Source organism: Miscanthus floridulus, chromosome 3 (assembly GCF_019320115.1).
Source record: "Miscanthus floridulus cultivar M001 chromosome 3, ASM1932011v1, whole genome shotgun sequence".
Taxonomy (NCBI): domain Eukaryota; kingdom Viridiplantae; phylum Streptophyta; class Magnoliopsida; order Poales; family Poaceae; genus Miscanthus; species Miscanthus floridulus.
In genome coordinates this window covers 147,440,719-147,583,669 of record NC_089582.1, presented here as the reverse complement: position 1 = coordinate 147,583,669, position 142,951 = coordinate 147,440,719, and the positions used below count along the sequence as shown (strand labels likewise).

General features: G+C 46.7%; 8 protein-coding genes and 1 pseudogene across 12 annotated transcripts in view; 4 read left to right on the top strand and 5 right to left on the bottom strand.

Annotated features, from left to right (window-relative positions):
- LOC136542789 (uncharacterized) overlaps positions 1-8,059 on the bottom strand; it is a 13,401-nt gene extending 5,342 nt beyond the window's left edge. The window contains exons 1-15 of one of the 4 annotated variants that reach the window (XM_066535389.1): positions 7,471-8,059; positions 7,231-7,375; positions 7,004-7,125; positions 5,785-5,901; positions 5,562-5,693; positions 5,247-5,424; positions 4,248-4,419; positions 2,616-2,737; positions 2,435-2,526; positions 1,645-1,681; positions 1,374-1,434; positions 734-882; positions 536-606; positions 279-449; positions 114-182 (exon numbers count right to left, since the gene is read on the bottom strand). In XM_066535389.1, coding sequence (XP_066391486.1) covers positions 114-182; positions 279-449; positions 536-606; positions 734-882; positions 1,374-1,434; positions 1,645-1,681; positions 2,435-2,526; positions 2,616-2,737; positions 4,248-4,419; positions 5,247-5,424; positions 5,562-5,693; positions 5,785-5,901; positions 7,004-7,125; positions 7,231-7,375; positions 7,471-7,653 — 1,821 coding nt within the window. In that variant the 5' untranslated portion in view covers positions 7,654-8,059. Of the gene's footprint in view, positions 1-113; positions 183-278; positions 450-535; positions 607-733; positions 883-1,373; positions 1,437-1,644; positions 1,688-2,434; positions 2,527-2,615; positions 2,738-4,247; positions 4,420-5,246; positions 5,425-5,561; positions 5,713-5,784; positions 5,902-7,003; positions 7,126-7,230; positions 7,376-7,470 lie in introns of those variants that run through there. The other 3 variants (XM_066535388.1, XM_066535390.1, XM_066535391.1) reach the window with 3 other exon arrangements.
- A 15,086-nt stretch (positions 8,060-23,145) lies between these two features.
- On the bottom strand, positions 23,146-25,191 carry LOC136547453 (stress-related protein-like). Its single transcript, XM_066539402.1, has 3 exons — positions 25,009-25,191; positions 24,656-24,907; positions 23,146-23,990 (listed from the first exon to the last, which is right to left on the bottom strand). The coding sequence occupies exons 1-3, from the start codon at positions 25,051-25,053 to the stop codon at positions 23,508-23,510; spliced, it is 780 nt and encodes a 259-aa protein (XP_066395499.1). The 5' UTR covers positions 25,054-25,191; the 3' UTR covers positions 23,146-23,507.
- Positions 25,192-26,118: 927 nt separating this feature from the next.
- LOC136547452 (probable histone-arginine methyltransferase CARM1) lies at positions 26,119-34,494 on the bottom strand. 2 transcript variants are annotated; one of them, XM_066539400.1, is made up of 15 exons: positions 34,141-34,494; positions 33,912-33,983; positions 33,213-33,321; positions 31,505-31,648; positions 31,290-31,393; positions 31,082-31,180; positions 30,931-31,000; positions 30,186-30,282; positions 29,347-29,401; positions 28,500-28,583; positions 28,088-28,165; positions 27,892-27,995; positions 27,618-27,790; positions 27,376-27,533; positions 26,119-26,552 (listed from the first exon to the last, which is right to left on the bottom strand). In XM_066539400.1, the coding sequence occupies exons 1-15, from the start codon at positions 34,333-34,335 to the stop codon at positions 26,472-26,474; spliced, it is 1,623 nt and encodes a 540-aa protein (XP_066395497.1). In that variant the 5' UTR covers positions 34,336-34,494; the 3' UTR covers positions 26,119-26,471. The 2 variants fall into 2 exon arrangements, with proteins under 2 accessions (XP_066395497.1, XP_066395498.1); XM_066539401.1 differs by having other exon boundaries at positions 33,213-33,318.
- An 863-nt stretch (positions 34,495-35,357) lies between these two features.
- Positions 35,358-36,672, top strand: LOC136544667 (protein ANTAGONIST OF LIKE HETEROCHROMATIN PROTEIN 1-like). Its single transcript, XM_066536746.1, has 3 exons — positions 35,358-35,455; positions 35,538-36,559; positions 36,653-36,672. Exons 2-3 carry the CDS (start codon positions 35,545-35,547, stop codon positions 36,670-36,672), a joined length of 1,035 nt encoding a protein of 344 aa, XP_066392843.1. The 5' UTR covers positions 35,358-35,455; positions 35,538-35,544.
- Positions 36,673-50,685: 14,013 nt separating this feature from the next.
- LOC136547451 (protein RALF-like 22) lies at positions 50,686-51,093 on the bottom strand. The gene has a single exon (XM_066539399.1). It carries the CDS (start codon positions 51,091-51,093, stop codon positions 50,686-50,688), a length of 408 nt encoding a protein of 135 aa, XP_066395496.1.
- A 983-nt stretch (positions 51,094-52,076) lies between these two features.
- On the top strand, positions 52,077-55,233 carry LOC136547449 (small ribosomal subunit protein eS21-like). Its single transcript, XM_066539398.1, has 4 exons — positions 52,077-52,138; positions 52,848-52,922; positions 53,015-53,147; positions 55,118-55,233. The coding sequence occupies exons 2-4, from the start codon at positions 52,873-52,875 to the stop codon at positions 55,184-55,186; spliced, it is 252 nt and encodes an 83-aa protein (XP_066395495.1). The 5' UTR covers positions 52,077-52,138; positions 52,848-52,872; the 3' UTR covers positions 55,187-55,233.
- Positions 55,234-76,070: 20,837 nt separating this feature from the next.
- LOC136547448 (probable indole-3-acetic acid-amido synthetase GH3.11) lies at positions 76,071-108,939 on the top strand (annotated as a pseudogene).
- Positions 108,940-112,841: 3,902 nt separating this feature from the next.
- Positions 112,842-114,498, bottom strand: LOC136547447 (heavy metal-associated isoprenylated plant protein 35-like). Its single transcript, XM_066539397.1, has 3 exons — positions 114,336-114,498; positions 114,183-114,258; positions 112,842-114,064 (listed from the first exon to the last, which is right to left on the bottom strand). Exons 1-3 carry the CDS (start codon positions 114,369-114,371, stop codon positions 113,160-113,162), a joined length of 1,017 nt encoding a protein of 338 aa, XP_066395494.1. The 5' UTR covers positions 114,372-114,498; the 3' UTR covers positions 112,842-113,159.
- Positions 114,499-118,365: 3,867 nt separating this feature from the next.
- LOC136544666 (uncharacterized) lies at positions 118,366-131,555 on the top strand. Its single transcript, XM_066536745.1, has 9 exons — positions 118,366-119,292; positions 119,352-119,867; positions 120,873-121,010; positions 121,119-121,173; positions 121,258-121,448; positions 121,593-121,683; positions 122,182-122,475; positions 122,575-123,684; positions 130,969-131,555. Exons 1-9 carry the CDS (start codon positions 118,366-118,368, stop codon positions 131,553-131,555), a joined length of 3,909 nt encoding a protein of 1,302 aa, XP_066392842.1.
- The last annotated feature ends 11,396 nt before the right edge of the window (positions 131,556-142,951 follow it).

The window sequence follows — 142,951 nt, the reverse complement described above, 5'->3', positions numbered from 1 at the left end:
AGCTCACAAAAGTCTCGAGAACTTTAATACAAATGAATCACGGAATAACATAGTAGTATTTAAGGTAAGCAAATTCAATTTGAAAGGTAAGTAGAATCAACTATTAACTGCACCTGGAATGCAAGGTCAAGTATTGCTGCTTGGCTGTATGGGAACTTGAGCCAAGGAGACCCATTGTTCGACTGCAGATAATACAATTAAATAGACTTTAGTTATACAAGAAGAGGTGAACGATTAGAGATTTAGAGCTGAGCGTAAATTCTCCTCAGATGCAGTACCTTATCTTTCCGAGCATCTGTCTGAATCTGGGACCCAACAATAAAAACTCCAGCTGGGAAACTTTCAAGCTTATTCTTTAGACCATGGTAGGTGTAATTATTTCCACATATTTTCTCAACATCCTTCAGAAATAGGATTACAGGCTCATGTTGACTTTCTTCAGAGGCAAACTGCGAAGATAACCCAATGAGTAAATTAATATAAAAGAAAACAAGATATCGATACAACCAAGTGCAGACTGCAGAAATCCTATCACCTCAAACACAACATCAAATGAATGTTTGGCTCTATCTTCCCATCCTGGACCATCGAGGCATAGAGAATCAACTGGCAGATAACAATGAATATACAAAGTGAGTTACAAAGTCACAAAATGACAACATGCAGCATAAATTTCTGATCTAGTCATAATGGTTTAAAGATATAGAAATACAAGAGAGCATGCGAAACATACCAGAACAGAATAGGCCATGATCAAGCTCACAATTGCCTCCAAGATCAATGCCCCCAGGGATCTGTTTATCAAATCTGACTCCAACTTTTGAGGATCCATTTTCCGCAAAAGGAAGCCTCACTTCACCCTGTGAACCGTAATCAGGAGCTCTGCAGATTGAAAAAGGGATAATAAGCCTAGACATAAGTAAATTATTTACACATGTAACTGAGCGAGGCTCAGTTATAAGTTGGCACTTGTCAGACTAACAAGCATGAACTCAACATAGACGAGCACATGGTCTTTGTTCAATCGGGAAAACTATACAACCACAGATGAAGTACACAACTCAAGTGCCAAATATCAATTCAGCACCAAACCAGATACCATTTGCACAAAATAGAGTTGAAGATGATTACAGTGAATATAAGTTAGCCTGTACAAATGGTGATACCTAGTTGACCTTGAATGATACTATCTATGAATCCCCCGAGCCACAAATGATTGATGTTTTGGATCAAACTCATGAAACTTTGACCATCACTAACTTTTTTAAATATTTAGTTTGGAAACATGGCGCCTTAAAAATAACTTTCATAATCTAACGAAGCAAGCGAGTACATCAGAGAACCAATCATAACAATGCAACTCACAAACATACCTCGGTCCCTCGAGCATAAACCCTGATGATCGAGGAGGACCAATGTACCTCACCCTATCACCTGAACAAACCATGAGCAGGATTAGTACAGCCTGGAGTGAACAATGGTCTATATCTGATCGCAGGTGGTTTCATTATCACCATGAACATAGTGGAAAAATACTGCAATTTCCTGACAACTTTCTACAATGTAGATGAAGGCTAGCGTACTCAGTTTCACAACAAAACAGCATTAAAAATTAGGCAAGGCAAACTATGTAGATGATCTTACCTTTTTTGTATGGTTCTGATTCCTTTGACTTTGAAGGCTGTCCCTGAAACAAAGATATAATCAAGCCCAAAATTAAACTGGAGCGATACCAGAAACAAACATAGAAAAGGATATTTCTATCCCTTTTTCTTTTATAATCATTTTTTTCTCTTTCCTTCTTAGTAAACAATGTTATCAGATTTTGTCAATGTAATTCCTAGATTATTTGATTTGTGAAAAAAAGGCATTACACATTATTGCTTCTTCCAAGCTTTTTGCACTAGAACTTTTCCACCACATACAAGTATACAACAAAATCAATTTACATCGTAACATATATATATTAGGCAGGCATCAAGATACGAAATTACTTAGTGAAAAGCTAATGCTACAGATTTTTTATGTGCTTGCTAATAGAAGAAATGCTGCAGAACCTTACTGCAATTTTGAGATGCAGATTACTTGAAGAGCCAAGATTCTAATAGGAAGTGAAACATATCATGATTGCAATAAATAATAGCAGCATTACAAAATATAATGTCAAAAGATCACAGTATCAGGAGAACTTGGGGCACGTTTTGGTTCTTCTTCTATGGCAATGTTAATGGGTAAGAAATTAAATAAGTAACCTTGCCCAACATTTGTTTCATGCATTTGTTCAGAGCAAAATGGCTCTCCTTCCCTAGCAAGGATTTCCTTTACCACTACAAGGTTAGGCGAAAAAACAAGCATGCCCTTGGCTGTGATGCAACATTAACTATCGCACAATAGTATCAGTACTAAGCAAAAATAACAACGTTAAGAAGCTTACACCAGACAGCAGTGAATAATCTATGACAAGCAGCTTAGCACCAAAGTATTTGGTAAGTGCCTTAACCAGTAATTCTTGGTAGATCTCGGACCCTATAAAAAGGCAAGTTATTTTTACATGCATGCAGCAACAAAAGTTTTTAATTGGCAATGTGGTGATCATATAGAGCAAGAGCAAATACCTGCTGGACCAGATAATAGTACCCTTTTACAAAGAGAAGATATATCCTTTGTCCACTTGGTGGATTCCTTGCAGCATAGGTTTACATATGCTGATGACAGGAGAACATTTTTGGTATTTTCACTGCAAGGATGAGAAGCTACTAAGAGATAGTTCATAACTACAGGATACCAATCAATCAACAGGCCATTAGCTTCATGGGTGACATACTTGGGTAATCGGTATTTACCAGCCCTATTCAGTTCTACCGATTCATTACTAGTTAAACAGCATTATTTAGAGATAAGAATTACAGATGAACTTGGATGCAGGATTTGAAATGCGAAGATAAATTTTAGTTAGTATAAATAATCAAAAGAAATACAGCTCAACAACAACAACAACAACAACAACAACAAAGCCTTTAAGTCCCAAACAAGTTGGGGTAGGCTAGTGTTGAAACCCAGCAGAAGCAACCAAGGTTCAGGCACGTGAATAGCTGTTTTTCAAGCACTCCTATCTAAGGCTAAGTCTTTGGGTATATTCCATCCTTTCAAGTCTCCTTTTATTGCCTCTACCCAAGTCAACTTCGGTCTTCCTCTGCCTCTCTTCACGTTACTATCCTGGTTTAGGATTCCACTACGCACCGGTGCCTCTGGAGGTCTCCGTTGGACATGTCCAAACCATCTCAACCGGTGTTGGACAAGCTTTTCTTCAATTGGTGCTACCCCTAATCTATCACGTATATCGTCGTTCCGAACTCGATCCCTTCTTGTGTGACCGCAAATCCAACGCAACATACGCATTTCCGCGACACTTATCTGTTGAACATGTCGTCTTTTCGTAGGCCAACATTCTGCACCATACAATATAGCAGGTCTAATCGCCGTCCTATAAAACTTGCCTTTTAGCTTCTGTGGTACCCTTTTGTCACATAGGACACCAGATGCTTGGCGCCACTTCATCCACCCTGCTTTGATTCTATGGCTAACATCTTCATCAATATCCCCGTCTCTCTGTAGCATTGATCCTAAATATCGAAAGGTATCCTTCCTAGGCACTACTTGACCTTCCAAACTAATATCTTCCTCCTCCCGAGTAGTAGTGCCGAAGTCACATCTCATATACTCAGTTTTAGTTCTACTGAGTCTAAAACCTTTGGACTCTAAAGTCTCCCGCCATAACTCCAGTTTCTGATTCACTCATGTCCGGCTTTCATCAACTAGCACTACATCGTCCGCGAAAAGCATACACCAAGGGATGTCCCCTTGTATGTCCCTTGTGACCTCATCATCCATCACTAAGGCAAACAGATAAGGGCTCAAAGCTAACCCTTGATGTAGTCATATCCTAATCGGGAAGTCATCCGTGTCTCCATCACTTGTTCGAACACTAGTCACAACATTGTTGTACATGTCCTTAATGAGCCCGACGTACTTTGTTGGGACTTTAAAGAAATACAGCTCGACAGCAATATTACTCTTCAGTAACCAGTAGTACTGCATCATTGTAATTATGCCATGTTATTACATTAACAAAAAAAAAATGTGGTGTTGCAAATTCATACATTATGATGTTACTTAATGAACTGCAACATAAAAAATGCATAATGTACTGATATAACAGAAAGAGCTGCTGAAATGTGAGTGCATACCTAAGATAATATGGAAAATTATCAAACGACTCGGATATATCACTTGCACTTATAGCTGCTTTCTTCAAATCATCCTTCAAAAGTTGGTGTCGACCAACTGTCATATTTTCTTCAGAAGGGCAGTAGCTCTGTTCCCCCATAGTCTTACATAAACTGCTGACTATCTCCTTATCTGTTCAAGACCAAACAGTAGATTTCACCTTAAAATTATGATTCCAGTTTAGTGCAGTGCATCATTGCCCAACAAATAAGGCTAAGAGCATCTCGAAGAGGCTCTCTACATGGCTCTTTACCGCACAAATTAGAAAACAAACCAAAAAAAGATGCTCCAATAGACTCTCTAAATCACTCTCCAAGTCTCCATCTTTTCCACTCTCCAAAACCACCCTTCTCGCTCTCCACTTTTGGGAAAGGTATGCAATATATGGTAGTTTTCTTATGAATTTTTTCACACAAAAATATGATAAGCTATTGGAGTATACTAGAGAATAAAAAATATTTCTCGAACACGCAGGAGAGCTGCGTATCATTGTATTAGTAGAAGAAAAAGGAGTCATACATACAAAAATTGGAGAATCTGTTGGAGGCACGAGAGAATATTCATTGAATGGTTCTCCAAATATAGATATAGAGATTGAATTTATAGAGGCTCTTGGAGTTGCTCTATGGATGCATAGAAATTCCATTCCCTAGACCCCATCTTGTGTGAGAGCTTTCAACACTAGGTTTTTAGTGCAGTGAAATTAAAATGTATCACAGATTTTCAATTGCTGGCTAACTCCTAATTTGTTCAAGATCAAACGGCAGAGTTCGACTTGAAACTATCTCTCATTTAGAGCAGTGCAATTAAAAATATCACAAAATCTTGAAAAGCGTGGGACTAGGAAACATAAATAGATACTTAAAATTATCTTGAATGGCACATGCTAACCACATCATAAGTTAGCATGGGATCGATGGCAAAATAAAGCTGATATATTATAAGGCTCAGTGGCTCACCATGAGGAACCAGTGGAGGTCGGCCATTTCCAAAGTTAAATGGTGTTGATATTTTGGTTCCTTTAGACGACAAATGATCCAGTGTGCCTTTGACAGCTGGATATTGTTCTTGTTGGATGACACATTTTGAACACAAAGATGATGTGCTTGCTTTTTCCTCCGGAAGTTGCTCAAATATCTGCCAGCACATTAAGGAATTTCGTATCCAAATGGATGTTTGTATACACCATCAAGAATATTAATGGCAAGCTTCCAACAAGGGAAATAGATCTCAGAGAAGCACAGAAGAAAGTAGCTGGTGGTGGGAAAGGATACATAAGCATGCCTCCCAAGAGAAACAAAAATGACTTCATCACCACCGGTGATGGTGACTTTAGCAGCTTTGTCCAAGGCCTTCCCATTGACATGGACAACTTTGTTCATGTAGATCTCAAGGGCAGCACCCCTCTGGTACAAAAGGTCATCACTGAGAGTCAAAAACTCAGAATACAGACAAGAGTAGTAGGATATGTGCAAAGAAACACAAGGAAAAGTGTACCTTAACATGCTTCAGTTTGCAAATAAGTGACCCAGGAGATGTCTCGGTGAGTTTCAAGTCACACTTACCGCCATGGCCAATAGTGAAATGAGCAGGATAAATTGGAATTGAGGGATACTGAAATGGCAGAGAATTAAAACAACGAATTATAACTCCACAGCACACACTAACACGGTAGATAAATGGGATTCTGCCGATGTGAAAAAAAGAAACGATTCCGTCTCTTAAGAGGCAAGGTTGGATAGCCTCTTCCCACCACCATCATTCATCAACCAGACAACCACTATGACATGTGTATAGTGAACAAGCACTAACTAGCCTGAGAGCTAGGCATCTTTTCTACCCCACCCATCCCACTTGACAACTTTCGTCTATGAAAAGTACTAGGGGAATATGACGTAAATTCAGGTTGCAGGGCTGCCGCCGTTAAAAATGAATGTGTACTATTTAGACCTTTTACAAATTGTGAGGTGAAAATCTTCTGCAACATAAACAGTGGGCCAGCAGGGTAAATGGACTAATGGAGAATGCAGGACACAAGGAGCTTGCCATAGCTAAAGTTGACTATGACCCAAACAAACAATAATAGAATGATGATGATTGATAAAATACCAGCCAATTACAAGAATATATAACGTGCATTCAGGTATAGGTAGCATAATGCCAGGAGATACAGATAGCGTACACTTGAAAGGAGCATAAGAGCATTATACTTCAAACTACACCATGTTATCAAAGTTTGACAAGATACAATAACAATGCAGCACATAATGGTTTCATGTTGCCACCTGACCTCATGCATGATGTAATACAGCACACCAATCTACATTAGCTCTAGTAGCCAGTTGAGATATTTTGCTCATTCAGAAACAAAGCTTTAGGAATGGAATTGCAAAGCAACTCAACAACTTACAAAAAAATTGTGATTTCAGTCCAATATTTGTTTCAGGATGAAATGGTTTAAGAGTAACCTAAATGTGTTCACTAGATAGTTGTTGGCATTGCAGTGCAGTACAGCACAGTACATGATGATTTGGCTACAGATGTTCAGTTCTCCACTCAATAAATTACAGTATTGCCTAATGCTTGACTATCGCCTAATAATGGGCTAATGATTAAGTCCTTTTTACTTAATCTCAAAAGATGATCAAAGCATGTGAGGCATATCATTTCCACTGTTCCAAGAGTTGAATAAGCAACCAAACCAAACGAAACCAACCTCAGAAGACTGGGAAATCAATCTACCCCAGGCCTCAGCGCGGCCACTGGCGGGCCGCGCCTTCCAGAGCGTCCCCTCGTCCGTCGGGAACGCCCTCACCGGCCGATTCTTCTTCCTCCTTCCTGGAAACCAAGAAACCAACCGGATCAAGAAGGGCCACACACCAAACCCAACCGTAAAGATACATCGAGTCGAGGCGGCGCGGCCAGGCGGAAACCCCCACGCACCTTCGGAATTGGAGACGGTGGAGGACGCGGCGACGTTGACGGCCGGCGGCCTCGCCACGCCCTGCAGGTTCTCGACGGAGCTGTCGAGCACGTCGACCGCGGCCGGGTCTACCGCCTTGTCGCCGGGTTCCGCCACCCGCGCAACCTGGCACGCAAAAGCAGCGGCGGCGGCGTCAGATCAATCAATCCGTCCGTGGCCCCCACAGAAACCCCGCACGAATGGACGAACAAGCGCCGTACCGCGACCTTGGCGCGCTTGCCCGATCGGCTCCGGGACGACGGCGGGGGCGGGATCGACGCGGGCTCCGCCGGCGCGCCCGCCGTCGTGGGGGACGCCGCGGCCTCCGCCTGCGTCGGCGGTGGCGAGGACTCCTCGGCCGGGCCCCGGCGCTTGGCCGCGGAGCTCCGCCTGGTGTCGACCATCGCGCGGCGGCACGAGGGAAAGGGGGCGGGCGGGCGCGGGTCTGCCCCTCGGCCCCGGATCGGAGACGCAAACGAAGTCGGAGCGGCCGGCGCGGGGAGGGGGCTGGAATGTAACTTCTCTTCTCGGCGACGGGGCCGGGCGAGATGCCGGGCGCGGGCTCCTCCCTCACCCTCCTCCTGACTCTTCCGTTTACGGAACGCGCAGCAACAAAGGTAGGTGCGATGCCGATGCGCAGCGCGGGGTGGGGTGGGGGCGCCCTGCTTATATACTCCCGCCCGGACGGAATCGATCCGCGGCGCGGCGGTTCACGCCGAGTTATCCCCCCCCCGGCTCGGAATCGGAGGAGAAGGGAGGGACGTGCGGGGCCCCACCTGCCTTTCTGCTTCTGGGTTGTTTAAGCGGCGCAGCCTTTTGGGCCGCTGCCGACTTGCCTGCCACTCCAGAGGGCAAAGGTGAGGAGCCGGCTCCGCGTTTAGATTACGAAAGTTTTTTTGTTTTGACTAGCGTAGCATGTTCGTTTGTATTTAGTAATTAGTGTCTAATTATGGATTAATTATGTTTGAAAGTTTCGTCTCGTGATTTCTCACTCAACTGTGCAATTAGTTTTTTTTTCGTCTACATTTATTACTCCATGCATGTGCCGTAAGATTCGACGTGACACTTTAGGGTGAAAAATTTTGGAAACTACCGTCGCACTTTCATTTTTATTTGGTAATTAGTGTTTAATCATAGACTAATTAGGCTCAAAACGTTCGTCTCGTAATTTTCAACCAAACTGTGCAATTAGTTTTTTTTCGTCTACATTTAATGTTCCATACACGTATCGTGAGATTCGATGTGATGGCTACTGTGGCACTTTTTAAGAAATTTTTTGGGAACTAAACAAGCACCTGTAGAGGCCTGGACTGGACCGGTGGACCCGGAGGGCGAGGTGGATTGGCACTGCTGCCGTGCGTGCGCGCTGGCCGCTGGGCAGTCGCCGTGGCCCGTGGGCTGTGCCTGTGGCTGGGTGCGTGAACGACAACGAACCAACCGACGAAACGAACGGTGGTGGCTGGTGCGCGGTGTAGAAACGGAGGCGCCGAGCGCGCTAGTTGGGGTTGGGATCGGCAGAAACGACGGTGGTCCGCTGCCGCTTTCACTCATCTGCACGGGCAGCCGGGGAGATGGGACGGTTTCTTTGGGTGCATCTCCCCGTCTCCACCTTTCTTCGTCACAATACATTGATACAGGGATTTGATTACGCGCGTGTGTCTTGTTAGGCGAATGTTTATCCGTCCAACAGTAACAGAGTAGTAGGTAGTACAATTTTCCCAGCGTGGGAGGACTTTTTCCACACGAAAACCACAATTCCACTTTGGCGGCCGTTCACTCAAAACGATCCCAACGAACGATTCGGTGGCCATATTCGCTTCTCTTATAATCTATATTTTTCGGCTTGGTTTTTTACTCGAAACAATATTTTTCTCTCAAAACAAATCAGTCGGAATAGTGTTCTGGCTTATTTTTTCAGCAAAGTGAACAGGACCAGTATTCGGCTTCGACACGTTGTAGATGTGTCTGCTGATGTCAGCGCTGATGTCATTAAAAAAGTAAAATATTTATTTCAAATTGCCTTAACTTCTAAACGGAGTATTTATTTTAAATTCCCGTCTGCACCGGTGTATTCTATGCGACGAAGCGAACAAAACTAGACCCCATTTGGATATGTTTCGAACAATTTTGTTCTAGTACAATTTATGTGTACTAAGTACTTATAACATATAACTTAAGTAAGATGTATAGAATAATTTATCATAATAACTTACGTAGATAAGTTGTATAAAACAACTTTATGTATAGAAAGTTGTGTTGGTAATTTTTGTACATAAGTTGTGTTTTATAACTTTTGTGTTTTTAAGTTTTGCATCTAAAATACAAATTCGATTATGAGTACGTAGTCGCGAAGTAAAATTTTGCATTGGATTAAGTATTCCAATAGGTATTCCGATTGAATAAATATGAGTAAAGAATCTATGGATGAAGATATAAAAAAAGTTTATTTCCAATCTGTTGATGCAAAAGTGGATCTGCAAACACAAAGGGCTAATACCCGAATCGATATCCAAAGCGTGCCAGTCGATTTGACCTGCTAATCGACAAGGATGAAGATACGAACACTTTGGTCCTGACAACAGCGATACGCCCGGAAGTCACGGCCAAGAGGTGTTCACGCGGAACTCGAGAATCGCCGAAGGTCGTACTGAAACGATGCAGCTCGCCGAATCAATGAGAACTCGTAAAAAGAAAGAAAATATGCAAATTGACGAAGTCGCCGAAAAGTAAGTAGATGCAAACAGGAGTAAAAATTGATTTTGATATTGATTGATATATCTTTTTACATTGCCCCTTACTCCATATTTATACCCTGATCTAAAGAGACACAACCGAACACAACTAGGACACCAATCCCATATCTAAGGAAACACGTGACTCTTACACGAATCATACTCTAACTAATATAGAAAAGAAAATCAACTCCTATCTATTTCCCTGTCCGCCTCAATTACGATGGAAATCTCACCGTCCTCCTTCCCATCGGCATACTCCCTATTTCATCGGCAGTAGTCTTCAAGCCTCCCTTCATCGGCATCGACAAAAACACCTCCAACCTTATCGGCAACGCCCGAGTCCAAGTCAACCTTTCCATCGACCACCACCAGCTATCGGCAACCATCTATACAAGCTGGCTTTCATCGGCTATCAAAGTATTCAATAACTTTCCCCTTACCGATTAGTCCACTCCGATTATTTTGACACGTGCAAAAAACGGTGTCAACACATGCCCCCCAATTTCGGAGTATAAAACCATTAATGCTCCGAAATTTACTCCAGATAACGCTTGCCTTCGCCCGATTGCCGTAACTCACTCTCCAAGCCAAAACTTGATCTGTTATCAAATCCAATCAAACCTAATCTTGATTCACACACTTCAGTAAATATCGCACAATCGCCAACCACTCCTGCCTTGATTATGGTTAAGATACCGAAACAACAACCCATCGGCAAGATTATAACGCTGCCATTTTCAGAATTAAAATATCCTGTATCGATATCCCTTCCAAGTCATGATTACTTGCTATCAACTCATCTATACAATCCCCTGATTATCGTGCGAACAGTTACCATATCCTTCTGAACCGTCTCGACCTATATGCGCGCGACATAGAGATAAGTCCAAAATACCCTTACTCCGGGCGGCTTATAAATAGATTTCTCCGGAACCCTCATTTTCTACCTTCAGCCTTCAATCCTCGGCATTTTCTCTCTCCGGCGGCGACTCCGACGAACAACCGCGCGACCTCAACCAAGAAGAACCCTTCTCCGGCGCTAACTTCAAGTTTCCTCAAGACCATGGCCATCAACTTCGACGTTCCCGCGGTTCGCTCCACTTCCATTACCCTTTACTTTGATCTTTTCGCAAATTCATTCAGTTGGTGATTTTTCCTTTCTTCTATTCTCTGGATTCTATAACCTTAGGAACTGCGCAACAAATTAATTATCCCAACCGATCAGCCGCACGTCCAATGCCTCGGACCAATGGGCAACCCAGATCCAACCGATCTGATCAACGCAGAGGTTAACAGAATCCCCTTTAGAGCCCAAAATTTCTCTCTGAATTTGTGGAAAGACACATTCCGATCTTGGCCCAAAACCACCAAGGGGTGGAAAGATTGGTACTTGAGAGTTAATAGATCGATGCAAGTATACTGGGCAGAACGAAGATTAGACCAATGCATTAGGCTATCTATTGCCGATATGCAGAAAAATGAATCAATGATAATTGCAGCTGCTTATTTCTGGTCAGATACGACCAACACTTTTATGTTTGGACATGGCCCAGCCACTCCTACCCTTGCCGATATCCATATGCTTACTGGCTTGGACATCTCAACTGCCGATGAAGGCTCCATCTATGGTAGAAAGTCTGAATACAGGGTAAATACCCGCAACATCGGCGGTTGGACAGGATACATTCAAGAATACCAGAAGACCGGGACAGTTAACCAGAGGGAACATGCCACATTCCTGAATATGTGGTTGGAAAAATTCATCTTCTGTGGTCGATCAGTAGGACCAACCAACGCCTTCCTCCCTGCAGCTGAACTTTTGGCTAATGGCGTAAGGTTTCCTCTTGGCCGATACCTTCTGAGCTCCACTTATCATCTTCTTCATCAAGTGTCTCAGAAACTTTTGCTCGGCGAACCCATCGGCAACCTGGGAGGCCCGTGGTGGTTTATCAACATGTGGCTGAATGCCCATATGCACAAACGTTTGCAATGGGACTTTTTTGCTCAACAATTCCCACGAGAAATTACTGAAGACTATGTGCTTGGGGATGATGAATCGGCAACACGCTCACCCCTCAATTTTGGTGAAGCCATAATTGTCCTTCCTGGAACAGAAGCCAACGAAGACCAAATCGGCAGATTCTTTCAAAGTTTCTACAATGGTCTTTCTCGTGATCATAGGGCCTGGGTGCCTTATATTGACGAAGAAAACAGATTCCCCCTTCTTTTCAACTTTGCCGATGACACTCTGAATCAAGATAATGAACTCATGATGGCTATCATCACTCCCAGGGCAATTCCAGTAAACACATTCGGCAGCGGGAAAAACACCAACATTACGTATGAATTTTACAACCCATCGGCAGTATCCCGCCAATTGGCTTTTGGGCAATTGCCGATCAAACTCTGCTTTGCCGATGTGATCAAACCCAGGGAAACAATCACCTGCGGAACAGATTGGAACAAGGTGGTACAACTCTCCCCCGATGCCGATACTACAAATGTTGATATATCCACCTGGACACCAATATCTTTCATCACCGAGTCATATAAGCAATGGTGGCGAGAGTGGAAAGAACAACTGTTCGCAACTTCTGCGCACACATATCGGCACATGATCGACCCTGAATACGCCATCCCTGACGACGCGGTAAGTCTCCTTTAACTCCCTTCTGCTTTTCCCTTCATATATCAGTAACCGATTCTCTCGTAACAGGTTAACAACCCAGCACCATCGGTGAGCAAAAGTGGGAAACCCTTCAATCTCCGGCCTGTTTCCCCAACATCGCTGATCGGCTACAACGCTCCCACCTTAGCCGCTTTGACCCACCAGAAGATTCGTACCAAGACCATCACTTCCAAGTCCAAATTGGCTACATCCAGGGCTACTCCATCGGCTGCCGCTACAACCTTGGTCAAAGCATTTAAGGTAACAACCTCGTTTATCTTTACTCATGCCGATCACAAACTGTATTAACCTTAATCATCAGGGGGTAAGAGCTGCTACTGGATCATCGTCGGCAATTCCACCGATATCAAGCACCACTTCTTTCGACGAACCTTCAGAGGTAGCTTCTTGACTTTACATTTCATTTGTTAAATATCATCTCTTACACTTGTTTTGCAGCAACAATTGGGTACATCGGCAAACGTACCAGATGTCCAAGCTTCACAACCAACAAGTGTCGATGCCCCCCAGCCCATCGTTGCCGATGCCCAAGCAAAACGCAAAGCTTCAACAGATACTGAAGCACAGCCAAAACGACAAAGGTCTATGCCGATCCCTGCATCTGCCCCAATGTCATTGGCCGTCATACCTCAAGAGCCCACCACCGATGAAGTCACAGAGGATATCCCATCGGCAAGCTCAGCCGATCCCCCACACGACATACTCCAGGTTGCTTCCTCCAGTCAAGCACAGGAAATTGCCTTGAAACAGGTAAACCGATCAACCTAGCTGATTTACAATACTCATACTTACCCCTAACTGATCTCCTTCTCTCTCTCTCAGGAACAAGACTCCCCGAACAGCCTATTTTCCTTCGCCATTGACATTTCTGACGACGATGGAGAGGAGACAAGTTCCTCCTTTGCACTGGGAACAATATCGGCAGAGACTAAATCCAAGTTGGAAACCCTCCTGAACTTGCTACAACAAGGTACCGCCCAGCTGGTAGATGACTCGGACCCCGCAAAGGCAATTTTCAAAACAATTCGTGGCCAGGTCCCTGCCGATGTTGAAGAAGCACTCTTCCCAGCAGCTCACCTAGAAAGCCGCCAACTACAATATCAACGGGCCGCTCAGCGCATTGCCGATAGAGCAACTCAGGCTCAACTCAAAGAAGAGATGCTACAACTGAAACAGATTGCCGATGAGAAGCACAAGGGCATCGGCAACTTGCAGACTTCGGGCGCTGAACTTAAGCAGAAAATCTTAGATTTATCAGCAAGGAAGATGGCTCTATTGGCTGAACTGAAGGAAGTTGAGGCAGCCTTAACTCATGCCCAACAAGAAGAAAACCAGCTACCCGATGCCATCAAGACCCTTCAGCAAGAAAGAGATATCCAAGCTCGCAAAGCTTTAGCCATGAAGAAAAAACTCAAGCCTGTGGAGGGTGCCGCCGATGACGATATCAAGGAAATGGAGGAAGCCGACCAGATTCGCCTGCGTGCGATATTAGCTATCCAATCCTTGTTGAACGTGTAATCTTATTTATTGTATCGGCACTTTATGAGACATTGACATCCTTGCATAATTCTAACCGATAGTACTGTTATCGGCACTTATACTTTTATGCATCTATCCAGATACTAGGGTAATATTTCTTTAAATATTTTCCATTTATCGCTCTGGGAAACACAACCCCTTCGAGGGTTTCTAAAATATATGCATTACCAGTAACAGACTGATTTATCCGATATGGACCTTCCCAATTAGGAGACCACTTTCCAAACTTTGAACTTTTAGTCCCAATCGGTAAAATCAATTTCCAGACCAGATCTCCATCGGCAAACTCTTTTACTTTCACCTTCTTGTTATACCATCTAGCTACTCTTTTCTTATTTTCTTCGATACTAACTAAAGCCCTTAACCGATGACCCGCCACATCTTCCAACTCATCCTTCATAAGAGTATTATAATCATCGGCTGTCAGCTGATCTTGAGAACGTATTCGTCTAGAGCCAACCTTAATTTCCCAAGGCAATACTGCATCGTGTCCATATACTAACTGATAAGGCGTTACTTTGGTTGCACCATGACATGACATCCGATATGACCACAAGGCTTCATTTAATACTGTATGCCACCTCCTAGGATTTTCTTCAATTTTGCGCTTAATGAGTTTGATGATCCCTTTGTTAGAAGCCTCAGCTTGACCATTAGCTTGAGCATAATATGGAGAAGAATTTAAAATTTTAATTCCCATACCTACAGCAAACTCATCAAATTCTCCTGATGTAAACATAGTGCCCTGATCGGTAGTGATAGTCTGAGGAATACCAAATCGGTAAACAATATGCTCTTTCACAAAAACAATCATATTGACCGATGTCACCTTTTTCAAAGGAATTGCCTCAACCCACTTTGTAAAATAATCGGTAGCAACCAGGATAAATTTATGTCCTTTACTCGATGGCGGATAAATCTGACCAATGAGATCAATAGCCCATCCCCGGAACGGCCACGGTTTGATTATAGGATTCATAGCCGATGCAGGCGCTCTTTGAATATTACCAAACTTTTGACACCCCTGGCATCCTTTAAAATACTTAAAACAATCTTCAAGAATAGTCGGCCAATAGTATCCGTTCCTTCTGATCATCCATTTCATCTTGAAAGCCGATTGATGTGCCCCACATACTCCTTCATGAATTTCACCCATCAAGCTTTTCGATTCATCATTGCTGACACATCTAAGTAAAACTCCATCTATAGTTCGATAATATAATTCATCATCGAGGAGCACATATTTGGTAGCTTGGAACCTTATACGTCTCTCAACCTTTCTATGTGGATCCTTTAAATACTCGACAATCTCTTTCCTCCAGTCATCGGTATCAACTGCCGATGCTAGCACTTCCTGAATAGGCTGATATCCTGAAGCATGCTGAGCTAGTCGATTAGCTTCCTCATTATGCAATCGAGAGATATGTTCAAGACGAAAACCTCTAAATCCTTTCAACAATTGTAAACATCTTTCATAATACGAAATCAAAGCTCCACTTCGGCACCCATAAATTCCAGCCAATTGATTTATAACTAGCATAGAATCACCAAAGATTTCAACAACATCGGCATGTATCTCCTTCAGCAATTCTAACCCTCTTATCAAGGCTTGGTATTCAGCTTGATTGTTTGTTGCTGTAGCAACAATCGGTAATGAAAACTCATACTTCCTTCCTCATTATCAGATAGTGCCAAAAACTCCATCGGCAACATGAATACCATATTAACATCTGCCGATGGACCCTTATTTTTGTGTTTTACCTGCCACTGCTGACGACCAGGCTTTTCATTGGAGGAATTTTCCTCTTGGTATAAATCCTCCTGACGCTCACGTTGCATCCTCCTCCTCTGCGTCTTTGTCAGACCCTCTGGGCACCATCGAGGAAACTTGGTTTTCCAAACCGGCTGATAACAAGTCCTAGTTGGTTCTACACGACGTATATTAGGGTCCCTGTAGAATATTTCCTCATCGGGAACTCTTGCGTTTGCCATCTCCTCAAGCTCCTCTTGATTCCTTGGAAAATATCCAGCGCGTTTACCAAGCCTCTCATGTACACTAAGTCTGCCCCCCAGCCGATCATGCACTGACGCTCTGCCTCTGATCGGCTCATTGATAGACGAACCCTGATTACCAAGTTGAAATCTCCTTTCTGAGCGATTGACTCCGTAATAACCATTACACTCAGGGCAATTTTCAACAGTTGGCAATTTAATACCTTCTTCCCAACAATGGATGAAAAACGGACATCTCCAATGATCTTTATGTCGATTCCATTCTTCCCGACGTCTCACTTCTTGCTGTTGTCGATATCGGTCATTACGTTGACGCCAACCCTCCTGCTGCCTCCGATGAGTAATCACAATGCCAGGTCGAGGAGGATTTTTGGAACTACTGCTTTCTCCTAGCAAACCCTTACTTTTTGCATCATCGGTAGTTATCCGATGTTGGGGGTCCACTGACGCGTTTTTCTCAGCAGCCTCTGACGTCAAAACCTTTGTCTTTCCTTTGGCATCCAACATATTTGCTGGAAAAGGGTGTTGATCAATTTTCATCGGCTTCTGGGCCTTGGAAGTACCAAACTTAATCCTCCCAGATTCAATAGCCGATTGTAACTGTTGCCTGAATACCTTGCACTCATTTGTACTGTGTGAAGTTGCATTGTGCCATTTGCAGTACAAGATCTTCTTCAACTCTTCTGCCGATGGGATCACATGATTAGGTGACAGCTTAATTTGGCCCTCTTGAAGCAGAAGATCAAATATTTTATCGGCCTTGGTGATATCAAAGGTAAACTTTTCTGGCTCTTTTTGACCAAAGGGACAAGATATCGGCTTTTTATTCTTAACCCACTCAGCTAAGCCGATAACTGGTTCTTCATCAGAATCAGAATCTCCTACTTCTTCAACAAATGATACCTTTTTACTCCAATTCTTTTTAGGTTCAAAAACCCTAGTATCTTGATCAGAGATCCTTTGCACAAGATGACTGAGGCTTTCAAACTCCTGAGAAGCATATCTGTCTTTAAGATGTGGCAATAACCCTTGGAAAGCCAGATCGGCAAGCTGCCGATCATCCAGCACCAGGCTGTAGCACTTATTTTTTACATCTCGTAGCCTTTGTACAAAGCTTTCTACCGATTCATCATTACGCTGTCTCAATTTTACTAAATCGGTAAGCTTCTTTTCATGGATTCCAGCAAAGAAATACTTATGGAATTGTTTTTCTAGATCAACCCAAGTAATAATAGAATTTGGTGGTAATGAAATGAACCATGTAAATGCTGATCCAGACAAAGATGATGAAAATAATCGAACTCTTAATTCATCTCTGTTAGCTGCCTCTCCACATTGAATAATGAAGCGATTGACATGTTCCATTATTGATGTATCATCTTGCCCAGAGAATTTAGTGAAATCCGGTACCTTGTACCGATTTGGGAGAGGAATTAAATCGTATGCAGGAGGGTACGGAGTCCGATAAGAATACGTATTGACCTTGGGCTTTATCCCAAACTGATCCTTCATAATTTCTGCTATCTTATCGGCCCAAAAAGCATCAGCCTCCTGCTGACGAACTGGTTGAACTTCTACCGGAGGTGCCTGCTGACATCCCTCCACATATCTTTGTGGCCCACGATCTCCAACAATCGGCATATTTGCCGTTACTTGTGGTCTATTAACCTGTTGGAAAGGATTCATCGGCTGAGCTGCCGATGCTTGATTCTGGAAACCAGCTTGCATATGACCTTGTTGAATCCCTGCGACCTACTGATTTCGCTGAACTGTATGTTGAACAGGTAATTGTCCTGACCAATCATTATTATAACTCATCGGTACAAAACCTACCGATGGCTGGTAATTTGCTGATATTGTTGGATAATTATAACCGGTTTGAGGCATGAACGGAACCCCAGTTTGACTCGTAGCAGGGGCTTTCTGCTGCATCGGCAGTAAGCTCGCCGATGGACTTGAATTGAATGTTTGAACCATAGGCATCTGGAAACCTCCTGGAGTTGGTTGCACAGAAGTAGCTGCGGCATATTGAGGCACTTGAGCCATCGGTGAAACGGCCGATGGTATAGGCATTCTTCCTACTGCATCAAACCCTTGAGGTAATCTAGGATTGAAAGCAGATGACTCCGGAGGCATGCCATATCCCCACCAATTAGTAGGAATCTGGCTATTCTGAGACACAGGGCCTGACATAGCTGATGCCGATAGATCTGTATTAAGCTGAATTCGCCCTCCTGGTAGTACCTGATCTGATTGTATCGGTGTAGATTGAATATTAGGTGAGCCTGCCAATACTGGAGGGGAAGCAACTTCTGTACCCACAACGGCCGAAGGAGCCGATGGAGTTTTGACAGATGCCGGCTCTGGTTGATGATAGGCAGGCCCAACGTAATGTGGTGCCGCTTGTCCTTCTTTGAGAGTTCGAACCACAGCATTATGAACAGTATTGGACAGCACATTGGAATGATTAATCAAAGCATGATTTACTGCAGAATTAACCATCTCTTGAAGTTTACCAGGATTGGAGTCAAAGGTAACCTGCCGAGGCAACGGCAAATCTTGCTTCTGGATGACTTGTCCACTCTTGTTCAAGCTAAACGATCTCAGACAAAGCTGCTTGTATTCTTCTACAGCCTTTTCCATAGCCTGCCTCTGTTCTTCCTTGAGATCTTCTTCTGATACTGCGATAATGTTCCCTGAATCGATCTCGGAATTGAACATATTGATTGATTGGTCCCACCGGGCGTGCCAAAAGATGTGTTGATGCAAAAGTGGATCTGCAAACACAAAGGGCTAATACCCGAATCGATATCCAAAGCGTGCCAGTCGATTTGACCTGCTAATCGACAAGGATGAAGATACGAACACTTTGGTCCTGACAACAGCGATACGCCCGGAAGTCACGGCCAAGAGGTGTTCACGCGGAACTCGAGAATCGCCGAAGGTCGTACTGAAACGATGCAGCTCGCCGAATCAATGAGAACTCGTAAAAAGAAAGAAAATATGCAAATTGACGAAGTCGCCGAAAAGTAAGTAGATGCAAACAGGAGTAAAAATTGATTTTGATATTGATTGATATATCTTTTTACATTGCCCCTTACTCCATATTTATACCCTGATCTAAAGAGACACAACCGAACACAACTAGGACACCAATCCCATATCTAAGGAAACACGTGACTCTTACACGAATCATACTCTAACTAATATAGAAAAGGAAATCAACTCCTATCTATTTCCCTGTCCGCCTCAATTACGATGGAAATCTCACCGTCCTCCTTCCCATCGGCATACTCCCTATTTCATCGGCAGTAGTCTTCAAGCCTCCCTTCATCGGCATCGACAAAAACACCTCCAACCTTATCGGCAACGCCCGAGTCCAAGTCAACCTTTCCATCGACCACCACCAGCTATCGGCAACCATCTATACAAGCTGGCTTTCATCGGCTATCAAAGTATTCAATAACTTTCCCCTTACCGATTAGTCCACTCCGATTATTTTGACACGTGCAAAAAACGGTGTCAACACAATCGTAACTAACTTTTCGAGAAATCCTTCATCGATGGGACTTGCCATGGTAAGGGGAAGAAGCACACTTGAAGAGCCCAGTACAACAGTATAAGTTATAAGTTAATTCGTTCCTTTGTGCGTTAATAACTTTTGTGTTCGCAAGTTTCGACATAAGTTATAAGTTTAATTTGTTCCTTCGTGTTTAATAACTTGTTTACATAAGTTTTTCTATATAACTTGTTTACATAAGTTATTCTATACAATTGTGTACTTAAGTTATTATGATAAATTATATGTTATAAGTTAGTACATATAAATTGCTATTAGAATATTTTTTAAAAAATATAAGCAATAGGGGTCTAATTTTGTTCGTCTCGTCGCGTACAAAACAATGATGCAAGCGGAATTGAAAATGGATACACCGTTTAGAAGTTATAGAAATTTCAAATAAATATTTTAGTTTTTTTTGTGTCAAGGTTGACATCAGCATGCAGAGGAGGAGCGCATGCGCAACCGAGCAACCAAAAGAGAATGAGCATGCAGGGTTGAGCGCGTGCCGTCCATAATAGGAAAGAGATGTAATTTTTTTCCCCAAAAAAAAGAAAGCTATGCTGTGTCGGAATTTTGTTCGCGGGATTCGAAACTAATGATCGTTCGCGAATTATCCTCGTCGCACAAAAACATAGTTGTCAATTGACACGTCATCTATCACTAGAAAATAATACCGTTAAATTCTAGAAAAATACAAACACTTTGAGTCAAGTTGAAAACTTAAAATTTGATAGATAGATTCAACCACAAGAAACTAGCCAACTTTAAAGAACTTTGGTGATGATTGTTTCACAATCGAGTGCGGCTCAAGCTTTTCCGCGCAACTCCCAACAAACTATGTTACATATTTTATTCACGGGGAATTGTATTTGTTTTCTGCATCAGCTATAGTCATTAAGAGAAACCTCACAAGATTTAAACATCCCCTTTCCCTAAAATGTCAATATAGAAGATTTACAAAACAAAAATAAAGAGAAAAAGGGAATGCTTGTTGGAGTACGCTGATAAAAGCTCCCCCCATTCTCTATTTATTGACATATGCAACCTATATATCAACAAATGAAGAATAGGGGGGAAAGAGAAAAAAATTTACCTCTGCACAAAAGTTATAAGGAAAAAAAGAGGTAGTTGTTTCGTGAAGTAACTGCCACAAAGAGCAAAAATTCATAACAATGGGACAACTATTTCACCACTGCACATTTAACATTATATTGCTATACAAACTCACAAAACATTCCTTCGTTGATTGCACAAATTAAGAAAAACCAAATTACTATAAAGACAACTTAAAAGACAATCCATTTTATGAGCTAGTCGTTCAATCATCTCATGGTTATACGACACTATATGAAACCATCTGCGAGATAACACAGAAGTGGTGAGCACTTGGCAAATATATATATGGCAATCATACATGAAAATCCACAACACAGGGTGCGTAGGCTCCCTCCACTTGGCTCCACCCTTGGTTATATGAAAACCTAGTGGCCAAGTAGATGTCTCGTTATGAACGTTGAACACTGATCAACTCTACTCCCTATCATTAAAGGCATGTTCGGGATGGAGCCCTCCCCAAACATTCCTACAGCATGTTTATTTCGTTTGGATTGGTTTATAAGTCATGACTGAAAGTACTGCTGGATGATTTGGTGTGAGAGAAAAATATTATTCGTTGGCTGATAAGTCTAGGCTTATAAGCCGAATACAGGCTGCCGAACAGGCTGCTAGTAGATATACTTGCCTATGATCTTCCTGGGATATGTTGGGTATATCTATTTTGCTATGCATCTTGATATAATAATATGGCAACGTATCAAGTGCAAACCAACCTCTCCGTGCAAACCGTGCAAACCAACTGCGGGGGAGAGGTGGGAGGGGGATTTTACAAAAGTGTGATTAGGAGCGGGCGTAATTACACTTTTGCAAATCCCTCCTCCCACCTCTCCCCTACAGTTGGTTTGCACGGTTTGCACGGAGAGGTTGGTTTGCACTAGATATGTTCCCTAATAATATATCTAAATATATTACAAAATTGATGTACCAAAAAAAATCAAAACAACTTGTAATTTAAAACGGATCGCGTATACAACAAAGAAAATCAAGCCGAGCTCCGACGATAACGAATAGCTCGTCTGCCAAAAAGAACCTGTGAGATTTTGACATCGGCGCAAAACGCCCTGGCAGCATGGCACTGAGAGCTACACACCACGCCGCAAATGCAACAGGCTAAAGCAAACAGATTTCCACCAGAAATGACACCCACGGATAGGATACTACGCAAACCCACCCAATGGTACCAGCCTACCGGTTTCGCCCGTAACCTGATCAAACAAGATTAGCCACAAACAGAACAGCCAAACTGCAGCAGATTAACAAGGGATTGCGACATCGAACGACTTTTATACAAAAGCAAGAAGCACAGCACTTTAAGCACCACAAAAAGCAAGAGCTGGGCCTTAATTAGAGGGTGTTTGTAAACTTTAGTCGCTGTCCCATCGGATATTTGACACATATATAAAGTATTAAATATAGACTAATTAAGAAACTAATTGCATAACTTACGACTAATTTGCGAGACGAATCTTTTAAGCCTAATTAGTTCATGATTTGACAATGTAGTGCTGCAGTAAACATGTGCTAATGACAGATTAATTAGGCTTACTAAATTCATCTCATGGAGTACTGACAGATTATGTAATTTGTTTTTTTATTTATTAGTATCCGAACTCCCAATGCGACACCCTCAGGGCAGTCTCAACGAAAGAAACTAGTAGTTTCTATAACATAGGATACCGCACCAAAAAAGTACTGCTTTCCAACCCATGATTTCTATAAGTAATAACTATTTTCTCTTTTCTCTCTCCCAACTCTATCTTTTCCTCCAATGGGAGTGCAACACGAGCTCCCTAAAAACTGGTGGTTTCTCCCCAATGGCGATTTTATGGTTTCTTGGTGCATTGGGTCAAGAGTAGACCTGGTTTCTTCATGAAGAAACCATTTCTATGATTTTTGCTCTCTTTCTTCATTAATTACGTTGCCATGTCAGCATTTTGCCTACATAGCAAGTCATTTAATGATGATAGAAACCATCATCAATGCACCATTGGGACTGCCCTCACGTGACACCTCCTAAATTTTAATCACCCGATCCAAACATCCTATTAGTTCCTCTCCTAAAGTTTACTTGATATCACATCAAACATTGGACACATGCATAAAGTATTAAATATAAACTAAAAAATAACTAATTGCACAGTTTACGACTAATTTATAAAACGATTCTTTTAAACCTAATTAGTCGACAATGTAGTGCTACATTAACCCATGTGCTAATGACATATTAATTAGATTTAATAAATTTATCTCGTAAATTACTAATAAATTCTATAATTTATTTTTTTATTAGTAAACAAAAAACCTATACCACACCCCATAACACTCGATGCGACACCAGTAGCTTTACGGATTTAAACAAGTACCTTGTGGAACACAACATCATCGTCGCCATCATCGTGGTCCGTGACAAATCGTCCCATCACGCATCTATTACAACACCACTACCATACCGCCATCTTTAGTCACCGGATTCTCCCTTTCTTTATTCAGTTCTGCAGTTCGAGGGCAGTACATCCAGAGGTCACCACCACGCACCCCCATCATCATCATCATCAGGGTAAACGACGTACTACCCTTCCTGCCGACACGACGAGCACACACAGATTACTGGGACTCGGCCAGCGGCTCGGCCTCGGGCGACGAGAACACCTTGGCGATGCGCTCGGTGGGGATGGCCGGAAGGTACTTGGCCCCCGTGTAGCCCCGCTCCGCTGCGGCGGCGACGGCCCTGTTGTACTTGTCGGCCCAGTGCGCGGCGGTGGGCACGACGATCTGCGCGACGTGCGGGAACACCGGCAGGCCGTTGAGCGAGCGCCAGGCGGAGACGGCCAGGTGCTCCGCCGCGGGCTCGTACCGCACGTACAGGTCTCTCGCCACGGGCTCCACGCGGCCGTACACGTCCCGGGCCACGGGCTCCGCCCTGGCGAGCGCCGTGCGGGCCGCGCCCTTCACGCCCGACTGCTGCGCCTCCGCCGCAAGCTCGCGCGCCACCTCCGGCACGCCCCGCGCCACCGCGTACGCACGCGCCGACGCAGCCTTCAGCGCGCCAGGGAGGTGCTTGTCCACCTCGTGCACCGTGTCGTCGACCTGTGGCCATTGTTGTTGCGCATCGGTCAGTCAGCAAGAAGCGGAGGCAGAACAGACAACACAACACGGTGATTGCACAAACAGACAGGTGAACATCGATTATTGTAATAATTATTTATCGCTAATAAGGAAGCCCAAGATTTAATTAACACTTGATAATTCTAATTTGATTCCTCGAAAGAACCTTGCTAATTCTGTTGTCGACAATGGCATCGGGGTCTCCGCCGGGCGCAGCTAACCTGCGCCGGAATCTAAGGAATCTGGCACAGAACAGGCACTAGGCATGGGCGGATTCCCTGCACAAGGATAACGACGACGAGATAACGACGACGAGGAAGTCACCACCGCACACGGCCTCTCGAGTGTTGGGGCCCCAGCTCAGCTGAGCCGCACACAGCTCGGGTGGGGCCCGCCATAGCAATCATACACCGCATAATCGGCGACCATCCAAATCCAAATGGGCGCAGCTGTGCTGTGCCTAGTGCCGTGCACCGCACGGCGGGAGTGGGTCCGGACGCCGGCGAGGTTCGTGAAACCAAAACCCAAGCGTGCGCGGAACCACGCGCAACGTGATCGTGCTTGCCGGCGACCCGGGCCAGCGAAGGAGCAGGGGGGCGGGGGGCGGGGGGCTGGGGATTGGTGACAGGGCACGCGACGCGACTCACCTTGCGGTCGACAAAGGCGAGGACGTCGAGGGGCAGGCCGCCGAAGCGGGCGTAGACGGGGCCGACGACGCCCTTGACGGTGGACTCGACGGCGTCGACGCCGGGGCGGAGCGGGCCGGCGTGGTCCTTGGCGAGGCCGTAGAGCCCCGCGAGGTACACCGCGGCCTGCGCCGCAGCCACCTGGACGAAGTCCAGGTACCTCAGCTTCGGGGCCTTCCTCGGCTGCTGCTCCACAACAACCTCCCTCTCCTCCTGTGGACGGCGCACCAACAGATCAGACCAAAACCAAATCAATCAACCTCCGAATTCAGGTCCGGATCGAGGCGAGGAGCGTAGGGAGGGATCACGCTTACCGCTTGCTGCGGCTGGGGGCTGGGGTTGGGCTGCTCGTCCGCCATCGCGCGAACTGGACGGGGGGTTGGTTGGCTTCTCTGGAACCTGGTCGGGTAACCGGGCTGCGGGGAGGGGAGAAGAGAACTGAACAGGCGAGACGAGACGATTCGGCTGCTTTTGCTTCGCTGGAACTGGAAGAACGACGAGACAGAAGGGCCGAAAGGGCGGGCTATATAGGAGACGGGCGTCGTCGTCGAGCCGTCCGATGCGTCGCACGCTCGATTGGGGCCGTCGAGGCTGCGCCAGAACACTCTGGAGCGGGGCCGCCACGTCGGGGCTCCCCTGATGGGCACGTCTGCAACGCCGTAACCGCCCTGTATCTTTTACTCGCGGAGTCGCTCAGATCGATCTATGTGCTACTAGTGGTTCAAGTGATGGGGATGCAACATAATTTGACGAAGGTACAGTACATACGACACGCTTATCTTGAGAGATTTCTCTATTTTGAACCTTCTTTGGCCCTGCAATTTTGCTTTGGGTTTAAGGAACAGAAGCTTTGACCCTGCAATTTGGCTTTGGGGTTAAGGAACAGAAGATTTGGCGACATGTTCGACCGACAGATTTTTTAAATAGGACCATTGACAGATTGTACTCTTTTTTTTTGACAACATTGACAGCACCCCCAAAGTTGGTGGAAGCACGCAGGTTGGGACGGGGCTATTCCATTGGCGTCGTTTGATGCACTCCGCGACCGCGATCTACAGACCGTCCTGCGCGGACTCACGTGTGTCGGATTCCTGCTGCTTTCCAACTTCCAAAGCCGGCGGATTCAGATCGGATCCAGGCTTCAGCGAACTCGGGCTCGGCAACACAAGAGTGGTCTCGAATTAGATTAGAGCCCCCATCAGAAATAGCTTCATCACAACTTGCAAGCACTAAGCACTACCACTACTGGATCTCAAATTATGCCAGAAGCTATGGACCAGGCCACAATGACTCCATATGCCTAGCATACCAACGGACGTTGGCACAGTAGGGACCAGACCAAACTGCGAATGAAGCCAACTGAATCAAACACTCAAGATTTGGTGCATGCAGATACGCCACGACAAGACGCACGAGCGGTATGGAGCCAAATTGAATTAAACATGCTTAACATGAAAATAAATTAATTTCTAACAAGAATATATCAAACAACATACACCCGTCCTTGTTAGATGCCTTCGCTCTTCACTTTACCTGAAACCAAATACACTTTATAATTGCCTTTTTCAACTCCCTCCTAAGTAACGGTGCAGGCGCGACCGCAGTTAGCTGCAGCTACACAACTCAGGAATGATCTCGTACACCTCGGACGTGATGTTAGCATTTGGCAGCTAACGCCTGACAACATAGGCTAAGGAGCACTCTGAACTGTTGGTACTTGTACAGACCTGAGCTCGTTGCTGGAATCAGAGCATACAACTCAGGTTCTTCAGGCTGTCTAGTTGAGGCCGCAATCTTGGTCTACTTGGTCTATCGTGATGCCTGGGCTAAGCCCTTCCTGCATCTGCTGCTCTGATCCCTGTTTGCAAATATAAATGTTACAATAACATACGTGAATGCAGCAAAATGATGCTGGTCTAAAGCTGAAATTTCGATTATAACTAGGTATGCAAGTTTATTTTTCTCTGCCCAAAGAACCAGACGTAATTCTCAAGCAAAATATCCACCCAAATTCCAATAACATACCATACCCCTCGCCCAACAAAACACAAACAAAAATTGGGACGTGGAACCCTAATCATGACCTTATGTCAATGGCTAACCACCAGAAAAAACTTTTGTCTATTGTGATGATCCTGGAGCGGGCAGGAGCCAGTGTTGCTATACTGTAGTACTGCAACATGTCCAGTATGATAAGAACATCACAAGCATTTTGCAAGATTTTCCCTCAACTGACTTGTAGTAATAAGAATATCACTACTATCAAAACTTTTTAGCACAGTACTGTTGGCCTGCTGTGCATGCACATGGGATGTACTGCACAGCAGGACAACAGCCGAACTGCTTCAGAGTTAGGGCGTGTTTAGTTCCGAAAATTTTTGGCTTTTGGCTACTGTAGCACTTTCGTTTGTATTTGGCAAAAATTGTCCAATTATGGACTATTTAGGCTTAAAAGATTCGTCTCACGATTTCTCGACTAACTGTGTAATTAGTTTTTTTTTCGTCTACATTTAGTACTCCATGCATGTGCCGCAAGATTCGATGTGACGGTTACTATGCAAAAAATTTTGGCTTTTGGGTGGAACTAAACGGGGCCTTAGGTATGATGAACCATGTTCTGGAAGGTCAGAGACAGAATTCAGAAATAATAACTGCTGCTACAATGCGAAGGTACATCATACCTGGGGCTGCAAAGATGGCAATTGCTGCTGCTGCTGATCTTGTGGCACCATGTAGGATTGCGGCTGAGACAACCTGTAGTATGGCTCCTTGAGTTCAAGTTTTCCAGTTGACGTCTGTAGGATACCGCCTTGCTCCGCACCCACACCCCACATTTTAGCTTCAAGTAAGAATCAAATAAGCATAACTATAACCTTCAAATATACAAGACTGGAGAAATGGAAAAATAGGGAGAGAGCCTAACCTGACATTGTCAAGTATATTGTGTAGCTTTGAGAACTATGGGCTACGAGATGAAGACGGCCAGTTATTTCTTGACCAGCCATGACATACAATGGCTGTGAAAGCACACATCGCAGTTGGTACCAGTGAGTGGTAGGGGATCCTGGAGCAGTGGTAAGCCACCTTTGCACAGTGCTGCAGTACAGCATAGCAGATTTAGAATAGCGGAAGACAAATCCAAAGGAGTGCTGCGACTCTGTAAATATTACTAGTCAACAGAATTTCCAGTTACTTACCTCCCATTAAACAATACATCAAACCAACAAGCTAATCCATGTACTCTAGTGCCAACAGATGCTACAAAACTCAGAGGAATATCAATCTCGTAAAGCTCCTCTTCCTGGAAAAGAAAGATAAGCATGTCATATTTCCATCAAACCAAGAAATCTTTCAGAAAATTCACATGGAATTTAGATCTCATGCCATGCTTACCTTCATGCTAGTAAAATCAAGTGTATGATATGTTGGCTGAGAAATTAATAATCTTGGGTCAAATGCATCCACAACAGGCTGCATGAGAATAGAATAGGCATTTAGATTTGTCAAGGAAAAAGAAAGAGCCACTCAAATTAATAAGACTCTTTACCACAGAACCAGGCAACAGTAATAATAACAGAAGAAAAATCTTAAGAATTGTTCACTACAGCCATAAAAGTTCTGGGACAAATCATGTCACGTCCGTAATTGAATACAATTAGTGATTTAGTAGTCAATATACATATCTACCACAATCCAAGCCCACTGTTCCAATTTGCAAGCACAGAGAAAGGAAGAAGAAATTACTAGTTTCTCATCACAGCAAAAGCAAGAACACATAACCTACAGAATGGAACTGCAGTGTAACCTGTGAAAAGTATCCCTGGAATGCTGAACCATGTAAAGGTGTAAGATCAACACCAAAAAAATTGTGCTGCTGCCAAAAGAGAGCCTGCAAGAGCACATAACCTAGATATTAGCAACACTACATGAGAAAGACCTGATACTAAAATATAGACACACATGAAGAGATCATGAGTTCATAAAAATAATGTATAATCAAATAAGACAGATCTTTTCACAACAAGATGGCAACATAAATAACAAAATCAATTATGAATAAGCAAAAGTGCTGCCAAAGTGAAGTTGCCACATTAAAATTTAAATATCCAACAAAGGTATCAAACATAGCAGTTGGTGGCGTGGTATCTTCCTATCCTACTTTGAAACCTAGGGGAATTACTATAGGCATATTTTAATATTTGATGGATGGCTCATGGGATACTAAATATTGAAGAAGATTTTTTTTTCATAATTTAATTACCAAAACAAAAGATGAACAAAAAAGCTACCACAATTAGATAGGATCAGAATCCCATGATTAGCCATTAGTCTACTAGCCCACAGGTGTACCATAATATTTGCTTTAGATAAGTTACGATGTCCAGTGATGCAGCACTGGACTTCAATCCTCAGTTTATGCAATACTGCTACTTGAAAAGCATTGTTCCTATTAAGTTGAGCCTTCAGCCCTACGCAGTTCTCATGGATACAAAAGATTGAGCAGTCATCATTAAGAATGGGTGCTATTCCCTCATATATTGAGGATGAAAAAAAGGCATTTTCATATTGGAATTTACAGTAACATTAATAAAGCATTACAAAAAGGCATTAGACAGCAATAATGTAAGGAAAACCTAGCAATGATTTAGTACCTTGTTTGCCATTTCAACATAAAGGTATTCATCAGAAAATGGAGCCATGTGAATCCTAAAAAGACATGAAGTATTGATGAGTAATTTGAAATACCAAAGTCTGCACAGAAGAACTGATGACTATGCATGCCTCTGAGCTCATTATTTTAAACAAATATTGTTGGACTGCTTGTAAGAACATTAAACTCATATGCTGTAAAAAGAAAAACACCTCCACGTACTAAAAGAGACCTATATGATCTTCTAATTATATTCAAATCCACCCTAAAGACTCTCAGTATCAATAGCAAAAACAACATGGCCACCACAGGCTTGACTACAAGGTCCAAACAGTATCTCAAACCTTAGGAAGTAAGGCAACCGCAAGGGTGTTACAGTAAATACATGTAACTGAAGCATAGAAGTGCAGAGGCCGATATACTAAAATGTACTTTTGTGACTTAATAATACTTCTTATCGTATGACACAGATAATGACTTGATGGCTTATAAAGGTTTCAACATTTGCAATCCATGATCAAGAGAGCCACCAAACCGATATGCTGCGAAATTGCTCAGCAATAGAAGAAAACTGAACCCCACGTAAGGCTGAAAATCTAGGAAACAGGTAATACAGGTAGGGATGTAGGATGTAAACCAAGTACAGGCAGGACATAAACTAAGTGCATACAGAAAGTCAAAAAAAAAACTTCTATGAAATGAATAGAATTACTAATTAAGCACACAAGGAATAATCGTGCAAAAAGTTGATATGGCCTTTTTGTTTACCAGATGAATCAAATACTATCAAGATTCAAGAGCAATTAAAATTTAGCATGTAATTCTAAGTGGCAAATATACCTTCCTGTTGTTGGAAACATTTTACCATCTGGAGCAAGGAATCTGTCTCTAGCTATGACATAGGACTCTAGCATCCTCTCATTAATCAGAAGGGTTCCTAAAAGCATGGGAGTACAAATCAATCAATAATGGATAAAACAGGAAGGAAAAAAAATGAACTCATGATCTTATTACTCTTCAACAAGGTCTGAATTGTCAAAATTGCCATTTGGCCCAGTGAACAAAATCGAAGAACAACTGGATATTTGTTTGTCGTGAACATTGGAGTAGACTAAAACCAAATACATGATTCATTCAAAATATTTAATCTTTCTAAACACGAGGAAATGTTAAGTATCATAACATTGTTTTGAGGAAGCAAGTTCTAGGCCATATCTCCAAACTCAAACAACAATAGTGAAACATTACAAATAACAGCTGGTGTAGCTCGGGCATGCAACTCTCCAATAGAGTCAATGAATCGTTCAGAACGCAAGTGATGTCGTTTTCATCTATTCTACAAGGCTATACCAACAGACCACAGCCAATACAAAGGGCTCGTAAGATGAAGACAATTCTAACATAAAAACGGGTTTGTTTATAGATATGTTTTTATTTATATCAGGTTAAACGTATGATAACAACCTAACATTGTATTTTTCAATACCTGTGAATAATATTAATAGATAACAAGTGATTAATGTGAGGCATACAGGCAGAAGAAAAACAATAAGAACACTGCAGAAAATGTCAAAGAGTGCCATACCCATAGGCTCAGAAATCAGTATGTCAGCTTTCTCTGGAAGCTCTACTTCCTCAACCTTGCCCTTGATGACCTATTCAGGAGGGGGTAAAATATCAGTTGAGGGTCAAAGCTAACAAAAAAAGGGTACTGTTTCAAGGGATACAAAACAAACCGTGATCCGTTGTCCAAGAGACGGGTTCCCGGAGATTAGACGTTGAGCATGTTCAGCCATTTCAGACGCCTCAACTGCATATACATGTCTGGCACCAGCCTAACATTAACATACCAAACCACTATCTGTCAACTCAAGTTACATCACAGTATCAATCAAGCACAGAAGTAACTAGTAAGCGAGGCAATGTTGGAAGTTTAAAGTGCACCTGGGCAGCAAATAATGAAAGGATACCACTTCCAGCCCCAACATCAACCACAACTCGACCCTCAAAGTCAGATCGGTTTTCCATTACAGCAGCATAGTATGTTCCTGAAGGGAAAGAATGTGCATGGCCTTGTCAGTATTAGTGCAGAATGTGAACTACCATGACACCCTGTGGATCAGAATAGAAAGAACTGAGGGCTTTAGGTGGTAAGACACCTGTCCGCACAAAATCTTGTAACATGTTTTGCTGATGTAATAGCTGGCCATAGTAGTGGAAATACATCTTTGCTGATGATGCCTCAATTTTTGTATCGAATTTGCTTTTCGAAGCAATTATTGATCCATTCTCCAGCCGCTCACCTGTCACATAAGAAAGAATAAGTATTTTTGCAAAAAAGAAAAAGAAAAAAAAACGTTACACCATACATCCATCAGTTTAAACGTATTTATTTTTTGAAAAGTCAAATTTTACAAATTTTGACGAAATAGTTTTTCAAATAACGAGTTGAGCATACAAAGTTCACATCAACAGGTTCAGATTTAAAAAGAAATCTTAAGATGACGTTAAGCTTGTAGCATTGACAGTATGTATTGGAAGAGAAATCGACAGTCAAATCAACTTTAAACTACTTTCACCTAACCAAAATACACCCGATGTTAATGGACAGAGGGAGTCAAAGTAATTTTTCTGTCCCTTTTGGCATTAAGTCATGCAATAAGCAGATCTGATGTATGTTTATCTTTTGTTTAAAAGCTCTGCAGCTGCAGAGTGTTCATTCAACCTCTCCAATAGGGATGAAAACGGACGGAAACGGGCGGAAAAACTCCTCTCCCATTTCCGTTTCTATATTTTTAGCGGAAACGGGATCGGGTTCGGGAAAAAAAAGGAATTAAAAACGGATGGGGATATACGGAAATACGGAAACAGACAAATACGGACGGAGAGACGGAAAAATAAGTTAGAATAACATGATCAAATATTCTTGAGTATACATGAACAAAGTCACAAAATAATATACACGTACGAAATTATCGGTCCAATATTCACTAGTATACCATGTGTTAACATGTTAACATGCATAATTTGTGATTAGTAGGTTTATGAACATATCAATTTCTAGACATATCTCACATAGATTGAAAACGGGATGAAAAACGGAATAAATACGGGTCAATTCTGGATAAAAACGGGATCTCGCGGAAACGGATGGAAAACCCCCTTTCCCGTTTCCGTAAATACGGAAACGGGATCCCACAAATACGAAAACGGACGGAAGAAAGTAGAAAACGGAACGGGTCGGAACGGGATTTTTTCCGTCCGTTTTCAACCTTACTCTCCAATGCATCAAACTGCACACAGTTTAATCTGACTGACAGTTACTATCTGGTAGGTCTGTCTGTGGAGCTGCACAACAAAATTATGCTAGTTCTGAAAATGACCAAGAACATAAAATTTCATCATAAAGGTAGAATTAGAGTATGTATGGACATAAAATTCTGATATTTCATAAGATTGTAGGATTACATGAGCATGCAAAAACACAGTGCAAGTCAGTATGACAGTATGTAGTCTGAAATTCACTAGTGCTCAAAGCAAATGCTTCACTCTTTTATGATGCAAATACAGGGCGGGCGTACCCAGTGCAAAGAGCTCCCGCTCTGTGCGGGGTCTGGGGAAGGGTGTCAGTGGCAAGCCTTACCCTCGCCCGTGCAATGCGAGGAGACCGCGACTCGAACCCAGGACCTTCCGGTCACAGGCGGTAAGACTCTACCGCTTGGACCAAGCCCGCCCTTCATGCAAATACAGGGGAAATACAAAAATGTTATGTCTGTAGCCATTAAAAAAACATAAGGTAATGACTCATAAACAGTGCAACAAAGCGTACTGCTGAAATTATCTGAAACAAGTCATGAAAGGACAAACCAGCTTTTCCACTAATAACTTGGTGTTTCCATCGTTGAAAAGCTAAAGAGAAGGCTTTGCTCTCAGCTTCTGTCCTAAGAACAACCTTAACTGCTCTTGAAAATGACTTCTGCCTCAAAGAACTGAGAGTTAACATGTAGCCATTTAATATGTACTACAATAAAGTTTTAATGTACAAGGACAAAGAATGATCTTCAGGTTCACATACAACTTGTTAATAGGTCAGCAAGCATGGCAATGGAGTTTAAACACATGGAGCTTTATGTCATGTCAGAAAGTAGTAAGTTTTTAGTGCTATTTACGCTCTTTTTCAGGAAAGTTAGCGTAGAAATAAAGAAATCAGGCTTCTGTGAGAATTCAAAGCATCGGACAAATCCTTTGCAGGCAGTGGGTAAAAAGTACCAATTCATTATTGCCATCCAGATATGAAGCTACATCCAACTAGATTTAGAAACATCGATCATTATACATAATGGGGGGGTGGGGGTGCTTCACCACCATCGAGCATTAAATGTTAATTATACGAATGTAAGGCGAGCTTGGAAATTGGAATGAAATATGCCAACGAAACATATTCTTCTTCGTAAACAAAATGCAATGCAATGTAACATGCTACTCTTGCCATGCTACACAGGCTGTAGTTCCACAAAGTCAGCGCAAGCAATTCAACCAGGCAGAAACAGAAAATTAACAAATTACCTCTTCCACGCCAGCCTTAGCCTCGGACTCGTCGCACACGCACAGCCACTCCCTCGGTCCCAACTTGAATACCTGAAAGCAAAACCCAAACGTGTCACTCCCCACAAAACGTCAGAGAGCAGCGTACACCTCGCCGGAACCACACCAAATCAAGCCAAAACACAGGCAGAGGCAGCACACACACTGCGCCCCGAACCCAAATCACATTCACCGAGATCACGGCGGCTACCTGCGCGTCGGCGAGGTCGATCTCGACCGTGGGCTCCGCCTCGGCCTTCCCGGCCTTCACGAGGCTGAGGCGCGGGGCCCCGGTGGTGGCGCCGAGGCCGAACGCGGCGGTGGCCCCCTCGGCCGCGGGCACGGCGGCGGCGGCGGAGACGTCGGAGAAGGCGACGTTGGGGAACAAGTCCGGCGACGACGCCATTGGGTCGGGACCGCCGGGATCAGAGACCGTAGCCGCCTAGGGTTTGGGGCGGGCGGGCTAGGGTTTTGCGTTGCGGGGGCGGGCGCTTGCCTCGCGAGCTGCCGCTGTTTGTACTCGTGGGTGGACTGGGCTGCGCGCGGTGGCGACCACCAGCCTTCGTAAGACTCTCTCCGACAAGGACACCCAAAATCCGTTTAACCTTTGGTTCCAACAACACTGAGACAAAAGAAAATTCTTTCTACACATAGATTTCTAGAAAAGAGGCGGCTCATATTTAGACCGTGTCTTTTAGTCACTCTAAAATAAATCTTTCGTATAAATAGTCTGTTAAACGCTAATTTTAGATCTATGTTTATTTTGGGTTTAGGAGTCCACGTAGCGTAGGTCTCTCGTTGGAGAAGTCTTAGGCTGTCCGCACCGCCTAAGTGCTAAATGGACCCGTAAAAGCACTATGGCCCACAAGTCAGGTTGCCTTTAAAGATCAGTAGTGGACCAGCGCTGCTCTCACTCGCCCGGTATAGCAGTCTCCAAATAAACTACCAACGGAAGTTCCCGCCGCCGCCATGGAGGTCGAGTGCGCCGCCGTCTCCGTCCTGTCCGGTGAGCAGCTCTTCGATTCCTTGTAGCAACGACTGGCCATGGCCTAGAAGCATCCGTCTGAGCTCTCATCTGCCCCATCTAGCAGCCCAAGTAGCCAGATTTGATCTCGGCATGGCCGCCTGCTAGGGTTCGTCGCCTGTTCCGTCCACTCCATGGATACTCTGTAGTGTCCACCCCCGGCGGTCCTCTCCCTGTTCTCCTACGCTGACAGACCCTGTGCCACCTGGCGGCTTCCTGTTTTCATGGCCATGGCAGGCTATTTTGGTTCTTCCATGTGTAGGACATGGGTGATGCACGAAGAGGAGGACGAAGATGATTTTCATTTGATTGATGATGATGAGTACTTGGAGGCAGTGCAATTATTGGAGCTCGAGAATGTTGGATCCTCTCGTCGTATCCGTCGCTCGGATGCTCCACCAAAGCAGATACGACAAAGGGATCATGCTTACGGGGATGCGAGGATCCGTGCTGACTACTTTGGTCCCAATCCTGTTTACTCAGCGTTCCAGTTCCATCGACGGTGTGTTTGTAGAATTTGCTAGTCACGGATTACATTATTCATATATTTGCACCACATTGAGAGACCTTATCTTTATGTGCAGGTTTCGAATGCGCGCCCATGTGTTTGAGCGGCTTGTCGAAGCCATTGAAACTGCAGACCCGTACTTCAAGCAAAAGGAGGATGCCATTGGCCGTCTTGGGCTCACTGATTTGCAAAAGGCAGTTGCTGCTATTCACATTCTGGCATATGGTCTACCTGCTGATGCTGTTGATGAGTATGTCCGCATTGGTGAGTCAACTGCTCGTAAGGCTCTGCACCATTTTTGTCGGGCTATCATTTCTGTATTCGGGGAGTACTACCTACGTGCTCCGAACGCAGAAGATGTAACAAGGCTGCTGAAAATTAGAGAGGAATGTGGATTTCCGGGAATGTTGGGAAGCATTGATTGTATGCACTGGGAGTGGCGCAATTGCCCCTCGGCATATAAAGGCATGTTCACAGGGCGTGGGAAGCATCCATCCATGATACTTGAAGCGGTAGCTTCGCATGACCTTTGGATATGGCATGCATATTTTGGCATGCCAGGTAGCTGCAATGATATTAATGTGCTTCAAAAGTCGCTCGTCTTCTCTGCATATTTGAAAGGCAAAGCAGCTCCGGTATCATTCACCATTAATGGTCACACGTATGACATGGGTTACTATCTTGCTGATGGTATATACCCCAATTGGCCGGCTTTTGTGAAGACCATTTCCCATCCTCTGGATATGAAGGCATCACACTTTGCTAAGGAGCAGGAAAAAGCTCGTAAAGATATTGAGCGTTGTTTTGGTGTCCTTCAGTCTAGGTGGGCTATTGTTCGAGGCCCTGCGTATGGTTGGAATCGTGAACAGATTAGGGACATTTTGACAGCATGCATAATTATACATAATATGATTATTGAGGATGAAGGGAAACTTGCGGAGAACACAGACTATGACAATGTTGGGGTTGGTGCTACTCCATACCAGACCATAACCCAAGAGAGATCAGAGTATATCAATAAGCATCATAAGTTGAAGAATCTTACCATCCATAGCCAGTTACAGATGGACCTCATCGAACACCAATGGATGAGGCACGGTTCATCCTAATGGAGGTACTGCAACATGCGTTCAGATTCTTGTTATAAATGTCACTGAAGTCTTTACATATCTGAATTCATTCTTGTTTCAGGAACTGCTAAAGGGGACTAGATCATCTCAATAGGGATTGTCACTCATGTTTGTCGGGTTGGTCTTCATGTCGTCGGTGGAAGCTTGATCAACGACATCTCAATAGGATGTGCTAATACATGAGCAGTTGTGTTTAACTTTCTATGAATCTTGAAATTTTTGCCATTGATCCTTGTCGAATGGCAACTCAACGCCAGTATTGCCTCTTGGATTTTTCTTCTTGCCAAGATTAATTATGCTTAGTGAAATGTAAAATGGTTTGATGGAAGTGCTTATGCTAATTCAAGCTGGTAAAATGCTCAGTAGCTGTTGCAGTGCTGTGGTTGTGCCACCTTGCTAGGCGCATTATCCATTATCTAAAAAAGACAATCACCAGCAAAGCTACAATAATGCATCCATGAGCCACGATCACTCTTTACTAACCAAATATAGTAATATGAGACAAGTCAAACAACTTTTCCTTAAAAAATCTATGGTTAATGTTAGAGCAATATTGTGTACCTGCCAGACATGAATATATATGTAGCCTAGGTGATTTTTCTTTAGAATTGAAGTACAGAAACATCAGCACAGAACCGCAAAATAAACAATTATGTGGCATAGGTCCAAACATAGTAAACATTTAAATTATAACATGGGTTCACAATTATTAGTAGTACAACACAACCACTGCAAGGTAGCCTCAGCTACTGAGTCTATTACAATCCTCAAGGCAACACACTACAACAGAAGTTTAATGGTCTACTAGTACAAGAAATGAGTTCGGATTATTACAACACTGGTTTAAGGGTCTACATTGTCATCTACATTAGCACCAATGTTCTGCAGTATCTCTTGTTGTTTCTTTGCATAGTACTTGCGGAGGCGTGGAACACACTTGTCCAAATCAATCCCGAGGATGCGCTCTTCCTCGTGTGTTTGTAGTATGTCAGCTTTCTTACGCATGAGCCGCAGTTTCTCTTCCTCAATTGCTGCCATGTGCTGATTGTGTTGGCGCAGCTCATCGTATCTCTGTGAGTCGATGGCTGTCATTTGCTCATAGCGAGAGCCTTTCTTCGCATTTTCTTCTTGCCATATTGAAAGCTTTTGTATCGACAGGTCCTGCAACTTAGAAACATACTAAGATGAATCTGACGTAGAGGACGAGGCAGATTTCTTAGCTGCTCTTTTAGCTGCATCCCTCCCCATAGGCCTCTTGCTCCCTGAGTACTGAGAGGACGGTGTCCCCGGGTCATCATCGTTGATGTTGAAGGCTGTGGGAATATGATCAGCTATTGCATCGTCGTCTCCATGTTGTGCCCCTCTGAGGTTGAGCTCCATCCACTTAGGCTCGTCCTTCAGCAAATCCCAGCAATGCACGTAAATAAACGGGTACTCTTCGATGTATGCAAAGTTCGCTAGAGCTAAAGAGGTCTGCAAAAGGGGTACATAATTTTAGAATTATGAAGCAAACTCTAGATCAAACCAAATGACAATACCAGATCATATTTTGTTAATAAAACGATGGTTTCATAATTCACCTTATCGGCATCACTCATCCCGCTCGGATTGTCTCGAAGAACATCTACCATGTACCCTGCAAATTTATTCGCTTCAGCCTTGATAGTGTCCCAGCGACTCTGCAGCGATCTGAAACTTCTCTCAGGGTAGGAACCCCTCCTGTTATTGTACTGGCTTGTAATCCTAGCTCAGAACCCGTCCTTCTTCTGCCCTGTGTTTATAATTGGGTCGCAGCTAATTTCCAACCATGACTTCACAAGGAACACATCTTCTTTTGGGGAGAAGTTGGATAACTTGGTGCGACTAGGTACGACCTTGCGCCGTCGACCAGCCGGCAACAATGCTCCTTCACCATCACCCTGACTCTCTTTCAATACTACTGGTTCAACACTCTCGACTGTTGCAGCGACAGGCTGATTTTGAGCAGGTGTCGTAGGAGATGATGGTGGATTTGGGAGCGGCATGAACCCTTGGTTCAGAGCTACGGTCCATCCTCCCTGGTAATATGGGTACTGCAGAGCATATGGTTGCAGCTCTGGGTTCCACCCTCTATAGAAGCCTTGCATTGGAAGACCCCCGTCGAAACCGGTAATGTCATCACCAACTTGATCAGAATTATTAGGATTCATCCTGTAAAAAAATGAAGTAAATGCTACAATGCCCCTGTAAACCATATGGTTAAGTACATCTATGGACTGGACAACATGTTTTCATTTTTGTTCTGTATTTCTGTCAGAGTTCAACAAGCTGAAATTATCTTTAGATCATGCTACCATCAGGTTTCAAGTAACATACTACGTGAAGATGCCACAACTAAGAATTAATATACTAGCTACTGCTGATACAGAAAGAAAATTAGGGAACTAGCTGCTGTAGGTAACTGTTCTTCAAAATTCCGTTGTCAAAGCCACGCACAATGTAGTGAATTAGTGAAAAACGAATTTGGTTAGTGAAATGTATATTCAAGTAGAAGCATATTCTAAGAAATGTCTATCTATCCATATGACAGGTGTGTTGCAGGATGATTCTAAAAATTGTCTATCTATCCATATGTTCAGAAAGCCGTAGACCAACTGAAGTTACTGAATTGTATAACAACAGGAAGATCCAAATTTATTCAACTAGCTATTTCAAGAAACTAGCTACCGCTGAAACAGCCGAGAGCAACTGAGCTGGGGGCAGAGCGACAGCGGTGCCGGGAGCCGAGCGTGGTGACGGAGCCGGGCGGCCAGCGCGGCAGCGGTGCTGGGGCCGAGCGTGGCGGCGAAGGTGGCCGGCAGCGGGGCTGCGTGGCGAGTGCAGCGGCAGGCAGCAGGGCGAGCGCGGCGGCGGAGCTAGGCGGCCAGCGCGGCTAAGCGAGCGCCCGGAGGTTGGCCGCCGGCGGCGCCGCGTTGCGAGTGCGGCGGCAGGCCGGGGGGCCATTGTAGCGGCTGCGCAACGGAGGCAGGTCCGACAGGGTGCGCGCGGCTGCTTGCAGCGAGGAGCGCGATAGCTCACAACGGGACGGCGGGGCGACCGCAGCGAGGCCGGGGAAGCCACCGTGGCAGGTCGCAACAGCGACAGCCGCCGAGCGCCTCCAGATCTACAGGGTGCTGACTGATGTACAGGACTACCTTCTCCGTCGATGGCGAATCGCCGAACGCGCCGTAGAGCTCTCCTCCGAATCCGTCCGCGCCCGCCTCGACTCTCTCTGCCGCCGTTTCACAGCTCCAAACTTGGATTGACGACGGGGTGGATGAGGCTTGTTGCCCACCTTTGCTGACCCGCCCCTGCACTCCCCTCTCTCCCCAATGCCCTCGGATTTGAGGGAGACCGCCGGCTTCTCCAGGATGCCGTCGGGGAGCTCGCCGGACACTTCACAGCAATGGCGCGAGAGGAGCGTTGCTGGTGTGGTGGACGGGATAGCGTTCGTCTCCCACTGCGCTAGGTTTGGAGATACCCTGTAGCAAACGGAGGAATTGAGGATGAAATAGAGAGCAGCGGTGGGGACCTTTCCTCTGTATATTTCCAGTACAGGCTCGGTTCCAGGCGCGCGGTGCGGACAGCCTTACGCGGGCGACGACATGGACACGCCGCCGGAGCCCGGAGGCAGAGTTCGCAGGCGGTTGGGCCCACGAGTCATTGCAAGGTTTCTCGTGCGTGTCCGTCGCTTTTGAGACCGTGGGAGTTTGTTAAGCCCCCCGTGTTAAATCGGGTAATTTGCGGATTGGGCTTTCGTGACGTTCTGGGCGATTGGATTTGTTTCGTTGGAAGCCCAGAACACGTGTGGGCCATCGCCTACCTCTGGCGGCCATAGCGACGACGTGGCAAGATCCCTCGGAGGAATCAGGAAAGGACTGTGACATTTGTCAAGTTTCAAATGGCAAAGCTGGGCGGCTGGCCACGCGGCAGACTACTATTGGATGTAACTGAACGAGGAAACCCATCAGCGTAGAGTTGTTGGCCAGTTTCCTTCCGGCATTGACTGAGCTAGATAAAGCCATTCTTATTTTAAAGCAAGTATAATTAAGTCTTACTTCAAGCTGCAAGATCATCTGTGTCATCAAAATCCTATGTAGAGGAGAGATAATTGAAACGATAGAAGGAAGCGGGCCATTAGACTCTCTCCAACGACAAGGAGGTTATACGGGCATCCAAATTCAAAATGGATAGCAAGAGACTCAAAATCAGTCTCCAACCGAGTATCTATACGGGAGACCTATTTTGGGTTGCCTGAGAGGCACAACCAAAATATGGGCATCCTCTCTCCTGGAAACCTATTTGCAGAAATTATTCTTTTTAGGTCTTGTTGTTGGAGAAGATGCCGAACAGGTATTGAACTATTTGCCTGTAGCGCTATTCAAATGATGAATGGGTCTTGTATTTTGGGTGTTTTGTTGGAGTACTTAACAGCCCGGCTGCAGCACACGCAACGGAAAAAAAAAAACTCCCTCCCATTCAATCTCATACGTTCTTTTGCTACTACTATTTATTCTCTTTGCAGTCAACCTATTAGCTTGCCTATTATACAAGCATATGTGCCTAGCAGCACGATATGGGCGGGCTTATTATCCTTTCTCTTAAACACGTTCAGACTTATATTGTTTGTTAGTAAAACTTTTCTAAAAAACGCTATCATAAGAGACTACATAAATGGGACATGCTATCGATAAGTGCCCGAAAGTTAAGCTCATCTAAGCTGGAACAATAAAAAATCAACTACCTAACTGATAGGGAAAGTGACATTTTTTTCAAAAAAAAAAGATAAATCACAAGACATAGTTACAAAATTTTTCTATAGTCAAACAATGACAAAAATACCTACCTCCAGAATGACAATTAAAAGAACAAAACACAAAACATATTTTTTTTCTATAGCTAAACAATAACAAAATAATCTATGGTTTGAACATCAATAGATAAGTGTCTATGTCTAGTTAATCTCGCAAGTGTTTTTTTTATGGTCGCAAGAAATGCCAGGTATAAAAGTGCCCTCGTCCTCCACCAACCCCATTCTCAAATCAGGAAATTAAACTATCGCCTAAACCTCAGCCATTTTCAGGCACCTGAAGCACAAGAAGAGTATACATAAATAGATGAAGAAAAATTACGATCAACATAAGTTGGTCAGTCTCGGCTTTTATGTTTTAGTACAGATAAACTGCGGAAAAAGAAACACTCATTTTGGCAATAAGCAACTTATAAGATGGTATAGTGTATGGTATAAACTTAGCGTGTGTTTTTTCAAGATGAAAGAAGACTAAGTTACAAGATTTTGATATTAGTGAAATCATTATATATGTCTTGTCGTCGATGTATATGTTGTTTTCCATTGCATAACAAATAACTAGAAACATGAGCAGAGTGCATGAGTCAGACAGACTGTCAGAGACTCGAACACGGATGGACATGTTAGCAGAAGGCAATTATGGGTCTAAGGTCTGAACCACTGTTATAGCCAAGCTTGTATTAGGAAAATGCAATAAAATGTTACATGAACTGAACTAGTACCGTCAAGTGTTCTTTCAAAGAAAGATCTAGCAGTAATGAGTCTTTCAAACATCATGCTTTGGTCGATCACCTTTTTCTGTTTAGGTATAATCGTATCCAACTCAATTCACGTGTACATGAACCAAAGAACTATTGTCAAATGATGTTCTTTTCAAAGAAAAGAATACAGCGGTAACGAGTGTTTCAGACATCATGCTTTGGTTGGTTTGCCTTCCATCACAAGCAATGAAATATGGCGTGTATACATTGATAGAAAAAAGATCAAACCAAATAACTTGTATAACGGATGCATATACTTTTTTTTTGAAAAAATACATAATTTTATTTTAACATATTGTCTCCTCCTCCGTTTCAAATTACAGTTCATTTTGAATTAATCCTAATTAAATATTGAGTCTGTCTACCCAACAACCATGTGTTTTATGCAGTTTCAACACATAATTTTTTTTGCACCATAGAATTAAGATCCAACAACCTCTATCCTCCTTCTACCTTCAGTCTTCTTCTACCTCCAACCTTCTTCTACCTCCAGACAATCACAAATCACAAGATCACAGATGCACAGATCACAAAAAAAACAATTTTTTTCTATGAAGGACAAATCACAAATCGCAGAGGAGGAGGAGGTACCTGGAGCCGGATCCCTAGGTGGCCAACCAAGACATCTGACCTCTGGACCGCACCACCATGACCATGCAGTGCAGGACGACATGCATGCGTTCCAGCCATTGATGGCCTTTGGAGTTTGGTGGCAAGCCCGATGCTTCTCCTCTGCGGTCTCTGGACTGCCCTGGCCTGAGTGCATGCGTGACCGTGCTGGAACAGCGAAGGCGAACGACGCTGCGGAGGAGGCCCACCGGGTGCGATCCGAGTGCGGGCGGGCCCGACGCCGGTCGCCGAGCACTGGGAGCACCGGTGAAAAAGGAGAGAAAAAATCAATGTGTTTTTTTCTTCTAAAACACATGTGTTGTATAGCATTTCTGTTAAATATTTCTAACTTTTGACTAATATATTAGCATCTATAAAAAACACACTTAGAAATGATATGGTACGTAAGTTTTATTGAAATACTGTAATTTTGATGTTGTAAGAGCGGGCGAGCACTACCAGACCCTCACGGCCTCACTCCTTGGTACACGTATGGGAGTTTCTAGATTAAAAAAAAAAGTAGCTGAAGATCCCTATGAATAATTTGCCTCCATTGGTTGGATCAAGATCAATAAACATCTCCAGCTGCCGAGTATCTGTTCCAGCATCCCTGAACTGCCATAAGTAATACTACTGCTATAAAGAAAAGAAAGAAAAACATTAGTGAATGTCATGTACTCCTCTGTCTGAGCCGGGTCAGCCGCTGCGCTAATCATCCAAGTAGTGGAACAGCAGTCCCTGTACAGCTTGTATGTAATGCTGTCTGCCTGTTTGCAGCTCTTGGCAACAACATAACGCTGATAATCTGATATCGCTAGCTGCCGCTGCACAATCGTCAACAAAGGCTGCCGACAGATTCACAACCGAACTACTATTTCTCATGCGCAGCACGAGGATCAAAGCTGGTCGCAGTGAATAAACGAACGTGAAGACAATGCCACACCGTTTTAGGCCTCGTTCGGCTTACCCATATTCGGTTTGTTTGGCTTTTTTTTCAGTCGGAATCGTGTTTTTCTCTCACAATACTTCAGCTAGAACGGTGTTTTTCAGCCAATTTCAGCCAAAATTCTACCAGCCGAACGGGGCCTTAGTTTTGTTAACTTCTTTAGATCGTCTAGGTGTGGATCCAGTGGATGAGTTCTTTTCTATTTAGGATAATCAGTGACTTTGAGATTCAGAGGGAGTAGATAACAGAGAGAGAGATGTAGGAGCATCTGACCGTTGGAGGAGCTCCCTGCCTTCAATGGTTCGTTGGTGAAGCTCTGCACTAGGCAGCGACGGTCGGAGTAGCGGTGGAGACCGGCGGTGGTGGTGGAGGCAGTGGCGCTTCCCGCCGCTGGCAGTGCCACCCTCTGGATCGGATTAGGGTTAGGACAGTGGGGCTGTGGCGGCGGTGAACCTCGTGAACAGAGCCGTTTGCCCCACCTCCTCTTTATAGGCACTGTGCGACGGGGGCCCACTAGCCACTAGATGGCTAGACGTCCCCGATCAGGACGCCGATCAAGGGGTCCGTCTCGACCGTTGGGTCAAGACGGATGAGATCAATTCTAACATTCTCCCCCTTGATCTCAACTCATACTTTAACTTTAAACTTTGACTTTAATCACTTTTACTTTTATTTGTTCCATCACAGATTAGTGCATAGAGCATGCTTCATCGTCACGGTCAATCGCCGATAGACTTAACAGCTACAATACACATCTCTCTTCTGAAACAGATTCTTTAACTTTGGGCCCTTTATTGTCCGGAAATCATAGGCTATACCATAAACCCATGTCGACTGTGTGTTCTCTAAACACACTGGGTGGTAAGCCTTTTGTACGCGGATCCGCAAGCACTTGCTTGTTACTTTTATGTTCAATATTTTTAGTATGATTCCGGACTTTCTCCTTCACAACGTATAACTTTATCGTCAATGTGTTTGGCAGCACACTTGACCCGTTGTTATAGGAGCGAACTACTTAAATGGTTATTGATGTTGTATACCATTATCAATTCCAGGTGTAAGTTCTTTTAACCACTTCGCCTGTCCTTTAAGCCTCATATCAAGCTATACTGTGGGTATGCATCCTTGATGACACCACAACTGTTTCTTTGGAGCTTTTCCACAATAAAACTCTAACTGCGAGTGTTAGCTACTATGTGGGTTTCACTAAACATCTCGCCAAAATTTAACATTTGTACCCACAACTATTTGAGAGTACTTATTCTTTCTTACTCACCATGAGGCCTATAAATCTTTGCACAATTGCAAAACATTCTCATCTCCATTCCAGTGATCTATATCTGGACTGGACTTCTGTCAAAATATCCCGGATACATGAACTATGTCAGGGTAAGTTCTTGCTTATAAGCATTCATTAAGCTTCCAACAGCTGAAGCATATAGGACGTCCTTTTGATTGATCTCACATTCGTTCTTGGAACACTGAAAGTTCCGAAAACTATTACCCTTTACTATAGAAACAGGCGCAAGTTTACTCACATATATACTTTATTTCTTTAGAATCTTCTCTAAGTATACACTTGAGATAGTTCTAATACCCCTTTTCCTTTTATCTCGGTAAGTTCCAATTCCTGGAACGAATGATGCTTTACCAAGACCATTCTCATTGAAACTTGAGGACAAGAACTGCTTTTTCTCCAACAGTAGATTAACACCACTACTAGCGAGTAAGGTGCTACCCACATGCAGGATTAGGAAAATAAATTTCCCATGTTTAAACTTTGCATAAATACAATTGTCCTCTACATTCTCTTTAAAACCTAAACTTTCTTATTGTACTGTCAAACTTCAAGAACCACTGTCTTGAAGCTTGCTTTAATCCATAAATGGATTTCTTTAGGCAACATCCCTTTACGTTCTTTTCCTTCCACGACAAAACCTTTTGAGTTATGCTATGTAAACGTTTCCATACAAATTCTCGTTGAGGAATGTGTCTTTACATCCTTCTGATGTAACTGTAAATCGTAATGTGCCACTAATACCATTATGATTCTAAAAGAATCATTGCATGCTCATTATAATCTATTCCTTCTCTTTATGTAAATCATTTCACCACAAGTGGCGCTTTATAGCTTTTCATATTCTCTTTGGATATCTTTCTATATTTCCTTTAGAGTCACTTTGTCTTGTAGACCCATTATAGCCTACTGTTTTGGCTCCATTAGGAATTTCTTCCTAGTCCCAAACATCGTTGGTATTTATCGATTTCATTTCATGTTCCTTTGCTTCTTGCCATTTAGACGAGTGAACGTCTCTCATGGCTTCTTCAAATGAGGTGGAATCACTCTCTATTTGAATTTCTTTCTTAACTTTTACTTCTTAGTCACCAGAAATATCTAATTTTCTTATTCTTTGAGATCTTCTAGATCCTCGTGGCACTTCTTTCATATGGGGCTATTGTTACTCTTCATTGCCAAAAGGCAATTGTTCTATAGCCACCTGTATCACAAGATCCTTGTTTACTTATTCATCCTCTTTAAGAGCTAACATCTGGTGTTGTATATGTCATACAACATCAACATATATTAAGCTATTTGTTGCTCTAAACACTGTAGTGGATATGTAATCCCACTTCTATTCAAGCTTTAGGTATCTGCATACCATGCTCCCCCAGATTACTCCATCTTCTATAAAGATGGTGTATCTTCAAATTTCTTATATTGGGTTTAATCTGCTAAAAACTCATATGGCGTCGTCTAGTATGAATACTAGCTGGCTATGCTATCTTCCTATCGGAACTGTAAAAGGTCCAGGAATTTAGCTATTTCTTTACTTTAGGGGTATCGTTATTATGACCGTCTTACTCCCTCAACGATCACATTCATCTTTTATAGATCACTTTTACCTTCAATGCATAGTATGCATTGCATTATCTAAAGTATGGGGAAGTTTCTTTCTTAATCTTACATTTCTCCCCCTCGAAATGTGGTATGAACTTTTCTACCACAATTTCGAAACATTCAAAACTCTTGTGAATGAGGAAACTTTGATTACTTACTTCATCCACATGATTACATCATGCAAACAAAATTCGTATGGAAGTACATTTTCCTCATTACACTTCAAAACTCAACATAGTCTATTATTATCAATACTTCTGCAAGTCACACTTGCATATCATTCTTATCTCTTGGTTCACATGCAACTTTCTTTTGTTCTCAAACTCATTGAGTACTTATGACCATGACACAATCAGAGTGTACGGTAAATACTAGAATAGCATAAGAGCTATCCCAAACTTCTCTCCATGTGCGGGATATTTCTTTAGAGCATGAATCATCACATCCTCCTCCCGCCATGCGGGATAAGTACTATGCCAAACTCTCCCGCCATGCGGGATTGGTTAACATATGTACTATGCCAACTTTACCCCGTCATGCGGGTATTTTCTCAAACTTTTCCCGCCATGTGGGTACTATCACAAACTTTTTCCCGCCATGCGAGATAGTTCTCTTGAACAGACATAATTGCCAGGATTGGCTCGTGTTCAATCATCAAATTTAGAAATAAATCCGAATATTCTTTAACACACATGTGTAATCCAATGTTAGTCAAATTAAACATGTATATGACTTTTACAACTCTCATAAGTGAAACTGAAAATAAATTCTTCTTCACAGAGAGTACATAAAAGACATTTCTCAATAAAGACTCTCATTGATCTATCTCTTTTCTTGGATCAATATCCTAGAATTCTTTTCTTTTGAAGCCATTCTTTAAAGAGAACACAGTCCCTTAACCAATGGCATTCTTTTATACATAACTTGCCCTTAGGCATTTTATCATCTGAGTCACAAGTACCCAACTTATTTCTCTTTCTGCCTTCAAGAATGAAAGCATGGAGGTCTTTTGTCTGAAAAATATTCAACAATAATGCTCATTAAACTTTGAAAACTTTATATTCTATTCTATATCACCGTTGGGCAGAAATAGAATAAAACATCATTCTTCTACATTAATTCCACATCACCATTGGGCAGAAATGAAATTAACGTATAGAAATTCAATTAATCTTAAAAACATAAAACTGCTCCTCAAAATTAAATTCTCCCGTTGGTTCGAATTTAATTAGAAGACAATCAACTTTATCGCAGCGGAAACATGAAAATACATTTCTCTAGTTTAAGAGCATTCCTTGATCTTTATCTTTTTTCTGAAAAATTGGTCACTTTGATGCAAAATTCATCAGAGATTTAAACTTTAAACATAAAACTCATAGAATTATAATATTGTTATCATCAACGTTGGTCAGAAAATAACAATACCATAATTTAACTTTAAGCTTAAACTCATAAATGAACTTATAATATTGTTATCATCAACGTTGGTCAGAAAATAACAATATTATAATTCATCTTATCTATAAACCGACTATTCCTCCAATTAAAAAAAAATTCTTCTCTTTGATTCTAATTTTAACTGGAGGATAAACTTTTTATCATTTATTGAATAACTATAACTGCTCTTCAAATTAGAAGACAATAAACTTTTAACTTTGCAGCGAAAATTGACAAAATTTCTTTTCCTACTTTTCAGAAGCATTTTTACTTTACTCATCTGTTCTCTAAACAAATTATCACGTTGGATCAAATTTGAGTAGAGATAAAACATTTAAACTTAACTTTCTTCATTCAAAATAGCTTCTGAAAAATAAAATAAAATAATAAACTGAAAACTCTCCTTGTTCATTTGGCCCGGAGGCCTGCTTGGCCCGAAGGCCTGATCGCTTGTTCGGCCCAGCAGCCGCTCGCGCAGCGCGCACCCGCGCCCAGGCCGCAACCTGGGCCTGGGCCGGGAAAGTGGCATCCTGCCTGGGCCACGGAGTGGCCCTCCACGCCGTCGGATCAAATCCGACGGCCGTCCGGCCGTTTCGCCTGATCAAAACCGCGCCGCGGCTGGCCTCCCTCTGAACCCTAGGCTCATTTCTTTCTCCCCGTCTCTCTCGCGCGTCTATCTCTCTCAGCAGCGCGCCGCACACGAGTGACAGCGAGCCGCGCCGGAGGAGAAAGCGAAGACGGCGCCACCGCGGGCCCTCTTGCCGGCGAGCGCGCTCCCCGTCGGGAGAGCGCGCCGCCGTCAAGCGGCTCCGTGTCGGTGCCCTGTACCCATACCCGCGCGGATGCACCTCGGCGACGAACACCGGCGCGGTCCGGTCTTTACCGCACGACGGCGGAGATGGCAGCGGTGAGGTAAGCCACCGGCCTTGCTTTTCTTTTTCTCTGTTTTTACCGATTTGGGGATGGGGATTGGATCTAGGGTTAGGGATTCACTTTGTTCTTCTTCTTCCCCGAGTCTGCAGCGAGTTAGGGTTCGGATCTATCTCGTTTCTTGAATCCGAGCCCTCTGTTTCCATCTTCACCCAGTTAGGGTTAGGGTTAGTGAAAAACCCTCTTTCTTTGTCTAGATCCGAACGGATTAAAACCGTTCTTATCTTTTCTGTTCTTTTGATTCTCTTCCCGCGCGTCAGCAAACCTGCGACAGGTGCTCCATCCCGCGTGAGGCGGTAATGACGGCGGTGGGGAAAACTTCCTCGGACCGTCCAATATCTTTAGGGTTTCATTTTCTCCGAACCGAAGTTCGTTTCTTTTTTCTTTTCTTTCTTCTTTTCTTTGCCCCGATCTAGATCCACATACTAGAGAACCTGGCTCTGATACCATTGTTAACTTCTTTAGATCGTCTAGGTGTGGATCCAGTGGGTGAGTTCTTTTCTATTTAGGATAATCAGTGACTTTGAGATTCAGAGGGAGTAGATAACAGAGAGAGAGAGAGATGTAGGAGCATCTGACCGTCGGAGGAGCTCCCTGCCTTCAATGGTTCGTTGGTGAAGCTCTGCACTAGGCAGCGACGGTCGGAGTAGCGGTGGAGACCGGCGGTGGTGGTGGAGGCAGTGGCGCTTCCCGCCGCTGGCAGTGCCACCCTCTGGATCGGATTAGGGTTAGGACAGTGGGGCTGTGGCGGCGGTGAACCTCGTGAACAGAGCCGTTTGCCCCACCTCCTCTTTATAGGCACTGTGCGACGGGGGCCCACTAGCCACTAGATGGCTAGACGTCCCCGATCAGGACGCCGGTCAAGGGGTCCGTCTCGACCGTTGGGTCAAGACGGATGAGATCAATTCTAACAAGTTTCATTGCAGTTGCCCAACGTAGCCAACTAAACGGGGCCTTAAGTTGTGTAAAAAAGTAAAATGAAGGAACTAGACGTTCATTGGTTAACTAAGCAGTCAGGGGCAGAGATCGTCTATTTTTCACCATATGGTGGAGTGTGGGCTAAGCACCATGGATCTGCTGTACTAAACGACTATAGTCATTCGAATGTTATATTCCTTTTTTTTCAAAAAAAAAAGAAAAAGAAAAAGAAAACTGAGATCATCTGAGCTCAGAGTACTGCATTTTCCTAGAATGAATGTTCAGTTCTGATATGCATGGGCATGGCTGAACGAAAAGCTGAAGTGTTGGTCTGAATGAAACCTGGCGTTGCATGGACGAGATCAATCACCAATATAATGCACAACATCAAATTGTCCACAGAGCAAAGACAAACCTACACCATCACATAAAAGCAGGCACACACTGAATTGCATCGATGGAATAATTAATCTTTAATGCTGTAAGAATCAATCAACTTATATTGGATATGGTCATCCACATAACACATCAGACAAAATACAAACGTCAATCTTAATCTTATCACAAGAGAATATCAACGATTTACAGCAAAATGCTAAAACCTCTGCTCTGTTCAGTTCATTCGGAATCAGGAAGATCGAGAACGCAAGCACCAACGAAAGCAAGGGGGGCGCGTACGTGCAAGCAGCTAGCGGCGAGGTCAATGGCAGAAGCGGAACACACAGCTAGCAGCCTAGCAGTCTCGCTCGCAGTCGCAGCTGCTGGCTCAGCCGCGGCACTGCGTGATGGTGGAGCAACCGCGGCTGTAGGGGGTGGCCTCCGCGCCGGGGCGGCAGTTGTAGTAGGATGCGCCGCGCAGCGAGCACGGCACGCTGTCCCTGGACAGCGCGGCGTAGCTGATGAACCCCGCCCACGTGACGGCGGCGTCGATGCTCGTGGCGTTGCCGTCGTCGATGCTTGTGGCGTTGCCGTCGTCGAGGCCCGTGGCGTTGGCGTCGTCGAGCCGCCGCCTGCCGCCGAACATGCCGCCCAGCCCGAGCACGTCGTCGTCGTCGCCGATGAGGAGCTCCGTGCCGGCGTCGGCGGCGCGCGCGTAGGCCGACGCCGACGCCGCCACCACCGCGAGCGTGGCGACGAGGGCGAGGAGGAGCGGGGCGCGCGCGTGCCGTGCCATGGTTCGTGGCGTGGCAGACGTGTTGGGCGTCTCTCTCGCGTTCGCCGCGTTGAGCTGTGAACTTGTGATATGGGTCGGCAAGGGCGCGCTGCGCAGATGAGAGGTTTTTAAAAACGGAGGACGGACACCCGAGGGGAGGAATCATTTGGACAGGGGTGCCTCCAGTTGCCATTTGACTTTGGGGCTCCCCTTGCTTAGGTAGGAGGAGGACTGGGCTTCCACTAACAGGATATATGATTTTCCCAAAAATAATTATTCCGATCATATCATTTTAACAGGGTCATGATTGTCAGTTTAGCATTGACTTCCACCAACAGGATATATGTTTCTCCCATCTAACATTTCTTGCATTCACTTTTAATAATGTAGAGTTCCTTTCTAACACAAGATTTTCATATGAATCGTGCAGAATTTTCACATGAAAAATACAGGATTCAAAAAAAAAAATGCGTGTTCCATTGCTATTATAGAATGATTTTTAAAGGCACCGACGATTTATATCAGAAGCGGCTCAGTCAATAGTCATGATTTCCGGAGAGACAGAGAGAGGCAGGTGGTGTAGCTACCTCTATAAACCCATTCGAGTCGTCTCTAAAAAGAGGTTCGGCCCAACATAGTGTTGTATAATCTTTTGGCTTAAGCATTGAGCACATGATCTTCCGTACCTCATATGAAAATATAAATTATCATTAGGTGAGTATACTTTGACCAAACATGCCTCCTTAAGCATTCAAGCATCATACAAAGGGGCATAAAATCTTATAAAAAGGATATAATAAAAAAAATCCTAAAAGAAAAATTGTGGCCTAATAAAAATCTTTAAAACAGAAAAATAGAACCCAATATCCGATAGGGAGGCCCAGTGGACCCAATATTTCAAACTGACATTACGGCCCGGGACAGGATCTAGGGTTCATATATTTCGTTCACTCCTCCACGTATAAAACCAACCAATCCCAAATTCCCGACCACTTACTCTCATCTCTGCTCGTCACGCCGCCGTCGCCGCCGCAGCAGCACCCGTCGTCTCCATCCTTTCCCCGAGGTGCGCCGTGATTCCACGTCCCCCGAATCCTTTTAATCCCTCGATGATTCCTGTCTCAATCTGATTGCTCGCCAGTTTGCGGTGAACGTACTTAAATTCGTACGCTTCGTCTATTTTGTTCTTGTCGCAAAGTTTGTGCAATAGTAGTTCTGTACTGCTTCCGATCTGTGAAAATTGTTGATGCATGATTTGCATTGCATCAGAAGCTGCGGGTGTAGTACTTATAATCGCGCCCGCACTGTCTGATGATTAGAACGTGTGATTGGAGAGAGAGAGAGGGAGTGAGTGAGGTTGTTTTTGTTCCTGTAAAACCTGGTTAGTGAGGCAACTCTTGCAGTCTTGTTTGTGCAATGGGGTGAGAGCAGTCTCCGCGTAACTGTCCAACTGAAGTGATTTGTATGTTGGGATGAAATGCCTTCAATATGTATGATGGATTGATTACATTTGAATTTGATCATAACTGTTTCTCCATACCATACATGATAGCTTGCTTATCTTGTTGATTTTTTGCGTGAGGTCGCCTTGGCTGCAATGGACTTTGGCTGTTGGTATTGTGATATTGGAATAGACAATGCTACAAAGCTTTTACAAAAATCCATAATTCGATTTTAGCACTAGTTCGGCACTGAACAGAGTTATCTTTAATAAAAACACCCATTTTGATTGGTTCTGTTCCTAACTAGCTGTTTCTTTTTACTATGGATATCAGTAGTGTTGCCGGATTATTCGTCATCATGCAGAACGAGGAGGGTAAGATGGTGGACCTCTATGTCCCTAGGAAGTGGTATTTGCAGTCATGTTCTCTGTCTGACACCTTGTTGAAACAGCAATGCCATGGCAATCCTTCTCATTCTTACTCTGTGTCGTTCCTTGCAGCTCTGCCACAAACAGGATCATCACTGCCAAGGACCATGCCTCAGTCCAGATCAATACTGGGCACTTGGATCAGAATGGGTTATATGATGACAACTTCACCACATTTGCTCTCTCTGGATTCGTCCGCGCTCAGGTGTAGATTACTAGATTGTCATCTTGTTTTTCTCTGCTACCATTGTCATGAAATGGGTGACCCTTTGTTGACTAGATCTGGTCTCAGTATGAATTTGCCGTTAAAATGATATTATAAAAAGAGTTAAATGCGTAAGCGGCCCTCTAACTTGTAAGCGTATGCCACATAGGTCCATGAACATTGAAAATACATTTTTGAATCCCTAAACTTGTTAAGTGGTGCACCACAGGTCCATACTAGCTATGTGGACAATTTTAGCAGACGTGACATGCTAGTATAGCATGAATTTTTTATTTAAGCCCTCATATTTATTTTTCTCATAAAAAATTACCCTTCCTTCTCTCTCATCCTTTGCACGTCGTCGGATACGGCTCGGCGTCCAGCGGCCAGTACAGCGTCATCTCCGGCGCGTACGGCTCGCTCTGGCGCGCGCTCCGGCGGAGCGTTCCACCCGTCGCGCCTACGCCGGTACGCCAGCACGCCGGGGCGGGGCTCATCTCCGCCATCGCGGCGCAGATGGACCACGACGGGGTCAGCCGTCATCAAGGGGCTCCTGAAGACCTGAACCGAGCCATGTTTCGCATGTTCGTCGCCATGTGCTTCGCTAGGCGCTCGCCGCCGACAACACCGTCATCCCGTCCGTTGAGACGTTACAAAGGGAGTTCGTCACGTCGGCCATCGGCTTCCGGGTGTTAGGATGTGCCCCGCGGTCATGAATGTCCTATTCTGGCGACGGTGGAAGAGGATGCTGTCCCTCCGGTGCCGGCAGGAGGAGCTATTCGTACCTTGGCGCCGTCGTGCTGGAGGGGCTCTAGGCAGCCTCGTGCTCGACGCGATCGCCGTCGCCGCGATGCCGGGATTGGGCTCGATCAGGATGGGCGTCCTCGCGCTATTGGATGGCCGCGACAATTCCTTCCTTTCTCACTGTGCCCGCGGCGATCGCGGTGTCTCGCGCTTCTTTTCTCGGCCGGTGGATCGCCGTGAGCCCAACTCGAATCCCTACCGCGGACCGCGTCCTAGCGCGGAGCGAGCCCGTGAAAGGAACGTCGTCCACGAGCCCGAGGCGCGCGCAGCAGGCGACGACGACGTTCCACTTGACAGGCGGCGCGTCCTCCGTCTCGAGCACCCGCTTGGCCGCGCCCACGTCCGCGCTCTCGGCGTACATGCCGGCGAGGAAGCCCGGCACGAGAGTGTGCGCGGCGACGTGGGCCACCTTGGCAGCCCTGCGGCCCAGGCGCACGAGGAGGTCGGCGAGCGCGCACGCGACGCGCGGACGGAGCCCGTGATATCGCGCAGACCCCTCCACTTCCACTCTTCAGTTTCCTGTCCGAGTCCGACGACGCGAGACAGCGAGAGTACAAGTCAAGAACTTTCGATGCGCGCGTGGCTGCCGGCCTCCGTGCGAGTCCGTTGACGACCACCGTGACCAACGACGCGCAGACGCTGTACCCGAGCCGTATCCGACGACGTGCAGTCGTGCAGAGTATGAGAGAAGGAAGGGTAATTTTTTATGAGAAAAATAAATGTGAGGGCTTAAATGAAAAATTTATGCCAAGCTAGCATGCCACGTCAGCTAAAATTGTCCATATGGCTGGTATGGACTTATGGTGCACCACTTAACAAGTTTAGGGACTCAGAAATACATTTTCAAAGTTCATGGACCTACGTGGCTAGTGTATTTAACTCTTATAAAAATGCCTGTGTTTATCCTCTGAACAGTTTCATCTAGGATGGTCTGAAATCTCATGGTGAATGTTCGTGAGTTAGCTGTAGCGCTAGCGTTCTTTCAGTTACACACCATGGTTTCAACTTTCTGATGAGAAAAGAAAGATCTAACGGATACTTGTCTTGCATGAATACTGTAGACCCCATTCGCTTTGCTGAAAAAACAAGTCGAAACACTGTTTCGATTGATTTGTTGTGAGAGAAAAACAAGCTTGTCTGAGATTCTTACACCATTGGTTTTGCAGGGTGATGCGGACAGTTCTTTGGATAGGCTGTGGCAGAAAAAAAAAGGGCTGACATCAAGCAGTAGATGAATTTACATCGAAGGTTTTACTAGCCAGAATCATTGTAAAGCCCTCAAGTATTTGTGGTCCTTGATTGAAGAACTGTTATGGTTCTTTATGTCTTTTATTAAACTATGAATGGTCTGTGTGTTGGATATGTTGTAGTCCTAGTGGGAACCATTGTGGATAGCGTCTCACTAACCACATGTCCATTCAACCGATTCAAACACTTAGCCACCGATTCAAGCACAACCTATGGTACATTGTGCAAATCTTTTTTTTTTGAAACGACCTTGTGCAAATCTTAATGTAACGATTGAGCCGCATTTGTGATTGACATTGATGATGTTGCAAAACAATTTTTTTTTGAAACTTACAAAAAAAAAACGTTTCCATAGCACTAGTGGAGTAGATAGACGACTACTGGATGAAGTAGAGGTCTCGAGTATATCCCTTATCGAATACACCTTTGGTAGTTGACTTGACCGCGTTTGGCTAGCTCAAGCTCCTTGCCGTCCGGCAATCGTCGCCTCAGCTCCAGCACCAAAAAGGAGTACATATTGGATTTGAGCCCACTGCGAGCGCCTAGAGGCATAACCTGCCGTCGCCCAGATACGCCAGGCCGGCCGTGTCCCAGAGGGAGCGTAGCCGCGGTCAAAGCACTCCCAGGGGACAGCCTCCCTCCACGTGTTGTGCCACGTCAGCGTCCGGGACCCATCCTTTCCGTGCTCGAACTTGTACGAGCACAAGAGCCTGTCCCCGCCGGTGAGGCCGACGACGGCGCCGAGCTCCGGCGCAAAGAACGCACGGCCCTCCAGCCGACGCAGCTCCTCGGGGAACTCCATCCGCCAGGCGCCCAACCGGGCGTCCAGCGAGAAGGTGCCCTCGCCGGTGACGGAGATCCACACGCGCGTGCCCATGACGAAGTAGCTCGAGATGGACACGCTCTGGGACGGGAGCGCTAGCGTCCTGAGCGGCGGCCTCGGGAGCGGCACGGTGAACCAGCCGCCGTCGGCAGCGTCGGGGAAGAGCCGCCGGAGCATCTCGAAGCGGGAGGAGGAGGAGTCGCCGTATATGACCGCATCCATCCTGATGATCGTGTCGTCTCTCCCACGGGAAGCATGATGGGCGGCGGGCCCGTGTTGCGGGTGCCGGCCATGCCATCGGCTTCGGCTGGTGGGTTGACGACGCCCATGATGCAAGTACCGCCGGGGGAGACGGCGAGGGGCCGGTAGTCGACCCACGTTAATGCCGGGGAGAGTGACAAGGGGCCGACCTGCAGCCTTTGCTCATTGTTGATGCCGATGTCGCAGACGCGATAGCCTTCTTCCTGATGCTTCACCAGCAGAGGTCGGTGGCCGGCGTTCATGGCGTCCGTCCTCTGCCAAAGAGGAAGCACCTGTAATGTAATGTTACGTAATCCGCCGGAGACGAAGCACTTGTGCGGGCTGCGCGAGGTGCCGGGATGATGATATCGCGGATCCCGGCCAACACTTCCGTCCACCGCGCCGACTTCTTATCGTTCCAGTCTCCGAACCGAACACGGCTAGGAGGACTAGGTACTCACGGTCAATGCTCAGCAATATAGCAAGGCAAAGGTTCCGTCAATCCGATCCCGACTTGCTGCGGCCCCGATAACAACGGTGTTTAATTTTTTTTAGATACTAGCAAATTTAGCCATGCGTTACAACGGGACCTACACATAGGAAGTTATTTTTAACTCGTATATATGAGCATGAATCATATGAGTTCGATTGATGGAATATTTGGGTATTATTAAGTAAGTAAGTTACGGAATATAAGATATAGATCTTTATATTTAAAAGTAGTGAAATTGTCCATGTTCCAACGGACATTGGTGATAAGAAAAAATTATATGTAAATGATAGTGCTATGTGCGTATGACAGCACCAACTTCCTGGGCTCAGCCGGGAGACACCGTGATGGTATACCGCAAGGGTACCAGCAACAGTACGACGACGACTTAAGATATACGTAGATACGTAGATATAATAACGGTGTTTAATTTTTTTAGATATATATAGTTTTTGTTATATATTTAGATATACATTACGTCGAGATACATACAAAATTTATTATATCTAAAATGCTTACAATTGACTTATATAATTTCACAAACGGAGGAAATACTTTTGGTACCGCCGTATAAGTTCTGTGGCCTTAGGTCATGGTCACCGATTTCACTAACCCTACCATGGAGAATTTTTTTTAAAATTTTAACACTTTTTGTAAACTAATTTTAAATCTAACGCTGTTTTTCTTCTTCAAAACTAACATTTTTGGCCGCGCCTATTGCCATGGCGCGGCGAAATGTCTGTGACGCGCCATGCATGGTGGTGCGGTGGGTGGCTGACGTGGCGACGACCGGAAATGACGTACTTTTTTTCGTTTGAATGGTGGATATGAATATTATGAATGGGAGTTAAGGTTAGGAGGACAATTATGTTTGGGAACTATGGGCTACGGTTTGGAGGAAGATATTAGTTTGATTTTGTCAATGTTAAAGTTAATTATTTAGTTAGAAGTATATTTACCATGTATATTTTTTTGCTATAAGTGTTGGTTATATTATTTTAGTTGTAATGCAAATGATTATATTTTACAATAATTTGCGTTATTTTGATTGATGTTTAATTTGAATTGTTTTATTAGATGGAAGACATGTTTCGGGAGCAGTTGTGACGAAAATGGGGTCATCCTAGAGAATTGTACCCCGACGAGTCTAGCAAAGATGCCCTCGTCCCTCCTGGCCTCCCTGTCCCTAACTGTGACTGTGGTCGTCCCTCCTGGCCACTGTGGGGGTATTAACCCCTATACCCTTACGGCTAGGCTTGGGCCGGCCCGGATCAGGGGGTCTGGCCCACTAGAAGATGACGCGCGGCCCGGCCAATCTGTTCGGAATCCCGCGCAAGGAATCAAGGCGGATTTGGAGGTCAAGCAAGATCCTGGTCGGTTAGAATAGGAATCATTATCCGGGCACCTATGCAATTGTAACTGGCTAGGATTAGTTTCCAGATCTGTAACCTGGTCCCCCGGACTATATAAGGCGGGTAGGGAACCCCTCTAAAAATCATCTCTCATTGACATACAACAATACAATCAGACACAGGACGTAGGTATTATGCCTTTACGGCGGCCAAACCTGGATAAAACCTCGTGTCTGTCTTGCGTCACCATCTTGTTTGTAGCTTGCGCATCTGTCTGCCAACAATCTACTACCTTGGGCATACCCCTAGGTAGACTGTCGACCATATTTCGTCGACAGTGGCGCGCCAGGTAGGGGGTGTGCGTACTGCTCTCCAGGCGAATAAGATGGTCATCATCCCCAGTTCCATGGCTACGCCGAACGACCTCACGTTCACCATCGGCCAGATCACCTGGACCACCGGCTCCGACGACTTCACCGCCATGACCCCGGAGGAGGCGTGGGTTCAATCTGCGTCGACCACTGCTTCACCTGCATCGGCTACGGCTCCGACCACGGTGGATCTAGCTCCGGCCACGCCAGCATCGTCTTCAGCCACGCCAACAACCCGTCGTCCACTTCCTCGCTACAAAGGGAGGCAGATCGACAACACCGACCTGCTCGACTCCATCGATCGGGTCAGCACCAAACTTGCTAAAACCTTAGCTCTGGTAAGTTCGATTCAAAGTCAACCTAATGAGCAGGTAACCACTATCCACAACAGATCTATCCGACCAGCTCAGGCCGATCGTCCTGCACGACTCGATACGGATCTCGTGGTCACATCTACTCCTGAAGGGCGCTCCGTTCATCGCCGGCCAGCCCCCGCAATGGGTCTCTGGCTCTTCGGGTACGAAGTGTCGATGGAAAACCACCTGGCCTAGCCCTACGGCCTGCGCAACTTCGTCAACATAGTCCGGATTGAGGACTATCAAGAAGGATCCGTCCACACAGTTCATGAGGGTGGCTCAAGCTCCTCGTCCGGCATCGCGTCTAATGCCTCGGTCCACACCGAGCTCCAGCATCATGACGATGAAGGCGTTGAATACGATCTGAATATCCTAGACCACGCCCTGGGGTTCCCACGATTCCCATCTTTCCCACCAAGGCGAGGGGACTTGATCAATGTTGTCAGTAATGACGAACCACCGACAGTTAGCGAAATAGAACAAGAAAGGCTAGCACGCGAAGCACGCAATATTGACCGGTTTAATCGCTGACAAATTGAAGCCGAGGCAGAAGAGGAGGCACAACGCATAGGGGTCCAGCCACGCGACCTTAACAATGCCTTCGATAGGGTGGGGGACAAGCAGGTCTTCAGGACTCCAAGCGCCAACGTAGCTGTTGCTATGGCGACAATGCAACGACTACCCAATACCCCAGAAACCCAGGCAGTTCGTGATGATATACAAGCTTACCTGACGGCTGCTATAGCCCAGACTGCAGAGATTGTAAATCAAGCCCGGGCTCCATCCGTCTTAGTCGAATCAAGCCACAACCGCTAGTACTCAAGTCACTCACAGCCACCCAACCAACGTGGCTCGCGCAACAACGACCCATCAGACAACCGTCAAGGCAGAAACGGTGGCCATGATGGTAGTCAGGACGACAACCGCCGCAACTACCGGGACGACAACCGCCGAGACAACCACGATAATCGACGTGATAACCGCGGTCGCAGGGTTAACTAGGGTGGCAACCGGGATCGCCGTGATGGCAATAACGATCTCCGCCATTACCTCGGAGAACGCGATCTGCGCGATCGCATTAACCAAAGAGCCAACGATCGTGCATCCCACGAAAGCTATCGCCGTATGAAATATGATACTGCCCACAGCCCTTCGGGTTTAAAGAAGTTTACTCCACACCTTCGCCAAGTCATATGGCCCAAGAATTTCAAGCTCGAAAAACTTCAGAAGTACGACGGCAAGGAGAACCCCGAATTATGGGTCATGCTCTACGAAACCGCGTGCAGATCAGCCATGGCTGACGAGCACGTCATGTCCAATTACTTCCTAGTCGACGTCGGCCACATAGGCCACCAATGGCTGGTCAGCTTGTCGGCGAACTACTTCGATTCTTGGTAGGAGCTCAAGCAAGCATTGATCGACAACTTCATTGCTACTTGTGAGCAACCCGACAACAAATATGATCTGCAGCGGATCCGAGATCGCAAAGATGAGCCACTGCGTGAGTACGTCCGACGCTTTTCGGAGATGTGCATCAAGGTCTCGTGAATCTTCGATAACGAGGCAATTGAGGCTTTTATCACTAGTCTCCGCTTCCACGATGCCCTACGAGACAAGCTCCTCCGCAAGAGACCCGAATCCGTCACAGCGCTCCTGGCCACTGCCAAGAAATATACGAATGCCGATGATGCTAAAAAGATAATTATCGAAGAAGCAGCAAGGGTTCCACGCTCTGACCACCCCCACACCGCGATGACTACCACGGCAACCATGGTCGAAACGACAATTTTGACCGCCATAACTAGCGCAACGACTCTCGCGACCACCGTGACCAGCGTAATTAGCAGTGTAATCGCCGTGACGATTACAGGGGCAAGCGTGCTCGGGAAGACGACGGCGAGGTCAACACCGTTAAAAAAGGTGGCAGACATCGCAACTACGAAGAAGACTACGCCAAAGTATTGAAAGGACCCTGCCAGCTCCACCCTAAGTCAAACCATACCATGGAGAATTGTCGCGTTCTCAAGTCCATCTACACGCATCAACAGGCTCTAGAAACATCCGACAAGCCTAACGACGCAGGGGAACAGCGCAACAAGGACAACGATGATGAAGACGCAGATCCCCATCACAAGTATGTCAAGCCAACAGACCGCGTCCACACCATCATTGGGGGCAAAGTGTCCATTGAGACCAAACGAGAACGCAAGCTACTCGACCGCGCCTGCTTGAACGTGGCCAACACCGACAACCTCATCACCGATCCGCGGCTCCCTCCTTGGTCTCATCGCAAGATCTCCTTCAGCAGAAAGGACAAATGGGCTACAATACCTGAGCTAGGACATTTTCCCCTGGTCCTCGATCCTTGTATCAACAAGGTTCAGTTCGACAGAGTGCTGATTGACGACGACAGTTCCATCGATATACTGTTCAAGAACAGTCTACCAGCCCTAAAGATAACCCAGGCGGATCTCAAGCCATACGAGGCACAGTTCTGGGGTGTCCTCCCCAGACAGAGCTCTACACCTCTTGGGCAGATCACACTACCTATGCAATTTGGTACCCTAGATCACTTCCGCACTGACTACATCAACTTCGTGGTCACTGACTTTGACGGCACCTACCATGCTATCCTTGGTCGACCATCGCTCACCAAATTCATGGCCATACCTCACTACAGGTATTTGGTGCTCAAGATGCCTACCGAGAAAGGGGTTCTAACTCTTAGGGGCAATGTATACGCAGGTTATACCTACGAGGACGACAGCTTCAAAATAGCAGAGGCTCACGACCTCTCTATTCGCATGGCTGAGACCATGCTCGACGCCAAGAAGACCTCAGCCGACCACCTGGAGATCCCAGAGCTCGAGGCTCCACGCAAGAACATCAAGTCCAAAGAACACAAGGCGATCCAGCTGGTCGACGGTGATCCCAGCAAAATGGCCCTTATCGGGGCCAACCTGGATCCTAAATAGGAAGACGCGCTCGTCAGGTTCTTGAGGAGCAACATGAGTGTGTTCGCATGGAAACCCGCTGACATGCCCGGTGTACCTTGGAACTTGATCGAGCACTCCTTAAATGTCGACGGCAAGGCCAAACCTATCAAGCAGAAGCTACGACGGTTCGCTCGCGACAAAAAGAAGGCTATTAGGGTAGAAGTTACACGGCTTTTGGCAGCTAGATTTATCAAAGAAGTGTATCATCTGGAGTGGTTAGCCAACCTGGTTCTTATACGCAAAAAGAATAATAAATGGAGAATGTGCGTTGATTACACTGATCTCAACAAACACTGCCCTAAAGACCCCTTCGACTTACCTCGCATAGACGAGGTCGTAGATTCAACTGCCGGTTGTGAGCTGCTTTCCTTTCTCGATTGCTACTCTGGTTATCACCAGATCGCTCTCAAAAAGGACGACCAGACCAAGACATCCTTTATCACGCCTTTCGGTGCCTACTACTACATGACCATGTTGTTCAGGCTCAAGAACGCCGAGGCTATCTACCAACACGCCATACAGGCCTGCCTCAAAGACGAGATAAAAGACGACCTCATCGAGGCTTACGTTGATGATGTAGTTGTCAAAACCAAGGAAGCATATACCCTTGTTGACGACCTAGAACGTACCTTTGTAGCCCTTAACACTTTCTAATGGAAATTAAACCCAAAGAAGTGCATCTTTGGTGTTCCTTCTGGTATACTGCTTGGCAACGTCGTCAGTCACGACGGCATACGCCCTAACCCGGAGAAAGTCAAAGCTGTCTTGGACATGAAGCCACCCAAAAAGGTGAAGGATGTTTAGAAGCTTACTGGATGCATGGCTGCCCTCAGTCGTTTCATATCAAGATTAGGCGAAAAAGGACTACCGTTTTTTAAGCTGCTCAAAGCATCCAAGAAATTTGAGTGGTCAGAGGAAGCAGACGCTACCTTCACACAGCTGAAACAATTCCTTACATCACTTCTAGTCCTCACTGCTCCCAGAGAAGATGAAACCCTCCTGCTTTACATTGCGGCAACTAATCGAGTGGTCTCCACTGCCATGGTGGTCGAGCGCGACGAGCCTGGCCACGTCTACAAGGTACAGCGACCAATCTATTTCATTAGTGAGGTACTCAATGAATCCAAGACCAGGTACCCACAGATTCAGAAATTGATCTACGCCATACTGATAACATCCCAAAAGTTGAAACATTACTTCGACGGATATCGTGTGGTGGTCATGACCGAGTACCCTCTAGGAGACATTATTCGCAACAAGGATGCGAACGGGCGCATCATCAAATGGGCAATGGAGCTATGCCCTTTCTCCTTGGAATTTGCAAGCTGTACTACAATCAAGTCTTAGGCACTTGTCGATTTCATCATCGAGTGGACAGACTTAAGCACACCTACCTCTCAGGGGCCCGATGAGTATTGGAAGATGTACTTCGATGTCTCTCTCAACATCAACGGCATAGGAGCAGGAGTCCTTTTCGTGTCTCCATCCAAGGAGCAGCTCCAATACGTCCTCAGGATTTATTTCCCGGCGTCTAATAACGCCGCCGAGTACGAAGCATGCCTGCATGGTCTGCGCATTGCAGTCGAGCTTGGTGTCAAACGTCTCTATGTCTATGGAGACTCGGCTCTGGTCATCAACCAACTCAACAAGGACTGGGATACAAATAGCAAAAAGATGGATGCATACTGCAAATCGATCAGAAAGCTGAAAGGCAAGTTCTATGGCATCGAGTACACACATGTGGTCCGGGACAAAAATTAAGCAGCAGATGCACTATCAAAGTTAGGATCATCCCGAGCTAAAGTCCCACATGGCGTATTTGTTCAAGACCTGCTCACGCCTTCCATCGAAGAGGAAGATCCCACGGTCGACAAGCCTCCAGACTAACTTTTGGTGGCTACGGTTACGGTGTCAAACACCATCGAACCACCTCCGACCACTAAGGAGCCTAACTGGAGAGTACCTTTCATAAAGTACCTGACAGATAGTAGCAGCTACACCGATCGGATAGAAAACGAACGCCTGATGCGTCGCAGTAAGCAGTATCTGTTCGTCGATGGTAAATTGTGGCGCAAGAACGCAAAGGAGGAAATCTTGATGAAGTGTATAACCCAGGAGGATGGCGAACATCTCCTGGACCAAATCCACTCTGGCTCCTACAGCAACCACGCGGCCTCGAGAACGCTGGTTGGCAAGGCTTTCCGAGTAGGGTTCTATTGGCCGTCAGCCGTAGCCAATGCAGAGAAGCTAGTCCGCCATTGTGAGGGTTGTCAGTTCTTCGCCAAGAGAATCCACATACCAGCACATGAGATTCAGACAATACCAGCCTCTTGGCCCTTCGCATGCTGGGGACTGGATATGATCGAGTCCCTCAAACTGGCTCCTGGGAAATTTACATGTGTCTTTGTGCTGATCGACAAATTTTCTAAGTGGATAGAGTACATGCCTCTGGTACAGGCATCTTCAGAAAAGGCTATCACGTTCATCGACCAGGTCATCCACCGCTTCGGCATACCCAACAGCATCATCACTGATCTGGGTACTCAGTTCACCAGGAACGCTTTTTGGGACTTCTACGATGAAAAGAGCATAGTAGTAAAATACGTCTCGGTGGTGCACCCTAGAGCTAATGGACAGGTCAAACGAGCAAATGGTATGATCTTAGACGCACTTAAGAAGAGGATGTACAGAGAAAATGACAAAGCTCCTGAAAGATGGCTCAAAGAGTTACCAGCCATGGTCTGGGGCCTCAGAACCCAGCCCAGTCGCAATACCGGCGTATCACCACACTTTATGGTTTACGGCGCTGAGGCAGTGCTCCCAACAGATATAGCCTTCAGATCAGCACGGGTAGAGAACTTCGACGAAGACAAGGCCAATGAAGTGTGGGAGCTAGAAGTGAATAGTATAGAAGAGAAGCGACTCGATTCTTGCGTACGTACAGCCAAATACCTTGATGTTTTGCGCAGGTACTACAACAAGAACGTTAAGGAGCAATTTTTTGTGGTTGGGGACCTAGTCCTGAAGTGGAAGACGAATCAGGCTGGTGTCCACAAACTCGCAACTCCATGGGAAGGACCCTTCATGATCAAGGAGGTTACACGACCAATGTCTTATAGGTTAGCTCACCTAGATGGTACAGACGTACCCAATTCATGGCACATCGACAAGCTTAGGCATTTCTATGCTTAACTACTAAGATATGTACTCCTCTTGTACTTTTGATTTAATTCAATAAAGCTATTATGATTTCTTTGACCACTCTAATGTATCACTTCGAAGTCTATTGTTATTCTAACTCAACCAGTCAAAACCGACCACCATTCCTTTCCGGGTTTTTGGAGCAGGCCCTGTCTCCGGTTCCTCCCAACGCGTGCATGGGATCTACTCTCTATGCTACGGGTGATCGGCAGGTCCCCTCTGGTTTGACTTGTGTGCGTCTACGTGTGCACAGGCTACGCACCTCACACTCCGACCACAGGACAAACCAGGTCCATACAAACCTTTTAGGATGACGTATCGACTAAACTGGTACAACTAAACAGAACGCTAATATGTTCTCACTTAGTTACACCAACACGAGATCCAAGCTTAAATATGTTTTCTAAAAAACAAACAAGCTTATACAGATATACAGTTACATTATTACAAGCTTGCCTGAAAAGGTCCAAGTTTACAATAACACAACTACATCTTCTTCTACAGCTATAGCCTATACTATTGGCTGGTCGGGGCACGCGGCACCTGCTGCTCGCTGGGCCTGACATCGTGCTCGAGTCTCGGGGACTCTTGTACTGGTCGAGCTGAAGAAGATGGCCCCATCGATGCCTAGCTGGTCGAGACCGCAGGCTTTACCGGTTGGCTTAAAAATGACAGTGCTTCCAGCTGACTTGTTGATGGCGTACCCTGTACAGGTGTTGTCCCGCCTCCACATAGGTTAATGTCGCCAATTATTTTTGCTAACAAGTCCAACTGGGTCATCCGAAGCTCCTTAGCCTTGTCTGGATCTACCTCCTTTGGGTATCCAGCCTCCAGGCGCTTGAGATCGATCAAGGGGTAGTGAGCACGTACCATGCTTAGCATATGTGCGCCTGTGTACTCACCTGCCTCCTTCACAAACTCCTGAAACCATCCCCATGCCTTTCGGCATCTATCGACCAGTCCCAGCTGTGGCATCCTTGGCACGTCCTCTGTAAGCGCTGGATCGATGAGGTTAAGGACCGGCAAAATGCCCATTGCCACCTCCTGGCACCAGTTTTTCCATGTGTCCCGATCCTTGGTGATCTCTTGGCACTACGCCTTTCAGCCGTCACGGTCTTTTATCACGGCCTCCAGATGCTTCTTGGTATTTACTTTTAAAACTGCAAACCACACAAGCTATTAAAACGTCATACCACGACAAGATAAGGCGGGCAACAAAAGTGAGCAAAGGGGTTTGGAAAACTTACTTTTCAGTTCCTCTTTCATCTTGGTCGTGTGGTCTCAGAGCTGCGACTGGTCGTGCGCCAGTTTTCTGTTGTCCTCCTTCAGGCGATCACACTCCACGACCGCACAACTATTCTCCTCTCGGAGACGGACCACTTCGGCTTCTAAGCCTGCACTACAGCTGTTACTACCAACAACGCAACAACACTTGTCATGCACTCGTTGTGATAAAGTGACTACTTACTTGTTCTTTCCTGCTCTTTGTTAATGAGCTGGACGACCAGGTTCTGGTTCTAGGACTCTTGCTCCGTCCTCTCATGGTTGGCGGCTTCAAGTTGGTGGCGCAAGCGTTCCACTTCTGCCGTCAGCTCTTTATTGCTTGCAGTGATCCCCTCGATCTGGTCAAAGCATTTCTTACGGTACCTTGTGGTCTTCATTAAGTCCTGTGTGCAAAAAGCGAAGTAAGAAAGTTTGACTAGACAGCAAGATCAGGTGGTGAAGCAAAGCATACCTGGACCTCCGTCACCAGTCGTTTCGCCGCTCGTTCAACTTTCTTGGTCTCTTAGACCTCTGGGATTTCCTCATGAACAACCCATTGGTCGTTTCGCCAGCGCGACACATATACATGTTGTCGCTTGTCCTGTGGATGGCCTAGGACCTCCTCTACTTTGTCCTCTTCGGGCCCTTCTTCGGGTATCGGTGCTGGTCCGGAGTTAGCAGCTTCTGCGATCACTATGGCCTTCCCACGGGCTACAGCATCGACAAACATGCTCTATGCTCTCACCTCCGGCCGCTGCTCCTCGGTATGTTCCATTACCCTTGGTGCTGAGGTGTTGCCCTCAGCAGGGTTAGTGCTCGGAGCACTTGTGCTTGGCTCGGCTCTTCCCTCGACCCCCTGCTCGGGGACTGTTGTCTGACTGCTTGTTTGCTGAGGCCCCAACGGACCTTCTGCTATGGGTTCCTCGATGGCCGGCTGCTGGGCAGTCTTCTTTGAAATTGCTCGCAGAGCCACGCTCCCGGCTAGTTGGTCCGGATTTTCGGTGGACGCCGAACTAGTACATCCGAGATAAGTTCAGAAGGCAACCATAATCAATACAAATTGTTAGCTTACATCAAGGTTACAAATACTTACATGTTGGAAGCACGGAATGATGTGGCGAAGGCGCGTCTCTACGACCGTGCTTGCTCCACGTGCTGTGCGGGTGACACCTAGTTAAGGATGGCAACAGATCGGGTTTGGGGCGGATATCCGTGGGTTTCGGGTTCTGCGGGTTCGGGTTTAGGGATGGTTTTTCACCCACGGTTTTCGGGTTCGGGGCCCCGAAACCAGTCGGGTTCGGTTTCAGGTTTGGTTTTCCACCCGTGGATATCCAATGGATATCCGAAATAAATCATTTGAAATTAAAACTCATGTTTTATAATATACTAATAATAATTTGTTTACTTAGATTATTAAATTTATTTAAAGTTGACTCATGAAAATATTTATTATTTGTTGCCTCTTGTTTATACATGTGAATATGTGTATATATATCTGCGGGTTTCGGGTATCCGTTTGGGTTTCGGGTATCCGCGGGTTTGGTTTTGGTGATGGATTTCCACCCGAATCGGTTTTCAGGGCGGATTCGGGTTTCGATTTCGGGTTTTGGTTTTGGGTGCACGGAGACTCCACTCGATCCGAACCCGACCCGTTGCCATCCTTACACCTAGTCTCCCTCTACATCCAGCACCACCGCTGGGCCTTGGTGCTCGACCCCTCCACCACTTGTCCTTCATGCTACAGTGGTCGGCGATGTAGGTCCCACCGGCACGGAGGAGCCACCTTGTTCCATTGACTCTAGTTGCCTCCTCCTCTTTCAAGAGACGAGTCGAAAGTTGTATGCATCCTCTCCCTCCTCTGTGTCATCGTCCAACAAAGTAAAGATCGCCTGACGACGCTTGCTGGCCACCGGCCGCTTACCAGCAGCTTTGGCCGCTGCCTCCTCTCCAACTCTGAGCACAGCCCAGTCGACGTCTTCGACCCCGGCGCTAGTCTGGGTAGTTGGGTCAGCAACTTGCGGCCAATCTACACCAGGGGGTGGCGACACAAACACTATCGCTCTATCCCGACCATTAATCTAGGAAACAAATAGGAGATAACACAGTAAGTTTCTACTACAATATAAGACTACGGGTACAAGGCAAGATGAGTTACCTTTGGGGGAGGTCGGGCGAGCTTGAAAGCGTGCTCGATGTCGCTCAATCTGACATAATTTGGATCAGCTAAGTTAAATAGCTCTCCAATTCTGGCCCTGACTTCGTTCTTGTCAAGCGCCTCCAGCCTCGTCCTTGTCGGGTCTGCGCTACCTTGGTACTCATAGCCAGGATGTACCCTCCTCTGGCAGGGCTGGATCCGTCGGCTGATGAAGCTCCCGACCATGCTCGGACCGTCTAGTTTCTTCCACGGGATCATCCCAAATATTTCTGGAATCTGTTCCAGGTGCTCGGGCTTCTCTGACCAGCTTGTCCTCTTCTCTGGAATGAACCCCATGTCGCACAGTGTGATCGTGTTCGGCTCTTCACGGATGTAGAACCATTTCTTGTACCAGTCGTCAAGCGACGTGTTCCATGGGCAGTGCAGGTACTGGGCCTTCATCCCGTCATGGAGGTTGAGGTACACACCTCCGGCTATCTTCAAGCCGCCGCTTCCTTTCTTCCGCAGACAGAAAAGATGGCGAAAAAAGTCGAAATGGGGTTGGAAGCCACCATATGCTTCACAAAGATGAATGAAGGTGGCGACAAGGAGGATTGAGTTGGGATGTAGATTGCAAATCCCAATCTCGTAGTACAGACAGAGCCCCTGAAGGAAAGGATGTACCGGAACCCCAAATCCCCGCTTAAAGAAGTCTTCGAATACCACGATCTCACCTGGTTGTGGATCGGGGTACCCTTCGCCCTTCGGCGCACGCCATCCTGCGAGCTCCTTGTTGTGGAGTACTCCCATGGTGACGAGGTCTTCAATGGTTTGCTCGTTGCTTCTCGATTTCCACCACTCCTTCGCCATGACTCCTGCTTTCTTCTGTGCGTCACTTTTCGCCATGGATCTAGCCTTGCCGATGAACGAGGAAACGGTGGAGGATTGATTGGTGGTGATTTCGGAGGTACTAGGGTTGGCAAGAGGAAGAAGAAGGCTGCGGCTGTGAATGGTAATGGGGTTCAGTAAAAAGTAACTTACCAATTCTATACTGTATTTAACCAAGAGTTCTGCCGTTTCGTCTGCCCGAGATTCTTGGGAGACGTGCACACGCGCCGTAGACGGTTGTTTTCACAGCATCGAGATCTATGCCAATATATGCGCCTATTCGTTATCAGTGTATGCGCCTCTTCGTTACCAGTGTGAGAGGGCCCACGCTGACGTACCTACTTACAGGTGCCACGCAACAGTTTGCTTGAAAAGACAAGAAGGTAGTATGACGTGCTATACCCGTCTACTTTTTTGACCAGACGTGTCAGATTGGATTTGACAGAGCAAAAAAAATATATGGTACAAGTGGTATATGGTTTTTCGCCGCACTTTTTGTGCTCGGGGACTGTCCAGACCACCATCGTGCTTGGGGACTGTCCAGACCACCATCGTGATCGTCGAAGTCCAGACCACCATCGTGCTCGGGGACTGTTCCGATCACTCTCATGCTCGGGGACTGCCCCGACCACCATCGTGATCGTCGAAGTCCAGACCACCATCGTGCTCGGGGACTGTCCAGACCACTATCATGCTCTGGGACTGTTCCGATCACTCTCATGCTCGGGGACTGCCCCGACCACTCTTCGAACATTGCTCGGAGACCGCTCTTCTTGGCTACATGTGATTTGTACTCGCATACAGTCGAGAGGCATTTATTTAGACCTTGCTACAAGGCTGATACTGCGCCTTCCAGCAAGCTCGGGGACTACATCGGTACGATGCACCTGCCGGTGCATCTCGTATTGCTTGTACGACGATTGGATTCTCAACTTCAGTGGGATTTCTTTTTGGACCCTGGCACCACGTGCCTACGTCACCTACTACCAGACTCGGGGACTAAGTGGGCACACTTCACCTTGCGGTGAATGTGCATATTTTATCGACCCCTACGCTCTGACTGTTTGCTAGAACTACTATTGTCCAAGGGTCACTTACATTTCTTTTCAGAAATACAAGTGGGCACACTTGATAAGGAAAGAAATCTTTTTCTTTTTTCTTTAGAGTACCATGCATTCTTCAGACAACCGGAATCTTCGGCTATAATCGTGGTCTACTGCTCTCTGTTCTGACCAGAATGCTGGCACATTCGATTGGTCAATGTTTCAACCAGTTGAAGATGACATGAAGACGGATCGCATTAGTCGAAGGAGATCGAACGGCGTGTCGCAGCATAATACATGGTGCTCGGGGACTAGCTGTGGGGGTATTAACCCCTATACCCTTACGGCTAGTCTTGGGCCAGCCCGGATCAGGGGGTCTGGCCCACTAGAAGACGACGCGTGGCCCAGCCAATCTGTTCGGAATCCCGCGCAAGGAATCAAGGCGGATTTAGAGGTCAAGCAAGATCCTAGTCAGTTAGAATAGGAATCCTTATCCGGCCACCTATGGCAATTGTAACTGGCTAGGATTAGTTTCCAGATCTGTAACCCTGCCCTCGGACTATATAAGGCAGGTAGGGGACCCATCTAAAAATCATCTCTCATTGACATACAGCAATACAATCAGACGCAGGACGTAGGTATTACGCCTTTACGGCGGCCGAACCTGGATAAAACCTCGTGTCTGTCTTGCGTCACCATCTTATTTATAGCTTGTGCATCTGTCTGCCGACAATCTACTACCTTGGGCATACCCCTAGGTAGACTGCCGACCATATTTCGTGGACAGCCACCGATCATGGCGCGGCAGAGCCGCGCCAAGATCGGTGACGCGGCAAGCCCTGCCACGTCACCGGTCAGCATTTCCGGTCGTCGCCACGTCAGCCACCCGCCGTGCCATCATGCATGGCGCGGCACAGACATTTCGCCGCGTCATGACAATAGGTGTGGCCAAAAGTGTTAGATTTGAAAAAAAACAGTGTTAGATTTAAAATTAGTTTAAAAAAGTGTTAAAATTATAAAAAAAACACCATGGATTCCGATTGTTCGTATGTACGAGAAATTTTTGGGTGTATCGTGCATATAGACGGCACGGCTTCATCGAACAGTGAAGACCATCAAAAAAGATGGCGCAAACACAAAGATTGGGACACAAGACTTCAATTGGCCCTGGTAAAAAAAGAAATCATCCTTCGCCTTGGCACCGTCCAGGAAGACAGATCAGTTACACTGGAGGAAATAAATCTGCTCAAAAATCTGAAAGCCCAAACCTTAAAACTTGCGCTCGTTGAAAAATCAAGATTCCCGCAAAGATCCTGCCTTACAGACAGTGACATGATGAACACGGCCCATCATCCTATATTTCCAAAACATTCGAGGCTAAATCAATGGGCGACTTTCGGCCCATCGATCTCCTACACAGCGTAGCGAAAGTCTTCTCCAAGCTACTGAAAAATAGATGGCGTCCCTCCTCAACAATTTAATCTCTAAGAATTAAAATGCATTCATCAAACGAAGGTGCATTCAAGATAATGTCATGTATGTCCAAAACACAGTGCGGAAACTACACGAGATGAAGACGCCGACCCTCTTCTTAAAGCTCGACATTCAAAAGGCATTTGACACTGTCAATTGGAGCCACTTAGGGTTTGTTTGCATAGGTGCTAAATTTGCAGGGTAGACCGGCTTTTATCCAACAGAGGCTTTCTATTTGCGTGTTCCTGGGGGTGTAGTTGGCTGAGAGTGCAGATTGTGAGGATGATTCCCTGTGGTCAGCAGTTTAAGCCACATCCTTGTACATAGACTCTCTTTTCTGCTCAATTGAAAGGCAGAACTCTCATTTAAAAAAGATGAGGTAAGGAGAAGCTAAGTAACCAAACTGTGCCTAAGACAACATGGTCCAAGATGACAAGAATTATAGAACTGCAAGGGCAAAGTATTTACCGTCTACACTCTACACCATAGATAGGTGGTGCCAACAACATTGCTAAAGGAGATAGTTTTTTTAAAGGACGGCAAAAGCTCTGTCATAGATTTTATTAGATGGTGAAAAAAAAGGAATTACAACAAGCTAATTACAACCTCACCGACGCCAGGAAAACGGCGACCGACCACTGGCAAAGGAAAAACAACCATGAAGGAAAGGAAAAACAAAAGAGGCCAGGCAAGGCGGCCTCTGAAAACAACTTGTTGAGCAACAACTAGAAGAAAACCAGGAAACTGTCTACTGTATAGAGTAACTCTCCTGCCTATGTTTTTAATTATAAGTCATTTTGATTTTTTAATATATAGTTTTTGTTATACATCTAGATATAAAATGACTTATAATTTATAAGCTGAGAAATTTTACGGTGTTTGAGAATAATAAGAGCCTTTCGTTCATCTAGATCTAATGGTTAAAAATGTAAAGGAATCTAATGAGAGGAACTTAAGTTGTGGGCCTGAAATTGATTTCTATATTTATCCAAAGGGTATAATGGTATTTTGATCGGTAGAACCCCTACCCGCATATTATCCATCCCTGTTGGATAATGTTGAATGGGTACAAGTTCTCCCGCCGCTGGTCCATGTGCCATGCAGCGGCAGGGCCATCCTCACCAGCGAATACGTCTAACGGCACTTTAGTGATCGGCAAGATGAAGAACCCCAACTGGTCCATCTTCGAGATGGACGACGACGTCGGCTGCGACAGCTTCAGTCTGCCGCACCGCCTGTGTGCTGCTCCTCGAGGCGCACCATGCACCATGACGCCGGCCGCCTGGGTAGCTGCCCTCCATCGCCATCACGCGTCAGAGACACAGTGCCACGCCTCGTCGATGCCGGCCAGTGCGATGCCGATGTCGTCGATCCCTTGCAGCCGGCAAAAGCCGCAGGCGGGCTCCAACTAGACCCTGCAGGGGCGAGCGATGGTGAGCCTGGACACGACAGACGCCGGCACCAGTGCGCCTCGTGCAGGCTAGCGGCGGCGGCGACGAGCCGGCGAACTGTCTCCGGCGCGAATGCATGTGTGCGTTCCGTATATTAGTATATTAGTAAAATGACTAAACTATCCTTAATTATATTTAATTAATTACTTTTACATCAGACGGCTGGAAAAAAAATTCATAAGAGGAACTACCGGTTCCTCCCAAGCACAGTAAAACATCTCTTCTCTTGATATTGTTCCTTCTAAGTATCGGGTTCAAATGCAGGCTGGTCCTATGCTGCACTAGCTGGCAGTGGCTTCTTGTTAGTTCCTTCTTTGATGTCTCCCACCTTGATCATCCTCCAAAGTGAAGCGAATAGTCTGGTCATGGAGGAGGGGCACACGCACACAAAGCAAGCACAAGAGAATACCAGAGCAGGTTTGGATAGGCCCTAGACCCCTACTACCCTCGATGTAAAGCATGCATTCCCCGGAAGCACCAACGTTGGCAGTGTCCGGTTTCAGTGCTGCTGCTTCGTCCAACAATGCTCACGCTCCCATCATGAAAGTGCTCTCCTGTCTCCTCCTCCCCTCCCCTCCACCCCGTACTTCTTTTCTCCTTTCATCGCCTTTTGGTTGCTGAAAGATTAAACCGGCTGTGGTGCACGGTCTGATCTCCAAAGTTACCGATTTTACCGGCATCTTTACTGCAGATTGGTAAGATTAACTCTTGATTATCTTAAGTACCAAGGCTTTTGGTTCTGCAATTTGGTTTGGCTTCGACATGCTTCTACGCAGACAGCAGCAGAGGATCGAATCCCAACTTACGTTGGATTGCTATGCGTGAGATATTATTGAGGCAGTCTTTTGGGCGACAGTGACTTGGATGAAGTGCAGAGAACAAATATACAGGGAGATCTGTCTTCGTTACCTCTCAAGCAGCATGTCACTCTCACGGCGTTATTCCGTGCCCACCACCTGTTCGGCAAAATGACTCAACTCTGAAACCGTGTGTCATATGTGTAATACACTTGACAACTCGTGAGTTTCTTTCTTGCACATGGACCTATTCTTATCATAGTGGATGCAGGCTGGGATTTCAATAGGACACTGACACTAGCTTCTGCCCTCAGAAGGCGAGGGGATCTCACAATACGTCTGTGGAGCTGTGCATTACTTGCACATGGCCTTATTCTGATCATGGTGGATTCAGGCTATCCATTTTGAAGAGGACATTCACTTCGTTTCTGCTGCTCAAGTAAGAAGGCGAGGAGATCTTGCAAGGATGGGAGACTTGAAAGGAGGGGGAGATATGATAAGAACAAGGCTGAAAAGCATCGAATAGCTTGTCTTGTTGATTAAACACTGTAATTTTATATTATCAGCCAGCAACACGAGAAGCCTGAAGAAGCACAAGACACTGTAGCTGGTCCGGCACGCAGGAAGGCGGGCGCAACGCCAAGGAAGAAGAGCGACCGCACCAAGCGACCGAACCAGCTCATCACAGGGCCTGAGTGGGCGTGAGTCGAAGGATTAGACACAACCTCGCCTGTGTGACTCGCGCACGGCATGAGCCGATGTATTAAAGGGGTAGGAAAGGCTTGGAAGAGGGATAACAAACATATTAGCCAAACTGAACCTGAACTAATCTTTCCTCCTCCTACCTTGCGTATTGCTCCTTCTCTCTGAGTTCTTCCCCAATTCTCCAAATTCCTCCCCAATTCCTTCTGCTACCGATCTCTGCTTACACTTTAGCAAAGAATTTGTGCACTGTTTTCCTTTTTCTGTAGGCAGTGGATGGCATATAATGTCTTATGAAGGCTTCAGGTGCTGATGCAACATTTCAAGAATAACGTTTGAAGTGGATAAATGCGTTGTTATCTTTCAGTGCTACCCACTTTGTTGGTTGCGTCTGCCTCTGTATTCTGGCAGATAGTGTGCATTCCTTATGTGTATTATTGATAACTTTAGGGGTGGTTAGACAATTACTAGTGTCTCTAAACCTGCACCTTTTGTCTCATGAGTGGTGTAGTTTCTTCTGGATGTTTTAATTGGTTGAAGAAAGTATTCTTCAGATATTTTTTAGTAGTCTAAGAACAAAATGTCCATTCTCATTGGTTCGTATTTTGATCTCTCCTTTTCAGTAGCTCTGTGGTAGGGTCCATGGGATTGCCTGACAGAGGAACCATCATTGTTTTAGGTGTTCTCCATCTCTGGAGAGTCTGGTAGGTATTACTACTCACTAGAATCAGTACAGATATGATGAAAATTCTTGGGATGAAAGAAAATAAGGGTATGCCAAAAGAACCAGTTTTTTCAACCTTTTAGTAGTTCCTTTACCAGGTTATCCTATCCTTTGAACTACTTTAGCCATGCCCTTAAAAATTAGAGGTTCTGACACTGTACAGTTCACCTGTACAAGAGAAAATTTCCCCACATTGCACATTGTTTCTCCAAGGCTGCAGAATTTTAATTTAAAGGCACATCATGAGAACACAAGTGGAGTTATGTGTGACAAGATAAAACAATGTAACAGATAAGTACAGAGTCGAGACACAGACAATTTAAAGTAGAACAGAACTTCTAGATATACTGAAACATATTGTTACGTCCAGAACAGTTGTATATGGATCATCTTACATGGGTGCACCATCCAATTGGTCCAGAATCTCTCGGATAAGGTAGAGACATTAAGAGGACATGCTTCTCGGATCATGCACTGTCTATAAAAGGGGTGCACTTGCTCCAGAAATCGTTACTTTGAGCCATTGTCTTCCTCTTCTAAATAAGACCCGTCTCTAATTCTTCTAACATGGATGAGCATAAGTTAGGTTACAAAGGAAACGATGTTCTTCAAGAGCTTGAAATACTGACTATAAATGCCAAAGCAGAACAAGAGGTTATATTGAGTAAAATTATTGAGAAGAATTGGGCTGCTGAATACCTGAATAAATTCATGAATGGATCCATAGACATTTCTGCCTTCAAGAGACAGGTTCCAGTAGTGACGTATGATGTGGTCCAACCCTACATTTCAAGGATTGCTGCTGGTGAAAGATCTGTTAAATAATCTGTTGCTCCCCTGTATGAACGCACGACAGTGAAGTCCTAATATGGCTAGAGGGGGATAACCTATTTAAAAATCTACAAACCAAATAGAGCAATTTGATTAGTATAACAGATAGCGAAATACAAACTTGCTCTAGCTCTACAAGGGTTGTGTGGGGGTATTAACCCCTATACCCTTACGGCTAGGCTTGGGCCGGCCCGGATCAGGGGGTCCGGTCCACTAGAAGACGACGCGCGGCCCAGTCAACCTGTTCGGAATCCCGCGCAAGGAATCAAGACAGATTTGGAGATCAAGCAAGATCCTGGTCGGTTAGAATAGGAAGTCCTTATCCGGCCACCTATGGCAATTGTAACTGGCTAGGATTAGTTTCCAGATCTGTAACCCTGCCCCCTGGACTATATAAGGCGGGCAGGGGACCCCTCTAAAAAACATCTCTCATTGACATACAGCAATACAATCAGACGCAGGACGTAGGTATTACGCCTTACGGCGGCTGAACCTGGATAAAACCTCGTGTCTGTCTTGCGTCACCGTCTTGTTTGTGGCTTGCGCATCTGTCTGCCGACAATCTACTACCTTGGGCATACCCCTAGGTAGACTGTCGACCATATTTCGTCGACAGTGGCGCGCTAGGTAGGGGGTGTGCGTACTGCTCTCCAAGCAAACAAGATGGTCATCATCTCCGGCTCTGTGGCTACGCCGAACGGCCTCACGTTCACCGTCGGCCAGATCACCTAGGACCACTGGCTCCAACGAACTTCATCGCCATGATCACGGAGGAGGCACGGACTCAATCCGCGTCGACCACTGCTTCACCTGCATCGACTACGGCTCCGACCACGGGGGATCTGGCTCCGACCACGGTGGACCTGGCTCCGACCATGGTGGAATCTGGCTCCGACCACGGTGGATCTGGCTCCGACCACGTCCGCATCGCCTTCAGCCATGCCGACAACCCGTCGTCCGCTTCCCCGCTACAAAGGGAAGCAGATCGACAACACCGACCTGCTCGACTCCATCGATCGGGTCGCACCAAACTCGCTGAAACCCTAGCTCTGGTAAGTTCAATTCAAAGTCAACCTAATGAGCAGGTAACCGCTCCCACAATAGATCTACCCGACCAGCTCGGGCCAGTCGTCCTGCACTGACTTGGTACTAGATCTCGTGGTCATATCTACTCCTGAAGGGTGCTCCGCTCGTCGCCGGCCAGCCTCCGCGATGGGTCTCCGGCTCTCTGAGTACGAAGCCTCGACGGAGAACTACCAGGCCCAACCCTACGGCCTGCGAAACGCTGCCTCCAACTACGCGTACAATATACAACGCTGCTCGGATCTGTGTTTTATACTTCGACCTCGGCCAAAGCCACGCAACTTCGTCAATATGGTCCGGACTGAGGATTATCAGGAAGGATCGGTCCACACAGTTCAAGAGGGTGGCTCAAGCTCTTCGTCCGGCACCGCATCTAATGCCTCTGTTCGCACCGAGCTCCAGAATCACGACGATGAAGGCGTCGAATACGATCTGGATATCCCAGACCATGCCCCGGGATACCCGCGATTCCCGTCCTTCCCACCAAGGCGAGGAGACTTGATCAACGTTGTCAGTAATGACGAACCACCGACAGTTGGCGAGATGGAACAAGAAAGGCTGGCACGCGAAGCACGCAATATTGATCGGTTTAATCACCGACAAATCGAAGCCAGGGCGGAAGAGGAGGCCCGACGCATAAGGGTCCAGCCACGCGATCTTAACAACGCCTTTGACAGGGTGGGGGACAAGCAGGTCTTCAGGACTTCAAGCACCAACGTAGCCGTTGCTATGGCGACAATGCAACGACTACCCAATACCCCAGAAACTCAGGCAGTTCGTGATGATATACAAGCTTACCTGACGGCTGCTATGGCCGAGACCGTAGAAATTGTAAATCAAGCCTAGGCTCCATCCGTGTCAGTCGAATCAAGCCACAACCGCCAGTACTCAAGTCGCTCACAGCCACCCAACCAACGTGGCTCGCGCAACAACGACCCATCAGACAACCGTCAAGGTGGAAATGGTGGCCATGATGGTGGTCGGGATGACAACCGCCGCCGGGATGACAACCGTCGTGACTTCCGGGACGACAACCGCCGAGACAACCGCGATAATCGCCGTAATAACCACGGCCGCAGGGTTAATCAGGGGGGCAACCGAGATCGCCGTGATGGCAATAACGATCTCCGCCATTACCTCGGAGAACGCGATCTGCAAGATCGCATCAACCAAAGAGCCAACGATCGTGCATCCCATGAAAGCTATCGCCATATAGAATATGATACTGCCCACGGCCCTCCGGGTTTGAAGCAGTTTACTCTGCATCTTCGCCAAGTCATATGGCCCAAGAACTTCAAGCTCGAAAAACTTCAGAAGTACGACAGCAAGGAGAACCCCGAATTATGGGTCATGCTCTATGAAACCGCGTGTAGATCAGCCATGGGTGACGAGCACGTCATGTCTAACTACTTCCCAGTCATTGTCGATCATGCAGGTTACCAATGGCTGGTCAGCTTGCCGGCGAACGACTTCGATTCTTGGCAAGAGCTCAAGCAAGCTTTCATCGACAACTTCATTGCCACTTGCGAGCAACCCGGCAACAAATATGATCTACAGTGGATTCGAGACCGGAAAGACGAGCCACTACGCGAGTACGTCCGACGTTTCTCGGAGATGCGCATCAAGGTCCCATCAATCTCCGACAACGAGGCAATCGAGGCTTTCATCACTGGTCTCCGCTTCCACGACGCCCTACGGGACAAGCTCCTCCGCAAGAGACCCAAATCAGTCATAGCGCTCCTAGCCACTGCCAAGAAATATGCGGACGCCGACGATGCTAAAAAGATAATCATCGAAGAAGCAGCAAGGGTTCCACTGCTCCGACCACCCCCCACACCGCGACGACTACCGCGGCAACCGTGGTCGGAAACGACAATTTTGATCGCCGCAACCAGCGCAACGACCCCCGCGACTACCGCTGACCAGCGTAATCAGCGGCGTAATCGCCAGTGACGATTATAGGGGCAAGCGTGCTCAGGGAAGACGACGGCGAGGTCAACACCGTTAAGAAAGGTGGCGGACGTCGCAACTACGAAGAAGACTACGCCAAAGCATTGAAAGGACCCTGCCAGCTCCACCCCAAGTCAAACCATACCATGGAAGAATTGCCTGCGTTCTCAAGTCTATCTACACGCGTCAACAGGCTCCGGATACGTCCGACAAGCCTAACTGACGCAGGGGAACAACGCAACGAGGACAATGATGATGAAGACGCAGATCCCCGTCACAAGTACGTCTAGCCAACCGATCGCGTCCACACCATCATTGGAGGCAAAGTGTCCATCGAGACCAAACGGGAACGCAAGCTACTCACCCACACCTGCTTGAACAGTGGCCAACACTGACAACCTCATCGCCGATCCGTGGCTCCCTCCTTGGTCTCACCGCAAGATCTCCTTCAGCAGAAAGGACCAATGGGCTGCAATACCAGAGCCAGGACGTTTCCCCCTAGTCCTTGATCCTTGTATCAACAGGGTCCAGTTCGACAGAGTGCTGATTGACGGTGGTAGCTCTATTGATATACTGTTCAAGAACAGTTTGCTGGCTCTGAAGATAACCCCGGTTGATCTCAAGCCGTACGAGGCATAGTTCTAGGGTGTTCTACCCGGACAGAGCTCTACTCCTCTCGGGCAAATCACGCTACCTGTGCAATTTGGTACCCCAGACCACTTCCGCACCGACTACGTCAACTTCGTGGTCGCCGACTTCGAAGGCACCTACCATGCTATCCTTGGTCGACCAGCGCTCACCAAGTTCATGGCCATACCTCACTACAGGTATTTGGTGCTCAAGATGCCTACTGAGAAGGGGGTTCTAACTCTCAAGGGCAACGTGTACGCAGCTTACACCTGTGAGGATGACAGCTTCAAAATAGCAGAGGCTCACGACCTCTCTATTCGCATGGCCGAGACCACGCTCGACGCCAAGAAGACCCCTAGCCGACCACCTAGAGATCCCAGACCTCGAGGCCCCCGCAAGAACGTCAAGTCCAAAGAGCACAAAACGATCCAGCTGGTCGACGGTGATCCCAGCAAAACGGCCCTTATCGGGGCCAACCTGGATCCTAAATAGGAAGACGCGCTCGTCAGGTTCTTGAGGAGCAACGTGAGCGTGTTCGCATGGAAACCTGCTGATATGCCCGGTGTACCTCGGAACTTGATCGAGCACTCCTTAAATGTCGACGGCAAGGCCAAACCTATCAAGCAGAAGCTACGACGGTTCGCTCGCGACAAAAAGGAGGCTGATTAGGGTAGAAGTTACATGGCTTTTGGCAGCCGGATTTATTAAAGAAGTGTATCATCCGGAGTGGTTAGCCAACCCGGTCCTTGTATGCAAAAAGAATAATGAATGGAGAATGTGCGTTGATTACACTGATCTCAACAAACACTGCCCTAAAGACCCCTTTGGCTTACCTCGCATAGACGAGGTCGTAGATTCAATGGCCGGTTGCGAGCTGCTTTCCTTTCTCGATTGCTACTCTGGTTATCACCAGATCGCTCTCAAAAAGGACGACCAGATCAAGACATCTTTTATCACGCCTTTCGGCGCCTACTGCTACACGACCATGTCGTTCGGGCTCAAGAACACCGGGGCTACCTACCAACGCGCTATACAGGCCTGCCTCAAAGACGAGATAAAAGACGACCTCGTCGAGGCTTATGTTGATGATGTAGTTGTCAAAACCAAGGAAGCACATACCCTTGTTGACAACCTGGAACGCACCTTTGCAGCCCTTAACACATTCCAATGGAAATTAAACCCAAAGAAGTGCATCTTTGGTGTTCCTTCTAGCATACTACTTGGCAACGTCAGTCAGTCACGACGGCATATGCCCTAACCCGGAGAAAGTCAAAGCTGTCTTGGACATGAAGCCGCCCAAAAAGGTGAAGGATGTTCAGAAGCTTACCAGGATGCATGGCCGCTCTCAGCCGTTTCATATCAAGATTAGGCGAAAAAGGATTACCGTTCTTTAAACTGCTCAAAGCATCCGAGAAGTTTGAGTGGTCGGAGGAAGCAGACGCTGCCTTCACACAGCTGAAACAATACCTTACGTCACCTCCGGTCCTCACTGCTCCCAGAGAAGACGAAACACTCCTGCTTTACATTGCGGCGACTAATCGAGTGGTCTCCACTGCCATGGTGGTCGAGCGCGATGAGCCCGACCATGTCTACAAGGTACAGCGACCAATCTATTTCATCAGTGAGGTACTCAATGAATCCAAGACCTAGGTACCCACAGATTCAGAAATTGATCTACGCCATACTGATAACATCCCGAAAGTTGAAACATTACTTCGACTGGATATCGTGTGGTGGTCATGACTGAGTACCCTCTGTGAGACATCATTAGCAACAAGGATGCGAATGGGCGCATCGTCAAATGGGCAATGGAGCTATGCCCTTTCTCGTTGGAATTTGCAAGCCGAAATACAATCAAATCTCAGGCACTTGTCGATTTCATCATCGAGTGGACAGACTTAAGCACACCTGCCTCTCAGGGGCCCGATGAGTATTGGAAGATGTACTTCGACGGCTCTCTCAACATCGACGGCGCAGGAGCAGGAGTCCTTTTCAGTGTCACCATCCAAGGAGCAGCTCCGGTACGTCCTCAGGATTCATTTCCCAGCATCTAATAACGCCGCCGAGTACGAAGCATGCCTACATGGTTTGCGAATTGTGGTCGAGCTCGGTGTTAAATGTCTCTATGTCTATGGAGACTCAGCTCTAGTCATCAACCAGCTCAACAAGGACTGGGACACGACCAACGAAAAGATGGATGCATACTACAAATCGATCAGAAAGCTGGAAGGCAAGTTCTACGACATCGAGTACACACATGTGGTCCGGGACAAAAATCAAGCAGCAGATGCGCTGTCAAAGTTAGGATCATCCCGAGCTAAAGTCCCACATGGCGTATTTGTTCAAGACTTGCTCGCGCCTTCCATCGAAGAGGAAGATCCCACAGTCGACAAGCCTCTAGACCAGCTTTTGGTGGCTACGGTTCCGGCGTCAAACACCATCGAACCACCTCCGACCACTAAGAAGCCTGATTGGAGAGTACCTTTCATCAAGTACCTAACAGATGGTAGCGGTTACACCGATCGGACAGAAAACGAACGCCTGATGTGGCGCAGTAAGCAGTATCTGCTCGTCGATGGCAAATTGTGGCGCAAGAACGCAAAGGAGGAAATCTTGATGAAGTGTATAACCCAGGAGGATGGCGAACATCTCCTGGACCAAATCCACTCTGGCTCCTGCGGCAACCACGCAGCCTCCAGAACACTGGTTGGCAAGGCCTTCCGAGCAGGGTTTTATTGGCCGTCAGCTATAGCCGATGCAGAGAAGCTAGTCCACCATTGTGAGGGTTGTCAGTTCTTCGCCAAAAGAGTCCACAGTACCAGCACATGAGATTCAGACAATACCAGCCTCTTGGCCTTTCGCATGCTGGGGACTGGATATGATCGGGCCCTTCAAGCCGGCTCCTGGGAAATTTACATGTGTCTTTGTGCTGATCGACAAGTTTTCTAAGTGGATAGAGTACATGCCTCTGGTACAGGCATCTTCAGAAAAAGCCATCATGTTCATCGACCAGGTCATCCACCGCTTCGGCATACCCAACAGCATCATCACTGATCTGGGTACTCAGTTCACCGGGAACGCTTTTTGGGACTTCTGCGATGAAAGGAGCATAGTGGTAAAATACATCTCGGTGGCACACCCTAGAGCTAATGGACAGGTCGAGCGGGCAAACGGTATGATCTTGGACGCACTTAAGAAGAGGATGTACAGAGAAAACGACAAAGCTCCTGAAGATGGCTCAAAGAGTTACCAGCCATGGTCTGGGGCCTCAGAACCCAGCCCAGTCACAATACCGGCGTATCACCATACTTCATGGTTTATGGTGCTGAGGCAGTGCTCCCAGCAGATATAGCCTTCAGATCAGCACGGGTAGAGAACTTCGATGAGGACAAGGCTAATGAAGCGAGGGAGCTAGAAGTGAATAGTGTAGAAGAGAAGCGGCTCGATTCTTGCATACGTACAGCCAAATACCTTGCTGTTTTGCGTAGGTACTACAACAAGAATGTTAAGGAGCGGTCCTTCGTGGTCGGGGACCTGGTCCTGAAGTGGAAGATGAATCAGGCTGGTGTCCACAAACTCGCAACTCCATGGGAAGGGCCCTTCATGATCAAGGAAGTTACATGACCTACGTCTTACAGGTTAGCTCACCTGGATGGTACGGACATACCCAATTCATGGCACATCGACTAAGCTTAGGCGTTTCTATGCTTAACTGCTAAGATATGTACTCCTCTTGTACTTTCGATTTAATTCAATAAAGCTACTATGATTTCTCCGACCACTCTAATGTGTCACCTCGAAGTCCATTATTATTCTAACTTAACTAGTCAAAATCGACCTCCATTCCTTCCTGGGTTTTCTAGAGCAGGCCCTGTCTCCAGTTTCCTCCCAATGCGTGCATGAGATCTGCTCTCTACGCTGCGGGTGATCGGTAGGTCCCCTCTGGTTTGACTTGTCTGCGTCTATCGTGTGCACAGGCTATGCTCCTCACACTCGACCACAAGACAAACTAGGGCCATACAAACCTGTCAGGATGACGTGTCGACTAAACTGGTACAACTAAACTAGAACGCTAACATGTTCTCACTTAGTTACACCAACGCGAGATTCAAGCTTAAATACGTTTTTCACAAAACAAACAAGCTTATGATGATATACAGTTACGTTATTACAAGCTTGCCTGAAAAGGTCCAAGTTTACAATAACACAACTACATCTTCTTCTACAGCTATAGCCTATACTATTGGCTGGTCGGGTCATGCGGCACCTGCTGCTCGCTGGGTCTGACATTGTGCTCGAGTCCCGGGGACTCTTGTACTGGTCGAGCTGAAGAAGATGGCCCCGCCGATGCCTGGCTGGTCGAGACCGCAGGCTTCGTCGGTTGGCTTAAAACTGATTGCGCTTTCCAGCTGACTCGTTGATGGCAGTACCCTGTACAGGTGCTGTCCGCCTCCACATAGGTTAATGTCGCCAATTATTCTTGCCGACAAGTCCAGCTGGGTCATCCGAAGCTCCTCAGCCTTGTCTGGATCTACCTCCTTCGGGTATCCAGCTTCCAGGCGCTTGAGATCGATCAGGGGGTAGTGGGCACGCACCATGCTTAGCACATGTGCGCCTATGTACTCACCCTGCCTCCTTCACGAACTCTTGGAACCATCCCCATGCCTTTCGGCATCTATCGACCAGTCCGAGCTGCGGTGTCCTTGGCACTTCCTCTGTAAGCGCTGGGTCGATAAGGTTGAGGACCGGCAAAATGCCGGTTGCCACTTCCTGGCACCGGTTTTTCCATGTGTCCTGATCCTCGGTGATCTCTAGGCATCGCGCCTTCTAGCCAGTCACTGATCTTTCATCACGGCTTCTAGATGCTTCTTGGCATTGACTTTTAAAACTGCAAATCGCACAAGACATTAAAATGTCATGCCAGCGACAAGATAAGGCGGGCAACAAAGTGAGCAAGGTGGTCTAGAACACTTACTCTTCTAGTTCCTCCTTCATCTTGGTTGTGTGGTCCCAGAGTTGCGACTGGTCGTGCGCCAGTTTCTTGTTGTCCTCCTTCAGGCGACCACACTCTACGACCACACGGCTATTCTCCTCTTGGAGACGGACTACTTCGGCTTCTAAGCCTGCACTACAGCTGTGACTACCAACAATGCAACAACACGTGTCATGCACTCGTTGTGATAAAGTGACAACTTACTTGTTTTTTCCTGCTCTTTGTTACTAAGCTGGACGACCAGGTTCTATTTCTGCACCTCTTGCTCCGTCCTCTCATGGTTGGTGGCTTCAAGTTGGTGGCGCAAGCGTTCCACCTCGGCCGCCAGTTCTTTATTGCTTGCTGTGATCCCCTCAATCTGGTCGAAGCACTTCTTTCGGTACCTTGCGGTCTTCATTAAGTCCTGCATGTAAAAAGCTAAGTCAGACAGTTTGACTGGATAGCAGGATTAGGTGGTCAAGCAAAACATACCTGGACTTCCATCACCAGACATTTCGCCGCTCGTTCAACTTTCATGGTCTCTTCGACCTCTAGGATTTCCTCATGAACAACCCATTGGTCGTTCTGCCAGCGTGACACATATACATGTTGTCGTTTGTCCTAGGGACGGCCCAGGACCTCCTCTACTTCGTCCTCTTCGGCCTCTTCTTCGGGTAGAGGTGCTGGTCTGGAGTTTGCAGCTTCTGCGATCACTATGGCCTTCCCATGGGCCGTAGCATCGGCAAACGTGCTCTATGCCACCTCCGGCTGCTGCTCCTCGGTTTGGTCTGTTACCCTTGGCGCTGAAGTGTCCCCCTCAGTAGGGTTAGTGCTCGGAGCACCTGTACTTGGCTCGGCTCTCCCCTCGACCACCTGCTCGGGGACTGTTGTCTGGCCGCTCAGTCTGCTGAGGCTTCTGGCAGACTTTCTGCCTATAGGTTCCTCCATAGCCGGCTGCTGGGCAGTTTTCTCTGACATTGCTGGTGGAGCCACGCCGCTCTCAGGCTAGTTGGTCAGGATTTTCGGTGGACGCCGACCTAATATATCCGAGATAAGTTCAGAAGACAACAGTATTCAATATAAATTGTAAGCTTACATCAAGGTTACAAATACTTACATGCTTGGAAGCATGGAATGATGTGGCGAAGGCGCGTCTCTTCGGCCGTGCTTGCTCCGCGTGCTCTGTGGGTGCCACCTGGTCTCCCTCTACGACCAGCACCGGCGCCGGGGCTTGATGCTCGACCCCTTTGCCGCTTGTCCTCTGCACTGCAGTGTCGGCGATGCGAGTCCCACTGGCACGGAGGAGCCACCCTGCTCCATCGCTCTAGTTGCCTCCTCCTCTTTCAAGGGACGAGTCCGAAAGATGTCTGCATCCTCTGTTCATCGTCTAACAATGTAAAGATGGCCTGACGACGCTTGCTGGCCGCCGGCCGCTTACCAGCAGCTCTGGCCGTTGCCTCCTCCCCAACTCCGAGCATGGCCCAGTCGACGTCTTCGATCCCAGCGCTGGTCTGGGTGGTTGGGCCAGCAACTTGTGGCCAATCTATGCCAGGGGGTGGAGATACGAACACTGTTGCTCTATCACGACCATTAATCTGAGAAAACATAAAGGAGATAACACAGTAAGTTTTTTGTTACAACATAAAACTATGGGTACAAGGCAACCATAATTTACCTTTGGGGGAGGTCGGGCGAGCTTGAAAGTGTGCTCAATGTCGCTCAATCTGACATAATTTGGATCAGCTAAGTTAAATAGCTCTCCAATTCTGGCTTTGACTTCGATCTTGTCAAGTGCCTCTTGCCTGGTCCTCGTTGGGTCTACGCTACCTTGGTACTCGTAGCCAGGATGTACCCTCCTCTGGCAGGGCTGGATCCTTCGGCTGATGAAGTTTTCGACCACACTCAGACCGTCCAGTTTCCTCTATGGGATCATCCCAAGTAGTTCTTGGATCTGTTCTAGGTGCTCAGGCTTTTCTGACCAGATGTTCTTCTTCTCTAGAATGAACCCCACGTCGCACAGTGTGATCGTGTTCAGCTCTTCGCGGATGTAGAACCACTTCTTGTACCAGTCATCCAGCGATGTGTTCCAAGGGCAGTGCAAGTATTGGGCCTTCATCTCGTCACGCAGATTGGGGTACACACCTCCAGCTATCTTCGAGCTGCCGCTTCCTTTCTTCCGCAGACAGAAGAGATGGCGAAAGAAGTCGAAATGGGGCTGGAAGCCACCATATGCTTCGCAAAGATGAATGAAGGTGGAGACAAGAAGAATCGAGTTGGGATGCAGATTGCAAATCCCAATCTCGTAATACAAACAGAGCCCCTAAAGGAAAGGGTGCACTGGAATCCCAAAACCCCGCTTGAAGAAATCTTTAAAAACCACAATCTCACCTGGTTGTGGATCGGGGTACCCCTTGCCTTCCAGCGCGCGCCATCCTGCGAGTTCCTTGTTGTGGAGTACTCCCATAATGACGAGGTTTTCGATGGTCTGCTCGTTGCTTCTTGACTTCCACCACTCCTTCGCCATGACTCTGGTTTTCTTCTGGGCGTCACTCTTCGCCATGAATCCGCCCTTGCTGATGAAGGTGGATATGGTGGAGGGGTGATTGGTGATGATTTCAGAGGTATTAGGGTTGGCAAGTGGAAGAAGAAGGCTACGGCGGTGAATGGTAATGGGGTTCGGTAAAAAGTAACTTACCAATTCTATATTATAAATAACCAAGAGTTCCACCGTTTTGCCTACCCAAGATTCTTGGGAGACGTGCGCACGCGCCGCAGATGATTGTTTTCACACCCTCGAGATCTATGCCAATATATACGCCTCTTCGTTATCAGTGTATGCGCCTCTTCGTTGCTAGTGTGAGAGGGCCCACATTGACGCACCTCCATATAGGTGCCAAGTGACTGTTTGCTTGAAAGGATAAGAGGGCAGTATGATGTGCTATACTCGTCTACTTTTTTGACCCGATGTGTTAGATTGGACTTGACAGAGTAAGAAGATAAATAAATACACCAAATAATAGTACAAGTGGCATTAGTTTCTTCGCCGCATGTCTCGTGCTCAGGGATGGTCCAGACCACTGTCGTGCTCGGGGACTGCCCAGACCACTATCATGCTCGGGGACTGCCTAGACCACTACCATGCTCGGGGACTGCCCAGACCACTACCATGCTTGGGGACTGTCCAGACCACTGTCGTGCTCGGGGACTACTCCGACCACTACCATGCTCAGGGACTGTTCTGAACAATGCTCGGCGACTGCTCTCCTCGGCTACATGTGATGTGTACTCACATATAGTTGAGAGGCATTTATTTGGACCTTGCTACAAGGCTTATACTTCGCCTTCCAGCAAGCTCGGGGACTACATCGGTACGATGCACCTGCTGGTGCATCTCGTATTGATTGTACGACGATTGGATTCTTAACTTCAGTAGAAATTCTTTTTAGACCCTGGCACCATGTGCCTGCATCACCTACTACCAGGCTTAGGGACTAAGTGGGTACACTTCACCTTGCGGTGAATGTGTTTATTTAATCAACCCCTACGCTTTGATTGATTTTAGGATTACTACTGTCCAAGGGTCACTTACATTTCTTATCGGAAATACAAGTGGGCACACTTGATAAGGAAAGAAATCTTTTTTCTTTTTTCTTTAAGAGCACCATGCATTCTTCAGACAACCAGAATCTTCGGCTATAATCGTGGTCTACTGCTCTCTATTCTGATCAGAATGCTGGCACATTTTATTGGTCAATGTTTCAATCAGTTGAAGACGACATGAAGACGGATTGCATTAGTCGAAGGAGATCAAATAGCGTGTCACAGCATAATACATGGTGCTTGGGGACTAGCTGTGGGGGTATTAACCCCTATACCCTTACGGCTAGGCTTGGGCCGGCCTGGATCAGGGGGTTCGGTCCACTAGAAGACGACGCGCGGCCCAGTCAACCTGTTCGGAATCCTGCGCAATGAATCAAGACAGATTTGGAGATCAAGCAAGATCCTGGTCGGTTAGAATAGGAGTCCTTATCCGACCACCTATGGCAATTGTAACTGGCTAGGATTAGTTTCTAGATCTGTAACCCTGCCCCTCGGACTATATAAGGCAGGCAGGAGACCCCTCTAAAAAACATCTCTCATTGACATACAGCAATACAATTAGACGTAGGATGTAGGTATTACGCCTTAGCGGCGGCCGAACCTGGATAAAACCTCGTGTCTGTCTTGCGTCACCGTCTTATTTGTGGCTTGCGCATCTGTCTGCCGACAATCTACTACCTTGGGCATACCCCTAGATAGACTGCCAACCATATTTCGTCGACAGGTTGCAAGCCACCTATCCAACAATTCTAGTTGCTATGATCACTAAACAGATAATTTGTTATGTCGCTACTCACTAAGAGCCCTCACACTTGATACACTAAAGAGCTCCACTAGATGAACTTAAACTACAAAGCAAGCTCTCAATTCTAGCTACACTAAAGAGCTTGCTACAACTAGTTTACAAGAATATAAATAAGTGAGTAGGGTGATTATACCACAGTGTAGAGGAGTGAACCAATCACAAGATGAATACAGAGTCAACCACCGGGAGAATACCAAAGGGAAAGAGACAACCAATTTTTCTTTCAAGGTTCACGTGCTTGCCGACACGCTAGTCCCCATTATGTCGACCAACACTTGGTGGTTCAGCGGCTAAGAGGTGTTGCACGAACCTCGTCCACACAATTGGACACCGCAAGAACCTACCCACAAGTGAGGTAACTCAATGACATGAGCAATCCACTAGAGTTACCTTTCGGCGCTCCACCGGGAAAGACACAAGACCCCTCACAATCATCACGATCGAAGTCGGAGACAATCACCAACCTCCGCTCAATGATTCTTGCTGCTTTAAGCCGTCTAGATGGCGACAACCACCAAGAGAAACAAGTGAATCCTGCAACGAAACACGAATACCAAGTGTCTCTAGATGCAATCACTTAAGCAATGCACTTGGATTCTCTCTCAATCTCACAAAGATGATGAATCAATGATGGAGATGAGTGCGAGGGCTTTGGCTAAGCTCACAAGGTTGCTATGTCAATGCAAAATGGCGAAGAGGGTGAGCTTGAGCCGGACATGGGGATTAAATAGAAGCCCCCACAAAATAGAGTTGTTAGCTCCTCAGTCCACTGAAAAACAAGGTGGCCAGATGCGCCAGTCAGATGGACCGGACGCTGGACCCCAGCGTTCGGTCGCGTGATGCGTGCCACGTGGCCCCTGCTTCAAACATTGATCGCCCGATCTCAACGGTCATCAGTACATTTAAGTTGTGACCGGATGCGCTGCTTCAAAGTGACCGGACGCAGGACCCCAGCGTCCGGTTATTTCCAGTAAGGTTCCATTCGCGACCGGACGTGTTCGGTCACGCCCGACCGAACTCACCCAGCATCCGGTCACTCACCGTCTCCTTTGTGCGTCGCCATGTCAGCGTATGTCAGCACTGACCGGACGCAAGCCCTAAGTGTCCGATCACACTTCACGCCAGCGTCTGATCACACTACTGCTACTGATCGGATGCAGGACCCTAGCATCCGGTGCACTCTGTGAAACTCTGTCTTTTCTGTATAGGGCATCGGTGACACTGTCGGACTGTCCGCACTCCGCCGGTGGAGTTTTGAACCCTTGCTCCCAAGTGCTAAAGACAATGTGTATAACCTTTGTGCATGTGTGTTAGCGTATTTTCACAAACATTTTCAAGGGTTTTAGCACTCCACTAGATCCTAAATGCACATACAATGAGTTAGAGCATCTAGTGGCACTTTGATAACCGCATTTCGATACGAGTTTCACCCCTCTTAATAGTATGGCTATCGAACCTAAATGTGATCACACTCGCTAAGTGTTTTGATCATCAAAACAAAAAGGCTCCTACCACTTATACCTTTGCCTTGAGCCTTTTGTTTTCCTTTCTCCTTTTCCAAGTCCAAGCACTTGATCATCACCATGGAATCACCATCATCATGTCATGATCTTCATTTGCTTCACCACTTGGAATAGTGCTACCTATCTCATAATCACTTTGATAAACTAGGTTAGCACTTAGGGTTTTATCAATTAACCAAAATCAAACTAGAGCTTTCAATCTCCCCCTTTTTGGTAATTGATGACAACCCTTACACAAAGATATGAATTGAGATTTAATTGAATCCATGTTGCTTGCCCAAGCATATTTACCAAGTGTAGAAGGATATGGACAAGTTTTATGAACCCCAAATGGTAGCAATTGATCCCCCTACATATGTGTTAAGAGTTTGGATTGTAGCTTGCACATATGCTTAGATAGGAAATATAGAAGATAATGTCTACCAAATAATGCTAAGGTATAAGAGATGGACCTTTGAAGTGTGATACCAATCGGAGTGCACCAATATACCATCCTTAGCATCATTAGTAACTAGACATACACAAAAACTAGAATACCCCATGAGATCAACATTAGAAGTAAGGGTCTAGTTTCCATAAAATGAACATAAGTCTAGTTACTTAACATATGCATCCTAGTTTTTCATTTCATCATTCAAACCTATAACTAGCATACACCGCACAAGCATAGATATTCAAATTTAAAACTTGTGCTATGCAAGCAAATATATGAAATACACGTTCAAATGCATCATACAAGTTTGTGAGCTTGCTCCCCCTACTTGTGTACAATTTTAATTGATCCCCTTACAACATCATTTCATTTGTTTGCTCCCCTTATCTTACTATCATTGTGAATTTCTCTCCCCCTTTGTCAACAATTAGCACAAAAAAGTGAGCTCAAATTTTAGATAGGTTGGGGTGTAAACATGTGAAGTGAGGATCATTTATCTAATTTGGTTCAATCTAGATCACTTGCAAAAGATATTTAACTCGGTTTGATCCAAGGACAAGCTTCTTCACACCTCCAAATAAGGGTTATCTTGTACCATGTTGAGTTAAACACTTATACCTTATTTTCTAGATCAAACACTAGGTTTACAAGCCCACAAACATGTCATATGATACCACTAGATTATTTCAAACATACAAGCAATAGTGGTACCATACAAGCATCAAATTCATTTGATTTTTATGAATGAGCCTATTCAAATGTGAAATATGTCTAGATGCACTAAACATGTCCTTAGCAAGCATGTATGCCATGCCAATCAACTTTTACTTTGGATTGCTCGAAGGAGAGGCATGCCATATAAATGGGGGGTGCATCAACACATATTGGAGAAGTCAAGTATGTTCAATTCATTCCTTAGCTTGCAAAACCTCTTCTCATCAAGTGCCTTGGTGAAGATATTGGCAAGTTGATCTTCAGTGCCCACTCTCAATGCAAATGTCTCCTTTTTGTTGGTGATCTCTTATGAAATGATGGCGGACATCTATGTGCTTTGTTCTTGCATGTTGAACCAGATTGTTGGTTAACTTGATTGTACTCTCATTATCACATAGCAATGACACTTTCTTGAACTTGATTCCAAAGTCATTCAAAGTAGCCTTCATCCAAAGTATTTGTGCACAACAACTACCGGCGGATATGTATTCGACTTTGGCGGTTGATAATGCAACATTATTTTGTTTCTTTGATGACCATAAAATAAGTGATCTTCCCGACAATTGACATGTGCCCAAGGTGCTCTTCCTTTCAACCTTGCATCCTGCATAATCTGAGTCAGAGTAACCAACTAGCTCAAACTTTGCTCCTTTGGGATACCACAATCCAACATTTTGTGTATGCTTCAAGTACCTCAATATTTTCTTTGTTACCTTCAAATGACTTTATATTGGTGAGGCTTGAAATCTAGCACACATACATACACTAAACATCACATCTGGCCTTGATGTGGTCATATAGAGTAGGCTTCCAATCATAGACCGATACATCTTTTGATCCACCATGTTGCCACTAGCATCACTATCCAAGCTTCCACTTGTCCCCATTGGTGTACTAATAGCTTTAGCATCATCCATTCCAAACTTCTTGAGCATGTCCTTGATATACTTGCTTTGACTCACAAATGTGCCATTCTTTATTTGCTTGATTTGAAGACCAAGGAAGTAACTAAGCTCTCTAATCATGGACATCTCAAACTCACTTGCCATCATCTTGCCAAACTTCTCACAAAAATCTTGATTTATTGACCCAAATATGATATTATCAACATAGATTTGCATTACAAATAAGTCATTTCTAAGCTTCTTGGTGAAGAGAGTGGTGTCAACCTTTCCCATCTTTAATCCCTTAGAGAGTAGAAAATCCCTCAATCTCTCATACCATGCTCTAGGTGCTTGTTTCAATCCATACAAAGCCTTTCTCAACTTGTAAACATGGTTGGGTTTCTTTTCATCTTCAAAACTAGGAGGTTGCTCAACATACACAAGCTCATTGATGTACCCATTGTGAAATGGACTCTTCACATCCATTTGGTACAACTTGATGTTGTGGGCACAAGCATAGGCTAACAAGATCCTTATTGCTTCCAATCTTGCAACCGGGGCATATGTTTCTCCAAAGTCAAGACCTTCAACTTGAGTGTAACCTTGAGCCACTAATTTTGCTTTGTTCCTTATTACCATCCCATCTTGATCTTGCTTGTTCCGAAAGACCCACTTAGTTCCAATCACATTATGATTCTTAGGCCTCTCAACTAACTCTCATACTTGGTTTCTTGTGAAGTTGTTTAGCTCTTCATGCATAGCATTCACCCTATCAACATCCTTCAAAGCTTCATCTATCTTTTTAGGTTCAATGGATGACACAAATAAGAAATGCTCACAAAATAAAGCCAATCTTGATCTAGTTTGCACACCTCTTGAAATATCACCAATGATAGAGTCCAGTGGATGATCTCTTGCAACATTGGTTGATTGAAACACTTGCACTTGATTGCTTGCATTTGATTGATCACTTGGTTGAGATGATGAACTAGCCACTTGTTGTTGATCTTGCACTTTGTCATCACTATTTCTTGCTTGACCTTGATCATGAGAACCACTAGCTTGCACATTTGAGTTAGAGAGCACTTGATTCTTGTCATCTTCAACATCAATCATCTCTCTAAGCCTTATATCACTAATATCCATGTTCTTCATTGCATTGACCAATTGAGTGCCTCTTACATCATCTAGATTCTTATCTTCCTCTTGGGAACTATTTGTTTCATCAAATTCCACATCATGAACCTCCTCAAGAGTACCACTAGCCAAATTTTAAACTCTATATGCCTTGCTAGTAGTTGAGTAACCAAGCAAGAAACCTTCATCATATTTCTTTTCAAACTTGCTCAATCTAGTGTCTTTCTTCAATATGTAGCATTTACAACCAAAAACCTAAAAATATGCTATGTTGGGCTTTCTTCTATTTAATAGCTCATAAGGTGTCTTCTCCATCACGGGGTGACAATAGAGTCGGTTGCTATAATAGCAAGCCATGTTGATTGCTTCGGTCCAAAAAGAATAACTCACATTGTACTCACTCAACATTGACCTTACCATGTCAATGAGTGTTCTATTCTTTCTCTCAACAAGACCATTTGATTGTGGAGTGTACTTGGCCGAGAATTGATGTCTAATTCCAAATTCATCACACAACTCATCAATTCTAGTGTTCTTGAATTCACTACCATTATCACTTCTAACTTTCTTGATAGTTGCTTCAAACTCATTGTGAATGCCCTTGACAAATGATTTGAATGTTGCAAACACATCACTCTTGTCAACAAGAAAGAACACCCATGTGCATCTAGTGAAATCATCCACAATCACAAATCCGTATTTGTTTCCATCAATGCTAGTATATGTGGTTGGTCCAAACGAGTCTATGTGCACCAACTCAAATGCCTTAGATGTGCTCATCATGCTTTTCTTAGGATGTGTGTTACCAATTCCTTTTAGGTACCCAAACTTGCTTGGATCCTTGAAGGTTAGTTACCAAGGTCTTTGGTACCCAAATGACCTTCTTCTTTGGGTCCACAATTGGTGTACCAATGAACTTAGCCTTCACACCATTGGCACCCTTAAAAAGCATGTAACAAGAATCAAATTTAATTGAGGATACAATAGATTGCTTGTTCTTGTTAGTCTTGCAATATTGCTCTATATACCCAACTTGCTTGCATCTATTGCAAAACCGACCATTGCCCTTCACAAAACTAACTTTGGGAGTGACAAAGGCCACCTTGCCTTTCTTGGAGGTATAGCCTAATCCCTCTTTGTTGAGAGAAAATCTTTGGCTACCCAAACACTTTAGCAAGCGAGCATCTCCACCATAGGCATTGCCTAAGGCATGAGTGAGCTCATTCACCTCCTTCTTGAGGGTCTCATTTTCCACCATTAGTGAGGCATCACAAGTGAGACCATCACTCAAAGGTGAAGTTGAAGTTGAAGTGCTATAAGAAGGGTTAGTGGGACCAACTACAGTGGGTTTGTAAAAAGATTCATCAATAATATCACATGTTAGTCCCACATCACAAGACATAATCACTTGCTCCTTCTTGGCTTCCTCCTTCTTAACTTGCTCAATGAGAGAGGAGTGAGTTTTTTCAAGCTTAGAGTGAGCTTTGCCAAGCTTCTCGTGGGCTTCTATTAGCCTCTCATGAGTGGCATTGAGCTCATCAAAGGATAGCTCAAGAAATTTAACTTTCTTGCGTAATTCTTCGCACTCATTTTTCTTCATCTCAATGCAAGTGTGCACTTGCTCACACATGTCCAAGAGCTCCTCCTTGGTGTACTCCTCCTCCTCCTCCTCCTCATCATCATCATCACTCCTACAAGCATCACTTTCACATCCATCATCATCACTCACATTATATTTTACCTTGGTAGGCTTTGCCATGAGGCATGTCGATGGAGTGTCGAAGATGGAGGGCTTGTTGTTGATGGCGATGCTTGCTAGTGCTTTCTTGATAGATTTCTTGCCATCATCACTAGAGCCATCACTATTCGAAGAGCCATCACTATCCCAAGTGACCACATATCCTCCACCCTTCTTCTTCTTTTAGAAGGTCATCCTCTTCTCCTTCTTTTCCTTCTTGTCCTTGTGCTTCTTTTCATCCTCATCATTGTCACTATTGTAGGGACAATCCACTACAATGTGATCGGGGCTCTTGCAATTGTAGCATCTTCTCACATATTCTTTGCTTTTGGTGTGATCTCTTCTCTTTCTTGCACCATACCCCTTCTTCTTCATGAATTTGCCCATCTTGCGCACAAAGAGCCATGGCTTCATCATCAATATCACTAAGATCATCATCATCACTTGATTCTTTCTTGGACTTGCCCTTGTTCTTGGATGATGAGCTAGCCTTGAATGTTACAGTCTTCTTCTTCTTATCTTCATCTTCCTTCTTGTCATCCTTGTCAACCCCTTCTCTTTCCATACGGTATGTTTCTTGTGTCATGACCTCACCTAGTATTTGGTTAGGGATAGTCTCCTTTAATCCTCCTCTTATGATAAGCAATCTCAACATCTCAAATCTTAGAGGTAAGCACATCAAGAACCGATAAGAGACATCATCATTCTTGATCTTCTCTCCCAATGCCTTTAAATCATTGACAATTACTTGCAATCGATGGAACATCTCCGGAATGCTCTCACCTTCCTTCATCTTGAAGCTTGTCAACTTGTCCTTGAGAATATACAACTTGGCACTCTTCACCTCTAGTGTGCCCTCATATGTTTCCTCCAATCTCTTCTACAATCAATGGCATTGTATATGGTGTTGAGAGCCATTGTATTGCATTGCTTGTTGGTCTTATCTTGGTTGGTGAGATTGTTAGGATCAATGATAGCATAGTCATTTTTTGTCACATCCCATACTTGATCATTGATTGAACCTAGATACATCCTCATTTTTCTTTTCCAATAATCATTGCTTGTGCCATCAAAGAACAGTGGTTTGCCCCCCACATGGTTGAACACAACTTGAGCCATAATTTGACACCGAGGTTGTCAAGCCTTCAATCAAACGGTGACCACGGCTCTGATACCACTTGAAAAGTCCTAATATGGCTAGAGGGGGGTGAATAGCCTATTTAAAAATCTACAAACCAACTAGAATAATTTGATTAGTATACCAAATAGAGAAATGCAAACTTGCTCTAGCTCTACAAGGGTTGCAAGCCACCTATCCAACAATTCTAGTTGCTATGATCACTAAACACACAATTTGTTATGTCACTACTCACTAAGAGCTCTCACACTCGATACACTAAAGAGCTCCACTAGATGAACATAAACTACAAAGCAAGCTCTCAATTCTAGCTACACTAAAGAGCTTGCTACAACTAGTTTGCAAGAATATAAATAAGTGAGTAGGGTGATTATATCGCCGTGTAGAGGAGTGAACCGATCATAAGATGAATACTAAGTTAATCACCGGGAGAATACCAAAGGGCAAGAGAACCAATTTTTCTTCTAAGGTTCACGTGCTTGCCAGCACGCTAGTCCCCGTTGTGTCGACCAATACTTGGTGGTTCGGCGGCTAAGAGGTATTGCATGAACCTCGTCCACACAATTGGACACTGCAAGAACCTACCCACAAGTGAGGTAACTCAATGACATGAGCAATCCACTAGAGTTACCTTTCAGTGCTCCACCGGGGAAGGCACAAGACCCCTCATAATCACCATGATCAGAGCCAGAGACAGTCACCAACGTTCACTCGATGATCCTCACTGCTTCAAGTCATCTAGGTGGCGGCAACCACCAAGAGAAACAAGTGAATCCCGTAGCAAAACACGAATACCAAGTGCCTCTAGATACAATCACTCAAGCAATGCACTTGGATTCTGTCCCAATCTCACAAAGATGATGAATCAATGATGGAGATGAGTGGGAGGGCTTTAGCTAAGCTCACAAGGTTGCTATGTCAATGCAAAATGGCCAAGAGGGTGAGCTTGAGCCGGACATGGGGCTTAAATAGAAGCCCCCATAAAATAGAGCCGTTGGCTCCTCAGTCCACTGAAAATGGGGCGGCTGGATGCGCCAATCAGATCTATCGGATGCTGGACCCCAGCATCTGATCACGTGATGCGTGCCATGTGGCCCCTGCTTCAAATGTTGATCGCCTGATCTCAATGGTCATTAGTACATTTAAGTTGTGACCGGACGCGCTGCTTCGAAGTGACCGAATGTAGGACCCCAGCATCTGGTCGTTTCTAGTAAGGTTTCATTCATGATCGGATGCGTCCGGTCACACCTGACCGGACTCACCCAGTGTCCGGTCACTCATCATCTCCTCTATGCGCCGCCACATCAGCATACGTCAGCACTGACTGGACGTAGGCCCTAAGCGTGCGGTCACACTTCACACTAGCGTCCGGTCAAAAGACCATGACTACGCGCTCACTGTTGCTACTAACTAGACGTAGGACCCTAGCGTCCGGTCACTGTGTGACCAGCGTCCGGTGCACTCTGTGAAACCCTGTCTTTTCTATATAGGGTGCCGGTGGCATCATCGGACTGTCCACACTCCGCCGGTGGAGTTTCAAACCCTTGCTCCCAAGTGCTAAACACAATGTGTATAACCTTTGTGCATGTGTGTTAGCATATTTTCACAAACATTTTCAAGGGTGTTAGCACTCCACTAGATCCTAAATGCATATGCAATGAGTTAGAGCATCTAGTGGCACTTTGATAACCGCATTTCGATACGAGTTTCACCCCTCTTAATAGTATGGCTATCGAACCTAAATGTAATAACACTCGCTAAGTGTCTTGATCACCGAAATGAAAAGGCTCCTACCACTTATACCTTTGCCTTGAGCCTTTTGTTTTCCTTTCTCCTTTTCCAAGTCCAAGCACTTGATCATCACCATGGAATCATCATCATCATGTCATGATCTTCATTTGCTTCACCACTTGGAATAGTGCTACCTATCTCATAATCACTTTGATAAACTAGGTTAGCACTTTGGATTTCATCAATTAACAAAAATCAAACTAGAGCTTTTAGGTAGGGACTGGCGTCGAAAGGCTCGCTGTTGTTGCACTGTAGCTGCTGTAGGGGCAGGCGTCGAAAGGCTCCCATGCGGCACTGTAGCCACAGCAGGGGCAGGCGCCAAAGTCAGCCCTGCTGTCATATCTAGTCACTGTAGCAACATTGTAGCCTGACATGTCTATGTACTATGATTAGATGGGTAGAGTTGTATATATAGCTTCGACTGTAACTCAGTAAAGAGAGCGAGTTCAGTTTGCCATCTCCTCTTCAGAGCTTTGGCCAACGCTGGTGCTTGTGATGTGTGTGTGCTCTGTTCTTCCTTCCTTCTTCTATCTCTAGCCATAGTGTGTGGTCGGTAGAGAACGTGAGTGGTCGTCTCACCCCATTACGAAGATTCAGGGGCCAACAAGTGGTATCAGAGCCGTACAAGTGTCATCGCCGGACTAACCACTAGCGATGACGGACGGTTTGGAGATGGATGACAGCAGCGGCGCTGTTGTGGCTGCCCAGCCATGACAGGAGGTAATTGTGCACACGATGCGGGAGGTCAGCAGCACCAGTTGGTCGACGCTGACTCACACCAACTATGGTGAGTGGTCGGTGACCATGAAGGTCAAGCTCAGAGCCCAATGGCTCTGGAATGCTGTTGACAAGGGCACCAACAACAAAGAAGATGGCATATCAGCATTGGAGGCTATCCTCGCTATTGTGCTAGCAGAGTACAGGGAGCCGTTCGGGGCGAACAACTTTGCTAAGGAGGCATAGGAGGCCATTGCGGCGATGCGCATCGGTTCCGACCGTGCAAAGAAGGTGATGGCCCAACTGCTAAAGTAGGAGTACGCCAACCTCAAGTTCAAGGATGGTGAATTGGTGGAGGATTTCTCCCTCCACCTGGTAGACACTCATCAGCAAGCTGAGGAGCCACGGCGTCACCATCGACGAAGAAGAGGCAGTCTCCAAGTACCTCCACTCCGTGCCGACGAAGTACATCTAGATCGCTCTCTCCATAGAGACGATGCTATACTTGCCCACCCTCACCATTGAGGATGTGACTAGTAGGCTGTGAGCGGTGGATGAGCGCCTGGAGCAGGTGACAGCAACGACAGACAGCGGCAAGCTACTGCTGATAGAAGAGGAGTGGGCTGCCCAGAGGAAGAAGTCCGAGGAAGCCTCCTCCAGCCACGGTGGTGATGGCAGGCACCACGTCAAGGCTTCTTCAGAGAAGAAGAAGAAGGTCGACCCAAACGTCTGCCAGCGCTACGGGAAGACAGGCCATTGGGCAAAGGAGTGCCCAAATCAAAAGCAGGAGAAGAAGGCTGAGGCTCATCTAGCGCAGGCGGATGATGATGATGAGGCCACTCTCCTGATGGCGATGTTCTATGCACTACATGACATTGAGGTGAAGGAGAAGGGAGAGGGGATGGCGGTGAAAGGGCCTAGGAAGGCTCTCAAGGCTATCCATCTCAACGAACCGTGTGCCCAAGTCCACCTCAGACATGTGGGTAGCGGACAGGAGCAGAGGTGGTACCTAGACTCCAGTGCCAGCAACCACATGATGGGCTCCGAGGAAGCCTTCTCTGAGCTCGACGGCGACTTGACCAGCATGGTGAAGTCTGGTGACAGCTCAAGGGTGGGGATCCAAGGGCACAACACCATCATCTTTAGGTGCCAGAATGGTGAGCACCGCGTGCTGATGGATGTGTACTACATCTCACAGCTATGTTCAAGCATCATCAGCATTGGCTAGCTGGATGAGCGCGGCAGTGAGGTACTGATCAAGGATGGCGTCCTCAGGATCAGGGATCGAGAGCAGCGACTTCTTGCAAAGGTGAAGAGGTCCCGGAATCGACTGTACCTGCTCGACCTCAAGGTGGAGCAGCCCATCTACTTGGCTGCACGATGCATGGAGGAGCCATGGCTGTGGCATGCCCGGTATGGACATCTCAGCTTTGACACTCTTGGTCGGCTAGAGAAGATTATGACTAGGCTGCCTCACATCGAGCACGTAGGCGAGCTATGTGATAGCTGCCTGGCTGAGAAGCAAAGAAGGCTACCATTCCCGAAGACGGCGAAGTACCGCAAGGTAGAAACCCTCGAGCTGGTCCATGGTGACCTCTATGGGCCGATCACGCCGGCGATGCCCAGCGGGCACAAGTACTTCATCTTGTTGGTGGATGACTATAGCCGGTACATGTGGCTATAGCTTATGACCAGCAAGACCGAGGCAGCGAAGGCGATCAAGAAGTTCAAGGCACGTGTGGAGGCGGAGAGCGGCAAGAAGCTATGCGTGCTGAGGACAGATCGCTACGACGAATTCACTTCGATGGAGTTCATTGCGTACTGTGTGGATCAGGGTGTGGTGCGACACCACACTGTGCTATACTCACCACAGCAGAATAGCGTGGTGGAGCAGCGGAACCAGATGGTGGTCAACATGGCTTGATCCATGATGAAGGCCAAGGGCATGCTGATAAGGTTCTGGGGTGAGGCAGTGACCACGGCAGTGAACATCCTCAACCACGCGCCCACCAAGGTCCTGAAGGGTAAGACGTCGTTCGAAGCTTGGTATGGGCGCAAGCCGAGCATGTCCTTCCTTGGACATTCAACTACATCGGCCACATCAGGAAGACGAAGCCAACCCTCACCAAGCTGGATGACAGGAGCACATCGATGGTGCTCCTAGGCTACGAGGAAGGTACCAAGGCATACTGGCTCTATGACCCACATGGAGGCAAGGTGGTTGTCTCACGCGATGTCGTGTTCGACTAGAAGGTGACCTATGACTGGGACAGTCTGGGCATGGGGGAAGCTGGTGGCTTCACCAGCACCTTCATCGTCGAGCACTTGGTCATCCATGGTGGTGGAGACGCTAGAGAGGAGGTGCTAACTACTCTAGCAATGGAGCCAAGCACTCCAGGGGTGGCGTCGAGCACTCTGGGAGGGGTACCGATCACTCCAAGAGTAGTGCCGAGCGGTCTAGGAGTGGTGCCGACTACTCTAGGACGGGTGCCGAACGCTCCCGTAGCAGAGCCGAGAGGTCTTGCAGTGGTGCTGACCACTCCAAGACTGGTGCTGAGCACTCCTATAGCGGTGCCAACCACTCCAGGAGTAGTGTCGAGCACTGTAGCCATGGTGTCGAGCACTCTAGGTGCTGTGCTGACCACTCTGGTGGAATAGGGAACTCCATCGATGCCGATCAAGTTCGCCTCACCTCCAAGCGACATCACTGAGTTTGTGGATGCCTTCCATGACGGTGAGGAGGTGCGGTTCCACAGGCTAGATGACATCATCGGCGGCACAAGGCCCTTAGGCCTGGCGGATCGGCTGCTCAATGACCTAGAGCTGCTTCTCGTTAGTGCAGAGGAACCACCCACGTTCGCGCTGGCCAAGCACGATGCAAATTGGTGACGGGCGATGCTGGAGGAGATGAAGGCGATCGAGGAAAATGAGACTTGGGAGCTCATTGATCCTCCTCCAGGATGTCGTCCGATCGGCCTGAAGTGGGTGTATAAGGTCAAGCGAGACGAGCGTGGCACCATTATAAAGCATAAGGCGTGCCTCGTCTCCTGAGGCTTTGTCCAGCGTGAGGGCATCGACTTCGAGGAAGTCTTTGCACCGGTAGTGCGCATGGAGTCTGCTCGACTGCTTCAGGCTTTGGCAGCAGCGAAGGACTGGCGTGTCCATTATCTGGACGTAAAATTGGCTTTCCTCAACGGTGAGCTGGCGGAGATGGTCTTCATCAGGCAACCTCTGGGTTTCGCCATCAAGGGAGCGCAGCACAAGGTGCTCTGACTGCGCAAAGCGCTCTACGGGCTACGGTAGGCCCCACGAGCGTGGAACGCCAAGCTTGACGCCACGTTGGGCGAGCTTGGGTTCACGAGGTGCGCAACCGAGCACGCGCTCTACACGCGGTGATGGGGGAAGGAGGAGCTCATCATCGGCGTGTATGTGGATGGCTTGATCATCACCAGCGCGCGTGCGGAGGACATCGACAGCTTTAAACGTGAGATGGTGGCTCATTTTCGAATGAGCGATCTTGGCGCACTCTCTTACTACCTCGGCATCGAGGTGAAATAGGGGAAGGAGGCGCGCATGCTTGGTCAGAGCGCGTACGCCTCGAAGCTGTTGGAGCGAAGCGACATGGCTGAGTGCAAGTCGTGCGTGACTTCGATGGAGGAGCGGCTGAAGCTGACGAAGGCTAGTACCACGGTAAAGGTAGATGCAACACTCAACCGGAGCATCATCGGCGGTCTACGCTACTTAGTCCACACAAGGCCGGACATTGCGTTCGTCGTGGGCTACGTCAGTCGCTTCATGGAGGATCCCCGAGAGGATCACTGGGCTACATCGAAGTGGCTACTGCGCTACATCAAGGGAACGATGGATCAGGGGATCGTCTTCCCCAAGACCGATGGAAGTGGGCTGCAACTCACTGTGTTCAGCGATGCAGACATGGCGGGGGACATCAATGGATGACGGAGCACCTCTGACGTACTCGTCTTCCTTGGGTCGGCTCCAATCTCATGGTTGTCGCTGAAACAGAAGGTGGTGGCGCTGTCCACGTGCGAGGCAGAGTACGTGGCGGCGGCCACAGCGGCGTGCCAAGCTATATGGCTGCGTCGGCTGCTGGGCAAGCTGACCGGTGTGGAAGCTCACCCACCAGCACTGATGGTGGACAACTAGCCCGCCATCGCCCTCGCGAAGAATTCGGTTCTCCACAACCGGAGCAAGCACATCGACGTCAAGTTCCACTTCATCAGGGATTGTGTCGATGGAGGGCAAATCGTCATCAAGTTCATCAAAACTGGTTTGCAACTCGTGGACGTCCTCACCAAGCCGCTCGACCGTCTTCAGTTCACGGAGTTGAAGAAGATGATCGACATGGTGGAGGTTCTAGGGTTAGCAGCAGGATTAGGGGAAGAATTGATAAATAATCTGCTGCTCCCATGTATGAACGCATGGTAGGGACAGGCGCCGAAAGACTCTCTGCTGCTGCACTGTAGCTGCTGAAGGGGCAGGCACCGAAAGGCTCCACTGCGGCACTGTAGCCACAACAGGGGCAAGCGCCAAAGTCAGCCCTGCTGGCACATCTAATCACTGTAGCAACATGGCAGCCTGACATGTCTGTGTAATAGGATTAGATGGGTAGAGTTGTATATATAGCTTCCCACTGTAACTCAGTAAAGAGCGCGAGTTCTGTTTGCCATCTTCTCTGCAGAGCTCCTGTCAACGCTGGTGTTTGTGCTGTGTGTGTGCGCTCTGTTCTCCCTCTCTTCTTCTACCTCTAGCCATAGTGTGTGGTCGGCAGAGAACGTGAGTGGTCGGCTCACCCATTACGAAGATTTAGGGGCCAACAAGATCGTCAATTTTATGGCCCCGTTCGCTTCGCTGAAAAAACAAGCTGAAATATTGTTCCAGCTGATTTGTTGTGAGAGAAAAATATTGTTCCGACTGAAAAGACAAGTTAAAAAATACAGATTATAAGACAAGCGAACAGGGCCTCTGTGGAGAACAAATTGTAGAGCTGCTCCGAAGGTGTGAGTCTCTTCCTGATTATTTTATCGTTAACATTTTTGCATGCATATAGTAGAGGTATAAGAATGATCATACATTTATTAGATGACCCTTTGTACTGGCTTAGTGGAAGTTGGTTCTATTGTATAATGCGAGTATGCGACTAATAGGAAGAAAAGAAGCATTAAGGTTAGATCATTTTATTATCAAATGCATGCTGGTATATAAATTTTGATTTGTTAGTGTTGTGTAACGTGTTCTGCTTTTCCACTTGCTTACAGATTCTGCCAACCCTAAGAGGTTAATAGTAGTTTAGGGTTCATGTAGAGTACAATATTGCTTACAATAGCTTGAAGCTTTTCCGCTTCAAGCTATTTCACCCCCAGGATATTGTTATCACTTTACATGTTTGCATCCATGGACTATGAAGCCCATTAACCTATTAATGTAACAAGCATTAACTGTTTTATATTGTGCTTAATGTGGTTAGCATAATTTCTCATGTATTTTGATGGTAAGGAACTCTTAGGGACCTGTCAGTATTAGTCTTCTCTACATTGAGAAACACCTATCTCCCCTATTATATTCTCTGCCAGCATTCATCTGTTGCTTTTGTGAACCACACACTGAAGTTGGAAATGTGTATAGGAAAACCTATCACTCTTCTCTGTCTTGAAAGAACTTATTGATGTTAGTGTTGGTTTTTATTCTTCTTATGGCCTGTGACTGATATTAACCAAATATTTTTATTTATTAGCTCGGGAACTTCTCGGGGTGAACCAAGATTGATGCCATCCATCTCAGAGGATCTTTACCGCCGAACGTACTTGTATAGTCTGATAATGCCTATCATGAACAAGTAAGTTTGTTTTCTTATAGATTCATTAGTTTTCATGAAGGCACTTGGAAAGCCAAATAAATGAAGATACATCAGGATTTACCTATTCTATAAACCTCTTATTGTTTGACCCATGTCTTTGTTCAGTCAAAAGGCACTAGCTTAAATCATGATGACACTTATCCAAAGTTTCTTCTCGTGGTTACTATTTGAAAGTTGAAAGAGAAATAATTTTCACCTCTCCTTTGTAAAAGGCTATAAGGTACCAATCTTTTCTGGGAAGTTTTTTTTTTTAATTTTGGTGTTAGTTATGGTTTCAGTGTTTTGGAAGACCTCAGCAGAATCTTGTAAATCTCTTTTGTAAATAACTTTTTTCCCTACTAATATATTTCGGCAAAGCTTTTGCGACCTTTCCAAAAAAAATGGTGTTAGTTACAAAAGTTGGGTCTAGGTGGAGTACACAAAAGATGGGACAATACTTATCACAAGTTGAAGTACCCCCTCCCAACCATTAGTTAAAAAGGCTTCGAACAAATTGAAATGTTAGATTTCTACTTTAGCAAATTATTTAGCCTAATAAGAGTTTCAGTATTTCTTAAATATGCATTTAACAGTCTCGAAAGATATTTTGCTTTATCGTGATACTTGGAATTGGGATAAACTGCCGGCTTTTCTTCATCTCATGTATTATCACGTCTTTTTGCACTTGATTGCATTGCATTCAACATAATTAAAGAAGGATCTTAGAGAATGTCCTATCAGTACATTTCAAAGGTTTCAGAGTCTGCTGTTAGATTTTACCATGGTTGTAACAATTTTTTACTTAATCAAGTCTCCAGGTATACACAAGACCTTGACGAGGGGAAGGCCATGTATCTTCTCTTTGTGAAAGCTTAAACATTGACAAATGCTGGCATTCCAGTCCGATCAGTCCTCGCTAGCTATTATAAGAGCCCTCAGTTCTTGCAGGGAAAACATGACCTCTACAACAGCTATAAATGTCCATGCAGCCCGAGGCACGACGGCACGACACGAAGCCCGCTTTTTTAGCCCGACACGAGCACGGCCCGGCCCGGTGACATGCGGGCCCGGGCTGGCCCGGCCCGAGGTAGCAGGCCGTGCCTAGGCCGCTGCTCAGGCCCGTGGGCTGGCACGGCACGGCCCGGCCTGCGTCAGCTGGCCCGGCCACCCCCCCTCCCCCTCCTCACTCCACTCCTCTCCTCGCGGCCCAGCGCAGCCCAGCGCGGCCGGCCCAACATCCCTGCCTCCCCCCTACTCATATATAAGCCGCACGCCCGCACGCCCAGCGGCCAACACGGCCGCAGCTCTCCCCCGCGGAGCCCCACGCTCCGTCGCTCCTCCCACCTCTGAACCCTAACTCCTTTCCCCTCCCCCTCCCCGCCGTCGGCGCCCCGCGCAGTCCCCTCCGCCGCGCCGCAAGCCCAGCGGCCAGCGCAGCCGTGACTCTCCCCCGCGGAGCCCCACGCTCCGTCGCTCCTCCCACCCCCGAACCCTAACTCCTTTCCCCTCCCCCTCCCCGCCGTCGGCGCCCCGCGCAGTCCCCTCCGCCGCGCCGCAAGCCCGCAACCGCACGCCTCGTCTTCCTCCCGCGACGCGGCGCGGACGACCTCTCCCTCCCTCACGGCCTCCCGACGGCGGCAGTGATGCAGTGTCGAGCGTTGTTGCAGCGACGTCGAGCTCGGCAGTAGCAGCAGTGTCGAGCGGGCGGCCTCATCCATCCTCCTCCTGGCTCTTGCCGCCGGATCCGGCGGTCGCCGCCAGCCCGCTACCTCCCGCGACTCGAGCAGCTCGCGCCGACGGCCTCCCCTGCCCCGCCTCGCTCTCTCTCTCCTCCTCCTGGCCACCCGCTGCCGCCGCCGCCGCCGTTGGAGCACGCGGCTGATCTGAGGACCTCGTCTCCGTCATCTCTTCTTTCCCCTGCTGATGCGGGCCTCGGGCCTGCCTGGCCTGTTAAAAAGGCCGTGCTTTCCGGGCCAGCCCGGCACGGAAAGTGGCCCGACGGGCCGTGCCTAGGCCGTCGGCTAGGCACGGTGGACTGGGGCGGCACGGCCCGGCGGCCCATCGTGCTCTGCCGTGCCGTGCCCTACCGGGCCGGGCCGGGCGGCCCGGATGGCCATCTTTAACAACAGCTATACCAGTCCTGATGAGGTCATTCTTTGCCCTGACAGCCAGCAGAGCATGTACTGCCAGCTACTCTGTGGCCTGGTAGAACGTCGGAATGTTGTTCGTCTCGGAGCAGGTTTTGCCTCAGCATTCCTTCGGTCCATCAGTTTTCTTGAGAAGCATTGGTGTGACCTAGTTACTGACATCCGAACCGGTCAGATCAATTCCAACATCACCAGCACGACATGCCGGTTGGCCATGGAGAGTTTTCTTGCACAGCCCAACCCTGAGGTAGCTGATGAAATTGAGGTGACATGCAGCTCAAAGTCATGGAAGGGAGTTCTTTGTAGGCTTTGGCCTAATGTTAAGTACATCGAAGCTGTTCTTACAGGAACGATGGCACAATATATCCCCATGCTTGAATTCTACAGTGATGGTAGGATTCCCTTGGTCTGCACCATGTATGCTTCCTCAGAAAGCTACTTTGGCGTCAATCTGAGGCCGCTGTGCAGCCCAAAAGACGTGTCTTACACCATCCTTCCGAACATGGCCTACTTTGAGTTCGTACCACTGGAGGATGGCCTCAAGTCAGTGCAGGATGATGAGGTGGTGGAGAATGACAAGCTTGTCAGCCTGGTGGATGTCAAGGTTGGATGCTACTACGAGCTTGTAGTTACCACATTTGCCGGTAAGAACGCCTCTTGCAAATATTATAACTATAATCTGCAAAGTTATACTTCAACTAATACTAGGTAATAACTAATAAAATCCATCGCCAGCATTGTGAAGACCAACACTGCGTAATGTAAATCTGAATTCCATTTTTTTTGTTCAGGTCTTTACAGGTACAGGGTAGGGGATGTACTTCAGGTGACAGGCTTCTACAACCGTGCACCACAATTCAAATTCATCTGCCGGAGGAATGCGATCCTCAGCGTTGATTCAGATAAGACCAACGAGGAAGATCTCCACGGTAGTGTCTCCCGGGCCAAGAAAATCCTGGAGAACCGAAATCACCTCCTCCTGGAGTACACTAGCTGCACCGACACCTCCACGGTCCCGGGCCACTACGTTCTGTTCTGGAGATCAAGTACACCTCCGAAGGCACAGCCCCTTGCGCACCTCTCGATGCCCAGCTCCTCGAGAGCTGCTGCATTGCTGTGGAGGAGTGACTTGACCACGGGTCTGTTCGCTTGGAGTAATTCTGGAGGAATTTGGATGGTTCGAAGGAATGCTGGAGGAATTTATGAGAGAAAAACACTGTTCCGGATGAAAAAAGAAGCGGATCAAGCCGGGTTTAAGGGAGTCTACAGGCGCTGCAGAGCCCGTGACAAGTCTGTAGGGCCACTGGAGATACGGCTGGTTGAAGCTGGCACCTTTGATGCTCTGATGGATCTCTTGGTCAGCCAAGGCAGCTCCATCAACCAGTACAAAACCCCAAGGTGCATCGAGTCAGGCCCTTCGCTGAAACTGCTCAATTCTAAGGCCATCGCTTCGTTCTTTAGCCCCCGGGATCCTGAATGGACTGTGTAAGCGTTCAGGCTGAGCGCTTCTGACTTCTGATGAGGTTGTTCCAAACTCTGTTTGCTTGCTGTATGCTAAGAGGAGGAGCTTCTCTAGCCTTTCACTTCGTTTGTGTGGCTGCTTTATATTCTGAAGCTCCTCTCTGCTAAATTTAAATAATCTGAGAAATTTTGTATCACTTGGTATTGAAGTGGCATGAAGTTGACATGGCCATTCTGAGGTCTGGGCCTGCACATGCACATGTTTGGCTGTGGCTGAAAAACAATGTTCTGGCTGAATTGTTGTGAGAGAAAAACACTGTTCCAGCTGAAAAAAGAAGACGAACAAGTCGAATATGGGGTAAGCCGAACGGGGCCTATATATCACTAGCATGTAATGTAACTTATTGAGATCTGTTGCACCGGAGAAGATCTTTCGCTAGAAAGATGTACTGCAATGGAATGAGAAGAAACTGTTCCTTGATACAGTTATTTGACACCAATTGTGAACTTCTCCAATTATTTGGCCTTGGCCATGTGTTTTTGTACAGACAAAACTAGCTGTCAAAATGGTCACCTTGTATTATGCAGAAATGTTGTGTGAGACTGGAACTCCATCTCTGTCCGTTCAGACCAGCCTACTGGTTTAAACGCTTGTATTCTGCTGTTTTAAACTCTGAACATACGGAGTACAAGTAATGCAACCTGGAACCTGTAATGCTCTTCAGCCAGGCTGTGTCAGTTGATGCGAACCCTCCTGAACCCTTATCGGCTGATGGCTGCGAGTTATCCGCTGGACCAGGCCGAGCTGGTTTTCTTGGCCCATGAGCAACATCGGACCTAAAGGATAGCCCAGAGCCAGACCATCCCAGTTAAATCATCGCCGAACTTTATTTGAGGTTCCTATACATTTCCTTCTTACATACATAAAAAGCTGGACCCTTAGAGATAATAAGACCTTCTCTAAGACATTGACAGAAAGGTAGTCTACAGGATTAAGAAATGTGTTTGCGGCCACGTACAAATCAGTCAATAATACTTCCATCCATAACTCAGCTAAACACACTGAAGCGAACAAACAGGGGAGGTACTACGAGTAGTACGTTTGGATGCCAAGCGCTGCCTGCCTGCCGATACTACGTTGCTTGCACATTTGTACTCCTAGTACGAGCGTACACGTACCTACTGGTCACCACCCATTTTCTGCCTTTGAGCTGGAAAACGAAATATGGCAACAAAGTTAGTAAAAAAACGCAGGAGTAGTACTCCGTACGTGCTAACCCCTGCATGCGAGGCAGAGGAAGAGAGGAGGAATAGAGCATGCGTACACACAGCACAAGCATTCGCGTTGGCCGGCTGCAGAGGATATAGCAAAACTAAACTCGCTTATTGAGCTACAGTGAAAACATATATATATAACTTTACTCATCTAATCCTAGTATACAAACATGTTAGACTGTCATGCTGCAACAGTGACTAGATATGATAGCAAAACTGACTTTAGCGTTTGTGGCTATGGTGTAGCAGGTGAGCTTTTGACGTCTGCTGCTGCAGCCGGCTACGGTGCAGCAGAGAAACCTTTTCGATATGTGTCTCTGCCGCACCGTATAAAGGAGTCCAGCGTATTACTTAACAACCTTGACAAGCACAGATCTGCCGTGATTCCGTCCTACTGATAGACGGGACTGATGTTATAAAAGCATGCAGGACAAGGTTTCAGTTTGGTGTGCCGTACGCAAAGGGTGGCTAATAGTCAAACCACGGTTATGGCTAGGTGTTGGGTGTGGGTAGGAGGAGTACTATCTCTGTCTGTGGCTCGCTCGATAATCACCAGCATTATTAGCGTACTACGTCCAGGCTCCAGCGTAGCACGCGGAGCAGACACATGAGTGCAGCGATGAAATGGTTGTTTTCAGAGGATCAATTCAAAAGGACATGCTAATCCTATAGCCTATCGCCTTTGTTGCAAAGGTTTCACTAGTAGTATCTCACTTAGGCCTGACCTAGCAAGATTTAGTTAGATCCTCTCCTAATTGACACAACACTAGTACGTTCAAAAGACTTGTTAATTAACTTGCGGCCGGAGATACATACAGAAAAAAGATACACCGCACCAAACAATGGTCTTGTACTTGTACTTGGTACTCCTACTTGGTAGTATAGATCAAAGGCTTTACTAGTACTCGATCGGTACACTCCATACCATATTTGAACCGAACTGATGCCGTCTTGGTATCGCATTGCCGAAATACGGCAATGCTCAGCTTGTTCGGCTGAGCAAGATGTCGGCTTGTTCGACTTGTTTTTTCAGCTAAAAAAATGTTTTCTTTCACATCAAACCCGTATAAACAGTGTTTTGAGCGTGAACGGTGTTTTTTTTTCAGTCCAGCGTGGGGGCGGCCCTCGGATGTGATTGGCCAACGCAAATGCTTGCTCATGCCATGCTGCAGTGCTCGTGCTGCTGGCTCTGGCTGCTGCGGCGCCTGGCATTGACATTGAAGAAGGGCATGGGGCTTGTCTCTCGCAGGCCGCCTTGATCACGAGTAGGAGGAGTCAGGAGTACTCGCTACAGTACGTACTAGTAGATCCTCCTCGCTCCCCCAGCACTTGCCGCAGCAGGCTTGCAGTTGCAGCGCCGGCCACCGGCTAGCACCACGGCAGGCCTGATCGCCGGCCTCCTCTCTCCCTCGTCCCCATGCCGCAGCGCAAAAGGCCAGGCGGTAGAGAACAAAGTTTCCAGCCGTGAATCGGCGCCGCATCCGCCGGCGCCATCAATTCGTCGTCCGGCCGGACGGAGAGGGAGGACGAGGCGACAAGGCCAGCAGGAGGGAGTTTGGCTATGTGATATTTTAATTAACTAGTTAATTATGTTATTTGTACTTTGATTTCTTGTCTCTTCCATATTAATCTCCTATAGCCTCTTATATAATTAAAAAGTAGTCTTTCTACTATCTTTATCGTCTCTTTTGTTCCCACAATGGCGCTCTAATTAGCTAGTTAAATATAGTTAATACTTTTCTAGTTTACTCTCCTTCTAAACTGATCTCCGTTAAGACCTATATTCTTTAGGATTAGTCTTCTTGTTATTACGATGATTCTTTTCTCTAGCCCGAGAATTCGATTGATCGTCGTATGAGCGTTAGAGACCTACCCAATTTTGTTCTTTTTTCTCAAAAATATTTTGTGTTTTTTTTCTACTTTTTAATTTTCTTTTGTAACGCAAAATATTTATTTGGTTGTTATATATACATTGACTGTATATGTATTTCATCATGTGTGATTGTTATCGGTTCGAAGGACCCCTATGTTCAAATCCACTGCTCGTGACCAACCATCCCGGTCGAGAGAGGGGCGGAGGGCGGAGGAAGGTGTTATGGAGGCTGATCGTGGACGGTCGCTACCACTTGTCGGCAAAGCGGCGGCGTCGGCCAGAGGCTGGCCTGCGCTAGGGGCCCTTCGGCAGCCATGGCATGTCCGGTTTAGGATTAAGGTTCACCATTAGTCCATTACTAACCACTGTTTGAGTTCATTTTAGGAGAGTTGAATTCATTCTAGGACCCCCCAAGGGTTGATGTAGCATGTGTACGTAATTGGGAGTGTCGTGTAAATATGGAATACGTAGAGTACATGTATCGAACAGGACAAGGGGTCAACAAGAATGCAAACGCGATGCAGGGAATCATCGCGTTACATTACATGTGACACATTCCCTGCACACCAGAAAAGCAATCATTCTTGAAAAGGCCTGTCAACCAATAGGGCCCACCTTTGATTACCCTGCCTGCGCCGGGGTGTGGGTCCCGCCCCGCCTCAAAGCACCCGGCCCCACTCCTCACCAATTAGGCAATTACTACTCGTACTACATTTAAACCTCAGCTTCACTGCCCTACCACCAACATCTGCAGGGCTCCTTAAAAATTCACTCACCAACCGTACCCGAGCTCGAAATTCGCCCGAATTTCAAATTTCTTTCCTACCACGAGTTCATTACAGGAAAGGAAACTAGTCCTAGCAACAGGAAGAACATTGCAATTTGAAGTGATAGTACTACTAGAATATCACCATCATCTGATTACATGATGAGCCGAGGAGTAAAAAAAAAAAATCTGGTCAAGAAGAGCTTTGACCACCTAATTTGACAGTACTCGTCCCATCGACGACAGGAGGAGGCTTTTCCGATCACGAGAGCCGCTCTCTACCTACAGCTCGAGGACACCGGCGCGGCGGCAGCGGCGGCGGCGGCGCGTGACATCACATGACGCTGCACGAGTTGGCGTTGTCCTCGTTGAACATGTTGTTGTACGACTCCTGCGGCGGGGACGACCGCATGCCCGGCGGGCCGTACAGGAACTCCGCCGGCACCGGCACCATTGGCGGGTAAGGCGGGTACCCGTAGGGCACCACCTGCGGCGGCGGCGGTATTGGGTGCATCGGCACCACGGGCGTGGGCGCGTAGTACGACACGCTGGAGCTAGGGTGCGCCACGTTGTAGCTCAGCACCGGCTGCGCCGCGTAGTACGGGAACGCGGCGTGCGGCGGGCGCTCGGGGCCCGGCGACGGCGCTGGCACCGCTGGTTGGTGTGGCTTTTTTTCGGGCGCTGCCGGGGCCGGGGCCGGGGCCTCCCCCTCGTCGCCGTCCTTTGGCTTGCTCTTCTTATTCTTCTTGCCCTTCTTGCCGCCGCCGCCGTTGGACTCCTCCGCGCCCGCCTCCTCGGCGGCGTCTTGCTTCGCCGGCTCAGGGGAGCACTTGTTCGTCTCCTTGGGCTCGGTTATCACCTCGGCGTCCTTGTTGACCTCGTCCTTATTGGGTTTCGCCGCAGCCTCGCCTTTGTCGGCCTTGTCAGAGCCCTTGTCCTTGGCCGGCTTCTTCTCCTTGCCCTCGCCATTCTCAGGGGGCTTATCCTTCGCCTCCTCCTCCTCCGCCTCCTTGGGCTTTGCGTCCTTGGCGCCACTCTCCCCAGCTGCCACTGGCAGCGCAGCAGGCGCGGCCTCCTCGGCCTTCTTGGCCTCGACGGGTGCCGGCGCCCGCGCCGGCGAAGGCCAGAGCGCCGCCTGCTTGCCGGCCTTGTGCAGCCGCCGGAGGAGCGCTTCAGCTTCCACGTTGCCTGTGACGGTCACCTTGTGCTGCGCCGCGTCCACCGTCACCTTGTACACGCCTGATGGCGCGCCGCCGCAGACAAACAACCCGGTCAGAGTCAGACAGTCCGTCGTCGGCACTGCAAAACGAAGAATCGCCGCCGGCAGGAGAACAAGACACAAGGGATACATACGTACCTTCGATGCTGTGGAGCACTTTCTTGACCTTCTTCTTACAGCCCTCGCAGTGGATGGACACCCGCAGTGTGGTGGTCTGCCGGCAAGAACAGTGGAAGGTTAAGCGATAGGCAAATACAAGCCGAAGAAGCTATCGCTGTCCCGCTCGCTCACCGTGTACTGCAGCGGCTCTGCTTCCCCTGACGCCATGGCGAGCGAGCTAGAGTAGCCCGGAGCTTCGGTGGAGCTCGTCGCCGGAGCTGAGCTGAGCGGAGAGCTGCTGAACCCTCCTCCTGGCTCTGTCTCTGTTGCGGGGGTGGTGGCAATGCCAAGGGGGGAGTGGCTGCTTAGCCAGCTAACCTTTATATAATGGCCAACAAACCAGCGTACTACTAGGCGTAGCCACCGTGTACTAGCAGGAGGAGTAAAGTAAAAGAAGAGACCGACAGGTGGGCCCGGTGGTCGCCCGGGCGTGGCAGGGGCCTCCGGCTCCGGGCGCGAATCTCGTCTCGTCCGGCAGCAGGGGATGGTGACACCAGACCCACATTCGGTCACATCATTGGAGTTGGAGGAGGGAGGCCGCTGATGATGATGCATCATGGTGGCCCCTGATTAGCATTTGTTGCCTCCATCCAGATGGCTGATAACACACACAAAAAATCGTGTCTTTAGCTTTTCAGCCTGTACGATTTTTCGTTTTAGTCGGAACTTATCGGTGAGCTAATAGTATTTTCCTCCTACGACAAATCGAATTTATCAGTCCAGAAACCAATTAGCGAACCGGCTCTTTGCAAGTTCATGTATGTGATCCTGATAAGATTTTATTTTCTCCATCTTTCTCTCGTCTCTCTTGTGCAGAGATCACGGTCTCTGCTCGCTTGAACTATTTTTCAGCCGGATCAGTTTATTCTTTCTCACAGAATAATCAACCGAAACTAGCCGGTGCGCAGTAGCAGTGCCAACGTGTCGCCGATCGGAGAGCCAGCGTGTGACCGGTCGATGTCCATCGATCCGTTGCAGGTGCGGTGCGGTGCAGGTTGGCTGAGGTCTGAGGAGCTCGACAGGCCATTAGAGGCAGCACCAACCCTGCAGCTGCAGCATTCACTCAAAAAACAGCCTCTTTTTCCTTTTCAACCCACCCATCTCTCCTCTGGCCTGGCGTCGTTTTCACCGCGCGCTGCGCTCGCGTGGTGGTGCAGGAGGCAGGAGGCCTGTGGGCGCCAGTGGCCTTGCCTGGTCTGAATCTGATGAATGAAAGGTGCCAATTCTCCGAGTAGTAGAACAAGGAGAGGTAGAGCCGGGAGCGTGCGTGCACCGCCTAAAACGTTGTTGCATCGTCCGGGACCTGGAAGAGAAGAGAAGAGCAACCAACAGGCTAGCTTCTGCTGCAGGTCAACTCGCTTACTACAACTACCGCCCCGTTTCCTTCGCTGAAAAAACAAACCGAAATACTATTCCGACTAATTTACGGTGAGAGAAAAATACTGTGAAGCGAACAGGGCCGTACGTGTTGAAATGTCGACACGTAGGAGTACGTAGGACGATGCTCAGTAGCAAGGACGGGATGAGTACAGGCGTGCATGGACCACGACGATGCAGGCAGCAGCAGAGTGAGAGCATTGGGAGCACGCGCATTTATCGCGGATCCGGCAATAAACGTCCGTAGATTGTTCGTGGGCACGACGCTGCACGAAACATTGGATCGGCATGCTGTTGCGGTCTCGCGCGCGGGACGAACGGTAAAACGGTACTCGCTCCGTTCCAAATTACGGCTGGTTTGACTTTTTTTTTACCCGATCACTCGTTTTATTCAAAAAAAAAAATTATGTCAACGTAGTCAAATTTAAGTTATTCTTGAAAAACTTTTGTTAATAAAGCAAACCACAACAAAAAGAAGTGATATTTTGCATAATTTTTTTAATAAAACGAGTGGTCAAACTTGAGATAAAAAAACCAAATGAACTGTAATTTGAAACGAATTTAGTAGAAAGTTTCTACGTACTCCGTTCGTGCCAGCTGCATGCATTCCGCGTCAACAGACGAATGTACCGCGTGCTCATTATTCACGCTACGCAGTGAAACCGTGAAAACATGTAACGAGTACTCGAACGCTGCGTGGCAGGGTCGGTGCACGTAGCTGTAGCCTGTAGCCGTGCTCGGGCACCGGACGCCTGCGTCGCTCGAATAGACGTCGTGCCTTGGTGTAATTTTATTTTATCACAGTGCTCACTAGTCTGTCACGTTATTTTTTTTTGGGTGTTTACAGTACCTGAACAGTCGTTTTTCACCGGTTTGTCTCGCGCGCAGTAGCAAAAACCCCGACCTCGACCACTGTTGAACTTTCTGAGGTAATAAAAGGTAATAATAGGCAGCAGTGTGGTCACTGCTAGTTGGACGTCCTACGACCGGGCCACTGTGGTCACTGATGGGGAACGATCAGCCCGTTCGGTTGGCTAGTTCGTATCGTTGCTGGTTCGTTTATGTGAGAGAGAAGTACCGCTGACTGATTCCTATAAATAATATCCATGTGAGGAGATTGGCCAGCCAGCCCAGCCAGCCAGCCCCAGCCGATCAGGCTGAAATTTCCTCCGGCTCACCACTGGTATAAGTCCATCTTTTATCCTAAATCAATTTCCTATATATGTTGGCTATCGATTTGCAAGAAAATGTATATATTCACAACTCAAGTTCAATATAATTAGGTTCGTTGTGAAAGCTACTTTCATATACAATGTATAACTAACTTATTTTTAATGATATTTATTCCTATATAGCTATACTAGAGTGTACATATACACATACATACATACATACATACATACATACATACATACATACATAGATATATATATATATATATATATATATATATATATATATATATATATATATATATATATATATATGTGTGTGTGTGTGTGTGTGTGATGCCGGTGTGCTAGCACCTTGGTGATGAGCGATTGACAACACGGTGTGCGTGTGACGTATCTCTCGGCAGGTTGTGGTTGTAGGTGACAGGTGGAGACAAGGTACATGCGGCGACGAGTGAAGAACGAGGATAGGATGCCGTTCCGAAGAACCGTGGGGGCGGAGAAGGGCGGATCGAGGCTTGCGTTCGAGGGACAGACGATCGTGTGGTGTACGTCTACTGTACCTGGCTACACGGTGGGAGGACGTCGAGGGAGGTTTCCAGATTACGCCACAAAATCCAGGGTTCGCTGGTTGAGCCACAAAGCCATGCATCGTACCGGGACGCTCGTGCGGCGTGCGTTGGCCGAAGATGGAAATTCTGGCGATCGCGATACGATTTCGGATGGTCGTGCGGCGACATCGCGAGGATCACATCACGGAGATGGAGGGATCGCGGACATCGCGGAATTTGCCATGGAGGACGTAATTGGAATTTACGCCCCTACGTTGGATTTATTTAGCGTAGGGGGTTATGTGAAAATAGGTCGTGCCACCCTTTGGAGATATAAATATGTGGCACCTAGGGTTGAGAAGGGTGCGGAACGTTTTGGACTCTCGGCGAGTTACTATTCACGCGTGAACAGTACCCGTGAACAGCACTCGTGCCCCGGGGTTCCACGGTTCAGTTTTCCTCTCTCCGGTCTAGCCTAGGGTTTGAATTCTAGTGAGAGGTTTTTTGTTGATCTCTCCGATTAAGAGAGGGAGGATGTTCGGGCGGAGGCTAGATGCACTTTTGTAAGTTCAATTACTCAATTTAATCTTTCATCTATAATGATTGATCTTGTGCATCTCGATTGGTTCTTTATAATTCTCGTCAGCATCTGACATAGTCTGCTTGTTTTATTTTTATCTCAAGATCCGTAAGTCCGATTGACGTGATTCCAGTTGGGTTAGTTTCATAATTTCATCTAGTTTAATCTGACAAATTTTTAGGTCGATCGGAGTTATGGATTTTCGTCCACATCAGGTTTACTAGGTACATAGAGTTCTGGTCAGATTTGAAAAACGTGATTTAATCAGGTTTTGTGTTTAGGGGAAGGGTTAGAAATTATTTTTGGCTTCCGCGACCATTCACCCCCCCTCTGGTCGTCCGTTTCGATCCTTCAATTGGTACCAGAGCCGGTTTAGGTTTTCTATACCTTAATCGGTGCTGAAAGCTATGGCGACCAATGAAAAGTTTGATGTTCGCGCTCCGTTTTTTGATGGGACTGATTATGATTACTAGAAGGCACGTATGACCAACTATCTCAAAGGCAAGTCGCTGAAGCTATGGAAAATCACACAAAATGCCACATATGTGATTCCAGCTGAGGAACCGACTGACGCCGCTGAGATCGGGCTTCTTGAAACAAATCATCGCGCTGTTGCAATTTTACAGGCTTCTATTTGTAAAACTGAATATGATCGGGTTTCTAGTGAAGATCTCGCTTATCAGATCTGGGAGAAACATAGAAAATATCATGAAGGCTCAAACACTGTGACAAATCGAAAATTTGAGATTCACCGAAAAGAGTTTGATGCTTTTTGCCAATTGCCTAGTGAGTCTATTGATGACATGTTTGCACGTTTTCAAGTGATTGTTAATAAGATGAAGGCCATGAATAGCAATATGCCTTATGATGGTCATGCTAGGGCTCTCAGATTATTACATTCACTTAATGATGAATGGGATATGAAAGTTGAGGCGATCGTTGAATCTGTAGGTTATGAGACTCTCACCACTGATGAGCTTTACAGTAAGCTCAAATCAAAAGAGATTGAAATTGTTTCTAAGCGTAAATTGAAAAATCCCACAGCTGCTTCTTCTTCTGACGTTCCAATGGCTTTGGTTTCTGGAAATAAGACTAACACTAATGCTAATCCAAATGTTTCCAGTTTTGCTTTGTCTTCTTTGTGTCATGTTGCAGATGAGGAGTTGGAGGTGCTAGATGATGATCAGCTTGTACTGCTCTCCAACAAGTTTAAGCGTGTGTATGACAACAGGCGTAATAGAAGACGTTCAGATGGCTGCTTCAACTGTGGTGAGCGAGGACACTTTGCTGCTGATTGCCCAAACAAGCAGAGATCTTTTGAGCAGGGCAATAACTCCTCTAGGCGCCAGGAGAAGTTCAGGGAGAGGAAGAAGAAGAAGGATAAGCAATGGAAGAAAGGCGGACAAAAAGTACTCTGACAAGCAAGTCGCTAAGGCTGCAAATGTTTTGTTATCTTTCTCTTGGACAGTATGTTTTAGGTGGCTCGTCAGACTCCAGCGATTCAGATTTCGAGGATGAGACACCCAAGAAGAAGATAGATGGACTTTGCTTCATCACTGACGCCGGCATCAATGGTGGGATATGTACTATGGCCTTGGAGGGTGATGCATCAACCGACATCAACGATGAAACTTCTGATGATGAGGTAGATACTTCTGCAGAACAAAGAATAGCTAATTTAACTAAAATTGTTCATAAGCAAAATAAAGTGTTGGCTAAACTTAAAACTGATTATGATAAAACTTGTGCTGAACTAGCTACTCTCAAAAATGCTGCATCTAATCCTGCTGAACCTGATGAATGTGAAGAATGCTCAATTCATATGATTTCGCTTTCTAAATTGCAAACCAAGTATTCTTCCATTGTTGATGATCGAGATAAACTTTATGCTGAACTAAATGAACTTCGTTCTCGGTCGAATTTGCTTGGTACTTATGTTTCTTGCCCGCTTCTGAAAGTTGACTTGGATAATGCTTTATGTCGGGTAAAAAATTTTGAAGAACACACTTGTCCTGATTTGCCAGTTTGTTTGATTTGTCCAACTTTATGATCTGAATTAAATGTTGCTAAATCACATATTGTTGAGTTGGAAAAACACACTTGTCCGGTTCTTCCTTCATGCCTAACTTGTCCTAATTTTGTTGTTGAAAATAATGATTTAAGGGCCAAACTTGCTGATTTGGAAGAAGAAAATAAGCATTTGAGGACTATTCTTGGTTGGTGTTCTATTCGTGAGCCTCAAATTGGTATGGCTATTGCTCAAATTAAACGGGGTGAGCGTTTTGGTTCCAGTTATGACTTGAAACATGTTTTTGGTGAAAAAAGTGGACCGCCTGTTGACGAGAAGAATCCACCTTTGGCTAAATATACTGGACCACCTCCTAGGAAGGGTTCAGGTGTCACCTCTGATGGGTTGCTAGTTGAGACATCTAGATCTGCTCCTAAAAAGCAGGTTTGGGTGCCTAAGCCAAAACACTTCAAGGGTGTACAAAATACTAAGCCAAATGGTTCTTCTTGTGATCATTTTGCTAAGCCTATTTTTGTTGCTTCTAGTTCTAATGCTGAGGCTTCTTTCGCTCCTGCACGCAAGCTTTATCATTGTGATTTTTGCAGTCATGATGGTCATCTTTATGAGTTCTATTATCGGAGGATGCGTGCTGAACGACGTGAGCAGTACCCCACACGTGGTACTCATGATCGTCGTGTTTTTAGATATGAGCAGTACCCTGTACATGGTACTCATGATCGTCCTGTTTTGAGACGTGAGCCATTTGTTCGCTCTTCTGGTTTTCGCTCACATACTCGTGCTTTTGCACAACATCGGGATGACAGACCACGTTTTCCCCCTCGTGGTTCTCATCGTTTTTTTGAGAACTTTGATTTTGCTAACGCTTCTTTTGAGCAAGTGGCTCAGCACTGGTTTTCATTACATTATCCTAACCCTAGTGTTGAGTCATTAGCTCACCCTCGCTCTCGTTGTTGATTGCAGGTTGGAGGCGAGGAGGACATATGGATAATGGACTCCGGTTGTTCGCGCCACATGACCGGAGATGATAAATGGTTCTCCAGCCTCACCCCCACGAGCGTAAAGGAAAACATCACTTTTGGGGATAAAAGTCAAGGTAAGGTAATGGCGCATGGCTGCATCAAGGTAACAGATAAATACATGTTAAAGGACGTCGCATTGGTAAAGAATTTGCATTATAATTTGCTGTCTGTTTCGCAACTTCTTGAGGATGATTTTGAGGTTCGTTTTAAGAAAGGAAATTCGCGTGTTCTTGATTCTGCTGGTAACCTTGTTTGCAAGATTTCTCCTTTTAGACGGATTTTTAAAGCTGATTTTTCTAAATCTTTTGGTGAAACTCGCTGTTTAGTTGCTCATGGTTCCCCCTTGATTTGGAAGTGGCATCGTCGGTTGGGCCACTTGAGCTTTGATTTGCTTTGTCGTTTGAGTTCATTGGATTTAATTGATGGTTTACCAAAACTCAAGTTTGAAAAGGATTTGATTTGTGCTCCCTGCAAACATGGAAAAATGGTTGCTGCTTCTCATGCACCTGTGACTCAGGTGATGACGAGATGACCGGGTGAACTGTTACATATGGACACTGTTGGTCCAGCCCGTGTTCGGTCTGCTGGTGGGAAGTGGTATGTGCTCGTCGTTGTGGATGATTTTTCTCGATATTCATGGGTGTTCTTTTTGGAATCTAAGGATGAGGCTTTCTCATATGTTCATGATCTTGTTCTGAAGCTGAAAAATGAGTTGTCAAATAATGCCGTTAGAGCAATTCGCAGTGACAACGGTACGAAATTTAAGAATTCTCGCATGAAAGCTTTTTGTTCAGAACAAGGTTTAGATCATTAGTTTTCCTCACCTTACGTTCCTTCCCAGAACGGTGTTGTTGAGCGTAAAAATCGTACGCTTGTTGAGATGGCTAGGACAATGCTTGATGAACATAAAACTCCTAGACGTTTTTGGGCTGAGGCTATCAACACCGCTTGCTATGTTGCTAATCGCATTTTTCTGAGAGCTTTTCTGGGAAAAACATCTTATGAGTTGAGATTTGGTCGACCTCCCAAAGTTTTCCACTTTCGAGTTTTTGGCTGCAAGTGTTTTATATTGAAAAAGGGAAATTTGGATAAATTTGAATCGCGTTCTTCCGATGGGTTATTTTTGGGGTATGCCTTGCAAGGGCGAGCGTACCGTGTGCTTAATCTTGATACTAACCGCATCGATGAGACATGTGAGGTCACCTTCGACGAGACAATGCCTTGTTTTTCTTCTGCTTTTGAGTGTGCAGGTGATGACGCGATCGGGCAGGATATTTTTGAGGATGAGAAAGAGGAAGATGGATGTGACGACGACGATGACGATGATGCCCAGCCTGTGATGCAGGGGGAGCCTAGCGCCCAGCCTGAGCAGGCGCCCTCCACCACTTTGGAGGATGGACCATCGCCGACACGTACATCTACAGCAAAGCCTGCAGCTTCATCGACTATTGATCATGTACCGGCTACAGTTGAGGGGGAGGCGATTTCAGAACGTACAGCACCACGACACATTCAGAATCGTCATCCTGCCAAGAACATAATAGGTAATTTGGATGAACGCACGACAAGGAACAGAGGTATGAAAAATAAAAATTATTGTGTCTTTGCGCATACTGCCTTTGTTGCCTCTTTTGAACCCCGAGATGTTGGACATGCTTTATCTGATTCTAACTGGGTCAATGCCATGCATGAGGAGTTAGAAAATTTTGCACGGAATCAGGTTTGGGTTTTGGTTGATCCTCCTCCTTCTTGTAAACCAATTGGAACTAAATGGGTCTTTAAGAACAAACAAGGGGAAGATGGTCATGTTGTTAGAAATAAAGCTAGGCTGGTTGCTCAGGGCTTTTCTCAAAAAGAGGGTATTGATTATGGTGAAACTTTTGCTCCTGTTGCTCGTTTAGAAGCCATTCGTATTTTGCTTGCATTTGCTGCTTCACGTGGATATAAGCTTTATCAAATGGATGTGAAAAGTGCTTTTCTGAATGGTTTTATAGAAGAAGAAGTTTATGTTAAACAATCGCCTGGTTTTGAACATCCCAATTTTCCTGATCATGTTTTTAAGTTGCAAAAGGCTTTATATGGTTTGAAGCAAGCACCTCATGCTTGGTATGCTAGATTGAAAACTTTTCTGCTTAAAAACGGGTTCAAAATGGGTTCAGTTGATAAAACTCTTTTTCTCCTCAGGCAAGGAAATGACACTTTAATAGTTCAGATTTATGTGGATGATATCATTTTCGGTGGTTCCTCTCATGCTCTTGTGAAAAAGTTTGCAGATGTGGTGAGTAAAGAATTTGAGATGTCTATGATGGGCGAGCTGAATTTCTTTCTTGGCTTACAAATAAAACAAACTTCGGAAGGTACATTTATGCATCAGGGAAAGTACACGAAGGATGTCCTAAAGAAGTTTGCGATGGATGATGCGAAGCCAATTTCTACGCCCATGCCGACTAGCGCTGCTTTGGATGCTGATGAGGATGGAGAGCCCGTGGATCAGAAGGAATATCGAAGCATGATTGGGTCGCTGCTGTACTTGACTACTACGAGGCCAGATATACACTTTGCTGTGTGTATGTGTGCTCATTTTCAGGCGTCCCCCAGGACTTCTCACCGTCAGGCGGTGAAGCGCATAATGAGGTATCTTCGATTTACTCCTGCATTTGGCCTTTGGTACTCTGCTGCTTCAACTCTCAGTTTGTGTGGTTATTCGGATGCTGATTTTGCTGGGTGCCGTTTGGATAGAAAGTCTACATCGGGTACTTGCCAATTTTTGGGTTCTTCGCTTGTTTCTTGGTCCTCTAGAAAACAATCTAATGTTGCTCAATCTACTACAGAGGCTGAGTATGTTGCTGCTGCTAGTTGTTGTTCTCAGCTTTTATGGATGATAGCTACCCTTCGCGATTTTGGTTTGTCGTTTTCTCGCGTTCCTCTCTTGTGTGACAGCACTAGCACTATAAGTGTTGCAAAGAATCCTGTGCTTCACTCTAAGACAAAACACATTGAGGTTCGTCATCATTTTCTGAGGGATCATGCTGAGAAGGGTGATATTAAGCTTAAATACATTGATACTAGTCAGCAACTTGCTGATATTCTGACTAAACCACTCGATCAAACCACGTTTGCACGTTTGCGTGGTGAGTTCGGGGTGTGTTACCCATTCTAGTATCATTGTAAGTTGCTTCAGTTACATATGCCTTATACTTGTTTTGGCTAGTTTGCGATCGATGCTTTTGGAGAGGTTTGAATGTTTTGCTTGACCAATTTTTATTTTGAAAACAGCACAGATATATACTTAAAAATTTATGCTGGGCTATGCTTGCTTTTCTGGATCTAGTGACTTGTTGAATACTTGACATATATCTTGCTCATGGTTCGGTTGTCAGCTTCTTTTAATGGGTTTTCACTGCAAATGTAACTCACAATGCAAGTTTTAACTTGGGAGTGCATAGTATGGTTGCAAATGATCTGCTTGCTTTCCTGAGAATTTAAATATGGGCACAACTCTGATTTTTCCCATGTCCCTACTGGTTCTCGCTCATAATCAAAATTAAACAAACTGGCTGGGCATAACTCTTGCTTCCCATGTCCCTGCTGGTTCTCGCTCATAATCAAAATTAAACAAACTGGCTGGGCACAACTCTTGCTTCCCATATCCCTGCTTGTCAAGCTCACAAAAGCCAGAATTAAATATGACAAATGCATGCATTTGTGGGCGTTGCAGTGAACTTTGACTGAAGCTGTGTATCCATCATGTCAGCTAGCTATATGTTTTGTCTTCAGCTTGACACTAATTTTGGAATATGCATATTTTTACCTGGCTAATTGGGTTTTCAAAGAGATTTCAGTTCTAAAATTCTATTGGTCATGGCATTGTGTTGCTCCTTCTCTGAGTAGCTCGTGTTGCTGGTTAGCTTTTATAAGTATTTTGTATGTCTCAGAAGCTTCGACTTGTGCTTTCTCACATGCTTTTCTCTAAATTGGTTCCTTGCATTTTATCTTGATGGAGTGCTTTGTCAACAAGGGGGAGAGTGAGTCACAAATTCATTTTTGCAGGGGGAGTTTGATTTCGTTTTTGCTGAGACTTGGCATGCTTGTTTTGAGGGGTTGAGGGGGAGTGTTGCTGAAATTGTTGAGTTTTGCTGCTGAGATTGCTTTTGGGAAATTGATATGGCTTTTGATTCATTTTGGGGAGAGTGATTTTTTTTGTCTTGATTGTGTCGAGCCTAGCTTTTTTGCTAGCCCATGTCTTTGGGGATCAAGATTGTTTATTTTTCTTTCTTTTTATTTTTTTAGTTCCAATAAATTTGTGCGGTGTGGTGTTGTCAATGCACTCATCAAGGGGGAGATTGAGATGCCGGTGTGCTAGCACCTTGGTGATGAGCGATTGATAACACGGTGTGCGTGTGACGTATCTCTCGGCAGGTTGTGGTTGTAGGTGACAGGTGGAGACAAGGTACATGCGGCGACGAGTGAAGAACGAGGATAGGATGCCGTTCCAAAGAACCGTGGGGGCGGAGAAGGGCGGATCGAGGCTCGCGTTCGAGGGACAGGCGATCGTGTGGTGTACGTCTACTGTACCTGGCTACACGGTGGGAGGACGTCGAGGGAGGTTTCCAGATTACGCCACAAAATCCGGGGTTCGCTGGTTGAGCCACAAAGCCATGCATCGTACCGGGACGCTCGTGCGGCGTGCGTTGGCCGAAGATGGAAATTCTGGCGATCGCGATACGATTTCGGATGGTCGTGCGGCGACATCGCGAGGATCACATCGCGGAGATGGAGGGATCGCGGACATCGCGGAATTTGCCATGGAGGACGTAATTGGAATTTACGCCCCTACGTTGGATTTATTTAGCGTAGGGGGTTATGTGAAAATAGGTCGTGCCACCCTTTGGAGATATAAATATGTGGCACCTAGGGTTGAGAAGGGTGCGGAACGTTTTGGACTCTCGGCGAGTTACTATTCACGCGTGAACAGTACCATGAACAGCACTCGTGCCCCGGGGTTCCACGGTTCAGTTTTCCTCTCTCCGGTCTAGCCTAGGGTTTGAATTCTAGTGAGAGGTTTTTTTTTGTTGATCTCTCCGATTAAGAGAGGGAGGATGTTCGGGCGGAGGCTAGATGCACTTTTGTAAGTTCAATTACTCAATTTAATCTTTCATCTATAATGATTGATCTTGTGCATCTCGATTGGTTCTTTACAATTCTCGTCAGCATCTGACATAGTCTGCTTGTTTTATTTTTATCTCAAGATCCGTAAGTCCGATTGACGTGATTCCAGTTGGGTTAGTTTCGTAATTTCATCTAGTTTAATCTGACAAATTTTTAGGTCGATCGGAGTTACGGATTTTCGTCCACATCAGGTTTACTAGGTACATAGAGTTCTGGCCAGATTTGAAAAACATGATTTAATCAGGTTTTGTGTTTAGGGAAAGGGTTAGAAATTATTTTTGGCTTCCGCGACCATTCACCCCCTGTGGTCGTCCGTTTCGATAATATGAGAGTAATTTTTAGCCTCTTCACCAAACAAATTGAATGTAGCAGGTCGGTTGGTTAGTTTCTTTGGTGAATGCTCGCCATCTGGATTCACGTCTAGAGTCTAGACATAGGCCGATGAAGTTGATTTCTAGACACATATTTTGTCTCGAAATAATTTACGTTTTTGCCGTCCACACAGATTAATCGAAATAGTTCTCGATAAACCGAGCGTACCGTGATCTAAGGCTCTAATTAGATGTCCTGCAATTTGAAAATTTTTGCTAGTCAAAACACAATAACCTAGGATCTAATCTAATAATTAGACATCTCTCTTTTTTTTAATCACTGCAAGAATAAGATCCAAACAAGACCTAATAAAGCAATTAAAGACCAAATGGTTTGCTTACCGTGGGTATTAAATGACTGTCATACGCGACTATTTACTGACTTGACATGAAAGATGAAAAAGGGAGAAAAACAGTATAACTTGGGATCCCTATTCGCGGAAGTTCATGCGTGAAGCGCTTTTGCTCGGACCCGTTTGGCTGAGAGAGCCGGAAAATAGCTTATGAATCTGTCCAATAAGCTATACCAAACGGCCCCTAATAATGTACTATGACTACGAGTACTTGTTTTTCAATACTATTACAGCTGCGAACGTGGCACATTAGAAATTGATATTAAGGGTCTCTTTGGCACGGCTTATGCCGGCTTCGGCTTCATCTATTTTGCACAAATCGAGGCACTGTAGCGTGAAGCCGTTTTGTAAGCCGGGGTTAAAATGAACTAGAAGCTGGAAAAAACCAGTTTTTCTGGCTTCACCGACTTTGGCTTTACCGGTGAAACCGTTTTGGATGAGCCGCGACAAAGAGAGCTTAAATGTACTCCCACTTCCGTAAACATGGGTCGAGAGGACGGTAGGGCGGGTTCTTTTCCACGAGACAATAATTTTGTAACTAAATTTTAGTTCCAATTACTCCCTTTGAGTCAAACACCACACACTAACATAGGAACTAGGGACTAAACAACTCATTCCCCCTGCCTCGCAGTCTCTCTCCTCCCCTTTAATTCCTTTTAATCTCTGAAAACAAACATGATTTTATCCAGTGCTAGGACTAGAAAAAAGAAGAAGCGCTGATTATTCCTTGTCCAAAGGCAAAAGCTGCGGGGGCTTGTCCTCCCGCCTCGCCCACCGGGCGGCCATGGACGCGCACCGTACGCCCTTGCATGTAACGCCATGCGAGCACCCCCAAGCCGCCGCCTCGAACCGCGGACGCGCCGCCAGCGCCAGCGCCACCTCCAGCCCTAGCCGTAGCCGGTTAGCCCTCTGCCCTGCCGCGGTGGGATTCCTTTTTTTTTTTTTTTGGAACGAAAGGGGTTCCAATTTTTTACTCAGGCGGGCCGGCCGGCCGGCACACTCCGCTGCTGCAGGCAGGTGTGGGTGGACCCGTGGATGATGCTACGCTGTTGAGCAGCTCGAGGTACGGCCGCCCGTCGCCCGTCCAGCTAGCCATGGTGCGCCCGCGCGCGCTTGTCTTCCTGGTTCTTGCGGCAAAGATCCATGCATGGCACCGCCGCCGCCGCCGTTCCGTTCCATGCAATCATGGCTGTGTGGATAGTTGTAGCGATGCAGGAGTGCACCACACACACAGCCATGAGCCCATGAGCCATGCCACATTCACGTTCCTTGTGGTCTCCGGTACCAGCCTATAGTACCAGCAGTAGAAAGATGCTGATGCCTGCTGCCTGTGGGGCGTAAAAGGTCACAGCTCACAGGTTCAGAATTCAGCACAGTCCCTGTCACTAGTGGCCTGTGGGTGTAGTAGCTTTCTTTCACCGCAAATGTCTGGCACCAATGCAACCACCAACCTAGATGAAAGACGAAAAGCGCTCGTCAACCAAGATGAGACGAGGCGAACGGCGCTCGTCGACCAGCAAAAGGAACCGCACTCCGCAGTCCGCACGCTTGGAAGTTGGAATTGCATATCGATCTGTCTTCAACTATTGGGTGTTGCTGCCTGAGCAAGCTCCAACAATGGCTCGACAGGCGACACTCGGTGCAGCTCGTAGCATTGGAACCGATACTATCAAAATGTGGTGGATATGGATGTGCATGGCCAGCGGCGATTCATCCATGGTTTGTCAGTTACGACTAGTGGCCCAGTTCGTTTGGCTGAAATTTAACTTACGCTAATATTTATACTGAAATGTCGTGAGAAAAACATCGTTACCGATGAAGTATTGTTGCAAAACAGGGTATCTCAGACAGTGCGCGCACGCTCAAATGCTCTGCGATCTAAACTCACTGCATGACCCCTGCCTGCCGTTACTCATCGACACGACACATGCGGCAAATAAGAAACGAAAAGTTAAAAGGCAGCCAATGCTAGACCGGTATCGTAGTGTATATATACTCGTAGTATCGATCTATCTATGTGAAGAATGCGACGAAGCTACGAAAGCAAAAGCCTGCAGCGCGCAGTGTAGTGGCCTCCTCTCCTGGTCAGGCTTGTTGCTGGGACGACGGTCGGAGACGGATGGATCTCGGAGCGCACTCATCGCCGTGGCCATTGACGGATCGGATCGGAGTAGCAGGAGCTGGCCGGGGTCCTACCGTCGTCCTCTAGCTCACCAAAAGCACCATCTATCCAGGACGAGGATGATGAGAGGGGCTCGGGCCTGGCCGCCTGTGGGAGATGTGAGGTCAAGTTCACTCACAGAGACAGATGGAGGATGGGAGGGAGAAGGAAGAGGACTTTGGAGGCTTTCTGCATCAAAAGGCGCGCCTCTGGGCTCGCTGTCTCGCCAATTTTAATTCCCCTGCAGCGGAAAGCCTGCCTTGGCATGCACCACCTACACCTACACCTAGCAGCAACCAACAGGGAGGCCTCTGTTTCGCTCGGATCGAATCCGCTTCCAGCCTCTTCTCTGCTACTTTGTGCCTGTTCTTTCATACTCCTACAGTACGTATCCCGTCCGTCCGTCTCTTCTCTGCATACATGTTGTTAGTGTTGATCTCTCCGGCTCGGTTCAACGGCTGAGTTGGGTCTTGACCTCGTGTCCTAATTAAGGGCGTCCAGCTCTACATGATTGGTGGACCCCGTTATACTGCGCTATAAAGAGAGGTGAAGGCTAGCGGCTCTCAGTACGAGGTTTACCTTGAGCCACCACACCCACCGACAAACTCAATCTGATTTAGTGAGGGGCGCAACCAGCGACGGGAAGCTCCACTGCCGTCTTCACCGCCGCCTCTGCGCCACCACTGCACAGGACCGCATCACTTTCGCCATGGCTACGTCGAACTCTTCCTCCAAGCCCGAGGATGGTCGGTGACATCTCACCTTTCTTCCTCTCTTTCTCTCTCTAGATCATGTTCTAGTAAGTTTTATCCCGTATGTAAGATTGTACCCGCTAGATCTATGTCTAGGTGACCCACTATGTTTATCATTGGTATCAGTTGAGCCTTACCTAGTGTGTTGATCTAGATTGGGGTAGAAAGTAGAAGGAGATGATTTGATTTGCGTTTTCGATTCAAACCCTAACCCAAGAAGAAAGGACGGAGAGGTATGAGCGGACCTACCCGGGTTTCCCTATGCGTCGTCGCCACCGCCGTCGTGCGGAAAGAAGAGTTCTCACCACCGGCCGTCCGTCGATGACGCGCGGGCAGAACGAGCGAGCCCCACCGCAACGCGTGTGGGGGACTAGGGCACCGTCGCCAAGACCACATGATGGTGGCGCGCTCAGCCCAGGGCGAGCGCGCGCGCCAGCGAGGGGATCGGCTGCGGCGCCGCTACCCTTCCCCGGTCGCCACGGGTGGCCGTCACCGTTGCTCCTCTTTTTTCTTGCTACGGCGGTGAGAGAGGAAAGGAAAGGGGAGAATGTGTTAGGGTTTCAGAGGAGCGGCCGGGTCGCGTTTTTTATCGTCCGAAAGCCACGTAGGACCACCCGATCAGTTCTGACGGTTGAGAGCAGCTAGGCCGGATTCGGCCCAGGCACGAAGACGAATTCTCGACCCAGATCCAGGTTGCGGCCTAGGCGCGGGGGAGTGCAGCATCGTGCGTGGGCTGCTGGGCCAAATGAACAGTTGCAGATGGTTTTAAGTTTTATAATTTTCATAAGCAATTTTGATGAATTTTATTAAGTTTAGATGTTTCGATCTTTGCTCAAATTTGAACCAACGGGAAAATTTGTTCAGAGAGTAGATAAGTACTAATGAAATGCTTCTGATAATATCATTTTAAGATTAGTTTTTCATGTTTTCGCTGCAAAGTTGATGTTTATTATCTTCTAATTAAATTCGAACCAACGGGAGGATTTAATTTTGAAGAGTGGCTATAGTATTCAATAAATTATGATATTGTTATTTTTCTGACCAACGTTGATAATAGCAATATTATAATTTTTTTTATTCATGAGTTTTTCATGCATTAGTTTTATTTCTGCCCAACGGTGACGTGGAATTAATGTAGAAGCATATTGTATGTTTTAATTTTAACCAACGTTAAATTACCGCATGCAATTATTATATCATGTTTTCTCACTTTCTCTGATGATGTTTTCAGTACTCAACCCTATGGCATTCATCTCACACATTCCGCCTCTTGAAGGGGCAACTATCGCGCGTGTATGGCGAGAGAAGTATGAATTAGCACTTGCGCTGTCCGAAAATGACCTAGCGCTTACCTCTCCATGTTCTACTGAGCCAGTGGACCCTGTGAGGGAAGAAAATAAAACTGATGCTGATTTCACTACTCAGCAACGAGATCATGTAGAAGTGAGAATGAAATACGATCTTGGTCATAAGAAATGGGACATTTCAAACGACAAGTGCTTGATGGTGGCTAAGTCCACTATTTCAGATGCAATAAGGGAGTCAATCCCAGATTGTGACACCGCCACTAAGTATCTCAAGAAAGTGGAGAGTCAGTTTACTGGCTCTTCAAAAGATTATGTCAGTACCCTGATAAAGAAGTTATTCAATGAGAAATACTCTGGTGGAGGGATAAGAGAACACATATTGAAGATGAGCAACACGGCTTCCAAGCTCAAGCCAATGGATTTGGGGCTCAAGGATGAGTTCCTGATTCATTTGGTTTTTGCTTCATTGTCTAAAGAGTATGAAACTTTTGTTGTTAATTACAACATGTAGCCCGACAAATGGGACATTGAGAAGCTCATTGTAATGTGTGTGCAAGAAGAGGAGAGGCTTAAAAGCTCACATGGTGACTCTGCTACCCATGTGAAGGACAATAAAAAGAAGAATTTTAACAAGAATGACAAACCTCAAGGAAAAGCCCCTTAGAATGATCACCATCAGAAAAACAACAATGTCCAAGTTAACAAGGATCAATACAAATATTGCAAGAAGCATGGACATTACCAGAAGGACTATCCAGATTTCCTGAAGAGCCTTCTGAAGAGAGGTGAGAACATTATTATATTTATAGATGAGTCCTTGTATTTAAGTTATTCAAAATCTACTTGGTGGATTGACTCAGGTGCAACTATTTATGTTGTAAATTCCTTACAGGGATTCTATACGAGGAGGACCCTGCCAAGAGGAGAAAGAAAAATTAAAGTGTCAAATAGAGTTGAAGCCATTGGGGATCTCTCTCTAGAATTAGATGATGGTTTTGTACTTCAGCTTTCGGATGTCCTTTACGTACCCTCTTTGTATAGAAATTTGATAAGTATTTCACGCCTAGACGATGATGGATATGATTGCCATTTTGGTAATGGCAAATGTCAGATTGTGTTTGATAATAAATGTGTTTGTCTTGCCTTCAGACAAGACAAACTTTATTTGTTATCACTTTCTGAGAATATGAATGCTGTGAGCACTGAGAATGGGAATGCTTTCTTGTCTATGAATGCAAGAAATAAGCGAAAGAGAGTTCATGATATATCATCAAAATTATGGCACTATCGTTTAGGACATATTTCGAGGGGGAGAATAGAGCGATTGATTAAGAAATCAATTCTTCAGCCATTAGAATTTTTAATTTTAGAACAATGCATTGATTGCATAAAAGGAAAATACATTTAGAAAATAACGAAAGATGCTAAACGAAGCGCATGAATTTTAGAAATAATTCACACAGACATCTGTGGTCCTTTTTCTATGAAGAGTGTGGATGGTTATAATTCATTTATAACATTCACAGATGATTATTCTCGTTATGGCTATATTTATCTAATTAAAGAAAGATCAGAAGAATTAGATAAATTTAAGATATTTAAGGCTGAAGTAGAGAATCAGCATAATTTAAAGATTAATATAGAAATATCTGACCATGGGGGAGAGTACTACGGTCGACACACCCCATATGGCCAAGTTCTTGGACCTTTTATAAGGTTCTTACAGGAAAATGGCATAGTTGCCCAGTACTCTACACCGGGCGAGCCTCAACAGAATAGAGTAGCTGAAAGATGTAACCATACCTTAATGGATATGGTGAGAAGTATGATAAGTTACTCTACTCTACCGATAAGTTTATGGATGAAGGCGTTAAAAATCGCCATTCATTTTCTTAATCGAGTGCCAAGCAAGTCGGTACCCAAAACACCATATGAGTTATGGACAGAAAAGGAACTCTAGCTGAGGCTAAAGTCTTTAATCCAAACATAGGGAAGCTAGACTCCAAGGTAGTCAGTTGCCATTTCATTGGCTATCCAGAAAAGTCAAAAGGTTATTGCTTCTATTGTTTTAACAGACATACGAAGTTTATAGAAACAAGACATGCTGTGTTCATGGAGAATGATATGGTTAGGGGGAGCATGATAGTGCGAGAAATTAATTTCAAAGAGAAGCGGGTATACATGCCCACTCCGATGGTTCAAGAACTATTCTTCACGTGACCTATTGTTGCTGTACCAATAGTGCAAGACATTGTAGCAACATCACCTGTTGTTAGTTCTCTAGTGGCAACAATGAATGAACTGGAGGAACCTATCGTTCAGGATCCTATAGAACCCGTTGTCACACATGAGGAAGAGCAACAACAGCCTCATATAGAACACGCGTCAACTAATGAGGCCCTTAGAAGGTCTCAAAGAGTCAGGAAATCAGTCATGCCTGATGACTATGAAGTCTGAATGTGAAGAATTTTGAATGGAGGGTGATCCCACGTCATTTGAAGAAGCCATGAGAAGCGCTCACTCATCAAAGTGGCTTGAAGCCGTGTAGGATGAAATAAGATCAATGAATACCAATTGAGTTTGGGACTTAGAAACACTTCCTAAAGGAGCCAAGACAGTAGACTGTAAATCAGTCTACAAAACTAAATATGACTTCAAAGGAAATGTAGAAAGATTTAAAGCACGACTTGTGACAAAAGGCTTCATGCAAAGAGAAGGCATAGATTATAATGAGACATTTTCTCTATTATCATGTAGGGATTCTTTTAGAATCATAATGGCGCTTGTAGCACATTACAATTTAGAATTACATCAGATGGATGTAAAGACGGCGTTCCTAAACGGGGATTTGGAGAAAAATGTTTACATGGCACAACCAAAAGGTTTTGTTGTGGAAGGAAAAGAATGTATGGGATGCCGCCTGAAGAAATCCATTTATAAATTAAAACAAACATCAAGACAATGGTATTTAAAGTTTGATAGTATAATAAGGAAGTTTGGGTTTCAAGAAAATATAGAGGACACTCTACCTCGACTACCTCCTCCATGACAAGCTGTCGACAGATAAGATGGAAGCTCGACTGCTCGCATGTCGCGCCAAGTCCTTCGTTCTTGTAGAGGGTGAACTCTACAAACGAAACCACACAGGGATCCTACAGCTCTGTATCCCCATCGAACATGGGAAGCTTCTGTTGAGTGATGTCCACGATGGGGTCTACGGTCACCACGCCACGCCTAGAACCTTGGTTGGGAACGCATTTCGATAGGGCTTCTACTGGCCCACTATAGTAGCCGACATCGAGCAGATCATACGCACCTGCGAAGGGTGCCAGTACTACGCTCGGCAAACTCACCTCCCGCACCAGGCACTCTAGATGATCCCCATCACATGGCCCTTTGTGGTCTGGGGTCTCGATCTAGTTGGGCCTCTCAAGAAGGCGCCCAGAGGCTACACCCACTTACTTGTCACCATAGACAAGTTCACAAAATGGATCGAAGCTCGACCGATCTCCATAATCAAGTCCGAGCAGGCGGTGCTGTTCTTCCTCGACATCATCCATCGCTTTGGAGTACCGAACTCCATCATCACGGACAATGTCACACAGTTCACCAGCAAGAAATTCATTCGATTCTGCGATGAACAACACATCCAGGCCGATTGGGCCACCATCGCGCACCCCAAGCCAGGCCATCGGCTACATGCCTTTCTTCTTGGTTTACAGCTCTGAGGCCATTCTCCCAACCGACCTCGACTGTGGAGTGCCAAGAATCAGAGCATACGATGAACAAGGAGCCGAGGCATCCCACCAAGACGCCATGCACCAGCTAGATGAAGCTCGCGACATCGCCCTCCTCCGTTCGGCCAAGTACTAGCAGGCGCTATGTTGGTACCACAATCGACGGGTGCGGGACCGAGCCTTCAACGTTGGGTACCTAGTTCTCCGCCTCGTGTAGAGCAACAAGGACCGTCATAAGCTCTCCCCGCCCTAGGAAGGGCCATACGTCATCGTGGAAGTACTCTGGCCACGCGCCTACAAGTGAAAAACCATCGACGGTGAGGTCTTCACCAACACCTAGAATATTGAGCAGCTACGTTGTTTTTACCCTTAAATAAACGAATACTTTTTCTTATCAGTTTGTGTCTTCAAAAATCCCCAGTCTTTAGTGACATCTGACCCCTGCAAAGTGCGAGGGGTCAGACTTCACTCGAGGGCTAATATAAGTACGTTTATCTTGCAAACACTCTCTGTGTTATCTTTGCAAACATTCTATGAGTTTCCCCCCTTTTTTCTCATAGCAAGTCCTAAGGACTAGGATTTCGGGGACAAAATCTAAGTATAACTGGTAGGACTACGGAAAACCCATGCTCCAGCGGCTACAGCCTCCTTGCTCACCAGCGTGATCAGAATTGGCTCACCCGCACTCTGAGTTTTTTGCGACCTTAACTACGGGAAGGGTCGGAAGGCACCATACCTCTTTGCCAAAAAGAGGGAGAAGAGCTAAAAAGCTGTTTGCCATATCAAATTTAAGAACTTATTCATTTTTTGCACAAATTCATCGCTTACAAAGTGATTTCACCACGAAAAGGACAATGTATTCATAAATACAAAAGAATGTTCACTTGGGGGCTCCCCCACAAACTTATTCGATTATAGTTTCTGACCAATTCTACTATGGGTACTACTATGGTCGCCATGCCATGCTCTCCATCGGCGACATCCTACCGCTCCGTGGGGTCCCCGAGGGCGCCGTCATCTGCAACGTCGAGCACCACTATGATGCCTTCGTTGGAGCATCTAGGGACTACACCATCATGATCAGCCATAACCCTAACAACGGCTCCACCGCTGGGGCATCTAGGGACTACGCCATCATGATCAGCCATAACCCTGACAACGGCGTCTGGACGGAGGGCGTTTCTCACCGAAGAAAGGCCACCACAAAAGATGGCAAAACCGACGACACTCAGCACCCTCCAGTGCACCTCCTCCTTTGGTGGAAGCGGCCCCTTCTCGGCAAAGATGGCCGACACCATCTCATCTATGTTGGATAACCTCCAGCTCGACATCATGCTCTAGATTCACGAGCGGATCTATGAGTTTTTCTCTCCTTGGGATTACCCTCTCTCACTTAGGAACCGCTGCGACAAACGAACACATTCGGTGAAAAGGAAGGAGAAGAGGTAGCGGCTCAGAAGCAGGTGAAGGAATAGGACGAGAACTCCCCTCCCCCTCCCTATTTAAGGAAGAGGCGTAGCAGCTGAGGAAAGGTGAAAGGCTAGGACAAAAAACTCTCTTCCTTCCCCTATTCAATGCAGATGGGAAATTAATACTGACAGGAATCCGAGGGGACGCGCCTGGACCGATGGGATGCGCTCTGGTCAACGAGATGTCGCCTCGTCAAACCAGATGTTGCCTTGGCATGGCCCACCACTACCGCGTGCTAGGTGCGAGAATCAGGGCGCACCCGCATGCAGGCAACTCTCAGCTTACCCAGGTAGGACCTAGAAGGACCCGATGATGGAACCCCCATCTAGGGGGGCCCAACAGGCCTCCTGGTCGATTGGACGACCCATGTAAAACGACGAACGAACGATTGCTGAAAGATAAGCACCTCTATTTACTCACTTTGCGTGTAAATTTCATTACCGAGCATTCGACCCCAGCAGCGGTAGGGGCACGGACATCTCCCGGGAGCTACCGAGAGTGTCTACTTGTTTAGACGCCCTCATCACCTGACCCCTCCTTACGTTTAAAATTCAGAGACACGGGGTGCGGGTGTAAAACTTTGAGTAAAACTGGATGAACCGCTAGACCCTATGCCCCGGCGGCTATGGGGTTTTTGTTCACCAGCATAATCGAATTCACAGTTCCTCGTACCCCAAGCTTTAGCATTCGCCTCCTCAAGAAGGGTTCAGAGGGGTCCGCCTATAGAATCTCCTTCAAGAAGAAGCTGTCAGGTCGCTTAAAGTCAATCGAACTGCTCGGATCGCCACCGAGAGACGGAAACAAAAAATTGCGATGCTCGTGCAGGTCACACCGCCCCTATCATGAACGTCAGACTCGAACCCCGCACGAACATCCAGTAAGAGCTTCTCGTCGCTCATATCACCAAGGTAACATTATCGACCCCCGCTTTTGTTTCAATTAAATCGTACATTAATCCCATACATTCAAAACGTTGCATATGCAATCGCTGCATCTCAATGCTTCGTGTCGCGTCACGAAGTGGCAGTCGCCTCATTCGATATGAGCGGCAAATGACCGAGGTTCGAAGGCTGGCCCACGAAGGGCTCGAGGCCGCCTCGCGTCAAATAGAGCCAGGGGAGAAAAACTGAGATAAGCCCCAGTGGCCTTGCCCGACGTCGCTCAAAAGCGGACAGGGACATCTCAACCTTTCTTGTTAGATTCTAACCTCGAGCCAAACCCATAGAATCTCTATCGAGGAGAGGCCAACGGGCCACCTGAGCCAATCGAACGGCTCGGGCATCTACCGGGAGGCGGGTTAAGAAGTAGTGGAATGCCTGCCGACCCTGTCAGCGAATGATGGACCCGAATTCCACACGACCATACCCGTTAGCGAGCTCATTGAGCGTGACACTCGAGCCGTCGAGGCAAGTGTCGTCAACTCAGCCCCTCCGGTTGCAAAAACTGAGGATGGGGTGATGCGCAAAACACGGCCGACCCCTATTAGGCCCTAAGGGGCTCGGGGGCTCGAGCCGCTTGATCCGAGATCAAGAGACTGAGGTTCGAAGGATGACCCACGAAGGGTCCGAGGCCACCTTGCATCAAACAAGAGCCAGGGGAGAAAACATGGATCAGCCTCAGCGGCCTTTGCCCAACCCGCATTGAGGCGGATAGGGTCATCTCAACCTTCTAGTTCAATCCAGCCTTTAGCCGAGCCCATAGAACCCCCATTAAAGGGGAATCTGTTGGAAGGCAGGTCAAGGAACAACAGAACGCCACTCAAGGGCTTTGCCGACCCTATCGCAAAGCAACAGGATTGAATTCCGTTCGAACATCCCCGTTAGCGAGCTCATCAGGCATGTCACTCGGGCCATCAAGGCAAGTGACGTCGCCTCAACCCCTCCAGTTGCAGAAATTGTGGACAGGGCGACAGTCACAAAACAAGTCAACCCTTGACCGAACCCCCACCACGCGCGGGGGCTCGGGGAAGGCCGGGCCAGCAATGAGACCAAATGCACGGTCATGGGACGATCACCAAAATCCTAAGTAAGGGATACGCGCAAATACAAGAGTATGTCCGCAGCCTTCGCTTTGGTCTCCAGTAACATCCAGCCCCAGCGACCGCAAGGGGTCGGATCTCACTCGGGGACTGATAAAGGTATAAATACCTCCCCTTTTTTCAAAATAGTCGTTGCGTCAGACCCCTTCCTCGCATTAAGGTTAGCGGCAAGATTTGTGGGACCATATAAACGAGCTTGTCTGATAAGACTGCAAAAAAACCCACGCCCCGTAGCTACAGTAACTATGCTCACCAGCACAATCAAAATTTCCCCTTATACACGTCGGGTCCTATGGTCTTAACGAACGGAAGGGTCCAATCGCATAAACCTTTTTTCTCAAATTGCAAAAGGGAAGAAAGTAAGCTCAAACGAATGAAACAAAATTGCAAAACGAAATTATGAATCTATTTTTGGACACAAAAGTACCAACACTTGTCCACATATTAGAGATAAATGTTTATCAAACTTATTCAACTAACTACTTCCTCGAAGGGAGAACTATGTCTTTTAGCCTGTTCGCCAGGTTCCGCGCAATGGGAGTCACCGCTTTCTCAATCTCATCCAGCTCGGAGTTTTCGTAGCCAGGCGTGAAGTCTAGGCTCATTACCTCCAAGTTAACTTCCTGATCATAATGAGAGCGGGCAACAGCAAAGGCTTGGGTGATCTCGGCGTGAAAGGAGTTCTCCTCAAGCTGACACACCCGCACCGTGATATCCATGGCACGGGCCGCAAGTGAGCTGGTTTCCTCTAGCCTTGCCACCCCTAGGTCATCGAAGACCACCTCGATGGTGGTGCACAGAAGATCGTGCTCATCACTCTTGGCATAAAGAGCCCCCCGCACCTCGGCAAGCTCCGTACCTAGCCCGGCAAAGATGCTCTCGGCCTCCAGCCTTCAGGTCACCGTGGCTCCAAGATCCGCCCGAAGGGAGTTGACCACCTGACATGCCTCATCACACTCTCGGATGCCCTAGTCACGCTCTTCGCAGACCATGCTGTGCTCCGAGTGGAGTCTCTTTGTGGTCTGGCGCAGCTCGTCTTGCTTCCTGCACAGCCAGGTGATCACCTTGGCATCCTAATTTGTCCTTTGCTGTAGGGACGTAGACCTTTCCTCGGCTTCTAGCTTGAGGTTCTGCTCCCTCTCTAGCTCTTCTAGGAGCTCAACGGCCCGCTGGCTGGCCTCGGTGTCCTTCTAGAGCAGCTTGTCCCGCTCCTTTTGGACCCTGGCGGCTATCTCCTCATCTTGCCGCACCCTCGCCAATAGGTACTAGAAGATCCCATGGATCTCCTCCATGTCCTGACGCGCCTCGACTTCCTGCTGTTGGGTGGCAGCAAGCTGGGTGCCCACATCTCCACACAGTCGGGCCTCCTCGGTGAGGCGGTCCCATTCCACCTTCTGCTCACGGAGGAACCGAGACTTCTCCCGGCTACGAGCAATAAGGGACTAAAAAGAAGACCAGTTGACAAAAACCAAAATCTCACAGCCATACCCACGAAGGGTCCAAAATTACCCCCCGGTGCTTGGGGGCTACACCCGATGGGTGCGCTCGTGCGCATCCTCTAGCGTATCGAAATACCCACCATGCGATTCTGCCTAAATCACCCGGGGGCTCAGGGGCTACACCCGTCGGGTGCACTTGCACGCACCGTTTATCGAATCGAAATACCCCCCGGGCGATTATGCATGAATCACCTGGGGGCTCGGGGGCTACACCCGACGAGTGCGCTCGCACGCACCCTCTGGCGAATCAAAATACCCTCAGACGATTCTGCCTGAATCATTCGGGGGCTCGGGGGCTACACCCGTCGGGTGTGCTCGTGCGCACCCTCTAGCAAGTCAAAATACCCACCGAGCGATTGTATCTGAATCACCCGAGGGCTTAGGGGCTACTATCGAGGACCTAATACCGAGGTACCCAATAAGGTGGAATTAATAACCATCGAACGTTGACGCTTCCGGTCAGACAAGAACGCTACTACACTTCTTGCCCAAACAATGGAAGAATGGTTCCGCCTCGCCTGACCCCCAAGGGCTAAAACTCCGCCTCGCCTAATGGCTGAGGGCAGGCTCCGCCTTGCCCGATGGCTGAGGGCAGGCTCCGCCTCACCCGATGGTTGAGGGCTATCTCTACCTCACCCGATGTCTGAGGGCAGGTTCTGCCTCGCCCAACGTTTGAAGGCTAGCTCCATCTCGCCTGACGACTGTACCCTGCTCCTTCATAAGGACGAGCACAGGGTACGATAGGACATTCGAGTCAACCATAGTACCAAGGGCCATGCCCTACATGCCTGCAGGAAGATACTATCAGGATACGATGGGACGAGAGCTTTAGGCCCTTTCGGACCCAATAGAGCCCGAACAGTGCTGTAGACGTCGACTTTTGCCCCACAGTATTGTAGGCGCCGCCATCAGCCCTCGGACATGGATACTAACACAAGCATACAACAACCACTATGATCCAAGATAGAACTCACATCATCTATAGTGATGGACGTATGGTCACTTCCCCGTCTACTGCCCGAAGGGTCATAGCTTGGCTCTCTGGCACACCACACCGTCCGCCGGTGTAGGATGGGACACACCCACTTGCTGAAAGAGGTTGGTGCATGGCCCTATAAGGATCAGCGAACATGCCATCCCTAACACGGTCTACCATGTTAGTAGGGCAGGCATAGGGGAAAAGGAAGACCTGACTCCCTCGAAGGACCTTCTCTACCTTTGATTTTTTTCCTCTTTCTTCTATCTATAACTCCTGCTCCCCCTTGGTCTATAAAAGGGAGGGCAGGGCACCCCACTAAGGGGACAAATCATTTTTTACACACAAGGGACAGCCAAGCAGCAACCAAGCTCTTGGCGTCCTTTTGACCTTTCCATCAGAGGCTTGGGACCTATCCCTCTCTCGACCGTTTGTACCTCCTACTACGAATCCTTTTTGGTACTAATAACACGAGCAGCAACAAATTGGATGTAGGGACATTCTGTCCGAACTAGTATAAACCTTGTGTCCTTTAGTACACCATCCGAGCCTAACGCACAACATTTATAAATTTACTAGTCGGTGCTTGTTTGAAACACCAACACTAAGGTTTCAAGACTACCCCATAGTTTCCCAACCAATTCATTTCTAGAATTGCATCTATGCCTTGCCCAGGCAGCACTATGAACTAGAGATGATAAGAATGACATACTAGTACTAATCTCACTGTGTCCATCTGAGTTTTAATGCACAACTTGATTCTATAGGCAACAAAAATAGCCATAGTAGATATATTGTGTCTTTGTGCAAACCCCAAACCCATGAATAAATGTGTTGCACCAGAATCAAATAATATATATGTTGGGTGGGAATCAATGGTGAACATACCAGCCATCATAGGCTCTCCTTATGGAATCTCCTCAGCCTCAGTGAAGTTAACCTGTCCCGAGCGGCTCACGGGCACCTTCTTCCTGATGATAGTCCTCTTGACCAAACGAAAGTTGGCTGAAGGCTAAGAAGACTGAGCAAGCTAGTTCTGGGGGCACTCATGACCATAGTGGCCTTCCTTGCCACAATTGAAACAAGCACCCGACTTGTTCCCTTGTCCCTTACAAGGTGAAACCTGTTGTCCCTGAGGCTACTGCACCTGCTGAGTAGGTGCACGGTACTGAGTGGGAGGTGCCTAGTGAGTCTACTGAGTCTGGTGAGACGACTGTCCACCCGGAGAGTGATATGACACCCTCCTCACAACTTGTATCTTTTGAGATAGCGGGTGACTAGAAGACCTAGTGACCACCCTCTTGCACTTCCACTCAGCTTGAGAGTCACGCTAAAGTCCCCCTATAGCAATGGCAGCATTCATCAAAGTACCAAAGGTTTGATCGCCCCCTGTATATAACTTCTCTTGCAAGATGCAAGAGATACCATGATTGAAATGGTCCATCTTCTTCTCATCAGTATCCACATGAGTCCTCGCATACTATGCAAGATGATTGAACTTGTTCACATACTCTATCAGAGTCATGTTTCCTTGCTTTAGCTCTAGAAACTCGTACAGCTTCCTGTTCAGCAAACCAACAGGAATATAGTACTGGCGGAAAGCAGTGTTAAACTTTCACCAAGTCACATGGTGGTCCACAGGCTGCATGGTGTTGAAAGTGTCCCACCAAGCACTGGTAGATCCCAGAAGCTGCTATGCGGCAAAATGCACCTTCTGCTTGTCAGTCACATTGAGCAGCTGAAACTTCTGCTCTAGAATACGAAGCCAATGCTCCGCGTCTAGAGGCTCCGCAGTCGTCGTGAACATGGGTAGGTGTGTCCCCAAAAAGTCCTGATAGGAATAGGGCCTCTTAGGACCGCGGGCACTACCCCCGTTCCAGCCATTGCCACCGGGGCCTCTATGGGCGAAGCCACCAATAGCCTGTGCTAGCATCTCTAGGGCACGGGCCAACTCATGATGAGCAGCCAACATCTCAACCATCATCTTGACATGGGTCATCGAAGGTGGTGGTGGTGGTGGAGGAGGAGGACCAGGGAATGGGGCCACGTGGCTCTCCCCGTTGCCATTGCCATGATCATTGCCACTACCATTTTCGCCCTGGTCTTTAATAAGACCACGGCCCATCCAGCACTAGTGCTCCCTCGACCAGACCTTAGGTTCATCTGTAAACAGATAGGAACCCACCG

What these genes read in the sequence shown, in the direction of transcription:
- LOC136547453 (XM_066539402.1), bottom strand. Translation starts at nt 25,053, where the DNA reads ATGGCGGACGAGCAGCCCAACCCCAGCCCCCAGCCGCAGCAAGCG. An exon ending in GCCCCCAGCCGCAGCAAGCG is followed by an intron (nt 24,908 to 25,008) that starts GTAAGCGTGATC and finishes CGCCGTCCACAG; the next exon opens with GAGGAGAGGGAGGTTGTTGT. An exon ending in TCGCCTTTGTCGACCGCAAG is followed by an intron (nt 23,991 to 24,655) that starts GTGAGTCGCGTC and finishes CAATGGCCACAG; the next exon opens with GTCGACGACACGGTGCACGA.
- LOC136547452 (XM_066539400.1), bottom strand. Translation starts at nt 34,335, where the DNA reads ATGGCGTCGTCGCCGGACTTGTTCCCCAACGTCGCCTTCTCCGACGTC. An exon ending in ACAAGATTTTGTGCGGACAG is followed by an intron (nt 31,394 to 31,504) that starts GTGTCTTACCAC and finishes CTTTCCCTTCAG; the next exon opens with GAACATACTATGCTGCTGTA. An exon ending in ATGTTTCCAACAACAGGAAG is followed by an intron (nt 29,402 to 30,185) that starts GTATATTTGCCA and finishes ATGTCTTTTTAG; the next exon opens with GATTCACATGGCTCCATTTT.
- LOC136544667 (XM_066536746.1), top strand. Translation starts at nt 35,545, where the DNA reads ATGCGCGCCCATGTGTTTGAGCGGCTTGTCGAAGCCATTGAAACTGCA. An exon ending in ACACCAATGGATGAGGCACG is followed by an intron (nt 36,560 to 36,652) that starts GTTCATCCTAAT and finishes TTCTTGTTTCAG; the next exon opens with GAACTGCTAAAGGGGACTAG.
- LOC136547451 (XM_066539399.1), bottom strand. Translation starts at nt 51,093, where the DNA reads ATGGCACGGCACGCGCGCGCCCCGCTCCTCCTCGCCCTCGTCGCCACG.
- LOC136547449 (XM_066539398.1), top strand. Translation starts at nt 52,873, where the DNA reads ATGCAGAACGAGGAGGGTAAGATGGTGGACCTCTATGTCCCTAGGAAG. An exon ending in CTCTATGTCCCTAGGAAGTG is followed by an intron (nt 52,923 to 53,014) that starts GTATTTGCAGTC and finishes CGTTCCTTGCAG; the next exon opens with CTCTGCCACAAACAGGATCA. An exon ending in CTGGATTCGTCCGCGCTCAG is followed by an intron (nt 53,148 to 55,117) that starts GTGTAGATTACT and finishes TTGGTTTTGCAG; the next exon opens with GGTGATGCGGACAGTTCTTT.
- LOC136547447 (XM_066539397.1), bottom strand. Translation starts at nt 114,371, where the DNA reads ATGGCGTCAGGGGAAGCAGAGCCGCTGCAGTACACG. An exon ending in CAGAGCCGCTGCAGTACACG is followed by an intron (nt 114,259 to 114,335) that starts GTGAGCGAGCGG and finishes TCTTGCCGGCAG; the next exon opens with ACCACCACACTGCGGGTGTC. An exon ending in AGTGCTCCACAGCATCGAAG is followed by an intron (nt 114,065 to 114,182) that starts GTACGTATGTAT and finishes GCGCGCCATCAG; the next exon opens with GCGTGTACAAGGTGACGGTG.
- LOC136544666 (XM_066536745.1), top strand. Translation starts at nt 118,366, where the DNA reads ATGACCAACTATCTCAAAGGCAAGTCGCTGAAGCTATGGAAAATCACA. An exon ending in TGGATAATGCTTTATGTCGG is followed by an intron (nt 119,868 to 120,872) that starts GTAAAAAATTTT and finishes TGTTGATTGCAG; the next exon opens with GTTGGAGGCGAGGAGGACAT. An exon ending in GGGATAAAAGTCAAGGTAAG is followed by an intron (nt 121,011 to 121,118) that starts GTAATGGCGCAT and finishes CAACTTCTTGAG; the next exon opens with GATGATTTTGAGGTTCGTTT.